This window comes from Physcomitrium patens, chromosome 21 (genome assembly GCF_059467195.1).
Source record: "Physcomitrium patens ecotype Gransden chromosome 21, ASM5946719v1, whole genome shotgun sequence".
Classification (NCBI taxonomy): domain Eukaryota; kingdom Viridiplantae; phylum Streptophyta; class Bryopsida; order Funariales; family Funariaceae; genus Physcomitrium; species Physcomitrium patens.
In genome coordinates, this window is record NC_143430.1 from 5,871,727 (window position 1) to 6,015,905 (window position 144,179).

At 33.4% G+C, this 144,179-nt stretch overlaps 10 protein-coding genes and 2 long non-coding RNA genes across 25 annotated transcripts; 10 read left to right on the plus strand and 2 right to left on the minus strand.

Annotated features, from left to right (window-relative positions):
* The first annotated feature begins 24,709 nt into the window (after positions 1-24,709).
* On the plus strand, positions 24,710-30,174 carry LOC112273870 (mini-chromosome maintenance complex-binding protein). Its single transcript, XM_024502888.3, has 16 exons — positions 24,710-25,096; positions 25,477-25,545; positions 25,752-25,796; positions 25,913-26,020; positions 26,164-26,289; positions 26,427-26,480; positions 26,692-26,805; positions 26,936-27,121; positions 27,251-27,322; positions 27,590-27,703; positions 27,975-28,186; positions 28,408-28,543; positions 28,767-28,835; positions 28,958-29,116; positions 29,224-29,291; positions 29,582-30,174. Exons 1-16 carry the CDS (start codon positions 24,929-24,931, stop codon positions 29,700-29,702), a joined length of 1,821 nt encoding a protein of 606 aa, XP_024358656.1. The 5' UTR covers positions 24,710-24,928; the 3' UTR covers positions 29,703-30,174.
* Positions 30,175-32,919: 2,745 nt separating this feature from the next.
* LOC112274537 (pseudouridine-5'-phosphate glycosidase) lies at positions 32,920-37,384 on the plus strand. Of its 11 annotated transcripts, XM_024504176.3 has the most exons (14): positions 32,942-33,112; positions 33,268-33,439; positions 33,576-33,785; positions 33,913-34,024; positions 34,605-34,715; positions 35,006-35,088; positions 35,200-35,259; positions 35,423-35,483; positions 35,812-35,918; positions 36,028-36,105; positions 36,212-36,257; positions 36,545-36,665; positions 36,903-36,988; positions 37,117-37,384. In XM_024504176.3, the coding sequence occupies exons 2-14, from the start codon at positions 33,437-33,439 to the stop codon at positions 37,194-37,196; spliced, it is 1,158 nt and encodes a 385-aa protein (XP_024359944.1). In that variant the 5' UTR covers positions 32,942-33,112; positions 33,268-33,436; the 3' UTR covers positions 37,197-37,384. The 11 variants fall into 11 exon arrangements, with proteins under 11 accessions (XP_024359950.1, XP_090101826.1, XP_090101824.1 ...); XM_024504182.2 differs by lacking the exon at positions 33,268-33,439 and having other exon boundaries at positions 32,920-33,045; positions 33,910-34,024; XM_090245700.1 differs by lacking the exon at positions 33,268-33,439 and having other exon boundaries at positions 32,920-33,045.
* A 352-nt stretch (positions 37,385-37,736) lies between these two features.
* On the minus strand, positions 37,737-42,072 carry LOC112274536 (uncharacterized). 3 transcript variants are annotated; one of them, XM_024504171.3, is made up of 12 exons: positions 41,690-42,072; positions 41,390-41,494; positions 41,095-41,212; positions 40,790-40,898; positions 40,503-40,578; positions 40,221-40,296; positions 39,959-40,041; positions 39,713-39,779; positions 39,465-39,573; positions 39,121-39,285; positions 38,362-38,755; positions 37,737-38,225 (listed from the first exon to the last, which is right to left on the minus strand). In XM_024504171.3, exons 1-12 carry the CDS (start codon positions 41,750-41,752, stop codon positions 37,956-37,958), a joined length of 1,635 nt encoding a protein of 544 aa, XP_024359939.1. In that variant the 5' UTR covers positions 41,753-42,072; the 3' UTR covers positions 37,737-37,955. The 3 variants fall into 3 exon arrangements, with proteins under 3 accessions (XP_024359939.1, XP_073385961.1, XP_073385962.1); XM_073529860.2 differs by having other exon boundaries at positions 38,362-38,751; positions 39,117-39,285; positions 41,690-42,047; XM_073529861.2 differs by having other exon boundaries at positions 41,694-41,878.
* Positions 41,876-42,344, plus strand: LOC149986733 (uncharacterized). Its single transcript, XR_016499715.1, has 2 exons — positions 41,876-42,011; positions 42,166-42,344. It is a non-coding gene; the product is annotated as an uncharacterized LOC149986733 (long non-coding RNA).
* Positions 42,345-42,399: 55 nt separating this feature from the next.
* On the plus strand, positions 42,400-43,731 carry LOC112274539 (50S ribosomal protein L35, chloroplastic-like). Of its 2 annotated transcripts, XM_090245501.1 has the most exons (4): positions 42,410-42,686; positions 42,860-42,970; positions 43,158-43,274; positions 43,517-43,731. In XM_090245501.1, exons 1-4 carry the CDS (start codon positions 42,495-42,497, stop codon positions 43,586-43,588), a joined length of 492 nt encoding a protein of 163 aa, XP_090101627.1. In that variant the 5' UTR covers positions 42,410-42,494; the 3' UTR covers positions 43,589-43,731. The 2 variants fall into 2 exon arrangements, with proteins under 2 accessions (NP_001365423.1, XP_090101627.1); NM_001378494.1 differs by lacking the exon at positions 42,860-42,970 and having other exon boundaries at positions 42,400-42,686; positions 43,517-43,692.
* Positions 43,732-44,853: 1,122 nt separating this feature from the next.
* Positions 44,854-48,372, plus strand: LOC112274535 (glutamyl-tRNA(Gln) amidotransferase subunit B, chloroplastic/mitochondrial). The gene is made up of 9 exons (XM_024504169.3): positions 44,854-44,872; positions 45,123-45,815; positions 45,994-46,203; positions 46,361-46,495; positions 46,708-46,911; positions 47,074-47,271; positions 47,409-47,477; positions 47,668-47,784; positions 48,052-48,372. Exons 2-9 carry the CDS (start codon positions 45,135-45,137, stop codon positions 48,124-48,126), a joined length of 1,689 nt encoding a protein of 562 aa, XP_024359937.1. The 5' UTR covers positions 44,854-44,872; positions 45,123-45,134; the 3' UTR covers positions 48,127-48,372.
* A 7,699-nt stretch (positions 48,373-56,071) lies between these two features.
* LOC112274089 (uncharacterized) lies at positions 56,072-60,113 on the plus strand. Its single transcript, XM_024503252.3, has 2 exons — positions 56,072-58,441; positions 58,692-60,113. Exons 1-2 carry the CDS (start codon positions 57,686-57,688, stop codon positions 59,577-59,579), a joined length of 1,644 nt encoding a protein of 547 aa, XP_024359020.1. The 5' UTR covers positions 56,072-57,685; the 3' UTR covers positions 59,580-60,113.
* Positions 60,114-68,017: 7,904 nt separating this feature from the next.
* Positions 68,018-69,002, plus strand: LOC141044667 (uncharacterized). The gene is made up of 3 exons (XR_016499752.1): positions 68,018-68,262; positions 68,456-68,595; positions 68,807-69,002. It is a non-coding gene; the product is annotated as an uncharacterized LOC141044667 (long non-coding RNA).
* Positions 69,003-71,628: 2,626 nt separating this feature from the next.
* LOC112274154 (TMV resistance protein N) lies at positions 71,629-72,808 on the plus strand. Its single transcript, XM_090245718.1, is given in 1 exon segment — positions 71,629-72,808. A coding segment is annotated over 1 exon segment (1,092 nt). The 5' UTR covers positions 71,629-71,716.
* A 242-nt stretch (positions 72,809-73,050) lies between these two features.
* Positions 73,051-77,387, plus strand: LOC112274155 (uncharacterized). The gene has a single exon (XM_073529650.2). The coding sequence runs from the start codon at positions 73,281-73,283 to the stop codon at positions 77,013-77,015; it is 3,735 nt and encodes a 1,244-aa protein (XP_073385751.1). The 5' UTR covers positions 73,051-73,280; the 3' UTR covers positions 77,016-77,387.
* A 35,409-nt stretch (positions 77,388-112,796) lies between these two features.
* On the plus strand, positions 112,797-113,667 carry LOC112274119 (photosystem I reaction center subunit III). Its single transcript, XM_024503298.3, has one exon. The coding sequence runs from the start codon at positions 112,866-112,868 to the stop codon at positions 113,604-113,606; it is 741 nt and encodes a 246-aa protein (XP_024359066.1). The 5' UTR covers positions 112,797-112,865; the 3' UTR covers positions 113,607-113,667.
* Positions 113,668-123,343: 9,676 nt separating this feature from the next.
* On the minus strand, positions 123,344-125,567 carry LOC112274118 (glutamine synthetase cytosolic isozyme 1-4). Its single transcript, XM_024503297.3, has 3 exons — positions 125,088-125,567; positions 124,210-124,593; positions 123,344-124,019 (listed from the first exon to the last, which is right to left on the minus strand). The coding sequence occupies exons 1-3, from the start codon at positions 125,459-125,461 to the stop codon at positions 123,695-123,697; spliced, it is 1,083 nt and encodes a 360-aa protein (XP_024359065.1). The 5' UTR covers positions 125,462-125,567; the 3' UTR covers positions 123,344-123,694.
* Between the last annotated feature and the right edge of the window lie 18,612 nt (positions 125,568-144,179).

The window sequence follows — 144,179 nt, forward strand, 5'->3', positions numbered from 1 at the left end:
AGACTATTGTCATAAACAAGTACCTAGTCACCTTCCTCGATTACTTTTGGTCTCAATCAATGATGCTTATCGAATCGCGCCTTGTTTTGTAACCTTGCGCTTTTTAACCTTTCCAATGCTATCTCCACATCTTCCAATCTTTGCTCCAATTGTCAAATCCTGACAGCCAGAAGTTCTTCTCTTGTCAATCCATCTTCCCATGGTAACATACTCCAAGTAAGTACCTTTTTTTCAATCGGCATAATTGGTTTTCGACCTGTCATAAGTTCTACTGGCATATATCCTGTTATTGAACTATGTGTTGTTCGATCAGTCCATAATGCAAATGACAAAAGCCGTGGCCACTCTCTAACTTTCCCATTACAAGCTTTAACTAATGCTTTTACAATCGGTGGATGACCGCGTTTGTTTTTTGCATTCCCTTCCGGATTATAAGCAGTAATCAGTGATAGTTTAACTCCACATCTTTCAAAGAACTTACGAGCTTCTTGTGCATTTAATTCTCCACGATCTGCAGTGATTTTTCCTATGCATCCGTAGCGGCAAATGACATCTTCAAGCAAAAATCTACAAATCTCCTCTGTAGATTTTGTCCTCAATGCTCTTCCTTCTACTTGATTTGATAAATCTTCATGAGCTAAAACCAAATATCTCATCTGCCATAACTCAACCGACATAATAACCAAATCAACAACTCATTTAAAATGAATAGCCAGAGGATATGTAGAATGAAGACCATCTCGATGTCGGATATTAGAATATGATTGAGAGATTTCACATGACTCTACAAATGAGAGCACATCTCGATACATATTTTTCGACCAATATAGTTCCTTGAGTTTGGCAAAAGTAGCCCAGATTCCTCTATGCCCTGCCAATAAACTATCATGAAACTCCTTTAATAATTTTAGTCTTTCTTTTTTTTTGCCTATCATTCGTTGTGGCATCCCAATTCCTTTCTTCGGTCTCTTCCATAAGAATCCATCTCGAAGTAAAAATCCATATGCTTTTTTTCTTATTTGTTTGAATTTTTCTGTAGACCAATTCCCCTACTTAGTCAAGGTATTCAAGTAATGACCAATATCCAATAATTCTCCTTCATAAGATTCTTCAAGAAATAGCTTGTCTTCTCTATTGAGATTTGATATTGAATAGAATTTCAATCCGACGTCATCAATGTCTTCAACCATTTCGTCCTCCCTCTCGTATCTTGCTTGAGATAGCATGTCTGCTACTAAATTATCTTTTCCAGTAATATGCTTAAATTCTAGATTTAGTGACTTAATATAAGCAATCCATCTCAACATTGCAATATCTGGCGTTGAACAGTTAATAATCATTCCAAGCAATGGCAAGCAATCTGTTTCAATTACTACTACTACCCCAATCAAATAGTCCTTTTCAACTTTCATAGCCGAAACAACTCCCCAAAGTTTTCTCTTGACTTGCGAATATGCACGCTGACGAATACTTAAAACTTTAGCTCCAAATCGAACTGCAAATCTATTTCCACTGGAATCATCTTGATCCACAACCCATCCAATGGCAATAGGACTAGCGTCCACAGTAAGAATCACTGGTCTATTGCACTTATAATCAACCTTCCTCAATATTGGAGGTGACATCAATAATTTCTTCAATCTTTGCATTGCCTGAATATGACTTTCTTCCCATTTAAATCGATAACCCTTGCGTAACAGTTCATATAATGGATCCGCTATGTGAGCATAACGAGGGATGCAGATTCGGTAAAATACACATATACCTAAAAACCTGCGAACCTCTGTTAAAGAATCACAATCCTCTTTCATCCTTCCAATTGCATCAACTTTAGTCGGATCTGGTTTTCTTCGGTAAGATCCACATAAATGTCCAAAAATTACAACCTCTCGTACTCCAAATACGGACTTCATACCCGATAATGTAAGATGAACTTCTTTAAGCCGAATTAAAATCTTTTCACAATCTTGTATATAATCAACAACATATCTGTGACACCCCCTCGTATCTAAAGTTTCATCCTTGTCTCCTTCTCTGCACCCTTTTATAGGAACATCATCCAGAAAAGGCATAGTCTTTTCCAGAATAAAATCTCTCAATACCTTATTCATCCCATTCGTCATATGCGCAACTGAGTTGGTCGCACCTTGAGGAAGAGTGCACATTCTAACCAATCCAAGTGGTGTCCTCGTTGTTGTCATATCTCTACTTCCTTCGGCAAGTTGAAATTGATCATAACCTGAATACAAGTTATCCATTGAATAGATTGCCCTTCTAACAAACACCTCAGCAAATTCATCCACAGTAGGTCCAATTCCTACATTCCTGACAATTACTACGTTCACCGGTTGCATATCTTGAATAAACCGTAGTGACCCATTCTTCTTAGGTACCGTAAACCATCAGCTAGAATACCGCGCAAACGAAGGTTCCAATATTTTCATCTTTATCTTTTCTTTTAATAGTTCCACCAATTTAGGTAAATGTGCCCTTGGTACTGGAATCGGTCTTAGATTCTAAGGTACATGCGGTACAGTGAAGATAACCATAGGTGTTATAATATTTGGATCCACACACCCAATTTCATGAGATTCGAAGGCAAACGATCTACCTTGTTTAGCCAACATCTTTTTGAAACAAGTAATTTCCTCCGGCAATAAAGAACCATCAGAACCAATCTTCAATTCTTCAAAAGTCTCTTTAGTAAACTGATGTCCAATACTCATTGGATCTCTTAAACTTGCTTCTTTTGATGCTTCTCCCATTTGTTCTTTAGAATCTTCTGGTAATGGTTCAGCAACAGACTTTATCTTCTTATCTGTCGTTTTATATCTCGTCTCTATAGTGACTTCTGGTACTTGAAAAGATTCAAGTACGGTATAAACCTCTCTTGAACGAATCTCAACAATCTTATCATTATCTCCTAACCCAATAGATGTAATCAATTCCAATGAATCTTCCAGTCCATTTTCTTCATAAACATCTAAAATCTTCTCATCATCTTGCAATGTACCTAACTTGCGTAATTGTCCTTCAATATCATATAATTTTTTTCTTTCTTTTCTTTTAAAATCATCAACTTTCTTACACATAATATTTCCATTCTCCAATATACCAATAAAACTCGCATCAAAGGCACCTTCATCTCGCGAGAGTACCTCCTCTTTTGTACCTCCATAATCTCGCTTTACAGTGGTACCTCCCCAAAATCCTTAAATCCTTCAATAATCTTTGGCAATGGTTTCTCCCTCAACCTATCTCGATTCCGTTCATGGTTAGGAGGTACTGTTAGAAATTGTACAGCTTTCCTCCCATCTTCACTCTGTACCCTTGCATAAGTAGAACCATCGTCAAGTACTTTTGTTTCCATCCGTGTTGCCGTAATATAATGTTGTCCTAAAATCAACGGATAAGACGTTGTATCTTGAATAAAGAAATGTTGCTCCGTCGCAACATCCCCAATCCGAATTTTGACATCTGGACAAGCTCCATATAATTCGCCCCATGTGTTATTAGTTGCTCGTATTGTCCATCCATGTTCCATATCAATTGGCCATTTTTGCTTCTTATAAAGATCTTTAGACATGAGATTTATTTCAGAACCATGGTCGACTAAAGCAACAATTGGTTCTTCTATATCTCCTACTTTCACCAATACCTCAGTAGTTGCCCTTGTCCAATGCTTTCGAGTATAATGGCTCAAGGTTTCCATTTTCTTATTACTATAATCTTTGAAACGTACTCGTTGATTATACCCATTCTTTTCATTTGTTGATTACTTGTAACCAATATCAACCTCTTCTTCATCTTTATATATTCTTGCATCAATAGCATGATTCATTCCAGTTTCACCCATTAATTGCCTCTTTCGCTTAATGCTGTCAATGATGACATCATGAAACTCCTTCTTTGCAATTTCCAAGACTTCTTTCAATTTGAATTCCACCTCAACGTTTAATATACATTCTTCCAACACCCCTTTCAAATTTGTTGCTACTTCAATGTCAGAAAGTAGCTTATAAGTAATTGATTTGCCCTTATCTTTTGTCTCCTTTATTTTTTCTCCCAATGATGCTAAGGTATCCTTTACAGGCAATTCTTGTGAAGCTGCCTCCCGAGCCTTGTCTCCTCGAGTTTGCCTCTTAGAAGAATTTCCTTCTCTAGTATCATCAAAATTTCCTCGTCTCTTTTCTTCCATCAAAGCTTCATGTTGGCTCTTAGCAATATATACATGAACTGAAAGAGACTCAACAGGATCCTCCTAACCTGTTCTACCTCGTATTGTAGCTGCACTCCTCAATAACGCTTCTTGAGGTAATTTCCCTTCTTGCATTGTAGAAACGGCAGAAGCCCAAAACTCACTAGTTTCCGTACTTCCACCAATTTCATCATCTACTCTAGCACCATAACTTGTACTTTCTCGTGCTGTTGTTTCATGCTCTTTTAGGCAATCTTGAACCAATGCTCTCATTCCTCCCTTGCCAAAATTGGTTTGAAGAAGATCCTCCCTATCTTTCAGTACTATCTTCTCATCTTTCCAGCAAATAATTCCGTGCCATATCATATTATTAAATTCATTGCAATCTTTTCTAGTGTGTGAAGCGTCATCACACCAAATGCATCTTTATACATATCCTTGTTTTGAAACATTCTTCGAATTGTTTCTAGAAGTATTCTCTTCAAGTCTTGCCAATTTGATTTAAAGATCTCGCATTCCTCGTATGATTTCTTCCATTCCCATATCTGCTTTCTTCGATAAGGATGTCGAAGGTTGAATTCTAGGCATTGTTGGTGGTGTTGTACATACTGGAGCTTTGGGTGCTTATACTGTTTTCGGAATATTGCTCCTATCCTTCCTCCTTTCTCTTTTTGTAAGCAACCCCACCGCATCTTCAACGTTCTTCCACTTTGTTGTCAATCCTTCATCTTCTTCTTTGTCTTCAAGAAGGAGTTCTAATTTCCCTTGCAATTTTCCATTAGCAGCTTGAAGAAATAGATCAACTTTGTTCAGCTCCAATGTCAATTTTTCTACCTTCGACAATTGAGAGTATTACCTCTTAAATTTCCTTAGTAGCTCTGTTGCTTGTAAATTCTTATTGGGTGGTTCAATCCATTCTAAAAACAGCTTCTTAGTAACGCGATCAGCATCTTTCAAGAAATATTCGTCTTTCAATGCATGTAAAAAAACCTTCCATGAATTCCCATAACGATCCGTAATTGATGTAATATGGTCTTTTATCTTCGGTATCGTGGCAAGTCCAAATAATGTAACTATTTTCTTCTCAGAAACCCGATTTAATTCCATTTCACGAACATAACATCTTAAATACCTTGAAATATTCCTCCCATCAAATTGATCAATTTTATTGACCACTGCTTGCAATGCTTTGGTTGCCAAAGCTTCCTTTCGATCATTGCTTTATTGTTGCTGCATTGATAATGAGAAGGCTTGAAACATACTAGCAATAGATGGATCCATGTGCATACCTTGTCCTTTAGAAGAATCCCCACCAGAAACTCCTCCCAAAAATCCTTCAAAATTTTTATTTTTATTTTCCATAAAATAAAAATAAAACCAAACAAAATCCAATATCTTCCACCTCAAGCTTTCACGTTGGATTCACCACTTTTGTCGTATTACGTGCTTTCCTGCTCGAGAACGCGCCGGGCGTCTGGCTGTAGAAGGTAGTATGGAGATTCGCCAATATTCGAGCAGTTTATCGGTTTTTGACTGTTGGAATATAAACAATTGCAAGAATACACTGTAAACCTATACGGATGCCCTTTGACTGCTTGTCGAAGTCCTTTTTGCCCCAGTCGGTAGGTCTCTAGACGTTACAGAGAACCCCGAACAACCTAAACTGCTAATCTTCGATACCGCTTTATACTCACGATCTTGTATCCACTGACTGTCTTGTTAGATTAACCTAATAAATTTCATTCACTCCCCATACTCAATCCTATAGATACCCTTTTAATTCTTCATCACAGACATAACTCGATTTCACAAAACAGTCAAGAGTAATCAAACCGACTTTATAAAAATCCTGATTCACCATTACAACACTGACTTCAGCAACGATTGCCTCAGTCTTTCCAAAATCCTATGAAGAAAAAAAAAACCCAATTCTCTGTCTTCTTTCTCCACCTGAAGCATGAAGCTAGCTCTCTTGATCCTTCAAAACCCCCCCAAAACTATATTCTCTCTCCTCTCATTTCTTAACCTTAATTCTGAATTTCTTCAATCCATCGTCTTGGATCCAAAATTGGCTCCCACCGTCAGAGCTTGGATCCGAAATTGGCTCTCGCCGTCAGAGATTTTTCCTCCATTTTTACCTTTAAGAGATCCTTTTATCGAAAACAACGTTCCCTGAAACGACACAAAGAACAGGATAGCCTGAAACAGAATCGAAACCCTGTAATCGGGACCACATTGAGTCGCCCGACCAATTCAAGTCTCATATTGGCTAAGAATCTAATAGTAAGACCCGGATGTTCCCGTAATTGGATCAAATTGGTCCTTCGCGTCAGATTGACTGAGGCCCGTAGTAAGACCTGGTTTTTCCCGTAATTAGACTACATTGGGTTGCCCGACCAATTCAGGTCTCATATTGGATAAGAGGATCTGGATTGGATTCTTGAAATTGGATCCAATTGGCTCTTCGAACCAGGCTCATCCGTCGTTGAATTGGTCCTTCTCCTTTCTGCTGACTCCCGTTATCGGAATCGAACGGAGCATTTCAGTATGCCCCGGCTGACTGTAACGGGGTGATTGAACCTGGCCACTCAGTATTTGCACTGGAGTTGGTGGTTGCTCCCAATATTTGAGGTAACTGAACATTAATAAAAGTCCTCTTTCTTTATATTTTCACAGTATACTCGTGTTACAATACGACAACGTTAAAGAAGGAAGAATAATATTAGTGGAGAAGAAATGGAGTCTTAGTAAGTCTTGGAGGCAATTATTTTAGTTGATTTAGTAATTTTTACTTATTATTGATGAGTAAGGATTAGTTACTAAAATCAATATTTATATTGATCTTATATCTATATATATTACTTATACAAAAATTATAAATGTTAGTTAATAGTTAAAAGAAGCATGAGAAAGAACCTCATGTCTTTTTAGTTATTTATATAGAAAGTAGATTTAAATTGATTCCATTACTATAAAAAATTAACAATATAAGAAATTATATCTTTAAATTGCTATTGGAATTATAGAAACATTATAGGAATTTTTAGAATTTATTTAGAAATTATTTAGAATTCTTAGTAGATTCAAATTAATTTTTTTCACTATAAAAAATTATAAATATATGGAATTATATCTTTAAATGAATATTAGAATTATAAAAATATTATAGGAATTTTTAGAATTTATTTAGAATTTATTTAGAATTTTCTATGAATTTTTAGGGTAATTTTCAAGACCTTAGTAAAATTGAATTTTACCACTTGGGGAGCCATTATGAAGAAATGGAGCAAGGTTTGAAGGCCACACAATGTTTTTATGCTCATTGGGTGTCTTTGAACACCATGTTGAAGTCAAAAATATAAAAATATTAATTCTACTAGTAGAAAATAGGAGGACTAGCAGCTAGTATAGTCCTTGTAAGAAGGGAGGTGTACAAGTCCCATATGGGTGGTAGCACCTTGGATGTAGGTAGGAAGATAAGACTAAGGCCTCAAGGCCTCTTTAGGCAATCCATATATACTACGTGTGAACCTTGGTGAGGTTCGAACCCTTGATCTATTAACAAGTTACTCTTGAGGTAAAATATTTTTCACTTAACTTTCCATTTGTTACTTGTTATTTTCAATCCTTCATAACTTACTCATAGTAATTCGGGTTTATATGTTTTTTATATCATTGAAAAGATAAAAAAATTATCTTTCTAAAAATATACTTTTTACTTTTATTTTTATTTTTTACTGGATAAAAATCTAGTAAACAGACTGTGATTCGTTTTGTAATACACAATTGCTTGATTGCACTTGTCTCACTTGTTTTGTATTATTCTTCTTTAGTTCATATTATTTGTTACTTCTACTTCACACCACCCATTATAAGTAATTCTTAATTAAGGCCATCTTTTAATTTGAGTTGAGGGGTGGAATTTTACACTCATAGGCAATTTTTTCGATTATCAAAAATGGAAAAGTTAACATTGGGACCAAAAAAGGTTGAATTGTTTCTTCAAGCTACTAATAAAGAATTATAAGAGAAGTTAGAGGTTCTTCTTGAAGATAAGGAAGAAGAAGAAGGATTGACAACAAAGTGGAGAGCTGTTGAAGATGCTATTGGATTACTTGCAAAAAATGAAAGGAGAAAGGATAGGTTTAATACTTGAAGAGTGGTACAAGTACCAAAGATGCCAATGCCTACTACAAGTTTGACTATGCCTATTGTCCAACCTCCATTGACTACATCAAAGAAAAAAGATATGAGACTTGAAGAGATTGTACGAAGGATGCAAGATCTTCAAATCAAACTTACAAGGCTTGAAGAAAAGACCTCTAAAATAAGTTCAAAGGCTACTTTTAAACAAGGATATGTGTAAAGTTGTATTTGGTGTAATGATGATTCTCATTCTCAAAAAGTTTGTAGTCAATTTGATGAGATGGTACAACAAGATATTATTTATTACAAAGATGAAAAGGTTACATTGAAAGATACTAGTGGTATTGTCCAAACCAACTTTGGTAAAGGAGGCATGAAAACATTGCTTAAAGATTATTTGGCAACACATGGAATTGCGGCAATAGAAGCTACAAGTTATAAAACTAGAGTGGATAATAATGTTGGACAGGATTTTTTTGGAAATATTGAACCAAGCTGACTTTGGTCTTCTGCTATTTTTACAATGTAAAAATAAAAGATGCCATGAGAAGCTTGATTGAGAACTGTTGCAATAATTTGTGGTGCTACGAGTTGGGAGGATCTTGTAGAAGCTTTATCAGTACATGCATATATTACTAGAAGCCAACATGAAGCTTTAATGGAAGAAAAGAGGAGAGAAAATTTTGATGATTCAAGAGAAAGAAATTCTTCTAAGAGGCAAATTCAAGAAGATAGGGCTTATACATCAGCTTCACAAGAATTTCCCACAAAGGATACTTCAATAATATCGGAAGAAAAAACAAAGAAGATGAAAAATAAAGATAAATTGACAACTTATAAACTACTCTCTGATATTAAAGCAACAACAAATTTAAAGGAAGTACTTGAAGAACATGTGCTCAATACTAAGGTTGACTGTACATTGAAAGAAATTTTAGAAATTTTCAAGAAAGAATTCCATGATGTCATTATTGATAGTATTAAATGAAAGAGGCAATTAATGGGAGAAGCTGGATTAAATCATGCTATAAATGTACACATATATGAAGATGAAGAAGATATATTTGATAATTATTACAAACAATCAACAAGTGAAGGGAGGAGTCATAATCAAAGGATACATTTTGATGATCAAGATAATAAAGATAGAGAGATTTCAAGTCATTATACTCGAAAGTATTTGGCTAAAGCAACTACAAAGCCATTAGTGAAGATTGGAGATATGGACGAACCGGTTGTTGCTTTGATTGACCATGGTTCAGAGATAAACCTTGTGTCTAAAGATCTTTATATGAAGCAAAGATGGCCAATTGACATAGAGCATAGATAGGCAATATGGGCAGCCAATAATACATGTGGGAAGTTATATGGTACTTGCCCAGATGTGAAAATTTGGATTGATGATGTTGTAATAGAACAGAATTTTTTTCTTCAAGATGCAACATCTTATCCTCTTATTTTGGGACAACCATATATTATTACAACTCGGATGGAAACAAAAGTACTTGATGATGGTTCAGCTTATGCACGAATTCATAGTGAAGATGGTAGGAGGGCAATACAATTTTTGACTGTGCCTCCAAATCAAGAGTGAAATTGAGACAAATTGAGAGAAAATCCATTACTAAGGATTGTTGAAGAATTCAAGGATTTTTTTGGGAGTACCAATATAAAGCAAGATTATAGAGGTATAGAAAGAGAGGTACTCTCGCAAGATGTAGGTACCTTTAATGGACGATTTATTAGTATTTTTGAAAATGGAAGTATTATGTATAAGAAGATTGATGACTTAAAAAGAAAAGAAGGAAAGGAATTAAGTACTATTGAAATAGAATTGTATACGTTAGGAATATTAGAAGATAATGAAAAGATTACTGGTATTTATAAAGAAAATGGACAGGAAGATCCTTTAGAATTGATTGCATGTATTGGATTAGGTAATGATAATAAAGTTATAGCAATTCATTCAAGATAAATTTATGATATGATTGAATTTTTTCAAGCTTCAAAGGTTATAGATGAGACAAAATATAAGATATTAGATAAGAAAGTTAAACTAGTTGTTGGACCTTTGCCTAAAGATTCTAAAGAACAATTAGAAGAAGCATCAAAAGAAAGGAGCTTGAGAGATTCAAAGAATATTGATCACAAGTTTACTTAAGAGACTTTTGAAGAATTGAAGATTGGTTCTGATGGTTCTTTATTGCCAGAGGAAATTACTTCTTTTAAAGAGATGTTGGCAAAACAAGGTAGATCATTTGCCTTTGAATCTTATGAAATTGGGTATGTAGATCCAAATATTGTAATATCTATGGTTATTTTTATTGTACCACATGTACCTTGGAATCTAAGGCCAATTCTAATATCAAGGGCATATTTACCAAGCTTGGTCGAATTATTAAAAGAAAAGATGAAGATGAAGATTTTAGAGCCCTTTTTTGCACCATATTCTAGTCGATGGTTTATAGTGCCCAAGAAAAATAGATCATTATATTTTATTCAAGATATACAATCAATAAATGCAATAACTATCAGAAATACAAGAATTGGGCCTATAATAGATGAATTTACTGAGGCGTTTGCAAGAAGGGTAATTTATTCAATGGGCGATTTATATTTAGGCTATGACTAATTTCAACTTACAGAAGAGAGTAGAGATATGACAACGATGAGATCACCACTTGGATTAGTTAGAATGTGTATTTTTCTTCAAGGTGTAACCAACTCAGTTGCGCATATGATGAATAAGATAAATAAGGTATTAAGAGATTTTATTCTGGAGAAGACTATGCCTTTTCTAGATGATGTTCTTATAAAGGGGTGAAAAGAAGAAGACAAGGATGAAACTTTAGATAAGAGGAGATGTCGCAAGTATATTGCTCATCATATATAAGATTGTAAAAAAATATTGACTCGACTTGGAGAAGTTCATCTTACATTATCGGGTACAAAATCTACATTTGGAGTAAAAGAGGTTGTGATTGTTGGACAATTGTGTGGATTTTATGGAAGAAAATCAGATCCAACTAAAGTTGATGCGATTGGAAGAATGAAAGAGGATTGTAGTTCTTTAACAGAGGTTCATAGGTTTTTAAGTACATATGTATTTTATCGTATTTGGATTCCTCATTATGCATACATAGCAGATCCATTGTATGAACTGTTACAGAAGGGCTATCAATTTAAATGGGAAGAAAAGCATGTTACAGCAGTACTAAGATTGAAGAAATTATTGATATTGCCTCTAGTGTTGAGAAAAATTGATTATAAGTGCAATAGACTAGTGATTCTTATTGTGGATACTAGTCCGATTGCTATTGGATGGATTGTAGGTCGAGATGACTCGAATGGACACAGATTTGTAGTACGATTTGGAGCTAAAGTTTTAAGTATTTGCCAATGTACATATTCACAAGTGAAAAGGGAACTATGGGAGAGTTGTTTCAAGTATAAAAGTTGAAAATGATTATTTGATTAGAGCTATGGTGGTAATTGAAACACATTGTTTGTCTTTACTTGGAATGATTACCAATTGTACAACACCAGATATTGTGATGTTGAGATGGATTACTTATATCAAATCACTAAATCCAAAACTTAGGCATGTTGTGGAGAAAGACAATCCGGTAGCAGATATGTTATCTCGAGCAGTATATGAAAGAAAAGACAAGATGGTTGTAGATATTGATGATGTTGGAAAAAAATTCTATTCAGTATCAAATCTTAATAAGGAAGACAAGATATTTTTTGAAGAGCTTTATGAAAGAGAATTACTAGATTTTGGTCTTTATTTGAATACCTTGACTAAACAAGAGAATTGATCAACAAAAAAATTTCATCAAATAAGAAAGAAGGCTTATGGATTTTTGCTTCAATAAGGATTTTCATAGAAAAGATCAAAGAAAAGAATTGGAATGCCAAGACGAGTAGTAGGTATTAAAGAACATCAACAAAGGCTACTCAAAGAGTTTCATGAGAGTCTATGGGCGGACATAGAGGAATTTGGGCTACTTTTGTTAAAATAAAGGAACGATATTGGTGGAAGAATATGTATAGAGATGTAACTTTGTTTATAGAATTTTATATAACTTGTCAAATGTATTCAAATATATGACATCAAGATGGGTTGCATCCGATATAACCATTGGCTATTCATTTTAAATGGGTTGTAAATTTAGTTATTATGCCGACGGGACTATGGTAGATGAGATATTTAGTTTTGGCTCATGAAGATTTATCAAACCAAGTAGAAGGCAAGGTACTAAGAATAAAGTCCATGGAAGGAATTTGTAAGTTTTTACTTAAAGAAGTTATTTGTCGCTATGGATGTGTAGGAAAGATCACTGCAGATTGAGGAGAATTGGATGCACATGAAACTCATGATTTTTTTAAGAGATGTGGGATCAAATTATCATTGACTACTGCTTATAATCCAAAGGGGAATGCAAAGAGTGAACGTGGACATCCACCAATTATAAAAGCCTTAGTTAAAACTTTCAATGGAAGAGTGAGAGAATGGCCTCAACTTCTATCTTATGCATTATATATTAATCGAACAACATATAGTTTGGTGATAGGATATATGCCAGTGGAACTTATGACAGGTCAAAAATCAATTATGCCAATTGAAGAAAATGTACCAACTTGGAGTATGCTACCATAGCAAGATGGTTTGACAAGAGAGGAATTGTTAGCCATTAAAATCCAACAACTTGAACAAAGATCAGAAGATGTAGAACTAGCATTAAAAATGTTACAAAAGATAAGGTTTGGAAATAAGACTCAATTTGATAAGCAACATCGATTGAGACCTAGAGCAATTGAAGAAGGTGATTGGATACTTGTTTATGATAGCAGTCTTAATAACCAACATAGTACTTTGCAAAAGTTTTCAAAATATTGGTTTGGACCATATGTAATAGTAATAGTTCATGATAATGCCATATATTCATTAAGGAAGTTCGATGGTACGAGGTTGAAAATATCTATTGCTTCAAAGTGAGTAAAGATTTTTAAAAGACAAGATAGAGAAATCAATATGGAGGATCAAGCTAAAGATATTGGCATTTTTGAAGATGACAATTGTTTTGAAGAGGATGGTGAAAATAGAAATGAAGGATTTGATGAAAAAAATGAAGAGATGGTGTAATGTCAATTATGACATATGGTTCATTTAGCGCATGTCGGAGGATGCGTAAGTCAAGAAGGGGAGGATGTTGTCATGTAATACGACTATATAATGAAATTGTAATCAAAGTTGAATTTCTAATTAATATCTAATTATCTTAGTTCAATTATAATTTGAGGTATCTAAAAGTGGCTTTTATAAAAGCTTCTTAGGTTATTTTCTTGTCTTAATAGTTAGTAGGTTGAAGGTTAGTTAGTAATTTTACCTTCTAAGTTGTAGAGACTCTTCTATTACCTTAGAAAGACCATAAATTAATAAAATCAGGTTAGAAGAGGTAAATAATTAGTATAGTTGGTACTAGGATTAAGTTGAAAGTAGGATTGAACTAAAAACACCTTAAAATAGGTTAGATTGATATCCGAAGGTTGACCATTTGTGAGATAGGATCGAAATCAGACCTTTGGCTACTAAAACAATGGCCTAGGATAAAATAGGGATTCATTCAAAGATCAGGGGTTAGAGTTTGAGAGCTAACTTGAAGTTCTTTTTAGAAACATAAGAATTTTTTTAAGAAGATTTTTGAGGACTTAGAAATTATTTTTCAAAGTCACAATTTGTATTAGTGATTTGGGTTTTATATATTATAATTAGAGCTAGTAATTTTGGCTAGTTCATGCAATTAGTGTGACATCTATAGTTGAAAAATTGATATTGTTTGAATTATTGGATGTGCTAAGTGTATACAAAATTTTGTGATCATCTAATAGCATGGTTTAGAGATATCTAGTTTTTAGCACAAGAGGATTTCGGAAGGTGGCAGTTTGAGGTTGGGTAGAGTTTCTATGATATCTAAAGATCTAGCAGTCGGATTAAGGTGAAAATTGGCATGGTATTGAAGGACTAGAAGATCAAGCTACATACCAATTTTGAGACAAATTTAATAGTTGGAAAGGAAGAAATTATTGCTGGGATTTCTGTTTCACTTTTCAAGTTGGCAGCCAAGTAACATCAGTGCAATTTTTGGAGATTTTCTCACAATTTGTAAGTTGGATTGGGCTGAAAATTCTTGAGCATATAGAAGACTTACATTGAAAATTGCATGCAAAATTTCACATCAAGTGGGCGGTTGGATTGGATGTTATAGCTTGTTAAAGCTCACTGATTAGGATTGGACTCACAAAAAAAATCTAAATTGATTAAATATGAAAGTAATAAGGTAATTGGAAATTATGTATGGTTAAGACTATTAAGAAGAGTGTTTTAAGTACTTTTGAATTATAATTCAGATTATATTCTTCTTGTATGGACAAAACCTATTAGGATTTCTTGGCTACCTTTGAAACACAATCTTACCTTCCACAACTAGGTGTCTAGTGCATTTCTGAGCAAAACAACACGTAATACGACATTGCTTTGGTATGAAACATTATCAATGGTTGAAGGGACCTATTAACTAACTTCAAAGGGAATAAAGATTAGAGTACATGGCAAATACAATTTGACACATCTTGGACTTCATTTATATGTAATCACCACTCCTCGTATAACTCGTCTTTAGAAGGGAGAGGAGACAATGTTACGGACATATATATTTATTCTAATAATTATCTAGTTAATAAGAATAGGTAGAAGTAAGTCAAAGTAGATAAATATGATAATATCTTGTGAAAAGCTTCTTAGAAGCTTTATAGATGTTGTTTTGCCTTTATACATGTATATAGGTGATTGGTAGGTTGAAAACTTGGCCAACAAAGAGGCCACATGTCGACATGTTAACCACTTGTAGTACAAGTTGGACATATGGCGCACACTTAAGAAACTTGCTTTATAAATTAGATATGTGTCTTGCAAGTTGGACGCATATTAGAGGTCCTATAGCATGTCACCACATATTCCTTAGTTGAATAGTATATATAGAAGCAAGAGTGAGGCCTTATTTACTCTTATCAACTCGTTTCTTGCTTTTTAGTCTAGTTTCAAAAGTCTTATGTTTTCTAATCTTTGACAATAGCCATTCTAATTCTTCTTTGGATATACATATTTTCTTCTATTTTGTCACTTTCTTTTTGATACAGATTCCATGACTTTATGCATCTTCTTCCAATTTGTATCCTTGACATCCACAACCTTTAATATCAAATGAAAATTTCCACAAAAAAATGTAATTTACTCTCTCTAACAAAAAAATCACTATTAGAGAATTAAAATATTAGATTAAAGATGAATAGTCTATAACCTTCAAAATACAATAATAAAAATCAAATAGTCTACTCACTTCTAAAAAAAAGATAAGAATAATGAATTAATACTCTTGTCAAACTATCATGGATATGAATCTGTCACGGACATACATATAATTACCTATATGAATAGATAAAAGTATGTAAAAGTAGGTTAATTGTGTAATATCTTCTAGAGAAGCTTCTTAGAAGCTTCATAAACGCTGCTTTGACTTTATAGGAGTCTATAGTTGACTTTTAGGTTAGAAACTTGGTCAACAAGTTAGCCATGTGCCACACATGTTGGAAGCTTAAAGAACAAGCTAACTACGTGGTCCATCCATAGAAAACTTGCCTTGCAAGCAAAGGCATGTGGCCTAGAAAGTCAACATATATTTGAGGTCTTATAGAACATCGCCACGTGGCTTCTAGTTAGATAGTATATATAGAGGCAAGAGTGAAGCCCTCTTCACTCTTGTCAACTCCTTTCTTGCTTCTAGTCTAGTTTCAAAGGTCTCTAGTTTTCTTGTATTTTGGCAATAGCCATTCCAGTTTCTTTCTTAATATACATATTTCTATTTTGTCCTATTTCTTTTTTGAGAAAAGTCTCACTTACTCTTTAGCTTTCATCGAGTTCTTGTCCTTGACAGATTGACAAGAGTACACTTACAATATCAGAGCTTTGTCTTTTCTTGATTAAGAGTGGATTACCCCTTTTTCTTGATAAGACATAAGCGCATTAGAAGTTGCGGATTACCCTCTTTTAAACTGATATTGTTCTTAGTATTTTCTTTGTTATCAATTCTTCTCTTCTATTTGTTTTGAGCGTTGTTAGACATCTTCTCTTTTCTAAGTGCTACTATGGCAGAGCTTGTTGAAATGAAGAGTGCAATGGCACAGATGCAAGAACAATTGAGGGAGTTAATGCTTGCGATGCATCAACTCAATTTACCACCACAAGGAGCAACAAGAATGGTAGGAAGTGAAGATATAGAGATGATTGGGGCTGCTTCAACATCTGCACCAAACCATGTCCCTTCTCCCAGAATGGAACACCCTTCGAGTGTTAGAGAACCGAGAGTTGCCTTGCCCGAGAAGTTTGATGGTACCAGATCCAAGTTTCGAGGATTCATCAATCAGGTCCAACTAGTGATTGAACTTCAATCCCAGAGCTATCCAACTCCAGGGTCACAAGTTAGATTCATTGGTACACTTCTTTCAGGTTCAGCATTGTCATGGTTTTCATCTTTTCTTGAACGACGAGATCCAATATTGGATAATCTGGAGGCTTTTTTGGCGGAGTTTCGATCCATGTTTGGAGAACATGATGCAATTCGTGTTGCAACCAACAAGATCCGTATTTTGCGACAAGGCAATCGATCAGTAACATTATATGCTTCGCAATTTCGACAACTTGCAACTGATATCAAGTGGGATGATACCGCACTTGTGAGTCAATTTCTCTACGGATTACAATATGAGGTAAAGAAATTGATGCTTAATTTACCTGATCCTCAAACATTGAGTCAAGCAATTGACTTTGCTGTGAAGTGCGACAATCGACTTTTTGAATTTCGATCCGAGAGTCGCACAAGTAGGCCTCAACGTTACTACAATTCAATGGCAACACCGACGTCTCCTCAACACATACCTTCGGAAGTAGAGGATATGCAAATTGATGCGGTACGTTTCAAACCTCTTACTGAGCAAGAAAAGTCTCGTCGTCGACAAGAAGGATTGTGCTTATATTGTGGAGAACCTAAGCACACTGCTCAACATTGTCCAAAGAAGCGACGTAACTACAAAATGAGGAGTACGGCTGTCAAAGAAGACAGTATGTCGGAAAACGAGTACGTCCAGCTACAATAGGGACCGTGCGGCTGGAATCTTGTATAACTTCTAATAAAGGTCCTATCCTCTCCTCAAAACCATCTCCTTGTTTTATAATAGATGTGCGTTTAGGACCTAATAATTACAAAGCCTCTGCCTTGGTAGATTCAGGAGCCTCATCTTGTTTTTTAGATGAAGAATTTGCTAGATGTCATAGAATATCATTAATATAAAAAACTAAACCTGTACACGTAGAAGTCATAGATGGTCGTCCGTTGTCTTCTGGAGATGTAACTCACGAAACACTTCCTGTAGATGTAGTAATAAATGGTCATAGTAGTTGCGTAATTTTTAATATAATTAGATCTCCCTCTAATCCAGTAATTTTAGGCTTATCATGGTTAGAAAAGTATAATCCTCGAATAGATTGGATTTCTCGTAAACTGGATTTTTCTCAGAGCATTAGTAACAGTTCTATTAACCAAGTAAAAAACCATGAGTCTAATATAGTAAAACTCGCACCTATAGGTGCAAAAGTATTTATACACGCAGCAAAAGAAGGATCAACTTTTGCTATTTATGCTGCACCTATTTCTGAAAGCGTAAAGACTTCAAGTGGCATTCCAAGTCAATATCAGGATTATCAAGACGTTTTTGAGAAAAAGAATGCAGATATTCTTCCTGAGCATCGCCCATACGATTGTTCAATCGATCTCAAGGAAGGAACTCAGCCACCATTTGGACCAATTTACAGTTTATCGCAAGATGAGTTGGCTGAACTCAAGACATATATTGACGAGAATTTAGCGAAGAATTTCATACGCCATTCAAAATCTCCAGCAGGAGCTCCAATTTTATTCGTAAAGAAAAAAGATGGATCTTTACGAATGTGTGTTGACTATTGAGGACTCAACAAGATCACAATCAAGAACAGGTATCCATTATCTTTGATATCAGGACTCGTTGACCAGTTGAATCAAGCTAAGATCTATACAAAAATAGATCTAAGAGGAGCATATAATCTAGTACGGATCAAAGAAGGAGATGAATGGAAGACTGCGTTTCGAACCAGGTACGGGCATTTTGAATATAATGTCATGCCTTTTGGACTCACGAATGCACCAGCTGCTTTTCAACATCTCATGAATGATGTATTTCGTGAATTCTTAGACAATTTTGTCGTCTGCTACCTAGACGATATCCTGATTTATTCTAAGAATGTTGAAGAACATGAAATACATGTTCGTCAAGTATTACAAAAACTCAGAGATGCAGGATTGTACACCAAGATGGAAAAGTGTGTATTTCACACTACTCAAGTTGACTTTTTAGGATACATCATTTCAAATGATGGTCTTATGATGGATTCTAAGAAAGTCCAAACAATCATGGATTGGAAGATTCCAAAGACTGTGAGAGATGTCCAATGTTTCTTGAGATTTGCCAATTACTATCGGATCTTCATCAAAGACTTCTCATGAGTTGCAGCTCCACTTACACGCTTGACTAGTAAAGATAAATTCCAATGGAATCAAGAAGCGGAAGTAGCATTTGAAGCCTTGAAGACATCGTTTGTCTCTGCACCAGTCTTATATCGTGTTGACTTTTCCAAGGCATTTTTTATGGAAACAGACGCATCGGATTTTGCCTTGGGTGCAGTTTTATCACAAATGGGAACAGATGACAAACTTCATCCGATAGCTTTTCATTCAAGAAAATTCTCAGCAGCCGAGATCAATTATGAGATCCACGATAAAGAACTTCTTGCAATCGTGGATTCCTTTCAAGAATGGCGTCATTATCTAGAAGGTGCTTCTAGTCCAGTCATTGTGTATACAGATCACAAGAACCTCGAGTATTTCATGTCAGCACGCGTGTTGAATCGTCGTCAAGCTCGTTGGAGTATGTCTTTGTCAAGATTCGACTTCATTATCACTTATCGGCCAGGAAAACAACAAGGTTTGTCCGATGCCCTGTGTAGACGTTCTTATTTTGCACCAAAAGAAGGAGATGCAGCTTTTGAGCAACAAAGAACGGTCCTCTTGAAACCGGAGCAATTTCATCTCCGAGCAGTGAAATCAACATTGACTGTTGATTCAACTTTTCTCAAGCAAATCCAGTCCAGTATGTCCTCAGACCCTCTTGTTCATGATATCGAGAATAATTCTTCCAAGTCTCATGATTCTTCTAAGTTCGAGTTCAAGAATAATCTATTATATTTTGAAGGACGCCTATATGTTCCAGAAGGAAAAGCACGTTTGCGTGTTCTTCAAGCACGTCATGACTTTCCAGCAGCAGGGCACTTTGGATATAATAGGACTCTGGAACTCATATCAAGAGACTTTTGGTGGCCACAAATGTGGAAGTCAGTCAAAGACTTTGTACAATCATGTGATATTTGTTCAAGATCAAAAATTCCTCGACATCGACCTTACGGACTTCTTCAGCCATTACCTATACCAGAACAACCATGGTCTTCTGTTTCTATGGATTTCATCACAGATCTTCCAAACTCAAGATCTTATGATTCTATATTTGTGATAGTAGATCGTTTCACCAAGATGGCACATTTTATGCCATGTACAAAATCTATCACAGGTGAAGAAACAGCTAAGCTTTTCATTGATAATATCTATCGCTATCATGGATTACCTAAAGATATCATATCGGATAGGGGAACTCAATTTGTGTCGAGATTCTGGAGGACTCTTTTCAAGATTTTAAAAGTGGACATAAAGCTATCTTCAGCTTTCCATCCTCAAACTGATGGACAAACAGAGCGCGTAAACCAAGTCTTCGAACAGTATTTAAGGTGTACCATCAACTACCAACAAGATGATTGGACAAACCTTCTGCCATTGGCAGAGTTTGCTTATAATAATACGGTACATTCCTCCATGCAACAAACACCTTTCTTTGCCAATTATGGCTATCATCCACGACTTGATACTTTTGATTTTTCAAAAGTTGATAATCCTGCAGCAGAAGATATGGCAAATCGGTTGTCAGAGTTACATGCAATAATGAAGGCGCAGTTGAAGAAAGCTCAAGAACGACAAAAGATAAATGCAGATGTATATCGTAAAGAGCAACCACAACTCAACGTGGGTGATAAGGTATGGCTACTTCGTCGCAATATCAAGACCACTCGACCTTGTGACAAATTGGACTATCGTAGGCTTGGCCCCTTTTCTGTTTCTGAACAGATCAACCCAGTTGCATATCGGTTACATCTACCGGAGTCAATGAAGATCCATCCTGTATTCCACGTGTCTCTTCTTGAACCATATAAGACAGTGGATATACAAGGAAGAAGACAAATGCCACCGCCTCCTATAGAAGTAGATAATAATGAAGAATTTGAGGTGGAAGAGATATTAGACTCAAGGCGGCGCCAAAATAAGCTGGAATATCTTGTTCATTGGTGCGGATATGATATTAGTGAGCGCACATGGGAGCCATCCAGGAATCTAGCAAATGCATCAGCTAAAGTCAAAGTTTTTCATCAACGACATCCATCAAAACCAAGATGAAAACCTCTCTTATAAAAGAGACAAGATTGAGGCAAGATAACATTCAATTTCCTATCCTTGTTTGCAACTTCTTTGCATTTTGTGATGCTAATTAGATGGAGAGCCAACAACCAGCGGATTCAACTCAAGAACCTTCGTTTGCTGACTTACCGGATGAGACATTGCGATTGTCACAACCTTCAAGACGACGCAACCAAAATGAAGACCCTCAAGAACGACATGTTCTTCCTCGAATAGATGGTGAGATACAACGCGTTTGGTATCACGACCTTGGAAGAGATTCTCGATGTTTGGTGATATTATTGGAGATAGGAACGACTCCTGATGGTGTTTCAAATGTATTATTTGAAGGAAGTTATGAAGGCCTCAACAGTGATCAAATAACAGGGTGGTCTTCTCGCCCTGGAATGGGACACTATCGATGGCTAAGAGGACCCATCAACTATCTTCGAAGAGAACAAAGATCAGAGTATGTAGCAAATATAATTCGCCGCATATTAGATTTTCTCAATATATAATCACCGCTCCTCGTGGAACTCGTCCCTAGAAGGGGGGGTAATGTCACGGACATACATATAATTACCTATATGAATAAATAAAAGTATGTAAAAGTAGGTTAATTGTGTAATATCTTCTAGAGAAGCTTCTTAGAAGCTTCATAGACGCTGCTTTGACTTTATAGGAGTCTATAGTTGACTTTTAGGTTAGAAACTTGGTCAACAAGTTAGCCATGTGCCACACATGTTGGAAGCTTAAAGAACAAGCTAACTACGTGGTCCATCCATAGAAAACTTGCCTTGCAAGCAAAGGCATGTGGCCTAGAAAGTCAACATATATTGGAGGTCTTATAGAACATCGCCACGTGGCTTCTAGTTAGATAGTATATATAGAGGCAAGAGTGAAGCCCTCTTCACTCTTGTCAACTCCTTTCTTGCTTCTAGTCTAGTTTCAAAGGTCTCTAGTTTTCTTGTATTTTGGCAATAGCCATTCCAGTTTCTTTCTTAATATACATATTTCTATTTTGTCCTATTTCTTTTTTGAGAAAAGTCTCACTTACTCTTTAGCTTTCATCGAGTTCTTGTCCTTGACAGAATCTCAAAGAACTAAAAAATCAATGCATTCATATATCATTTGAAAAGGCTAAAAAATCACTCAAAGATGGTATGATATTGAACTAGAATGGCTATTGCCAAAGACAAAAAGATTAGAAAACCTTAGAACAAGATTTTGGATTAGAGAGGCATTGACAAGAATGAAAAAGACTTTAATCTTACCTCCAAATATACTATCTAACTAGAAGCTATGTGGTGACATTCTATAGGACCTTCGACACGTGTCTTAACTTGTAATATAAGTTTCTTATATGTGTGCCATATCATTAGCTTGTACCACAAGCTATCAACATGTATAATATATAGCTAATTTATTGGCCAAGTTTTTAATCTACTAATTACATATAGACACAAATAAAGATGAAACTACTTTTATAAAGTTTTTTTAGAAGATATTATTGAATTAACCTACTTTTATTTATTCATGATATTTAAGTAATTATTAAAGTAAATATGTATGTCTTTAATATTAATATAAGTGAAAAAAAATCCATAAATTTTTAAAGCAAATTAATGTTTCAAGCAAAAAATCTTAGCATTGAAAGCTCAATATTAAGATTTGAAAAAAATTTTAAAAAATAAAATAAAAAATGACATTTAATACTCAAAGAAATTATATATTTTTTATTTTAATTTATAAATATAACTTTGTTTAATTTTTATATCTTAGTATAAATTTTAAAAATTATAAGTATATTAAATTTTTAAAAAAATTAATAATTAATTAAAAAAATATAAAGATTTTAATTTAATATATAATCAATTTAAGTTTTGATTAAGATTTATTTTAGATTATTATGAATCTTAAAAAACTTAAAAGATCAAGATATTCTTGTATTATTCCAAAAGACTACATAATCATTGAAAGATGATATAATATTTAACTAGAATGACTATTACTAAAGATAAAAAAACTAAAAAGTCTTAGAATAAGACTAAGGACTAGAAAGGCATTGATAAGAGTAAAAAAGGCTTCACTCTTGCTTCTATAGATATTATCTAATTAGGAGCTATGTGGTGATGTTTTATACGACCTTTAATATGTGTTGACTTTGTAAGACACATATCTTAACTTGTAAGGCAAATTTTCTATATGTGCGCCATATAGTTAGCTTGTTCTCTAAGCTACCAACATGTGTGATATGTGATTAACTTATTGATCAAGTTTCCAACCTATAAATCAACTACAAGAATGTGTAAAATCAAAAACCTGTTTATAAAGCTTCTAGAAAGCTTTTCTAAAAGATATTATGAAACTAATCTATTTTTATTTATTTCTATTTAATCATATAGATAATTATTGAAATAAATACATATGTTTGTGATATTTGTGATTAGTAGAATCTACTTATGAGATTTTAGAACTTCCTTAGAGCCATGTTTAAATTATTTAAAATTACTAAATTAAGTGTTTCTAAATTCCTTGTATATTATTTTTGGATTATAAATCTAACTTCAAAGTAAGTTCAAACCTTTGTACAATTATATGCCTAACAGATTGTCAAATTGAATTTTATACAATATAATAGCTTTAATTTCAATAAAGAAGATATTAAAGAAGTATAAAAGTATATTAGCATATTTTGATAGACAATGAATAACTTTCATATAATGGCTAATAATAAAATATTATAGGTTGATTGTTGATTTTTTCAATATTAAATTTTTTATATATAAGTTTTTTTATAATATTGCAATGGACTAAAGTATTGAAGGCTTGATGCTAAAGAAGACAAATTGTTGTAAACATTAAAAAAAATATGATGTTTATAATGATTGTATTGATGTTTATAATGACTATGTTGATGTTTGTAATGACTATGTTGATGCAACTTGTTAATTTATTGGACTATTTATAGCCAAGTAGTACTAACATCTACAATCCATTCCACAAACAATAGATTTAAATATCTAGAATTGATATGTAATTATTAATTTATACATACATTTTATTTCTTATATTTACACTATATATTTATGTTATATATATATTTATTGTATTTATATTTTATATCTTATAATCATATTCTATACAAATAAGTCATCTTTATGTCTTTGTATAAAAAATGTTACATATGCAAATATGTATAAACATAAAAAAGTTTTATTCATATTTAAATTCTATATAAAATTCATCTAACAATTTTTAACAAATATTAAAAAAAAAAAAAAAAAAAAAAAACCAATAAAAGAGGCCAAAATTTCTAAATCTCTTCATGACATTTTTAATTTTATTTTAAATATTTTATAATTCATTTTAAAAAAACTACAGTTTTATTTTTTTTGAAAAATAAAATAGTTCAAAATATTGTAAAATGAATTGGGTCCTTGCAAATGATGCGGGTCATGGCCTTTACATCATGAGCAGTGACCAAACGGCCATTGCGTGAAGTGGCCTTTAGAAGTTGAGTATTAGGGGTTCACCAGCTAACCAAGTCTTGTTCCTAATTATAGTTGCAAGCGCGGATCAGAGTCGCCGAGGCCCCTATCATCGTGGCTTCCTCGTGAACATGCCCGTTCATGTTTGGTCATTTCTAGGGTTTTCATATCCCTCGATTCCCTTTTTTGAGATTTTTCCCGCGCTAATCCTTCGTTTGTAGTTTTTCGCGCAGTTCCTCGAGAACCGTGATCAGCGGTTTGTCGTTGCTGTTGCGTTTCTGAACGTGGGTTTGTTGGGTTTGAGGGTTCGCTCGGTGGGTTTTATGACAGTGGTTTGAAGGGGCTGGGTTGAGTGAGATCGCTGGACCTAAGAGAAGGTTGCAATGGGGGGACCGTCGATGGACTTGTATGGTAACCCCCTGGGTGCAGTACGGGTTCTGTTCGAGAGATCGTGTAGAAATGCCGCCTCTGCTGCAGAATTGACTCGCTCCGATTGGGGCGTTCAAGAGCTTTTTCAGAACTCGTTGTTTGCAGAGAGCGGACATCTTCAGGTAATATACTTGGCTTCTGGCCTCTTGCTCCATTCTTGCAATGTTTTTATGGCAGATCACGTCTCCGAAGTATCGCAGCTGAGTAGCTATTCGTTTTCAGCGTGGACCTATTATTTTGATCAGTAAGTGTTTTGTTTTAGTGTAGAAGAGTACATGAATAGGACGACAGTTTCTACTTGTCCTTGTAGTGTGTAGGTTTCTGTATAGGTGCGCTCTTGGAATCTAAACAGAGGAAAGAGAGGGCCTCTGTTGCGCCACGGTGAATTGTTTAACCACCAGGATTTTTCTTCGTTAATTTTTGTAAGTTCTGTTCTTTCATTTACGGACACGAGCCACTCGACTTTAAAGAAGAGCGGGTTGTTCGCATTAATTTTGTGCAGGTCCCTGAAATTAACTCTGTTCCGCTGGATGCTATACCTGTGAACTCTCTTGTCCGCTTCCGCGGCATGGTAGTATCCTTTCCTTATCATTTTGCAGTGGAGTTAAATTATTCAACGGTTTGGGTCATGTCTTTGTGAATTTACTTTATCGTTTTGGTTTACTGCGACATTTGCAAGCTCTTTGTGTATTTTCTCTCTTGTGATACTCAATTATTCACTAGTAGCAGCGCTAGATCAGTGCTGTGATTAAATATTTTTGATATGTGTTGTATCAGGTGCAAGATATGTTTGATGTCGAATATTACATCGGAGCATACAAGGCAAGTACTATTTACGGCTATCTCTGCTATGCAGCTTTAGATGGTTTTTCTTAACTTTGTGTTGGATGCCGGCTTGCAAATTTTTTAAGTGACTCAATTGTATTAGCCTATTACAGGATCAAGGAGTGTGGCATACCAGCAAGTATATGGATGTGGCGGATGTGCCTTCTGGCTCAGAAGCAGAAGCTCAAATGTGGGATCGCCGTGTCCTTTACTGTGTGCCGGTATGTCCGTCTTTTTGTGAGAAGTTTATCAGTTTCTCTTTCAGATGCAATGTGTTCCGCTCCGTCAGCATTGTGATTATATTTCTTCACAAGAATATTAAGATATGTCACTTATTTATTACCACCTGTGCTATTGGTGACAGATTCCTGGGGAGAATTCATGGGTGAAGGAGTCATGCGCTGCGCAGAGGACAGCAGCACTTAGTACAGTAACCGTGTCACAGGGTGAAAAGCGGCCTCGTGGCTCTTCAGACGAGGAAGCCTTTGAGGTTTGGATATAGCATAACTGTTGAATACTTCCGTCATCAACGGCCTGCGTTATTTTATTCGCCTGTGATGTCTTCAAAGTTCGTTGCCATTATTTACCCCTACGTCAATTACGAGCGATCGTTTTGTCTTGTTGCAGGCGATGGAAGCAGACGCGCCGCTCGGGAATGATGCCAGCGACAAAAAGCGACTGGTATAGCAGCCTCCCTTCATTCGTTCTTCTGATCAAAAGTTGTTGCTTCCTCCTGTTCGTCGGTTCTTTGTGTTGCAGTGTGTGTAGTTGTTATTTAATAGAATTCATCTGACTCGTTCAAATTGGCTTTTTTGCTTCGAATAGTGTGGGCTACTTATCTTACTTGGAATTTGCCTCTCTCAAAATTCATGGTGTGATCTGGAGGTTTCAGAGAGGAGATGAAATAGCATCTACATCGCAAGGTTCTCCAGCAGCGACAGATCTTGATCTTAATATGCCGCTGGGTTCTTCTGAAGGGAACAAACTTGTGCCCTGCTTAATTAAGGTAGGATGGCGACCTGCTTGCATGGCTTGGTTTTGTTCTGCGCCCAGTACTCTCCACTGTGCTAAATGTTTATATCTACAACTGATTGTAGAACCGTGCATTGAAGTTTTCTATTGATATATTTTGGCAGGTGTACGATGGTCAAGATGCAGACCTGAAACTCAATGATGTTGTGGAGGTTTTTGGGGTTCTAACCTTCGATCCTCAGATATCTGCTGCGAGCTTTCATCAAAATAATGGGGACGACAGTTACATGGATGTTGTCCAATCTGCGTTTCTAGAAGACAATGTTTCCATGCGGCTACCAGCCAGTAAAGTGAGATAGATGTTTTTTTAGAAATTGATTTTTTTTTGTATTTCGTTTCCCTTTTGAAAGCACTTGGTTTGGCTTTATCATTTGATGAGGATGTCAGGAATTTATTTCTGGAATTGTGTTTTTCTGCAGGTTCCACGACTCCAGTGCATCACGTGGAGAAAGATATGTCAATCTGATTACGCTCATGGAGCTTCTCTTGCAGTAAGCATCTACTTCTTTCATTTGATTAGCCATATTTTTTTTTTGCTCAACATCCTGCAATTAGTGAGGTGAAACCAATGCTACCTTTCCTGTCAGTCATTTGTATTCGAGAAGAATGGGTTATCCAAAGTAGACATTCAAAATTAAGAGCTCTGATAATAGTTATTTTGTTTGGGCTGATAAGCTGTTCATTCACTAGGACTCCTGAAATGCTTCCAATTGTGCAACTATGATCTTGTTTTGAGGTTACTCGACTGCATTTGTCAGGTTCTTCCATCAGACGTCGCGGAGACCAGGAAATCCCTTCTGGACTACCTTACCTTTTCACTTGGAGGAGATGCTCTTGCTGCCGAGTACTTGCTATTACATCTTTTGTCTCAGGTGATGATGCACATCTATTGACTTGGAAATTTATGGTAGACTGTAGAAGGGTCTACGAAATTTCCATGGATATGGACATATCCTTAGTGTTCAGCTCAGAGTGTAAGTTTCGATCTCTGATCATCGTTTGAAGTGCCAGAGCCTTGGGTCCTCTCTTGTCTTTCAATTCACGGTTACGATGTGCCAACACAATTATTATTATATGTGGTAGACTTCGTACCGCTGAACTGACTGTACATTTTATTTTATTTTATTTTTTTCAACGTTTTAGGTGCACGCTCGAGTGGATGCCATGGCACTAGGAAAGCTGTCGCTCAATATTACCGGTTGCAACCCTGGTTCTGAAGGTGGTTTATCTCCAACTGCCGCAACTGCTGCAGATGTCATATCGAAATTGGTTCCTCGCTCACATTTAATGCCCCTATCTCTTCAAACATTGAACCATGCTCCAGTAGCACCACGGAAAGATTATGTGTCTAACAGGTGAGTGGATTCCTCCTTCTTTCCTCTTATTCCATCCCTTTTGGCATTCGTCGGTTTTCCATTGATGAGTTTCACTTTCTTTTTAAATTGGAGATCCCCAAATAACATTTTAAGTGCTCATCCGGCCCTATTCCTCCTCTATACGTTGTCTTAATTTCTTCTTCTTTACATTAGAGAGTAAGCTTTGAGTCATTATCTAACACTTCTCTTAAATTCTGCAGGCTTGTGACGGGTGCAATGCAACTTTCAGATGGGACGCACTTGACTTTGGATGAGACTGCTTTGCAGGCGGGCACACTCAACAGTGTTGGAGTACAGAATTTGGAGGTTTTGAAGCATCTACTGCAGTGGCAAAAGGTGAGAGGTTCTTTTTAACTCTGGTCTTGAGATGGGGACGTCTGAGGCACCTCATGATGAGCAATTTGCGATGTGTGATCAGTTGAATTTTTTTTCAGCTAGTGTTCTTGTAGACGGAGGCTGGTTTCCAATCCATCCGCTTCTCATATTGCAACAAACTCATTACTACTTGTGAATTGACTTCAGCTGGGAACTGTCTTTTTGAATTCTGTGAATCGTTCAGGTCGAATACGATTTCCAATATCATAAGATGGAAATGCCAGCCGATGTTCCCGTCCTTGTTCTCTCTCAGGTAATAGATATTCTCTTAACTCACGTGACTGGAGTGAATTAATATTTCTGCTTCTGTAAATGTGTTCCTGAATTTGGGGGGAAGTTATCCTTATTCCACAATTTCTGTTTCATGTGCTTCAGGGAAAATCCCGGATTCTTCCGACTGACGTTATTGTACCTCTCAACGCAACTGCTAGCCACAATCCATTCAACGTAACCGATTCGGATCTTATTAGCTGGCGACGCTATATCATGAAGGCGCGAGAAATGGACCACTCGCTCGACGAATCCACGCAAAAGGCATGTTGTTGTATTCAATAATATCCTAACTTTGATATTACCGATGTTTCAGGAAATTTACTGGTGCTCATGGCTTTTCCTAATGATATTCTCTTGCATACATCCAGATTGTAGAGAATGACCTTGTGGCCGCTAGGCAAGAAGATCGGACACTTGCTCCGGATGTTTTTCATAGGTGAGTCCCAACTTAGGGTTAGATCATTTCATGTGTCGCACATTGCTTGAAGGTAATGCATGTTTTATATTTCACGTGAATTGTGGCATAGTTTTTTGCCGTTCTCTATTATACTCTTTGCTACTTAGCTTTGTTTGAGGGTTTTTCCAAGGAGTCTGCAGTAGCATTTTTGTTTTAACTAACCATGTCTTTATCGGAGAACTGATGGAATACGAAGTGAATTAAGTAGTATTGAATTAGTTTTCTGTTCATTATAATTGAGCAAATAGTTGTCACGCTGGCGATTGCAGATGGCTGACAATGGCAAGGTTGATGGCTGTGAGTTACCTGGAACCCACACTCAAACTAGAACGCTGGCGTAAGGTACGTGACTTAGAGCATCAATGTGCGGCGCGGCTGCGATGCATGTAATCTGATGATGAGTTACTTGCACTTCTTTGTGGCACCGACTTGAACATCCTGTGCACATTGTCAGTCATTGTAAATTGATGAAGTTTTGCTAGAATCGAACTTAGCTTTGCTAATCCAACTAGAAGGGAACATATTCTACAGTTCGAAAATGAATCATGTTTTTACTCAGTATCAGCTCCCCATCCTTTCAGTACAATGTAGTAGTGGGATCAAGGGCCATCTTCGATGTCCTAGTACTTGAGAGATCTTAAGTTGATGTGGCTTGAGCAATTTAATGTAGGAAACATTATCTTGCAGAAAACGTCGAATTTGTGATGTTCTCAAAGGGGCATGCATATCCAAAAACTTTAATTCAAACATTGAGAGCATGTTCTCATTATTTTATCTTCAAAAAAGGGTGAAGGACCTTCGAATACGTATTTGAGTATATTGTATGACCAGGTAAAAGGAATTAAATTTCAGTTAAACAGATTATGCAAGATGTTGAAATTCATGGGACAGAGTTAGGTTTGTGATTTAATTTGTTATGCTCTGTTCTTCAATATTTCTTCGTAAGGTAGGTCGATCTGTGAAAGATGGCCTTATCCGCTTCTTAGGCACAGCATATGCAGGTAGTTTTGACACCTTCTATTCCTTTTGGCCATGAAGTGTTGGCTAAAGCGTAGTGTTAGGTGCTCCGAAGTGGATTATTTTTTTTCCTTTACTTTTGTTCAATCATGCATGTAAAGATTAGGCCCCACCAGCAGCTTTGCAAAAATACACCAAGTTGAAAAAATAATGAACTATAAACTACGAGTTGACACATAGTTGCATGTGATTTTGTGGTCAAGTTAAATTATTTTCAGTCAAGGTAAATGACTTCTTAGTTGTGCTAGATTATGTCAAGAAATTTTCACTTTGTATTTTTTTGTAACATAAGTTAGATTGGATGGTTAAATTGTGTGTTAAGCACCCCTAAATTATTTATGACATTTATTGTACCATGGTATAATTTCTAAGTGTATTGTGCATTTTTTACTTTCTTAAGATGTGTATGTTGATAGGAGAGCAAATGCAACTCCAGAATTACTCCATTTGCGTAATCCGTTCATAATTAACTGATATGGGGTAAGTACATTTTTTGATTTGCATACAGAAAATACATGACAATGTAAAGCTCATTTCAAATTTTTGGTGTTTAAATCAAGTATAATTTTGATTAGTAATAGAAAATAAAAGAATAATGACCAGTCTTTGTAACATATATTTACAAAACCAGCCTACAACATTTTTTTGTAGAAATAAAATAATAAATTTTAAAATAATTTTAATAAAATATAGTTGATGTGCATATATATATATATATATATGAAGAAATTCAAATTGTACCTTTAATATTCTCAATTCAGAATTTTGCTATTACTTTTATGCTTTGTTATCCTAATATGGCTTATATATATACATACATACATACATTGTTTATTTTCTGTAATTCTGTATTTATTTTTTGAACTTCAAAATAAAATTTTGGCACATTTGATGTACAGTGGAATATATTTTTATTAAAAATAAATCATATATGTATCATTTATAAGGTTTATATAATTCACAATTTGTGATTTTTTAAAAAGAGAAAACAATAATAATTACAACAAACACAATATAAAATAACACAAGTTTTAATTTGGCTAATTTGGAAGCATAGATAATATAAAATTTGGAACTCTTTATTAATAGCATGAGTCTTCTTTTCTTTTTCTTTTTTCTTCTTTATACTTTATGGTATGTTATAAAACGGTTTTGGTATAATATATGTTACAAATTTAGTTTTAAATTACAAAAGTATTAAAGGTATGGTTGTTAAAAGATAAGAAGTATCATTTTTTGTTTATATTATTTCACATATTTATAATTATGTGTGTACGATTAATATATTATATTAAATGTTAAATGTTAAATTGTGTACTTTCATCAACAACTTCATTAACTAGTATATACCACTGTATTCTTTAAAATTTGACTTGTTAATATGATAACATATTTAGATAGTAATATCAAATACAATGATGTATCTAATATATTTAATGATATTTTTGTATTAGACATGTTTTGAAGAATAAAATGCTTTATTATTTATTTCAAGTATTATAATTCATTTCATAAACTTGAATCAATTCAAATTCTTTAATTACATTGGAACAAGTGACAAACATAGAAATAAGCTTGTCCAAAATAAGAGTATAGAATCCATTTAGTGGACTATATGAAAGTACAAAACCAACAAAAAATCAAAGTGCAAACCTACAATACCCAAACACAAAGAAAGTGCAAATGAGGACAAAATAAGACTTGAAAGACAAGATGAAGATGCAACAAGTGACAACAAACAATCACAAAATAATAAGTCCACACAATTAACATTTCTATGCAATGTTCTTGCAAATAAATCCTTTTACTAATCTAGGTTCTAATTATCCCAAGCACACAATTTTGGCTATTTAATAGATGTCCATCCAACCCTTTTTTTTTTTTTTTTTTTTTTTTTTTTTCCTCATATTATCAAATATTTACAAATAGTAAACTAGAGGTCTTTTTTATAAGTTATGTAGGGCTTTTTGTTGGTTAATAATTATTTTGGATATTTAATAGATATCCATCCAACCTTTTTTTTTTTTTTTTTTTTTTTTCTTTTTTTCTTTTTTTCCCCTCATATTATCAAATATTTACAAATAGTAAACTAGAGGTCTTTTTATAAGTTATGCAGGGCTTTTTGTTGGTTAATAATTATTTTTGATTTGAGCCAATGAGAAAACTTCTATATCTCTCTATCTTATACCAAAGCTTTCTTATTTTATAGGTTTTTCTTTCAATATACCACCTCCTAACTATGACACCCACAAATAAGATCAAAAGAAGAGTTATATATCCCTACATAGAATGTTGTGTTGTCAATGCTCTCAACAACTAAAAAGAGCCCACTAATAAGACCAGAAGAAGATTGATACATCTTTATGTAGTGGTGTGTTGTGGGTGCTCTCAACAACTAAAGAAAGCCCACTGAAAAAACCAAAAGAAGAGTGGTACATCTTTAAGTAGAATGTTGTGATGTGGGTGCATTCAACAACTAAAGAGAGCTGACTGTCCCCGTGCAATTTTGCCACCTGGGTCTATTCCGATCTGACGTGGTATGCCATGTCGATTATTCAAATCTTGTCCAGCATGAATTCTTCCTCCTCGGAAACTCCGTGCGGCACTGGTTTGCGATGCGGTAATCGTCGTCTCCAATCGCGAAACGCGGACTTCTGGCATCTAGGGTTTATGGTTCTTCGATCGTGACACTGGGTTGCAGGTTGAAGATTTTGAGGTGTTTGCTGTTGTCTCGGATTTTCGTTTGAGTTTTGGATGAGTAGGTGTTCGCCATAGCTTTGGTGGTGAGTTGCTTCGTGAGATTCCCAGGTGCCTAGATTGTGAGAATACTATGAAAGCATTGCAGCTATTTCGTCTTGGATTTAGTGGGCCTTTGTGGGTTTAGAATCTTCTCGTTCCTTTTCTGAGGATAACGTGTGTGTTTGTGCGCTTTCTATAGGAAGGGTGACGAGTGAAGCCAATTGTTCACATATTGGTTTGAAAGTTGAGTTAAATCTTGGAAGAGTATCAATTGGTACTAGTATTGTTACATTGGAACAAAAGCTTGAGGATCTCGTGTTTTTACGTGTTCCTGTTCGTTTGGGAATGTCGGATAATCTGACCAGTTCATGGTATGCCCGTGGTTTATTGATCCTCGTGGAGGATCGATGGTTTGTCTTTGTATTTATCTCTGACATCTTGTGAGCATTGAAGTGAATTTGATTCATTTCATCTGAGTTAATCAGGGTTTTGAAGTGCTGAAAGCAGGCTGTTGGCAATGCATCAATATACTATCATTTAAATTTGGAACAATTCCACGTACTACGTTCTTCAAATCGGCCTTCGTGCTGCAAGGGAAGAGGACTGTTAGTCAAGCAAGGGATGGAGTGGGGTTTTTCGACGAGGGCTCAATGCCGAGTTGCCACCATTGCTCGGCACATATCACCAGCTCTATGCTCAGCACCAAATCCATTTATGGTCAGAATTGACAACTTTTGTCCATATTCATATTTTCTAGTGCGGGTTATGTTATTTGGTTCATCTGGGCGAGGTCAAGTTACTGCCTCACATGTGTAACCCTGATAGATCCTTCCTCTTGAAGCAGATGGGCACTCAAGCGATTGTCGATGGAGGAATACAAATAAGAGCAGATGTGAGAGATGCTTTGGAGAGAGGTTTTCCTGTAGTTGCTTTAGAGTCAACTATCATATCTCATGGTACGTCGTTCAGCACATGACAATCTTATCGCACATGCAAATATATAAACGTGGAATGGTATGAAGGGATTTGTTTGGCTTACATATGTTGCATAATCCAGATGAGCCGTAACGTAAAGGTATCAGATCGGTCGTCGTTAGTATCTGGGACTGTGGACCAGAAGTTAGTCCCTTGATTCTTTAATGCATAGAATATTTAGTGAGAGATATGAGTGAGAAATTCATGACCTCTGTCCCACATAATATTCTTCAGTACTCAACTGACATACCTCTGATCTGGTCGAAAAGAAATTGTGGATACTTACTTTTGATTAATTGATCTCAATTAAGAGAGGGAAACAAGACTTGCCAAGTCCTTAAAACCAATGAGATTCTGCCTTCACATGTTAAAGGGGTGTCATGGTTGATTCACTTTAGATTTTCTTTTACCATCGAGGTTGGTTGTGGGTTGATCCAACTGCTGTAGAATGTTATGCAGGACGCTAAATAGTACTGGATGATCTCATAACCTTGGATACTGTACCGTGGTAGTGCTTGCTTGGAGTATAAGCTGAGTGCACGGCTTTATGTTGTTATGTAGGTATGCCGTACCCACAAAATTTTGAAACTGCCAAAGAGGTGGAATCTATCGTGCGAGACAGTGGTGCTGTGCCAGCCACCATTGCGATCCTCGACGGTGCCCCTTGCATTGGTACCACCTTGCCTTAACGTGCGTTTTCTAATCAGTCTGGCACTTGCCTTCGTAAATTGATTTTGCACAAGTTCACCTGAATGTTCACTTTCTTCAGAATACCTTGCATACAATGAAATCTCAGATTTCCTGGAGTCCCATGCCTGATCTTCAATACCCTTGTCGCAACCGCATGTAACTTACTTCTGATATTTTGAGGGCGTTGCTTTCCCAATAGGGTTGCAATTTTCCTTGTATCAATAGGTGATGGTCCTTGATGTGTATCAGTAAGTGATGGTCCTTGATGGCAGGTCTAGAGGAGGCTGAGTTGAAAAAACTTGCTCAACTTGGGAAGAAAGCTATAAAGACATCTCGCAGAGATATTGCCCATGTTGTAAGTTTCTGTATTTTGCTTGACGTTTTCTTGCTTGAGAATGATTCATTTTCTGCATTCGCACTTTTTTGCTGTCTGGTCTTAGTGTTTCAGATTTTGTTGTGATTTCAGATAGCGAAGCAAGCAACTGGAGCGACTACGGTGTCTGCCACCATGTTTTTTGCCGCTAAAGTAGGTTAACATTGTCACAAACATTCCCTTAGGCTTTATTTTTGTTTTTGAGTTTCCTTTCTTTCAACTGTCTGTAGTGATTTTTGGGATCTTTGTCACATTGAAGTTTCATTTTCTTGCCACCTCTGGTTTCATTTTCCTGTACACTCGACTATATGTGTAGGTGGGCATCAGTGTCTTTGTGACTGGTGGCATTGGGGGCGTCCATCGAGACGGTGAAATAAGTACGGTTTTCTTGCACTGATTGCAGCTTTTTTTATTTATTTAAATAAATCTATAAACCCAAGAAAATAGGTAACGTAGGGAACGAGGTTGTAGGTCAATCGATAAAATAACTAATTCTTAGCTTGTCCTTATACGCCACTGAAATAAACTCAAGTTAAAGCATATTCCTTCTAGAATTTAGCTTCAAACCTGGCACGTTGCACTTAGTTACACTCAGAAGATGCTTTCTTTGTAGACTTTCAAATGCAATCAATAGCTTCATGTGTTTCATTGGATTTGTATCAAAACCTGCTGATGATGACAAGATTTGTGTGTATGGTTGAGCAGCCATGGATGTATCTTCAGATTTGACTGAACTTGGTCGAACAGCCGTTACTGTGGTCTGTGCTGGTGTCAAATCTATTCTTGATATTCCAAGAACGCTTGAATTTTTGGTATTCTCTACAAACCTTTCACTGCATAATTGCACCTTCAAATTCTGCACTTAAAAGCTCTAAAATTGTCTAATCGTGAAAGATTTTAAAGTTGAGCTCTATCACGCAGGAGACTCAAGGAGTGACAGTGATTGGGTATGGAACTGACGAATTTCCAGCTTTCTTCACTCCAAGAAGTGGTTGCAAGGTAAACATCTGTTCGAGGTAATTTGTGAATAGTAAGTTTCTCAGACGTTCCTCTGTATCTGGTAGATTTAAACTACACCTGAATTTGTACTTAATGTATGTTGCAGGCTCCAACTCGGGTGAACACAGCTGAAGAATGTGCTGCAATAACTGGTACATCTTATGTTGCTTTTTGGATCGCTTAATGACGGATTGATTACATTTTGCCATAGTTACGAAGCGAATTCTGTTTTACCTATCGGCTTATGATTCAAGACGCGGGTGATAGTCTGAACTTACCCTCACGAGAAGGTCTAGTATTCTCATGAGAAATGAGTTGGTAGAGTCAGAATGTGCATTCGAACATGTGAGGAGTTATACTAACGAAGGTTATTCTCAGCTAGGTCATCTTTATTGAAAACAATGCTCTTTGTTTCTCTTTTTTGTTATTTATACTGCAGTCGCCAACATGAATATGGGTCTACAAAGCGGGATCCTGGTGGGAGTGCCTATTCCAGCGCATTACGCAGCTGCAGCTGAACCTGTGGAGATTGCTATTCAGACCTCCTTGAAAGAAATAAAGTAAGTTGCTTGATTTCCTACTGGAAACATTTATTTTGCCTATGACGAGAGAAATTTTGAAGATCAGTGGTCCTGATTTTTGTGGCATGTCGACATCCTTTAATCTCTTGTCTCAACATTGCCAGGTGTTGGGAATGGACATGCTTTAGTTTTCTGGTCCTGAAATATATTATTTGTAAAGCTTGAGGGGGCAAAGTTGGCTCTTCTTTGACAGGGTTTTTCGCTTTATTTGGACAGGGATAAAAACATCACAGGAGCTGCAGTAACCCCTTTTGTACTGAACCGTGTGAACGAGCTCACCGGAGGTGCATCATTGTCTGCAAGTATCCTTTCTTAAGTACGAAACCTTCATAATTTGGTTGTTTTGTTGAATTTAATTCCTAGTTGTGAATGATCAGGTAATAGACAAATAACACGTGATTTTTCACTGAATTTCTTTGACTGTGTTGAGATATTGCGTTGATAAAAAACAACGCCAGGGTAGGTTCAGAAATTGCTATTGCCACTGCAGCATTGGTTGAGGGATCTTAAATATTATTAGGGCTCATCAATTTCGCTTTTAATGCCTGTATTACTTGGAATAGTTGCAACTTTCTGGAAGAGTAACTGTGAGATAGCCTCTGCAGAACAAGGTAAACTTAAAATAGTCTTGTGTAATTGGAGATTAATCAATCTGTTGACTTTCATAGAATTAAAGTTTTATAACTTCCTCATGGGAACATCTCTTTGCCATCGATAATTCGTTTTGAAACCTCACTGTTCCTAATCTCGTGGCCCGTCGTCTGCCTGTAGTGCGGAATATAGTGATAGAATTGATAGTAACAGCAATAAAGTAGAGGATAAATTGAAGAATGAGGAGGTTCTGTTTCTTATTGGGAATGTAATGTTTACAAAAGTCGGAATGGTCACGTTTCTGCGTGTAACAAAACCATTTCTGCATGCTGAGAGTCTCTATTCAGTGACAAATTCTCTTACTCATTCGATAATTATACCGACTTCGGGATCAAAACATTATCAACTCATATCTTTTACCGAAGCTAATATTACATGACTCTCGACCTCTATAAACAGTGTTCAAATAGACATTGAGATTGAATGTATTCAGCACGTCACAGCTGTTTTTAGAGTGTACAAGCTGGAGTACACTTCAGCACTGTTACAACACCCAAAACATCAATCGCTTGGACATAGAAACCCGATTTTTCACACATAGCAACGATCAGTTGCTAGATCCGCCAAAACCATGTTTAAATATGAACGACCATCTTTCCTAACTTTACTGTGCTGCAACTAACACTTGACACTTGCCAAACCGCCTCTAAGGAACATTGCACCAAGCAGTATCGATCCAAAAGCTGTAGATTTAACAATAGGTGGTGCACTTCCCAAGGGACGAACGAGTCGACGGACAGGAGAATTAGCACTAGAGAGCCTCATGCTAGAAGAACCGTCCAAACACCTACAGACGGATAGCGACACTCTGGCATATCTCACAGTGGTTGTTGGATGATTCTGGATAAACAATCTTGCAACTCCCGCAGGCAGAAACTCCGACTTTCCCTGAGGAAACATGAGAGTGATCAATTCTAGAACAACTCAAAATTGTGCCACAACTATGCAACTACACGTCAGATGAGCACAGAATCATTCAAAACGAAATAAAAGACTACTTCAAGATGGTCCTCTTTTTACGAACCCTGAAGCCTAGTGCAATGGAGCCAGGTTGGTCAAGTGCTGTAACAGCCTGTTTTCTAAGACGTGCACTACGCCGTTCCGGTGGCTTCTTTGAAAAAGTGCTGGTATTCATCACGTCCGACTGAAGTGACCGTAGCTGGTCAGCTTGGTTGGTTCTTGCATTTCTCCTCCCTTTTCTTGGTTTTGAAGAATTTAGGATGCCAGTTTTGTCATCACCATCAGTCTGCATTGAACTATTCGTCTGGGCAACCTCTTCTTTAGATCGAGCATCATTATCGCTATGTTCATGAGATTGCTCTTCAGCAGGAACCACAAACGACTCAGGTAACCCTTTGGGGTCCTGATTCTTGTAAGCCTGGTGCACCATCACTCTGCCACCTTCGGCTACCCTCTTCCTGCAGACAGAGACGAAGTTAAACTCCACTGATCGTATCATGCAACCACATTAAGCATCCAAAAAGCAGTATTCGCAGTATCACACTCTGAATTGTTTCATTTGCAAAGCATTAATTCTTTCGTCACATCTCAATAAATTGGACATGTCAAAGGGTGTGTGTACGACAATTTCTTACGATACCTCCATGACACTTGCTTCAGCTCTCATTACAGTCTATGTTGACGAATTAACGTCAGAAAACCACAGACGAATTATCATCGTCAATTTTTCTTTGTCAAGATCACAAACAACTAATCTTATGCTGCAAACGGTTTTTAAAACTTCTCTTTGGAGAGACTTGAGGAAGGAGATTGAGTTACTTGCCTTGTAGGCCTCTTTCCAGGAATTCCACTGACACTGTGAACATCATCACCGCTTTCGTCTAAGTTGGAATTGGCTATACCCACTGAAGTTTTCCTCGTAAATGTTTTGCTTACGGTAGTGGTTGAAGGGGGTGGCGGTTGACATGCTTCGCAAGCATATACACTTCTGCAATAAACAATCACCCACACCTTCAAATTTATGTTCACTTAAATACAAACACGACTTCACATGAAAACAATACCCCGATTCATACTACTTTATCCTGGACAGATAAATGAATGAGCACTACTAAAAACAGACCTTCATGAATTGAATTTATCATGCCAGCATTTCAAGTTCAATACCTCTGAGCTATGGTCCAGACTTTAATAGGCCCACCACACTTTCCGCAGGCCTTTTGATTGTACACATAACGCAGTTGACTTGCCTTTATTTTTTTCGGAAAAGGCTTATCTAGCATCACAGAAGCACCCCTAATCATGACAACTCATTGATGTGGAATCATCGAAAATATAGCATAGGATTGTGTATACGTAGGAGTGTGAGCCACAGCAGTAGCAATTAAAAAGCGTCAAAGTCCTACAAGCCACACCTGAGTCCTCAGGTAATATGGTAATGATGTTGCCCACTTCTACTCCAATTTCCATCTGTCGTTTTGACTGCTCAGCATAATGACACAGGTAGTCTTAATGGATAAAAATAAAGCATTGATCGGAGAGAACATATCAGAAAACTTCCACAAATGAAGAACACCTTCACAAACATCTCACTGAAATCTCAGCTCGCAACGTTAAAACCAACAGCATCGAGATGAACATTTCAAATTACAAGAGAGTACCTGTTCCCACAAAAACTCAAACGTAGGACGACACACCGTATTAGCTGGCTGCTCTGGATGAAGTCCCACCACAAACAATATTTCTGTGGTGTAGAAATCAGGGGGCATATTAACAAGAAATTACACCCATATTCACGAAGTATCACAGTGATATATCCATAATGTACCTATTAAAGCTGTTATAGTTGCTACAAGGATTCATTGGAGAATGAAAGACACACGAAAAAGAACAAAAATCGCATGATTGTACATAGTTTCACACCTGCTCTGTAAATATTACCAATCCCGGCAACGAGTGTTTGATCCATCAAAACGGCTCCAATGCTCCGCTTCGTTTTCTGTCCGATCTCACTAATCAGATGCTGCCCATAATTTGAAATGGACTTTCTATCAAAGATATGAATGTGATGCTTGAGCTCGAAACAAATCCAACGATGAGTAAAGGGGGTAAGCAGACCCTCTAAAAGTGGCTACATTGTATGTCACGTATTTCACTAAACGCTTGTTTACATAAGGATCGTAGTTTTAAGTTTAGCAACAATACCTGTATACTCGCCCAAAGAAGCTCCTTATCCGCATCCTTGCGCAAAGGATCTGGGCCCAACTCTGTTATCTTTTTCCTGAAACGTCATTACACAAAATCTCAAAAAAAGGTATACTTAAAGAAACACAATAAAGTCCCCGGTCATGATACAGAAAATACTCTGAGTTATTTGTTGAAGTAGGAGCGAAAAGTGTACACGTATATGCAGGTGAAGAACTATGCTTATAACTTGACCTCCCTTGGTGAGAGTTCTAGATTCATGTAGAAACTGGAGAGCAGTTATGTACCGATACAGCTCAATGTTGCCATGATCACACACTGATGCACTCAAATGTGCTTCAAACCCTAGTTCTTCGTTATACAAGCGAAGTCGCGTAGCTTCCCTTGGTATTGGTCCTAATAACCCAGACAAAAAAAAATCAGAGACATGGCTGTAGCACATTTATATTACTGTTCATCGAAAAACAATCGAGTACTTTACCCAAGCGACACCGCAATAGGGCTACATTCAACATAACACACAAAGCCACGACCTCAAAAGAAGCAAATCAACACTTTCAAAGTGACCGACCATTCACTGCATCCATTGTACCTGGAAATGGGTACAGACGAAAGGATCCCGACATTCCCAAGTGAATATGGACAACAACGGCATCATCCCCAACCTTCTCCAACACACCTTCCTCTTCAACTCTCTCGGGAGTGAAAAACTGCCAATCCAGAAGATTAGCAGCAAAATATTTAGCGAACTTTTATTTTAAGATACATGATATCCATCTACAAAATTGTGGAAAGCATCAAATATAAAACACTTTAATCCAAGGTTTCTAGAAAATGCTGGCATGCATGATGAAGGAGCTCGAGAGAAGGATCTTCGTTCAACTCACGTAGAAAATATTCTTCCCGTGCACCTCGATATGCGTAAGAAAATGTCCATCGATAGCCTCAGCGCCATCGGCAAAGCGCCCAGTGGGTGATGTCGCAGTAAATCTCTGCCAATTTCAATGCCAGAGCAAATTGGAAAAAAAAAAAAAAAAAAAAAAAAAAAGAAGAAGAAGAGAGAAGATAGAAAAGAAGCCCTCCTCATCAAACTCATGAAATTTTATTCCAAGCAATACCAAAACAATTTGTGGCTCTTCGTCTCCAAATGAAACGCACCCACAACAGAAAGAGTGGAGAAAGTGTACATGCCCAAAGAGAAGCTTGCGATGCGCGAACGCGAGGCGGTGCAACAGCGGGCCTTCCACCATGACGAGTAATAACTGTACCCGCCGCTGATCACTATTTACAAATAAAACCAACACTCGCTTGACAAGACCCAGATACTCATCTCTGAACAGACGACGGACCTGGAATCATCGCAACACGCCGCACCAATGTCCGTGAGGCAAATGCCTCAGAGATTAGAGAAACGTACATCAGTGTTCAAGCACAGTCAGCTTGTTACTGTGAAAGTTAGTGATCCAAGACCGAAAGAATTCGAGGTTCAGAGTGTCGCTTCACGGTTTGGTAACTTTATCCACCTCATTTTGTCACACTCTAAGTTTATGCCCTAATTAAAACTTCTTACGCCCAATGTTTTGCTTTTAACTGAAAGAATTGCGCAACTTTATATTTCGGAGACCTTCAATCTGACGTAGACTGCTGTGAATCACAACCACAGAAGTGGACGACAGGAGACAACCACGTCACCTCGCAAAATCCTGGACCCTTCATTATTCATTCAAACATGGAGTGATCCTCCTAGAACGACAATCGTAGGTCTTCGATGAATGTGAAAATGTATTGAGAGAGTAGAATCAGTTGTGAAATTTTACAAGATTGTTGTCTGGAGCTCCTGCGTTATCTGGTCTGAACAGAAGCAGGATAACACTTCTCAATTTCCCTCAGTTCCTGTGTGATTTCGAACAGTCACAAGTCTTGGTAGTAGTGGGACTGTGCGAGACGGTGTTGTGACCAGGTGGTAGACGAGGGTTTGAAACCTTGAAAGCCATGGCGATGATGCTGCGAGCATGCCCTTTGGCAAGGCTTCGAGATGTCCATCTCGTTTCCTCCTTCAAGGGCTTGTCACTCAAGTCCAACTCCACTAGCGTCTCTTTCTCTGCCGTCCAGGTGACGCCGGCATGCAAGAAGCTCGTTGTGCAGCCCATGGCTGCCGCCGGTTACAAGCTCAAATCCCACAAGGTGAGTGCTGGTCGTTTTGGGGAAGGGTACGCATCTTTGGTATGACAATTACGGGACGTATCTCTCGGTAACCAAAAATGAACTGGGCGCACAGTTATTTCTGTTACGAGTGCCTACAAAGTCTCCTTCATTGTTCAATTTGTTGATCTCTTTTGAGTGTCGCCATGGTGTAGTGGCATCTGGTAGCGCTTGTTCGGCTCCCAATCGTGGACAAATTTGTTTTAGCCTATGGGAACGCTAGTGGAGTTGGACATGTCAGACAAGCCCTTGAAGGAGTTGGGCTTGTAAGTCAAGTCCACCGCTGGCGTGCATTGGTTGTTTAATCCTCGAAATGTGAAACGGTTTATGGTTTGAAGGAATGCTACCTAGAATGTCATTGGGCAATTTTCAGAGGCCTATGTGCAGTCTCTCTTCAAAATACTTTCATATCTGGGAATTGACTTGTTGTTGACGTCCATTTACGCAATGCAGGCATCAGCCAAGAGGTTTGGTGTAACAGGAAGTGGTAAGATCACCAGAAGGTGTGCAGGAAGGGCTCATCTTCTGCGGAAGAAGTCCACGAAGCGCAAGAACCGGCTCGCGGGCAAGGTATGTTAATTGTTCTAATGCTAATTCAATGCAGAGGTATAATCTTAACAATTTGGATCGTCGAAGCTCGGTAGTGTATGTTTTGCGAATCATATTTCTCCGCATGAACGTAACTAACATTGCTGACGCGTGAATGCCATTGAATTCGTTCTCAACACTGGACTCTTCATTCCGCTGTGCAACTCCACTTTATGACTAGAGATAGATGGAAGCTAAATGAATCGCATGGGCTGGCTTTGCAGACCGAGGTGAAGCACTGTGACTGGCAGAATGTGATTGGCGCTCTGCCATACCTGAAGACAAAGAAGCAATAGAGTTTTTTCTTGGTAGTATCTTGACAGATATGATTAAGCTAGGAAGTCTGTTTGGGAAACGCCATAGTTAAGCTTCAGGTCGCAAATGGCAATCTACATCCAGGACGCGACTCTTTCTGTAACACGCAATTTTTTCTCATGCACTCATGGATGGACATGCATCTCCCCTTATAAGTCGTTGGTTTGTGGCAGTGAAGGATTCCGCTGGGTTGTACTTGCATATTGTGAACGTAGTTTGTTCATTAGCTAATTAGGTGGTTTGTCTTAATAAATACCATCTCTAGATCCGATCACCACAGGTTGCTTTGATTGATGTACCTTGGTAGCACAGATACTCAACCTTCTTGAAACCTTGAATCTCCAGGTGCTGATTTGTGAGACGGCGTTTCTCGTGCTAATTGTACACAAATGAAACCTTAGTTCTTTTTCAGCTTGTGGGTGTTTACATGAAAGTGAACTTATCACCTCCAGGGGCGGCAACGCAGACCTAGAAATATTCGTAATGCATGGCGAAGTGTTCTGGAGTAACTGAGCTTTGGACATCTTGCGTAACTCCATGCCTCTCGTCCGAGTTCGTCCATTACACCGGATCTTTTCCTCTGTTGACGTCCAAGTCTGAATCTCCGTTGTCTTCTTCCACTCATATTAGGTTAAGCGCTTCAGATTGGCTTGCGCACTCTCAGATCTTCCTCTCAATCTGTCCAAGCTGAGAGAATTCGTCTCGCTGGAAGAACAACTTAAGTAAAACTCTGTGGTAAACTTAATAGGTATTGCACGAACCGGCTGGAATATATCAAGCTCTCTGCAAAACATTTGATCGTACCAACGAGCCTCCCTCTCTAACGTTCGCTGCAATAGCCCTGGGAATGCCTCAACACTGATCAAAATCCTTCCCACCCGTATTCTTACTTCACAAACAGCATTGCAAAGTCTAATGTTCTCTGGAGGCATTCCAAATTCCATCTAGACCCTCGTGGATATATGAAAGAAGGGCTTAACTTCAGCAAATACTCAATCCAACACCATAACTAGGTTTCATGGGTTGTGACATTCGATTATTCGGCTCAGGCTCATTCATCCGTAATGGCGGTTGGATAGCCGATATCGGTTCTCTGTGGATGGCCCTCCTTCTCGTTATCCTTCTGGTATTCACAAAGACTCTTCAGAGTTGTTGCTGCTCCTGCAACAACAATCGTCAATTAGTGCTCTCGAGGCGGATTACCTTGAAATTCGCATCAGGTACTACTGCCGAATTTGAAAAGTTCTGTGGGTGTAGTCTACGTGGTGAGATTTTTTAATGAATCCGAGCGATAAGATGGGTTTGAATTGCGTAATTCGGTAATCCTGGAACTGGAGGCCATTGGTCATATGTGATGCAGTTTTTTTCATTTCGAATTTTAGGTTTGTGGAGACTTTGAGTAACTCTTTAACAATGTGAGTTCTGCGTTGAGATTTGGGTTTGTCTGGTTGGAAGACTGTGGTTGAGGTTCATGTTTGGAGAAATCGAAGTAATGAATTGAAGAGGTGATTGTAGAGGTGGGCAGAAATGGCGTCATGGCGCTGTCTGGAGTTGGCTCGGGGTGTTGGGACGTCGATACTGTTTCGAGAGGCGGCAGCGTTAGGGAGCTTGAAATGGAAGCGAACCGCAACGGCAGCAGGAGCATCGCAAATCACAAACTGTCTGCATAGCGTAGCCTCCAATTCAAAGCGAGAGCCGCGGCCCGTAAAGACGCGCGTAATGACGCAAGAGAGGGGCAGTGGGGAAACTCAAACCACGGCAGATAAGTATGAGGCCGTGATAGGTATAGAAACTCATGTACAGCTAGGGACATCTACCAAGGCATTCTGCTCCTGCCCTTCGGAATACGGCAGCGAGCCCAATGCCAATGTGTGCCCCGTCTGTATGGGACTTCCCGGCGCACTTCCTGTCTTAAATGCGGCAGTGGTGGAGTCTGGCGTCAAGCTGGGACTAGCTTTGCAGGCAAATATTGCGCTGAAGTCCAAGTTTGACAGAAAACAGTACTTCTACCCTGATTTGCCGAAAGGATACCAGATTTCCCAATTTGATATCCCCATCGCTGAGAAGGGCTATATCGATGTCGATCTACCCGTGGAGTTTGGTGGTGGGCATCGTCGTTTCGGGGTAACCCGAGTTCACATGGAGGAAGATGCTGGAAAACTAATTCACGCTGGAAATGATCGTCTTTCTGGATCTTCTTCATCTCAGGTTTGTCAGAATGTGACATTCTTTGCATCTATCAATTAGGAGGGGAATTATATGATCGAATTGTGTGCTACGAGTATACAGGATGTCGATTTCAAGGTTTTGTCTTAAACCCTACTGAGTTCGCGAACTTTAGGAAATTTTCCTATTCAAAACTCTGATATATTTTTTTTTCTTGTAGGTTGATTTGAATAGGGCTGGTGTGCCTCTACTGGAGGTCGTTTCTGAACCAGAAATGCGAACAGGGCTGGAGGCTGCAGAGTACGCTGCAGAGCTACAACGAATGGTGCGGTACTTGGGTATCAGCAATGGCAACATGCAGGAGGGCTCAATGCGTTGTGACGTCAACATTTCTATCCGCCCTAAGGGTCGTGAACAGTTCGGTACCAAGGTCTTTTTCTGCCCCTTTGGGAAATCTCTTCTGCTTTTACACAGTTCGGATGTTGGTAGGATTTAAGTTCAAATCTTGACGAAACCTTTTGATGAAAATAAACGGGATTGCTTGCGGTTCTGAGCATTGTTATTAAGAGGGGATGGTATTTTTACAGGTGGAGATCAAGAACATGAATTCGTTCTCGGCAATGCAGAAGGCCATAGAGTTTGAGATGGACAGGCAAATTGCTCTTTTAGAGGAAGGTGAAAGAATAAAGCAAGAAACAAGGCTTTGGGAAGAGGGTTCTCAGGTCTCTTTCTTTGATTTGCTGTGACCCTTGTGTCGGTTGTGCTTGTACATATACTCTGAATTACTGCTAATCGTATTAAGAAGTTTCAATTTACTGTTTAAATGTGAGAGTTGTTGTAATAAGGTGAGATGTGAAGATATGAACAATAGAGTATCATGTTTTTTTATGTAAATGATTGGCGATTGGTGACTGGGGTTGTTTGTATGGTCCAGCAAACCATCAGTATGCGGAGTAAAGAGGGCCTGGCAGATTACCGATATTTTCCTGAACCAGATCTGCCAGAAGTCGTGCTGTCTCAGGAGTATATAGATACAACCAGAGCAAATTTACCTGAGCTTCCAGATGCAAAACGCCGGCGTTATGAGAGCTTGGGTCTCTCTATGCAAGACACACTTGTGCTTGCCAACGACAGTGATGTAAGTTTATTCATAGAAATATATCCCATGTTCTATTCACTTCAGATTATTCCTAAGCCGATTGAGATACTCCTTCTGGCCGGAAATATAAAATGATCCTACCCCTCTTCGTCATCTTGTAGGAAAATAATGCGGCTTTTTCAAGGTTGATCATTTGTGCAGGTGGCAGCATTCTTTGATGAAGTCTTGGAAAAAGGAACAGAAGTGAAGCAGGCGGCGAATTGGATCATGGGAGATGTAGCTGCTCATCTGAAAAGTATCAAACTTACCATCACTGAAGCTAAATTAACACCAGCGTCGCTTGCAGAGCTGATTGGCCTTATCAAGGATGGCACAATTAGTGGCAAGATTGCAAAAGAGGTGTGTCACCCATCTTACAAGGGGGTTTCCCTGTTACACCAACTTGCTAGGTCTTGCTTCTCAATCATAATTTTAGGTTAAAGCCCAGCTGCCAGCTTCACTGAGCTAAGCTTTGTATTGATCACATTTGAACGCAGATTCTGCCAGAACTTATTGAGAAAGGTGGCAGCGCAAAGGGAGCAGTTGAATCAAAGGGACTCAGCCAGGTGATTGTTTTTCTCTACACATAATTTGTTGGTCCTAAGCACTCTGTTTAACTAGTAGTGTGCCCAAGCCCAACCATCCTAATATAATGATAATAGGCCGATGAAGATAGAAGTTGGAAGCAACTACTCTGATCAGCGTCCTTTCTCAATTCGCAATCCTGACGTATTTCTAGTCTTTGATATTGACCAGATTTCGGATCCTGCTGTCATTGAGAGCATGGTGGACAAAATTTTGGCGGATAACGTGAAGCAGGTCGAGGCTTACCGTGGAGGCAAGACCAAGCTTCAAGGATTTTTTGTTGGACAGGTTGAGTTCTAGTTCTATTGATTTGTTTATGTGACGACTGGAAAATGCTGTCGGGCTGGGGCTTAATAGATATTAAGAGAAAAACTCAGCTTCAACATTTCAAGGAGTTTTTGTTTGATTTCATTTAGAGAATGAAGTTCGATTTATTTGAGATATTTCTGTAGATGAATCTTTGTTCAAGTGAGCGTTTCTGCATTTCATATTCGTCACTGTGGCATATAAGTTCCTCCTAATAACGCAGCTTTATCGGCCTATGTTACATGACAGGCAATGAAGGCGTCAGGCGGGAGAGTAAACCCAGGTCTTCTCAACAAAATCCTGATGGCTAAACTCAATGGCTAGTACCCTCACGGCTTGTTAATTGCCTACTTTTGAAGAAGGTTTTAAGTAGAACTGGCCACGGTCATGTACAATACAGGCTCAGAGACACTAGTTGGACTCCATTCAAGAGGTGTGTTTTACCTGGTAAATTATAGGCTTTAGACCTGAGTGCTAATGGCAGGGCAGTGTTCTTGCTTGAGGGGAAACCAACAGTATTCTTTGCAAGATTTCAATTGATCTCTAACCACCACCTAGCATTTAAAATTCTACGATTGCAGCATTGCACCAAGTTTCTGCTCCTGAATGTGCGACAACTTGCAGATTTCTTTCAGTTCATTTCAATGTACCTTGTTAATAATATTATGTTATGTGCAGTATGTACTGGTATGACTTTTATTTTTCTTTATGTTCTGCAGAGAGTAAGATTTCTTGGTTATGAACACCCGGTTATTTTAAAAACGTAGCAATTCCAGTGCAACTGATCTGAAAATGCCCGTGTTCTTAATGGATAAGACCGCAGGTTTTAGATGCATTCAGCAGGAACACCCTGTCTAATACGCATTTTATTTTTCTGTGCACTGTAACAAGGTTTGCTGTTGAAGTAAATCATCCTGTGAGAACTAAACCAATGTTTGATTCGTGAATCTCTCGAGTAAGGGAAAAATACTGCATTTATATTTCCAAGTGATTGAATCGAAGTGGTGATGTTTGAATTGCGAGAAGATCTTGGTTTGTCGGGGACGTTGAGATTGCACGTTCGAAATGAAGCTTGCAGCTTGTATGAAAGGTTCGCTTGTGGGTACCTACAGTCGGCAACAGATCCTGGCATGTAAATTTATCTCGTAACTGGACCGCATATCGTTGATACTTCATGTTGGATTCCATGAAGTTTTCAAATGATTTTGTTTTGCGAACTTTGCAAGCCGAATAATGCAGTACAAATTTCCAAAAGAAATTAACCTTGTGATCGTTTTTACTAATTTTTTTTTCTTGTGACCATCCATTAATTACTGTAGCAGAAGACTGACAAACGAGTCATGAATCTAACATTGACCTCAGATACCTGAATCTAAGCATCCAACAACGGAGAGGAGGGCATTCCCAACATTGTAGCAGCTGCCCCACGTCAGAACTTCATTATCTTTATTCCCCATTTGCATTCCCACATTTATTGATTGTCTTTATTTCTTCTATAAACAGGAACCCAACGGAAGGCGTTGAAGATAAAATACATTGATCAACTTTAAGTTGAATACTGCATAATATCCTGAACCAACATTTTGTTTTGTAGTTGACAAAAATTGAGGGGATTGCTATAGCCACCACAATCTGCCACCCACTCTACATGTTTCTTAGTTTAGTTTTTTTTTTTTTTTTTTTTTTTTTTTGGATCCTACTTGCAAATTGTCCGTTTTATTTTGTCCTAGCAAGCATAATTAGTTGCCAAAAGAAACAGAAACTTAAAACTGAGCTTTGCCCCATACAGTAATAACTGAAAAAGATACTTGTTTAATTTCATAAATTATTTGGTTAAAAGACAATGATGGTGTGTTCAGTAACAACGTATTATATTCAATTATTTAAAATGAAACAACAACGTTTTATAAGCTTCCGTACATTGAGGATTATTTCTGTTAACCCAAATCTATCCTTCATTATAGAATGCACTAAAAAGATTTTAAAAATAAATAAATAAATAACAATAATGATAATGAAATGAGTCCTTGAATATTTTTTGATGCTTTAATTAAGCATGGCTTGAACCTTTCGAACATCATTCCACTTACAGCATTGTAAAAAAAAACAAATAAATGTCTAATAAGTAAATAAACAATTAATTGTACATGATCTCCATCTCTCAGAAAATGCTTTGGATAAGTACAAACATTACTTGCAACTAATTCCCACTTCGAAAAAGCAGCAATAAGCTTCGAGATGCTTCGAAAGCCAAAAGCGAAGGAATCCTAGTCCGAATGGCGGCTAAACCCTAAACCTGGTGAGAAGAAGCAGAAGAAGAAGAAAAAGTGGGGCTCTGAAGACCTCGCGAACACTGGACGACGCCGCAGCCGAGGAAGCATTCAACGAGGAGAAGAAGAAGGCAAGCATTCGAATCCCGTGACGCCACCAAGTGTAAGCAAGGGATTCCAACCGAGAAACGGTCCACCCAATAATCTGTTTGTTGTTGGGAAGGATTTTGGCCGCGGCGGGTTAAATTAGCCGAGGCAACTGGGTGTTGGAAGTAGGAGGGAGAATCAATCGACCAGCAAGGCCATATACACAGCAGTAAATTAGTGTATTACTATTTCCGGAATTGAGGCCTCGTATCCATGACGAGGAAGATTTCGTCTCGAACGGAGCGAAGAAGAATGAGATTTCTTCTTGTGGCTGTGCCGCATCGTGTTCCGTTTTGTTTGTTTTTTTTATGTGCTGCTGTTCCATTTGACTGGGGCGTGGATTTCTTCAACTCAAACATCATCCAACCCACCTCGACCTTGTTCTAATTGTGGTCGTTGTTGTTGTTATTCCGTTTCAGAGCTCACGGTGAGTTTGAGATGTGAGGCTGTGTTTTTTAGGGTTTTGCCAGTGTTGCAATCTTGTGGGGAGGCTGAGCTGAGGCACCTCGGCTGCTGTTTCGAGAGCTGGATTAGGAGTTGATTAAGTGAGAGATTAGTGCTTAATCCGTGCAAGAAGTGCACTCTTTGAATTGGAAAATGCAATCTGTGGAAAGCTCCCGCTTCCATTCCATTGCATTCTACTAATCTTCATGCTCTGCCCCCATTCACAACAACGCGTACGTTTACAATCACAGAGTCATGTAAGTATTAGAAGACGAAAAAGAAGAAGAAGAAGAAGGCATTTGTTGTCTACATTTACCTTCTTCTTTTTTAGAGAAGAAATGATAAAGAAAAATTACAAAAAAAATAAAAGAAAGGTCGTTTTTATTATTCATTTGGGTAACGATTGATTGAATTGTTGCCACAAGGGTATTTAAAGGTTTAAAACTATTGTTTCAGTCTACTGTTATATATATTATTTGTTTATCTTTTGCAATTGATTAATCAAGAAGTTGATGTTAATTCTTTATTGAAGAGGACTTAAAATTTTAATATGATGCAAATTAAATCTTTAAATGTTTTAAAGACATGTATTAATAAAAAACTAAATTAGTAAAATAAAATAAAAATAAAAAACAATAAGATAGAAATATTGGATGATATAACAACCTATAAGTATAAAACATGATCTAAAATAGTGAAGAGAACTTGCAAAGTATTCAAAAACTATATAGGGTAAGATCTTAAATGTAATTATCTAGACACTTTCTTTTTCTTGGCACAAACAATTTTTACTCTAATTCAATCCATCTTTTAATGCTAGAAGAACAAGTTAAATCTTATAAAACTATTAGATTAAATAACAGTATTATTAGGCTTTAGTAGTAGAAATAAGACAAATAAAATATATATATATATATATATATGTGCAAAAATCTCAAGTCTTATTTCAAAAAGATATTTTATGTGTTTTACTTAGTAACCAAAGATCTTTAATGTTAAGAATTTATTACAATTAAAATTTTTAAAACCATAGATATTCTGCCTTTGATAAGAATATATATATATATATATATATTTAATAGAAATATACGCTTCTAAAGATAATTAACAACCATCTTTCACATCTTAGATACTACTAAGAAGTGTATGTGGATATGACAAGACTTCTTTTATTTTAAAAAATGATAATTTCTAAATCACATATATGAGAAATTTATTTTAAAAAATCATCTTAAAAAAATATTAATTTAAACTTCTTAAAACACCTACTAAAAATATTATTTAATAACTCTATATCCTTCTATTATATCTTTAAATGTTAAATAATTAAATGTCAAGTTCTAAAAAGAATCTAATATTAGAATTTAGAAAAAATTAAATATCTAAAATAAAATTAATAGATTATTTATGGATATGAGCTTATATTTTGAGAAAATGCAATATCAATGAAAGACAGACTATGATTCAAAACAAATGTGTCTACTACTATTGAAATTACAAAATAGCATAGAATATTGTGGGTTTTACTTGAACTTAAATATATAAATAAACACACACACATGCATATATATATATATATATATATAACATATTTACATGGCTTATTTTATATTACAATTAATGCCTAGAAGAAGGAAAAAAAAAAAAAGAAAAAAAAAAAAGAAGAAAGAATCAAAATTAATAGTAAATGTGACTTATTTCTTTTGACTTTTGACTATATGATATAAATAGAAAAATAATTTTGCATAGATATTAAAAAGGATAGTATAGACTATTGAATAGATTCAATATATCAGTTTTAAAAAAAAGTAACTTCAATTAATAGTGGCTCAAATAAAGCTTTTTCTAACTACAGGCTTTTAATAACCTTTTTAAAAGAAAAGAAAAACTGAATCAAATTATTAATATGAATATCTTTTAGATCTTAGTTTTCAGAGCTTGGTTTTAGAAAATATAAAAAAAAAACATCACATGATCTTTAAACAAGAGATATGACTGTATGCAAAAGTATAAGGGATCACATATAATTATTTATAGAATATAACAAAACATGTTGGTAAAAAATAAAGTTTAAAGCTTTAAAATATCTATTTTCTTTACTTTAAAAATAAAGTAAAAATAAAAATATATATTAAAATTTCACAAAGAGATCTACCTCCTACTATTCAAGAAAAAAAAAAAAAAAAAAAAAAAACCCTCTAATTACTACGTACTATCTATATAATTATAATTATATAGAAAGAGAATTGTTAAATTGATCCACCCATCATCATTTGTTGCGAATTCAACTATTTTTCATTGGTTTTCAACCAATACGGATCCAACAGTGGAGAATTTTTCGATCATTGTTAGGTCAATTCTTAAGTGTTTGGGTCAATATAAAAATTCTCCATATTTAATTATTGTAGTAATTGATGTTTTTTGGAGAACTATTTTTACAAAAAAACCTGAATTCTAGTTTAGTAGTGTTCCCCCTTTACTTTCCTATTGTTTCCAATGCAACCGCTTTTCAGTCACGTTTGGAGTGAAGTGAAAATTCAGAATCAACAATAATAATCATACTAATAATAATTATAATAATACGCAGTTCAGTATTGATCGTAGTCGTATCCGGCATCATTCCTCCAACTCCTGGGTTTTCCATAACACAAATCGGGCACCAGTTGCGCGTTGGAACGAATCGTAGTATTCGAACATCTCACAATGATAGGGGACATTCCATTTGCAGCCCATGTATCCGTCTAATTCTCCCTCCTTGTTTCTTTCCGGAAATATACATATAAATTTATTTGACACCGGTAGAGCACACAACACAAAACATTCCTTCGTCCGGCTCTGCAATTAGAGGGCGATCTCCCGAAAGAGATCGCCTCGCACCCACAAGTAGCCACGCGCTATCGACAAACCAGAAAACTGCTTCTTCAGCAAATTTCTGATCCCCTGCGGAATATGGCATCGCCATTCATATATCCCCCCCTTTTCGGTGATGAGAATTCGTTGTCTAGCTTGCTCTCCTCGCCCCGCAGTCAATCGAGACCAACCAAGGAAAGTGGAAGTTCAAGTAGGAGAATTGCACGATGCAGCTTTTTTGAGGTTTTGAAGAATCTACGAGACGTGGTAAGGCGGGTAAATATATATATATATATATATATATACATACATATCATGTTCTCTCTATTTATTTATTTATTTGTGTGACATAGATATTGGTGTGTTTGATTGTTTGTTTGTTTGTTTGTTTTTGTTTTGTTTTGTTTTTTTGTTTTTTTGTTTTTTTTTGTGTGTGTGTGTTTTTTGACATAAAAATGGGGTATGTTCAATGCATTCATTCGTAAGGTGAAAAAAAAAGTACAAAACGGCTACTCAACTCCTAATAACATGGTAAAACAAAATTTAGAGTAATGTGCTACATGGGGAACTATAGATGACTAATCTTGTACTTATTCATCTATTATCAAGTCATTTTGTAGTACTTTAAAGTTTCATTTATTTATTTATTTATTTATTTATTTATTGTGTTTTGAGACCAATCTAGTGGTGTGTGTGTTTGTTGCCCAATTCATCACAGGGTTTTCACAATTTCAGATATTTTGTTTTCTTTATTATTATTATTATTATTATTTTCATACAACTTTGAGGATAGAGTTTTCACTGAACACTTTTATCCAGACATAGAATCACTACCCTACACTGCAACACACCATTTATCAACAGCAAGCATTCCTCCAACATGTAAGCAACAAACACTCACACCCAGCACTTTGTTAGCCTCAGAGGATACTAACTAATTCTCCATTCTAAATGTGTGTCGAAGGTGTTTTAGAGCCCTTCATTAAACCCTACCATCTACACACCAAAGCAGTGTCACATAAACTGACACTTGAGGCAATCTTTCAATCACATCAATCAGAAAAACTTCTCACAACAACCCTATTGAGACAAGTTGCAGCAGAATTAGGTTTTCATGGCCCAATTGGCATCTAATTAGGGTTGTAGATTTGTAAGAGGGTTTTACAACAGAAGAACAACATGCATGATATGTGTATGTGTCCATGAGAATAAAAAAAACAAACCAGAATCCTAATTGAGATAGATAGAGAGAGAATGACCCACATTTCACTTCATAATTTTAGAGGGGGGGAGACACGATGATGAATAGGGAAGGGTTTATGGGTACTACACAGGGTCTGGCCCTGGGCACAGTTCAAGGAATGATGTTGCTGAGCCTGGTACCAAATTCATGTCCCAATCATTTGGCAACCACTTTGCAGTATAAAAATGTGAAAAAATAATATAAAATAAAAGAAATAGAGGAATACGTAAATAAATGAAGCAGGGCATGGTTTCAGGATTTTAGGGTTTTTTAATCCATTTGTTTTGTTATTTTTCCCTCAGAGGTTTGTGCCCATGGATCCCTATTCTGGCTGCAATACTAAATTTCACCACCACCCACACCAATATCAGCAGAGTTTGAGTTCCAATGCCCTGCTTGACAAGGGGATTTTTATCAATGTTGTTCAGGTCTTGTTGTGTGTTTGTTTGTTTGTTAATTAATTAATTGATTAATTATTTTCCCCCTTCCTCAAAGCAATGAGAGAGATTGATCACCATGGATTAATTCTAAGCATGGAACTGATGATTTTGAGTCTTTTGGAAGTTAGTGTTCTTATATGGATATTTAGCTAATATATGTCCTTTGACCTCATTCTAATTCTTACACCAAAGGTTTTTATTCCAATTTAACATTCGTTCCGATGCAGATTTACCATTCCTGTCATGGAACTTCTTTTATCATAAACTAATTAACTTTGTGCTTCTTTTCATTCATCTACTTTCTCAATTTGTATAATTTATTTAAAGAAGAAGAGTTTTATTTTAAAGGTACTAATTGCTGAAAAGAAAAGAAACAAAAACCCCACCCTACTGAAATTAATAATTTTTGATGGTTCATATGAGCCAAAATGAGTAACTCTTTGTAACTGATCCATTGTTTTTTTAAGCCTTATGTCAAACTTCTGGGTTTGTCATCAAAAGTGACCATTCTAGTATTTGTTTCCGCTTTGAATGTATGCATATGCATATGTATATATGAACATATTTAATTTAATTCTTTATAAAGAAAACAATGATACCATCATTTGTTCACCCTCAACATGCATTCCAAACCTTATCTATTATGCTTCAACCCACCACTTCTGTTCATACATACAAGATTTTAGATGGGACAACTTGTTGAGTTTATGAGTTCATCCATTCCAGGAGGTGCTCCTTGAAGATGGTGATGAGTTGCAGTGCTCTCAAAAACTCTTAAATCCCTCAGTAAAGGACCCATTTTAGGACCCACCCAGCTTCGAGCATTAGAGAAATTTTTGTGAACTTGAATATATATATATATATATATATATAATTTTGTTTTATTGGGTTATTGAAAAGGAATGATTTTGTCCACTGCCTGATGATGGATTCTTTGCATCAAGGGTTGTTTTAGTACCAATGAATTTACATGTTGCTCCATAGATACTTGATCATGCTGATTATCATATTTTATAGCTTGAAAGGGGTACTCAAATGATGGATCCGTAAAGTACCACATAACTGGATGATTCTTTGCAACACTCTGCAACACAAATTTCCATCCATAAGGAAACAAGAGTTTGGCAATGTGGTCACCAATCTTCTTCTTTCTCAATAGTAATAATAATAATAATAATGATAACAAAGGATAGAAAAAATAAATAAATCATTGTACTGTAATTTGAACCAATTTTTCAAAAAAAAACTTTCACAAGAAGTGTTCATTATATATTTATAAATATAAAGCAAGAATAGTCATTTTTCATGACAAGCAGGTCAATTTGAGCTTAATCTAATGAGACACAAGAATCAAACACCTTCAACTCATATTTACAAACAAATATGCTTTCATTCATCTCCTTTACTTCATGGTTTTAACATACACTTCACATAATCCATATTTGAAGATTCCGTGCTTCTTCAGAGTTATTATACACACTAAAAGATGAAACCAGTCAGAGTGTGTTAACAACAGATTAAGCTACACAGTGGATTACACATATCCCAGTAGAGTTGCTTTTAGCATCAGAGTAAAGTTTTACGCAGAGGATTTTTGCAAACCCAGAGAGCATCGACATTCAATAACAGCAGTAAGTTATTTATGTGGAGGATAAGAACATCAGGGCTATTGCAGACAGAACACGAGTGAAACTTCAGTGGGTACAGTGGTGTGTGTGTGTGTGTTTTTATTCTTTTTTATTTTATTTTATTTTTTTTACTTCATTCGCAACCGAGGTTCCTCGATTTGTGTGAGATGAAAACGCTGAAGTATTCTGGATGCAGTGTAAAGAGGTGAGGATCTGGGTCCTTAACACTATTCCGACAATATTCTCTTGCAGGGCCGCTGGCAACCCATTTAACGGCCATCGTTAAACTGAAGAACTGATTCCCACCTCCCTTGCTCAGAACTGTCTCTTCCAAGCTCTCTCTCCCTGCTGCTATTATTCTTCTTCAGAGACCTGAGTTTTGGTCTTCTCCTTTCGATTATCAAATTGGTCCTACACTGAACTGCCATCTTTTGCATGCACGTGGATGCTTGTTGCTCTGCTCGAAGCGGCTCAGCTCAGAAAGTCCCTTTTTCTCTTCAACTTCGAAGCGATTACTTCAAAGATGTGCTTCGCTTCACTGATAGGAATTGGGGCGGGGTTATAGTAGAGGTAGATTACGCTTGGGTTGCAGTCGCTTGGTGCAAGTTGAAGCTTGTGGTCAAGGTCGAATAGAGTCTAGCTCTAGAAGTATTGATCGACTATCACTGAGTTCAGGTTCGTGGTTTTGAGGTGTAGGAATTGAGGATGTTAAGTCTCTGGTGATGCGACTGTACCTTCTTGGCTTCATAACTAGCTTGACACATCGAGGTTGTGAATGTTTGACACACTGCAGCGCTGAGTTCTGCGGCGTTGAAGTTCCACGTGGTTGCGAAGAATTTTGTGGCATCTGTTACTGTAAGAATGGGTGAAATGGCTGCCCGAGCAGTGGACAGGAAGAGTGGGTCTAAGAAGGCGAAGATGGCGCAAGAGGGGAAGTACCGGGGAGTGAGGAGAAGGCCTTGGGGTCGATACGCTGCAGAGATCAGAGATCCTCATACAAGGGAGAGGAGATGGCTCGGAACGTTTGACACGGCAGAGCAAGCTGCAGTGGCTTACGACTTGGCCGCCAGGTCCATGAGGGGTCTCAAGGCAAGAACCAACTTTGTGTATCCAACGCACCAGACGTGTTTGATGTCGGCCGCCCTGGCCGCGTCCAGAGCCTCTGGGCAGTCGAATGGGGATGGTTTCTTCGGAGGCACGAGCAGTGGTAAACATGGTCGGAAAATGGACTGGAGTATGGCTTTGATGCCTGGTGGGAATGATGAGAGTGTTGGTGTCCCTGGCCGCAGCAATTTCAGAGTTGGGCTAATGGATACAATGCCAGACCCTCACAGTGAACCGGCGTACAGGCACATGTACGAAACAGTGGAGAGGCTGGCGAGCGCCATCAGTGATCCTCGACCGAGGAATTCACCACATAAAAATGATGACTTTCTGAGAAAGTCTGCAAACAGAGAGACGATAGATGACTCAAAAAGTTCTGAAACTCGAGAGCAGTGGGCTGTACATGACGTTCAAGAATTTAACCGCTGTCACGGTTTGGAGCAAAGTATTGTTGAAAGCTCTGTGATGCGCGGAGGACGCGGATGTGTTACAGTTGAAGTATCATCTCTTGAGGTATTTTCCTGGTTTCTCAAGCTGATTGGATCGTTCTTAAACTTTAGTTTATCGCAAGGTCTAGTCCCTTTTTACGTCTTGAAATGCAGAATGTGGTAGTTGTGGTGGCTGCATCGTAACTGTCATCGATGCAATTCTTGGAGGAAAAAAAATCAGAAATCTAGGTCGTGGACTGGTTTGGCGCATGGTTTTGAATGATCTTTGACTTTCACACGAAGTCCTGATTAGTTTCTGTTATTTGTACCTGCAGGGCAATTGTCTCGGCGACCAACCAACTTCACACTACCAGGTAACGGTATCTAATGGTTCTACTTTAACCAGGAATGATGACCCACTTCGTAGCAGTGACAATGCGCAGTCCTCGCGAGCCTCCTGCTCATCAAAGTTTTACGAACATTTGGCGGGTACTCTTTCCCAAGTAGTCTTCAAGTATGTCAACGTTGATAAGGAGCTCCCCGCAGTTGGTTCGAATTCTGTACACAGGAGCCTCGTTGACTCCAGTAATTGTTTTTTAACCACTGAGGTCTCTCACTCTGAAGACTCCACCACCTTACCTGTGTCGTCCTTTGTGGACACTGCGACTTCACTAGATTCTGCACGGCTCCTCTCCATACCAGTCGAGGCTCTGGAGCCATGCTCTGGAGCTGAGATGTTTTGCAACAGCCCCATCTTCAATCAAAACAACGATAAATTGCAGAGCATTTTCCCATCCACTGTTAGTTTTGCGATGCACACCAACGACCAGCAAGCAGATTGGCCTTGCAGCAATTTAAACCAGCCCAGCGTGACCCATCTCGACACATGGAATGGAGTCACATACGAACCCTCAGAAAGCTGGGGTAATTTGTGTGAACTTCCAGCTGTTTGGCAATACTACGCTGATCCTGAGATGGTGGCGAATGACATGGAGGGTGAGATGATTGACGTGACGCACGAACTGGCGATGAGGACGTCAAGTGACTGCCGGAACTTCCAGGACAATGACTGTGGCGATTGCTTCACGGTTGGAAATTGGGAATTCTCTCATTGTGACACTGCAGAATCCTCAATGTCTGCTATCAACGGTGACGAGTATTTTTGTAAAGATAAGTATACCAATCACGGGGACCATGTGGACATGAGTTCTTTCCGGATTTGATACGAGGACCAAATGAACTACCAATTTCCGGGGATGAACTCGCCACGCTAGAATCAGCTATTGAAGTTCTCTAAACAGGGTGCACTTTCAGGAGCGTGAACCTCAGAGCTCCTGTGTCTGGAATTGTTGACGCTCTTCACGGCTTTCTCTAGTGTACATATGAGTTTAGGAAGAGCTACAACTGAAGCTGTTGTGATTTTACTAGTGTATATACTAAATAGTACTCGGGAGTCACACTTGTAAACAATGAAAAGACATTTCAGACATGTTTCGAGAGTCTGCCACTTTTTTGTCCGTAATTCTCAAACCGTGGATGCAACGATGCAAGGAACACACACTTGGTCCAAGCAGCGACAGTGATGAGCAGTGTTATAGCACCGTCTGTTTCCAGTTACAACCCTACACTCCCGTCTTTCGTAGCTAATCGATTGTGGGAAACTTCTCAACTGTGGTAGACCTTGAGCTGCAGACCTGGAGACCAGTAAGCTTGCAGGTAGCAATACAATCGGAGGAATATGCCGTTAAAGTCCACAATTCTAGCTTCTGTTCTGATATGTCATTAAGAGCTTTTGTCTCCTCCAGGTCCCCATTTCACCACGCTTGAGCTTCGATTGCCACTTTGCGTAGCTGAGCAAGAAGGTAGGAAAAGAATCATCCATATCTCTCAAGAGACTCAATTGCTGGAGGATGCATTTAATGCGTTTTTAAGACAGACTCATGACTCAATTGTGCATGAAGAATCAAGGTTAAAGCAAATTTAATGACGGGTCCAGATAAGGTTTCTATTCACTTGGTTGTTGGAAATGATGCAGTGAGAGAAATATGCCATAAGAATAGCTGATTCTATCTGGTTCGATTTTTTTTCATTTTAATTTACTTTGCAGGAAGAATAAATCACCAGATTTTTCAAGTGGACCTGGGAAACTAAATAGAAAACTTGCATGTACATAGGTTACAACAACAGTATTTCTATAGAATCATTTACTTATTCAAGACAAAACAGTTTATATATATATATATATATATACAAATTTATTTTTATACACAATTACATTAAATAGATCCACGAAAAATGCAATACACCAATACCAAAGTAAATTTTAAAACATGTGTAAAATAAATAAATAATCAAAACATTTGAAGTTAAACATTCGAGTATATGACTTAAAGAAAAACATATAAAAAAATTCTTTTTTTGTTGCTTATTAGTTTTTTTCTTCAATAATTTATTAATTAAAAATAAGAATTTATTATTAAAAAGACAAATACCTTAATTCGCTTAAAAAATATGACAAGAATGCACTTAGAGTCAATGTTTATTTTGTACATTTGAAAAGGTGCTCTTTGCTAAAGACCAATGATTTCTTGTTGTATAATTTTTTCTAACATAAATATGATAAACATGAAAAAAAATGAAAATTTTTTATTTTAAGAAAATTAATTGTGAATTTAAAACATGTCAATTATTGTCAAAATCAGGTCATTCACACAGCATTTTTTTAATAAATAATATAATATGACCCAATAACATTATACTTATATTACCCTCAGTAAAATATTTGAAACATTAAAATAACCCAAGTTGTATTTGTTTACAATGGGCCTAACATGTAGAAAACTCTAATTATTTACCAAAATTTTAAATATCAATTTAATATAAATAAATATGTTTACACATACATATATTTGTGTGTTGTTTTATAGCTGCATGAATATAAAATATTTATAGATTTTCATCTATATTTACTATTTCACCAAAGAAGGAGACTTAATAAAGAAAAAAAAGCGACCTTGGTGACACAAAGAAATAGTCACCTATGAGTTACAGATCCTAATGCCTTGGTTGAGTGGACATGAGTTGACAACACTGTGGGTTAAAAATTGAATTTTAATACAACCATTGCTATTGAACATTGTTCATGTGGTCAAGAAAGTGAGACATCAAATCACATACTTATTTGTAGCAAAACAAATCTTTCACTTGTCTCCAAAACAAAATCTTAAAATCTTTCCAATTTTAACTCTTCAAATCAAACTTTTCTTCGATAAATTTAGGCTATGCAGCCAGCAGTTATGCTAAACTAAGGCAAAAAACTTACAATGACTGGGTGTTGTGAAGAGAACCCACCTAAACTTAAGGGGGAAAAAGTGCAAGCCAACCTCAGATCGTTGCAACTGGTTTGAGTGTGTCTTGGAAACTGAGACGGAAATGTCAACATGAGCCCCCAAATTGTTGACGAGGCTTGTGGCATTAATTAAAATTCTCTCACTCTTGAAGTGCGTTACTTAGTCTGTGCAGGTTGTGCCTTCTTCACTTTGGCTTCTTCCGAATTCAAGGTGTGTGCTTGGCTTGGCTTTGCCTTGCACAACCGCCCTCCTCGAAATGGCAAGCTGGGTTGTAGAGTATCTAACAACGGTATTCCTGGCTAGACAAAATGCGCTTTGTTGCCATTATAGTGCTGCCTCGGATTTGTCTATTTCGAGGATGATTAAATGACTCAGGTGTGGTGAGTCCGACCCCTGCCGAGGCAGACAAGGCTACCGCATATATTTAAAGCACACATGGCAATCGACTTTCCATGGTCTGTTACGTGCTGAGGCTTCTTCTACACCATAACTCTGAGTGGGATCTGGTTGTCACAGGGGAACTTTATTGTCAGCTTGAATGAATGCATGAGCACTGACTTCGTGATTCATGTTGAATTTGTACTAATCACTGGATTTTACACAATAATGCATGATGATTGTATTGTTTACATGAGGAGTTTTCGATGACTTGGAATCATTTGGAGTTTCACGAAGTCAGTACAGGTTGAGGATTGAATGAAATAAGTAATGTAAAATTAAGCTTTAGTTTATGTGTATTATTTAACGCTTACAATGACGACTAGTTTAATCACTGGGTTTGTATATGCATATGCATTTTACAAATTGGTAGCTCGAATTGTGCAGAAGAGGAGTCAAATGGCCATGAGATCGGACCGGGACACATAAACTAAAGCTTAATTTTACATTACTTAAAGAATCTGGCGAAACAAAGGGTCAGCAAACAGCCTTAACCATGACCTGAATACAAAAGTAAGCGCATAGGGTGATGCACCTGTTGATGATCGGTTCCTAATTTTCTAGCTACATCTTCAGCACCCTCCTTTCCATCACCTGAAAGCATTGGCGTCTTCATGCCCAAACGAGAGAGAGTACAGCAATGTGAATTGTAGCATCATCGTTTCGTTCAGCAACTGTTGTGACAGTTCCCACAAACTTATCATATGTGCATGTCAGAGAGAACGCAGTAGGTCAAGTAAGATTGCACGTGTAGTTTTGTTCAAATCCTTCTGAGGCTTTAAAAACTTGTCAAAGTATCAAGCTGACTTAGAAGCTCCTGTGCAGTAAAACCATGAATCGAAGCGCTTAACATGCCTGCAGAGATTATATGTTTTAAGTCATGATTTTACAGTAAAAACCTTGTGTTTGTGAACTCACGCGTATTGACACCTGTCAGCTTCCGCATCAAAGACGGAAGATATTTTTTTCTCCCGTTGGTGCATCAATCATATTTCAGGGGTACAATTGAATTTTTCCCTTGAAATAATATGTAAATTTGGTAGATGATATTTAATTGATTAAGACATCAATACTACAACTTTTGATATATTTTCTAAGAGAAAAGCTTTTAGTTTGTTTGTAGAATCTTTGAGGTAATACTCTGAGTAGAGGCTAAAAATATAAATATTTATAGCCAATTTTATTTATGGCCATTACAAAGAAGATTACTTGCTAGATATACTATGTTTTTTTATTATAATAATATACATATTTTAAATTAAATAGTAAATGATAAACTATAAAAGTGTGTATTTACATGTAGATTCGAAATATACAGAAATAGAAATTTAAACGAGTGAATTATTTATAATTTTAAGTGATTAAAAAAATTAAAAATTACATGTAGAATTTTTAAAAAGTATGAGTTTTTATATGATTGGTAGTATATAAAATTCAATTAGAACATTTGTTAGGTGTATAAAACATTTAAATAAAAAAAAAAAGATCCATAAATTTATCTTATAATTAATTATGAGCTTTTGGATAAGACTTTAACAAAAGATTATAAATAAGTGTTAAGATTTTAACAAAGATCAACCTAAGACCAAGTCAAGCAGCATCATATATATTTCTTAGCTTTAAGAGCTTTAGAATTGTTGAGAATGTTTTAGAGAGACACAAGAGTGGTTACAGTAATATGCACACATACAAGCATACACACACACAAGCAACTAGAGACTATTGATGTGGTTGTCTTATGTATACAAAGAAAAGGGAAGAAAATAAATAGTTTCTTTCCACTACATTTCAAACATTGTAGCTACAGTATTTATTATAAACTATAATAAATATTATGGAGAGTATTGATTACATTTAATACTTTCAACACTCCTCTTCGTTTGTCACAGTATTTATATAATATAAATTTTTTATAGAATTATGATTTATATTTTTCTATAATCAATAGCTGCTACCTCATTAAAACTTTATCTAAAAAAATCTTATTGTATTCAAAGAAAAAATCATGCATAAAAAAGAAAGAAAGAATACAACATCATTTTTTTTTTATCGTAACCAAATATACTCTTGAGATGCTTCATACAAGGCAATAATTTTTGCACAGTTAAATGAAGTTATAGTTATAGCTTGTTTTACTAATCTCTATGATATTGCAACTCCATGTCTTCAGAATATATAGCTTATTTGAAATTTAGCTATTGCAATATCACATTTATATCCTATATCACAATATCCAACCAATTTTGGATTTGTAGATCATATGTAATATAATTCCAAATCTTCAATATTTTTTAAATAATATAATAAATATTTGATATTATTTCAATGTCATAGTCTTGGACGTATACTATGTCTTGCAGGAACATTAACTACAAATATAATATCTGGTCTTATAGATGTGATTAAATATAAAAACGGTTCAATTGTTGCAAGGTATGGATATTGATCTCCCAATATTTCTTTCTCTTCCTTGCATGGACGGTATGAATTATCACCATTGCGACTACATCCAATCATTGGTGTTGACAATGAATAAGCATCAATCATATATAATTTCCATAAAATTCGTTTAATATATGTTATTTGATAGAAAAAAAAATGCTACTATCTATGAGATTTGAAGACTTATGCAAAAAGTTATTTTTTCATAGTAGAATATTAATTCTTTTCATATAGACGAAAATGGTCATGATCATGACTACCATGGTATTTATGAGCACTTTTTCTATGTTTGTATAATTTTTTCTTAGAGTTTGAAATATTAAATGAATGAAATTCTAGAACCATAGTTCCAATAGGACAAGCTTTTGTATTACATAAGAATAGATCATTTTGTTTCTCCATAAGAAGTAGATAAGACATGAAATTAGGATGACTTTGAAATTTCATGTTTCTATATTGTTGTGCAAGTTTAGCAAATAGAGGAAGAAATGTAGAGAGAGTTTTTTCAATCATTTCTTCTTCAGAGATGCTTTATCTATACAATTGTAGTTATGAGACAATACAATATATTTTACTATTGAAAGCATTTAAATTTAAAAAATCCATAATACATAAATATGTCCAATCATGACGTGCATACAAAAAGAAAATAGTCTTTTAATGATCAAATTTGGATTTAAGATTCTCCCAAAGCTTGATTGAATCTTTCATTTTCAAATATAGATATTGCAATGCAGGTACAAGATGACTACAAAAGAAAAGAAGTACTTTCTAATAGATAGTAAGAAGAATAGAAGTACTTACACTAAGAGATTCTTCAAACAAAATTATATATAAGAGTTGTTATGTAAATAATTTTTTTTGCCATTTTAACCATAATAAATTATTATTTCTATCAGCAACCAATGGTGGAAATAAAAGAGCTTGAAAATGTTGGGATATAGTAGTGATAGTTGAAAACATAATAGAAGCAGTTGAGGATATTGAAGCAATTATTATAAATAAATTTCTAAAAAAAAAATACAAGATCAAATAGAAAAGATTGAGTAAAATGCACCTTGAAATGTAAAACCAAATAAAATGATAAAGTTGAACTTGAAATAAAAAATATTAAAAATTTGGGATTTTTTTTTTTTTTTTTTTTTTTTTTTTTTCAAAACAAGGATTTGTGGCAGATTGTAGCAACAATAGTAGACAATGGCAAGGTGTGGTAGCTCAGCGGCAGGATATATGAGTTTGGTGGCAAGGTATGACTATTGGTGACAGAATATGGTAGTTTGACAACATGGTGTGGCAGTTTGGTAAGACACAATAACAATAAGATTCAGGAACAATAAGATTTTGCAGCAACATGATTCAAGAGTAGTAGTAGGATTTAGTAATAGTAGGATTGAGTAACAACAAAGTTGAAAAAAATGAGGAGAAGTAGAAGGACAAGGTATATACAAATTTTTAAGAACTAAGACTAATGCACAAGAGCAATTGTGCTAATAATATATTGAGAATCTTTTAGAGAAATACAAGAGTGGTTGAAGTAATATGCACACATATATAAGTACACATACAAGTAACTAGAGTCTATTGATATGGTTGTCTCATATATATAAAGAGAAGAAGAGAAGATAAACAATTTCTCTCCTATACATTTCAAACATTGTAGCTACAGTATTTACTATAAACTACAATAAATATTATAGAGAACGCCAACTACATTTAATTCTCTTAATAAGAACTAAGATAAATTTATCTCAAACTAAAATTCTTATTTGAGTTGCCTTCAAATTATTCAATATTAAAATATATTTTTTAAAAATTTGAGTACTTTTTTAAAGAAATATTTTTCAAGTTCAATATTTTAGAACTACTAGCTTGTAATATAATGTTTAAAAAGTCTTCAATTAGAAATAGAATGAAGAAATCAATAAATGAATATAACATAATTACTTATTAAAACTAATATCTAAAATAAAAAACCTTATTTATAGTAGTTGTTGGTTTTATAATTATATCAATATTATTGGTAATATTTTAAAATTTTATAATACTATATATATTTAAAATATTTCAACCATCTTTTATTATTTCATGGTTGCAGCATTCTATTGATAGCTATATATATGTAAATTCCTATATTTAAAATATAAAATAAAATATAGTATTTTTTCTTTGAAAGGTTTTATTTCTATTATTTTTATGTATACATATGAAGATAAAAATATAAAAAAGAAAAAAGTAATACTAATAATTAATATTAAAATAAAATTATTTAATTAATACTATATATATATATATATATATTCATTCATGCAAGTGGACATAACAATACTTTATCTTTAAATTTTGCAATGAAAATCATTTGTATAATTAAAAAGATAGAATTCAAGCACATAAGAAGTATCAAAGATAATACTAATTGTTCTCAATTATACTAAAATTTCAAATTTTCAAAGTGTGTATATATATATATATATATATATATATGTATATATCCTTACTTCTTATTAATTATACACATGGATATTATTTGTATGACCAACTTTTTTTTTTATTCTTGTAGAGGTATTTGTATCACAAATAATCAAATAAATCTCATATCCCAATATCTTTCAAAACAAAATTACCTTGCACAATGTACACAAAACAAAGCATTATGTAAAATTTTCAGATATTTTTTTAGTTATTGTGCAAAACAATAATAATAATGATAATAAGAAAATCATCTGCAGTGTTGAATGCAAACCAATAATATGTGGTTTTTACACCTTTCTCTCATCAATTTTACTTAATACTATAAGTAAGACACTGTAGCATGTATTGATCCTTTTATTTTAAATACAATAATACTTCAGAAGTTTTGAAAATCATTTCATTTAAAATATTTTCTTCATAAAATGAAAACTGAATCAACTTAGCAATCAAAATGTATGAATTCTTGTTTTTTTGTAACTATAAATTAAACGAACATGTTATAAAAAGTATAAATACAAACATATATAAACTCATGTAAAACAAACATGTCATATGAGTATAAATAAGATTTTTTTTTAAGAAATATAAGTAATGGTTTCAAATTATTGTTTTAGCATTGATGGTAAACCCTCATGGAGATATAATCCCCCCTTAATCAACAAAAGCAACGGGCTAGTAACGAGCAGTGTGAACACACAAACCGGTTCACCCGCCACAATTTAATACCCGGAAGAAGATACCCGTACCCGGACACTATACAGTTACCCGTCGTGATACCCGAGGCGGACGCGGCGGACGGATACCGAGGCACAGTGCGGGGGCAGCACGGGCAGCAGGGAAAGTTTTGGGCAGGCAGAGGGGCGGGCAGATCGAGCCGGGCAGCCACCATCCTGGAAGGAACCCCACACGTCTTCCGGAACATGTGGAGCTTCGTTTCAGGCTACTGCTGCTTCTTCAACCCTCGTCGTCCGCCATTTCTCTCCATCTTTCTTCCCCTCGCTTTGGTTGCCGGCCCGCATCCTGCTGCTGTGGTATCGCCCTTTCGGACGCAAGCATTCCTGTGCTCATGTGCGTTTCCTGAGCCGCTCGGTGAGCGAATCGGTGTGGAGTCGTCGACGTGCCGCGGGTTGGGTATCTAAGGGTGAATCTGACGCTGTTGGAGTCCTAGTGTGGTGGAGATTCGGAGCCTCCGGGTTTGGTTTGGGAGGTCTGTTTTTCCGGTTTCTGTGAGTTGATTTCGTGTATTTTGTTTCGAGGACGGCTCCTGAGAACGCTTGTTGTTTTATTTGGGAGGTTATACGAGGGTTTCGGGTAGGATCTTTTCCGTGGAGAAATTTGAATTTATTTGATTTCGTCAGTGGAGATTGGATAGTAAGAGGGGGAGGTTAGTGGTTGCTCAGGGAGGGTGTGAGGAAGAAGAAGTGAAGAGCAAGGTGGTGGCATACTCTTTTATGTCTGAAATCAGCTGCTTCTACCTGGGGTCAGTTTGGCTCTTGGGAGAATATTCCCTGCGTTCACGGCAAATCAGAAGCTCCTTTCGGTCCGTATCTCCTCCTGGCGTGGTGGAGTGGGGGGGGGGGTTGTGCTACGTGTGTGGGGTCTTGAAATTCATACACAAGTGTTTCATCCGAGTGCTGATCTTCTATGTGCTGGAGTTACAGTCATCTATTTCTTCCTACAGTTAGGATTGACTTAAGTGTACTAAATTTGTGAAGAGTTTTAATGCGTTGCAAATGTTTGTGGGATTGTAGGATTATGAGGATGCTAAGAAGTTTTGCAATAAGAAATTGGTGCATTTGACATGATCGATGATGAAAGAATATTGTTTTTAAAGAATTTTTGTGGAGAAAAGTAGTTTGTTGTATTGATATTATATGGGTTTTTTGAAGGCGATTAATATTTGATTTTGATAAATAGCATATTATAATGGAATGTTGTTTTTGGTTATATATATATTTTTTGTGGTTGTAATAAGATATTAGGGTTGTTATTGTAATTTTTCCATTTCATTTATTAGGTTTTGTAGTATTATAATTGATTTCTTAATTTTGGGATGATGGCAGAAGTTTTTACTTAAAAGATAAGATTTTAAAACCTTTTTAATAATAATTTATCAACATGTTTAATTTCTTAATAATGTGATTACATATCTAATTTGTTATTTTTTCTCTTATTACGATGTTTTGTTGTTTTTCAACCAAGATCGTGATGGATTTAAGAATGCTCAAAAGAAATAGTATTATTATTAAAAAACTTGTACGTAGAAAAAAAACGAGTTCATTAGATTATTGTTGAGTGAATTTATACAGGTGGATTATTTAATTTGATTTTGGTTTGTGGAATATTATGTTAGGAAGTCTTTGGCTAATATTAAACTTTTTTTTATTGTATTAGGTATTGCCTTTGTAATTATAATCTCAAAGTTTATGGATCCATTTCAATTATTTGGCTATGTGGTTATTTAATTGGTTTAATACTTTGGAGGTTTTACATGAGATAAATAATGTAACAAGTAATGTAGAGATTTTAAAGATTATTTGGTGAGTATTTTGAGAAATGCAATTGTTCTACACTATGATTGAAGTCTTAATTCATTGTTCAGAATGTTAATTGTAAATAACTTGTAATATTGCAAATGTTGTAAAAGAAGATTATGGTTGTATTCATTAGAATTTATCATAGCGAATAATATATACATGGAGTAAAGCTAATATATTGTGTTGGTTGTGTAGTTGTAGGGACACATTTAGATAATTGTTTATTACAATATGACAAACCTTTTGGAATTATTTACGAAGTGTTTGTTTATGGTTTGGAGATTTTTGAAGGATTTTCAAAAGGGTCTATTTTTTAAAAATTTGAATCATTATGATAGTCATATTGAAGTAATAGGCACTTCTACAAAGAGGCAAGAGATTAATAGAGACATTTGGAGACAATGTGAAATTTATGTTGGAGAGATGAAGAATATGTTGAAGAAAAAAGATATATTGAATAGAAATCAATGTACAAGCATCTGCAAGAAACTTTTTATTGTTATGGATATATTTCGACATCTAGTAACTCATAGCAACAAAGATTTGGAGTGTGGACTTATATTTTGTGAGTTATTTCTTTTAGTGAAGAAAATTGGCTTATTGGTAAAGAATTGTGAAGAAAGTAATTGGTGCCAAGTAGCTATCTTCCAAATGAATAATAAAGAGACTTTTCGAGAATTGCTTATGGATTTAAAGTGTTGCTATGATGTAGTAATTGAAATACTTTTGAACCAAAATCCAAAAGAATTTGAAGGTTTCTCATTTGCTATCTTTGATGTTGCCACCTTTGATGAAGTGGAAGGTGATGAAAAAAGCTTGTGTGACAAGTTGAATCATGCAATTGGAGATGATAACTTTGAACACTTTGGATTAGCAAATTATTTATTGCAAAGATTGAAGGATTTATGCAACATAGAAGGTAGAGAATTGGACATAATGGAACTTTCAATGGATATGAAACCTTTGCAAATCATGTAATGCTTAGGTAAAGGAAGTTTTGGAATAGTTTTTAAATCTAAGTGGTGGGGACTTTTGAGTGCAACTAAAAAGTTGAATGTTGCTTACAATAAATTTTTTATCAAAGAAGTGAGCATTCTAGCTAGTCTAAGCCATCCCAACATAATCAAATATTTCTTTGCTATTAATCCCAAAAATAATGAAAATAGACAAATAGATGAAGAACATGATATAAATAAAGAATTATATTTGGGAATGGAATTGATGGAAACAAGCTTAGGTGATATGTTAAAAGAAAAAAAATCAATGTCATTTATATTTAGTTTTGATATTATTTATCAAATTGCTAAAGGCATGTGCTATTTGCATGACATGCAAATTGCACATCGAGATCTAAAGCCTGAAAATATATTAGTCAATATTATAAAGGATAAAGTATTAAATAATGTTGTTCAACATACTACAATAAAATTGATAGATTTTGGCATGTCTAAGGTGAATGTTGGAAGGCATCCAAAAGTTAGTGAAAATAATAATGCCTATGGTAGTATACAATACATGGCTCCAGAGGCATTAAGAAATACATTTGAAAGCACAAAGATGTGTCTTTATGAAGCAGATGTTTTTTCATTTGCAATGGTGTGTTCTAAGATTCTTTCAAAAAAAGATCCATTTGATGGTGTTTTCTTGAAAAGAGATATATTGGAAAGAATACAAAAAGGTAAAAGACCATAGCTTCCTTCAAATTGTGATGAATTGAACAAGCTTATCCAAGAGTGTTGGAATTGGAATCCTTCACAACGCCCAAACTTTGCAATTATTTGTGAAAGACTCATCAGATTAAAGAAGAAGATTCTAATTGGACAATGTTTAAATAAACTATCGTCTTTTGGTGGAACTTGGAACAATATGAATCAAAATATACATTGGAAAGAACCCTATAATAGATTACAAATAGTAAGGCTCTTGTAAATACTCTTGTAAATACATAACAAGTATAGATTTGATTTGATTATTTTAATATAATTTTTATATAAATTAAATATGCCATATTGATAATTAATTGTTAGAAAATATTTAATTGTTTGCTTCAAATTTGACTAGAATGGAACCTATATAAATTTTGAAGTCATTCAATTTTGTATTTTTATTTACATGCAGGTTGACATGTCTAAAGAAAATTTATTAGGTAGAAAACAATATTTACTCCAAATAAGACAACTATGTTTCAAAAATATAAAGGTAATATGCCTTGTTGGCATGGGTGGAATATGCAAGACCACAATAGCAAAGGCTACATTTATTGATATAAAACACATGTATGATGCTTCATGTTTTGTTGAAATTGCGCAAAATAATGGCGATAGCTATTCAATCTCTTGCAACATATTAAAACAATTCAAATTTGAAGAAAAACCAAAAGATTTAAATGAAGCACAAGAAATATTAAAATCATTCTTCATTAAAAACAAGATCATTTTGGTCCTTGATGATGTGAAGGATCAAAGTCAAATTGAAGTTATACCTATGGATGTTATAAGTACTAGTAATGGTAGCACATTAATTGTAACTACTTGAGATTGGAAATCAATAGAAGAATATTCTATGATGATTTACAAAATAAATATTGAAGAACTTGATGAAGTTTCAAGTATAGAGTTGTTCAATAGTTATTCATGGAGACACCAAGAAAAGTTGGATAATGAATTTGTTGAGGTGGGCACAAAAATTGTAAAAGCTTGTAATGGCTTGGCTTTAAGTTTAAAAGTAATGGGTGCATTTTTGAGGGGACAAAAAAGATTGAGATATTGGGAGCAAGCTTTACAAAGGTTAAAAAGAAGAAGAGATTTGGATGGAGATGAAAATGATAGCGACTATAAGATTTGGAACATCTTAAGAATAAGCTTTGATAATTTAAAAGATATTGAAAAAAAAATATTTTTGGACATATGTTGTTTTTTTTGTAATGATGTATATCCACAAGGCATGAAAAAAAAAAGAGCATTACAAATATGGGCTAAAAACAAAGAAGAAGAAGAATTGGAAGAAGATATGGATTGTATATTAAATACATTGATTCAAAAGTCATTGGTAAAGATAGATAATAAAGGGATTTTAAGTATACATGATCAACTACGAGATATGGGTCGTATGATTGTTGAAGTTGAAGCAAAATATAAAAGTACACGAATTTGGAATATGAATAAACAACCAATTCACAAATCATCAAATCAGGTATCAAATATTGATCTCATTTAAATAATATTTATAAGACTAATAAACTAAAATACATATATATATATATATATATGTATATGTGTGAATAATAAAAGATAAAATATGCTATTTTTTAATATTAATTAAATAATATTATATTATATATATTTATTATGTTGTAATGATATTTTTGTTTTATATTTTTTTATGTCTAATTTTTTAAAAATATGGTAATTCTAAAATATTTGTTTGTTTGTATGGTGTTGTTATATAATTGGAGGGACTATTTTATAGCTTTCAAAACAAGAATAAATTTAACAAAGTTGAAAGTAACTATTTTGCTTCTATTCGAATTTTGAATTATGAGATTGATGTAAAAACATCTAATGATTTTTATGAATCATTTAGCACTTTAGTTATATTGATAAAAAAATGTTATAAATTAAAATATCTTTTATTGAACATTTCAAATTTAAGTCAATTAGACAAAAACTTAGTAGAAAAAATACAAAATATGCTAAATAAAAGAGAGATTTGGACAAATTGTAAAAGTTTGAAAGTCTTGCAATTAAAAAATTATGATTTTCCAAAAGAGTTTTTAAAGTCTATTTACAAAATTACTACATTATTAGACCTTGACATACAAGGATGTATGAACTTGCTCACATTACCAAATGAAATGCATACTATGTCATCATTAACAAACCTCAATATTCTAAGATGTTCAAAATTGAAAGTATTACCAAATTCATTAGGAAGAATTACTACTTTAAAACAATTGAATATACGTAAGTGTTTTAGCTTAACATCATTGCCAAATGAACTAGGCAATCTTATATCTTTGACTACACTAGATATATCTAAGTGCTCAAGCTTGACATCATTGCCAAATGAACTTGACAACCTTACATCTTTGACTATACTTAATATATCTTCGTGCTCAAGCTTGACATCATTACCAAATGAACTAGGTAATCTTACATCTTTGATTGAACTTGATATATCTAAATGCTCATGCTTGACATTACTGCCAATTGAATTAGGCAACCTTATATCTTTGACTAAATTTGATATATCTTCGTGCTCATATTTGATATCATTACCCAATGAACTAGGCAATCTTACATCTTTGACTAAACTTGATATATCTTCGTGCTCACGCTTGACATCATTGCCAAATGAACTTGGCAACCTTACATCTTTGACTACACTTAATATATCTTTGTGCTCAAGCTTGACGTCATTGCCAAATGAACTAGGCAATCTTACATCTTTGATTGAACTTGATATATCTAAATGCTCACGCCTGACATTACTGCCAATTGAACTAGGCAACCTTATATCTTTGACTAAATTTGATATATCTTCATGCTTACACTTGATATTATTACCAAATGAACTAGGCAATCTTATATCTTTGATTGAACTTGATATATCTTTGTGCTCAAGCTTGACATCATTGCCAAATGAATTAGGCAACCTTACATCTTTGACTACACTTAATATATCTCAATGCTCCCACTTGACATCATTGCCAAATGAACTAGGAAACTTAACATCTTTGACTAAACTTGATATATCTTCATGCTCAAGTTTGACATCATTGCCAAATGAACTAAGCAATCTTATATCATTGACTAAACTTGATATATCTTGGTGCTCAAGCTTGATATCATTGCCAAATGAACTAGGCAACCTTACATCTTTGACTAAACTTGATATATCTTCATGCCTAAATTTGATATTATTGCCAAATAAATTAAGAAAACTTATTTATTTGACTGCACTTGATATATCTTCTTGTATTAAATTAAAGTCATTGCCAGAAGATATTTCAAATCTTACATCTTTGCTCACATTGAATCTATCTGGATGCATAAATTTAACATCATTGCCAGATGGATTGAACAACTTAACATCATTGACTACAATTAATTTATTTTGGTGCTTAAGATTAATATCATTGCCAAATAGATTAGACAACCTTACTTCTTTTAGTGCTCTTGATAAGTTTGAGTGTTTAAGCTTCAAAACAATGTCATATGTATTTAAAAATCTCAAATCTCTAACTACACTTAATTTAAGTGAAAAGCCATTGTTGACAATTATTCCTGTTATATCACATAGTCTTACATCATTGACTACACTTAAAATATTTGAGTATTCAAGCTTGGTATCATTGCCAAATGAACTAGGTAACATTACATCTTTGACTACACTTGATATATCTTGGTGCTTAAGCTTGACATCATTGCCAAAAGAATTAGGCAATCTTATATCTTTGACTACAATTAATATATCTTGGTGCTTAAATTTGACATCATTGCCAAGTGAACTAGGCAATCTTACATCTTTGACTAAAATTGATATATCTAAATGTGCAAGGTTGATATCATTGCCAAATGAACTAGGTAATCTTACATTTTTGACTATACTTAAAATGTCTTTGTGCTCAAGCTTGATATCATTGCCAAATGAATTTGGAAACTTTACATCTTTAACTACACTTGATATATCTGGATATTCAAGCTTAACATCATTACCAAATGAACTTGGAAACCTTATATTATTGACTACACTTAATATATCTAGGTGTTCAAGCTTGGCATCATTGCCAAATGAACTAGGCAACCTTACATCATTGACTATTCTTGGTATATCTTGGTGCTCAAGCTTGATATCATTGCCAAATGAACTAGGTAACCTTATATCTTTGACTATACTTGATATATCTAGGTGCTCAAGCTTGGCATCATTACCAATTGAACTAGGCAATCTTACATCTTTGACCACACTTAATATATCCTGGTGCTCAGACTTGGTATCATTGCCAAATGAATTAGGCAACCTTATATCTTTGACTATACTTGATATATTTAGGTGCTCAAGCTTGATATCATTGCCAATTGAATTAGGTAACCTTACATCTTTGATTATACTTAATATATCTAGGTGCTTAGGCTTGATATCATTGCCAAATAAACTAAGCAACCTTACATCTTTGACTACACTTGATATATCTGAATGCTCAAATTGGACATTATTGTCAAATGAATTAGGCAACCTTACATCTTTAACTACACTTAATATATCTAGTTGCTCAAACTTGGTATCATTGCCAAATGAACTTCTCAACCTTACATCTTTGATTACACTTCAAATATCTTGGTGCCCAAGCTTGACATCATTGCCAAATGAACTTGGCAACCTTACATCTTTGACTACACTAAATATATTTAGGTGCTCATGCTTGACATCATTATCAAATAAAATAGGTAGCCTTACATCTTTGACTGTACTTAAAATATCTTGGTGTGCAAGCTTGATATCATTGCCAAATGAACTAGGCAACGTTACATCTTTGACTACACTTAATATTTCTCGGAGCTCAAGCTTGACATCATTGCCAAATGAAGTAGGTAACCTTATATCTTTGACTGTACTTAAAATATCTTGGTGTACAAGCTTGATATCATTGCCAAATGAACTAAGCAACCTTACATCTTTGACTACACTTAATATATCTCAATGCTTAGGCTTGATATCATTGCCAAATGAACTTAGAAATCTTATGTCTTTGACTATACTTGATATACATGAATGTTCAAGCTTGACAACATTGCCAAATGAATTAGGCAACTTTACACTTTTGACTATATTTAATATATCTAGATGCTCAAGCTTGACATCATTGCCAAATGAACTTGGCAACCTTATATCTTTGACTACACTTAAAATATATTGGTGCTCAAGCTTGACATCATTACCAAATGAACTTGGCAACCTTACATCTTTGACTACACTTAATATATCCAAGTGCTTAAGCTTGACATCATTGCCAAATGAAATTGGTAATCTTATATCTTTGACTATACTTGATATATCTGATTGTTCAAGCTTGACATCATTACCAAATGAACTTGGCAACCTTACATCTTTGACTACACTTAATATATCTAAGTGCTCAAGCTTGACATCATTGCCAAATGAACTTGGTAAACTTATATCTTTGACTATACTTGATATATCTGGTTGTTCAAGCTTGCCATCCTTACCAAATGAACTTGGCAATCTTATATCTTTGACTACACTTAATATATCTAAGTGCTCAAGCTTGACTTTATTGCCAAATGAATTTGGCAATCTTACATCTTTGACTATACTTAAAATGTGTTGGTGTTTAAATCAAATACCATCGCTAAGTGAATTAAAAAATCCTACATCTTTGACTACACTTGATATATCCTAGTGTTTAAACTTGATATTATAATCTTATAAACTAAAAAATGTTATGTCTTTGACTACACTTCATATATCTTGGTGATGTAGCTTAACATCATTGTTAAATAAAGTGGATAACTTTTACATTTTTGACTTTAACAAATCTGTCAATTGCGCAAAAGGATTACTTGTGTTATTGCTACAAAGGTGATGAATGTGGATGGAACTTCTTATTTTATGCAGATTGTGTTTTTATATGCACAAAATTATATTAAAAGTAGCATCTAGTATTATGTTTGTATTAGTGAAATGGTAGATGTTGTAAGATATTGAAGAATATTAGAATTTTTGTTAATTTTTTTAAAGATTTTTAAATAAATAAAGTAATAGTAAATTTTAAACTTTATTTCTAATTCTTTTGTTTTTAGAAATAAGACATTATTATTCAATTGCAAATGTCACATACATGTTAGTTTGTTTAAGGAAAAAAATAAAATAAAAAAATTAACTAGTATTTTGTGTGTATATATATATATATATATATATATATATATGAAGGAATGTTAAATAGATCCAAGTTTTTACTAAATTAACCCTTCCATCTTAGCCATCATGAATGGAAAAAAATAAAAAATAAAAAATAAAAAATAGATTCATTTCTCCATTATTAGATCTACAATCAATAAAAACCAACTACATTCATCATAATTATCACATTCTAATATATATATATATATATATATATATTCATACATACATACATACAATATTAATATTTGGATTTAATTCCAAAACTCCTAATAGCACAATATCTTCATTCACACATGTTTCATGGCTGGTTGTTGTTGTTCTTATTGTTGCTATCTATAAATAAAATTAAAATACATTAAAGTAAAGATCTTGCTGCCACCTACTAGCTTAACATATTCTTATAGATAATAGTGAATAGTGTAAAACCAATCAATATAATATTACAATTTAAAAAGAAAAAAAATAAAACAATCATATAATAATATTGTAGAAATATATAAATTTGATACTAATTTGATACTACCGTTTTGTTTATATATAGGATTTAAAAGGTTTTATTTAATTTAAATTTTAAAAAATTAAATATAAAATTAATTAGAATATTACTAAAATTAGGTAATAAAAGAAAATATAATATTTTATTATTTTTTTACTACCAAAAATTATAGAATCTTAAATAAAAAAATTAAAATACATATAAAGCTATATTTAGAAAATAATAAAATTAATTATATGATAATTTTAGGAATTACTTTTTAGGAATCAAAGAATTACGAACTAATATTCAAACCATGTCATTATAAGCAAAAACATAAGCTAGTTATTACAAAAACTAAAAGCTTTGAAAAGATGGCATAATTTAATAAGATATTATAAAATATTAATGGATATATTTTTTTTATTAATGGATAATTTATATATTTATATGACATAATATACTAATGATTCTTTACTATTTAATAACTTGTTTTGCCTTTTTCCTATACATCATATGTAATTACCAATCTCATTGTTTGTTGCACATTAAAAAAATAAAACGAAATAAAATTACTAATAATATATTTTATATTTTAATATTTAATTATTTAATTAATAAAATATTAAATATTTAATTAAGATAAAATATTATCCTAAGAAGCAATATCAAGCAAATATCAAGCAATATCAAGCAAATATGACAACGCAGCAAGCACGGGCGGGTGCCCACGTCCCGCCTTAAAACCAATTGATATTGAGGCATCCCGCATTACCCCGTTTGAAGTGATATCAATCTCTAGCATCAGTTAGGATGCCGTAACCTACCTCAGAGTTGCAAACCAAAGCAACAGCGAAGCAAAATAAGACCTGCCGTGCATTCCATGCTGCCATTTCTTCCAAAAATGGTTCGGAACCAAGATGGTAAGAGAAAATCCCATTGGCAAGATGAAGGGATACAAGAAAGAAGAAAAAATAAGATCTTTAAGTGATTCAACATAGAACCAGGATTCAATAGGCAGTAAAATGCAGCTTGTTGGAAAAGAAGTTTGTCAAAAAAAATATTATTTGATTACTGGGAGCTGGCAAAGGCAAGCTTGGCCAAGCAGATAAAGGCTGAGCTCCAAGCCGATCTAGCCAAGAGAGAAGATTACTGAGATAATCAAGGGTTCATAAACAACTTATAGAGCAATGTACTCGTACAGCTAGCTAATAGAACGGTTGAGCCTTTCACAATGAGATGCTGTAATGCCGAGAAATTCGCATCTATAATTAGGATCACTCTCTCTCCTGCAATTATTGAGCCCCCGTCAGGACTCTTGCAAAAACCTGATGATTGGAACACAATATCCAAATACAAGATAAGGCCAGATAGGGCCGGGTATGCAAGAGCATTTTGTCCAAGCTCTGTGACCTTACCAAACCCCAAAACGATCAACCCGAGTGAAAAGAAAACTCTACTGGAGAATAGTCCCCAAACAACCATAATAAAGGTAAATCATTACCTATATCGCCTATTCTGACAATACATAACTGACTATAGAAACAATATAGGTCAATGAAGTGGACTATCCAAGCCTACGCCAACCCTGCTCCTATAACCATGACATACACTATTGCTCAACAATCCAGCAATCCCCGAAAACATGAAATGACAAAGATGATGAGAAGATGCGGCACTCAATAACAACTTCTAGAAGTCACCTCGCCCTTGTAGGAGTTGGGCTTCCTTCTCTCGAAATTGAGCTTTCTCATCTTGAAGTTAAGCTTTCTCGTGTTGAAGTTGCTATTTTCTTCTGATTGTCACAACATTTTTGGACTTGCTCTTCCATTCTTCATATTTGCTATTCTAATCCACACATCTCCTCTTCCACTCCTCTTAACTGTTCCTCCACATTTCCTAGCTGCTCTTTTAAATTTCCACCAACGTCATCTATTCTCTTGCACAACCTAATGCAATAGGCAACCAACAATCAAATTCTACTTCTCAGTGGATACAAGAGAGAAGAATCCATAATCTGGTCTCTAAAACCAGGTGGAGCGTGGACCACCTGGAAGCCAAATGCAAGCCACACAAACACCCACTTGTGCAATCCAGGATCATCAATAAATGCACTCCAAAACATGTTCAAACTGCTTCGCAAGACTAAGGCCAAAGTACACAAGTTCGCTAGTCCATAAGGGTAGTAGACATTACACACTAAATCCAACATGAATCCACTACAATTCACCACTACATTCGAATCAAATCCTCTTCCTCAGCCAAATGATGCTCTCAGCTCGAAATCCTAATCCTGATCTTAGCATAGTGAAAAGAGAGAGAGAGAGAGAGGTGGGAGAAACAAAAGGCAGCAGCAGCATCAGCTCCCCTACTGAGAGCCAAACAGTACAAACAAGCTCATACTCGAATTTAAATTCTATTAAAAAAAAAAAAAAAAAAAAAAAACTTATGAAATTTTTTATATTTAAATTAAAAAAAAATATTTAAAACTTGTTACACTTATATCCATGTTTGATAAAAGTTGAAGGTGTAGATATTATTTAATTTTAAGAAATATATATATATATATATATATATATATTTTATTAAAATTTTTCTTTTAATGTAGATTAATAGTACCTATATAGTTTTTAAATGGTTTAATAAATAAAAAATAGATATAGCTATACAATTAGATATATATATGTATACATTAAAATTTAATTACAATCAATTCAAATTGAAGTATTGTTTTGAAAGATTTTTGTGGATACAAAAGAATGGATGCAATATGAATTTAAACTCATTCAAAGTATCAAAACATATTGAAAATATATAATTTTTTAAGAATTTTAGAATAATTCTTTAAAACCTAAATTTATGCAACTTAACATAGTTTTTCTTCATTAGTAAAAATAACTTGACTAGACATAATAAGACTATAGTATTTTTAAAAGTAAAGAATAAAAAATAAAAAAAAAATTGCTTCTAAATTTCAAATATAATCTTACATTATATCTATGCATCAAACTATTGAGTTAAAAGATTTACACTAAATTTCTTTTAGAATTATTTAGTGTTAATAAAATAAACTAATCTTAAATATTTAAAAATTATCAATAATCAATTAATAGCTTTCGAAAAATAATTCTTAGAAAGATTGAATCTATAACATATGTATATAAATATTTATAGAAATCAAGTCTTACATATTGATTGTAAATTGACTAAATATTTATCAAATGTGGTGTTGATTATTTTTTTTTCTTTCAGATAAAATAACATTTAATGACACTTTCAAAAATATAAATAGAAATTTAAAGCAATATATAACTATATATAACTATATATATATATATATATATATATCAAAGAAAATAATAATTATACATATTAGAAAAGTAAGTAAAAATTTAAATATTTGACAATGTATTGTATATGTATTAATAGAACATTGATCTTATGATTGTAAAATTGTCGTACAAAAAGGAACACTACTTCTATTTACTTCCATTTATGAATTTTGATATGAATAGATGTTTACCAATATTGATTAAAAGAATTTTTAATTTATTTAGACAAAATAAAAGTACTAATTGAATGTATTTTTTTAATAGAAAATTTGTAGATAAACTAAATTATTGTGCATTCTAGGATTTTTAATATTCATGGAATTTTTCATGATATTATGATTTTAATTTTTTATATTTATGTGATGTCTTGAAAAAAAATTAAACTAAAATTTAATTTTGATTATATTTGGTTGGTTGTAAAGAAATAAGGCATTAAGAATTTACCATCAAACTAAATGTTATCAATCTTCAATCAAAATTTTGGATTATATTACCTAAAAAGATAGAATTTTAAAATATGAAAAAAAAATTATAACTATTTTTAATAAGTTATATGAGTCTTGATTCTATTTTAATTAATTTTAATATTTAAATATATCAATAATATAATTTAATTACAAGTATCTCATCATTATAATACTAAGAATATCTTTTAAATTTAAAAAATAAATTATCCTATTTTTAAAATTAAAAATTACTATTTTAAAATAATTTTTTATTTTATTTATTTTTTATATATTTTCTTATATTTTTTATATTTATTTATATGAATATACATACATACATACATACATACATACATACATACATATACTAATTTCAAAGAATTACTATATTTTATAATAAGTTTATTATTTTTTTAATATAATAAAGATAAAAATCCTGTTTCTATTGAATATTTTTTTTAAAATATTTTTTCAATTGAAATCATTTACAACAGCTAAAACACTAAAAATTAATAATAAATCATGTGTTCAAAGAATAACATCATTCATTTAAAATAATTTTTTAGAGTGTAAGTAGACATCCAAACTTCAAATTTTATATACACATATAAAATATATTGATACTAATTTGGATAAATTATGTTAATATTTTATATTTTTCTGAAAGTATTTAAGATAAAATAGATATTTTTTTCTAAAAAATCATGATATAGTTAAAAAGATAAAATTTTGAACCAATAAATTTTTTTATTTTAATGCCAAATTATCTTTATTAAAAAATATGAATCAATCTAATGTTTAAAGACATGTTTGATTCAACAAATGTGTTAATGACTTTGAAACAAAATCAATCTAGGTACAAGTATAAAAAGATGTGTATGTTTGAAATGTTATGTTTTTTTGACAACCATAGAGAAAAAAAAAATTAAAAAAATACTCTTACTATAAAGAATTTTTTATTTTTATCTTTAAAATTTAAGTACCTTAAGATTCTTCATTCAAACTATGATTTATTTTGGTATTAAAAAATAATATAATTTTAATTTAGATATGAGTAATAATTTTAAATATAAAATATAAAATAAAACTATATAATATTTATTTAAGAGCAAAAATATTACAATAGAGTATATATTTTATATATATATATATATATATATATATATATATATATATATATATATATATTTATATAACTTTAAAAGGTACATAGGTGTAGTGTTATCTATTAAAAAATTAAAAAATAAAGTTTTACATACATTATTGTTGATATCTTGAAGTAATTTTTACTTATATAAAAACTATTTAAAATCTTGAAACAAAAAATTTATCAAATATTCTTATTATTATCTATATAATTATAAAATTATATTAATAGAAAATATTAATATATTATTTATATAATTTCTATTCCATATTTTAATTAGATTTTAGAATTAAAATTATATTAAAGTACTTGGTATAATATTTTAAAAAATAAATTATCTAAATTAATATGACAAATAAAGTTTTAATTTTTTAAATTTATCAAAAAAATTACTAATTATATATTATACTAAATTAATATTTGAAATACCATCAAAAGTGGTTTTTATCTCTAATAATATTACCAAACATCAAGAATTCTTTCTAAAGTTATGATATTAAACATATTATATTTTATTATTTATTTATTTTTAAAAAAAATGTCATTCTTAAGGATCTTCATATCTATTATGTTATATTAAAGGTTGTGATAATAATTTTTTTTTTTTCTACTAACTCAGTAAATGATAGATCTAAAGTTAAATCTATTGGTTGTTAATTCTCCATCTTGGTGCAATAAATACAAAAAAACCACAAGCCAAGATCGAAGACAGATTACAAATTTTAGTGAATCTTGTTTTTTTTATAATAAAAATTACTTGATTATTCATCTAAATTTTAATAAATATTTTTGATAAAAAATACAAACCTTTTATATTATATTTGCAAGATTCTTGGACGACTTTTGAAACAAGAGTAGACTATCTCAAAAACCCAAGATCCTTCTAATCGACAACAATATAACGTTGTCATACTGTAAATACTTATAATATGTAAAAATTAGTTAGAACATATAGTATGTTCATAAATCTTGATATGTGTTAGAATGATTAATAGATTAATTTAAAGAGAGTGAATTTAAGAAACTTTATTTTCAGTTTTATCTTTTTTGATTATAATATTTAAAAAAATTGTAAGACCTAAATGTTTAGTATAAAGCCTTGAGAGGAGATTAGAGCATAAAGAAGAAAATCTTAACTAATAGGAGGCTTATTGGGAGGGATGAAAGCAAGGCATAGTTTGATGAAGGCAAGGAATGAAGATCTTCATTCCTATTTGTTGAAGGCCATGCCCAATGGGCTTTAAGGAGGCAGCCCGAGGCCTTATTAGGGATTAGGATTTCTCTTTCGAAGTTATTCGAGCTCTGGAGGCTAAAGTCATCAATTTTAGGTTTTTGGATATGGATTGGGTACAAATTTTGTGTGATTTGGAGTTTTTATGAAGGAGTTATTTGTGCTCAAAGTTAAGGTATCAATTTCGTACCTATTGTCATTCTTTGGGGCATAACATGCATTCACAGAGAGCAACAAAGGATCGGCAACTAGTGTTTGAGAAAAAGCTTTTTTTACTACACTATTCATATATTATTTAATGAATTTGAAGTTTTGATGAAGAAGTTATAGAGGGTTGAAGTTAGCACATCCAAATCAAAGGTAATAAGTAAGTGATTTTGTTCATAGAAATGGTTTGAGCTATATCTTGAGTTTTTGGACGAATTTTTGGCTAAAAGTTTTTGAAAAAGATAAATTAGTGTGTTAAAAAGCTATACATAAAAATTTTGTGGTATTCGAGTGCTTAATTTTTGAGATATGAAGAAATTTGCATGCAAGTGTATAAATACTAGGATTTGAAGCTATTGTTAGGATTTTGGTGATATCTTAAGATTCGCGATGAATTTGTAGTTGAAATTTGTTATAATAGTTGTTAGAAGTATATCAATACTTAATATAAAATTTAAGTGTGTTTGAACAGTCCGATTGAAAGATATGAGTTTTTGAAGTTTGGAAATAATATCCCATAAGGATATATAAGGTTTTAGAGGTTTTATAATATTTTGGGTATTTTTGGGAACTTAAGACTTATATATTTGATTTAATAGTACCTAAAAGTATTATATAAATATATAAAAACATGGTCTTTTTTACCTCAAGACTTGATTGAGCAATTAGTGGCAGCCAAGAGCTCAATGCTTTCTTAAGGTAAACTCTCTCTACCTTGACAATGTCTTATAACAAAATAGGACAAAAAAAATGAAAATAGAACTGAATAAAACTAAACAAAATAAGACATGAAAGACAAAATTGAACAAACATAAATATAATAAAATCGATCTAAATAGAAAGATATAAAACCAAATTTTACTAAGAGAAAGGATTTAAAGCCATATCTGATTAGATGCTCCAAAAGACCCTAGCTAGTCCTATTTATACCTTATCTTATCATCCTAGACCTTTTAGAATATTCTTAGGTGATAGGCCCTATCTAAACAATCACCTTAAATTCTTTTTTAGAAGGTTTTATAGTAGGCCTTACCTAAATAACCACCTTAAGCATTTTTAGAAGGTTCTATAGTAGGCCCCATCTAAATAACTACCTTAAATCTTCTTTAGAATGTTCTATGATGGATCCTACTTACTCTGTTGACCTAACTTCAATTCTAAAAACTTCCAAGGTTTTAATTATCTGTATAATTATCTTATCTATATCCTATTACAGATAATCCCACTCCACTAATGTCCTCGTTTTGCTTTCAATAGTAACTCTGATTTATCTATTGGTAATGAGTGAGGTCTTGTGTAGGTTTTTACATTGCATCATGAATTGAATAATCTTTTCAAAGAACTTTGTATTGAAGTTGTGGACATCCATTGCCACGACAAAGGTAGCAATGCTCCAAAATGCTATCCACTTCATATTCTTATTGGTCATCAATTATAACAGGTGGTAGTGGTGGTTGATGTCAATCTGGAAAGTACTTTGGCTTGGTATGAAATTCCTTGGGTTGTAAAACATGAAAGATTGGATAGACTCAAATATGTAGTGGAAGCTTAAAGTAATATGCGACATCAAAAATCATTACACAAATGTGAAAAGGTCTAAGCCACAGAGGTGCTAGTTTATAGATTTGGGTTGATGTAATAAGTGGCAAGTTGGCATTAGAGAGTAACACTTAATCACCCTTTCAAAAGATCTTGTGTTGCCGATGGTTATCCGTATTCTACTTTTGTTGATTCTGTGCAGTAAAAAAGCGGTGTCATGTCTCTTGTAAGGTCGTTGTAAGCCATTGTATAAATTCCTCTGTTGTCAGATTCTTGGTGTCAATAGGACAATGAAGAGTTGCTGACGTAATTAGATCTTGATTGATATTTAAGAAAAATAGTAAATGATCGATATTTGCTTGAATATTATCATTGTAAACAAATTCTAAGGATGTCAAGTATTCATTCCAATCATTAGGATGAATCTCCACAAATGCTTGCAACATATTCTTCAAGGTCCAATTTGTATGCTTTCTTTGCCCATCTATTTGGGGATAGAAGGTTGTAGACATGACAAGTTATATACATAATAGCTTGAAAAAAGCTTACCAAAAACTTCTTATGAAGCGTAGAATCCAATCTAAAATGATGACACAAGATAATTGATGGTGACAAAAGACAGTATCAAAGAAGACTTTTGTAAGCATTTGAGTATCAATATTTGAGCGCATAGTGGCCAAGTAAAGTTGCTTTGAGAGTCAATTCACAAAGACAACAATTACAGTATATTTTTGAGACGTTTGCGATAAACATGTAATGAGATCCATAGTCACTTACTTCTAATGTGCCATAGATAGCAGAATTGGCTGTAATAATCCAAGAGTCATTGTGTTACTTACTTTATTACATTAATATAATTTATAAGAGTGTACAAAGACTCGAATTCCATGACCCAAACCTATCCAAAACCATGTCCTTGACATCCGTTCTAGGGTCTTCTTTCATATTAGATATCTAAATATTACAATGTCATGTCCTTCTTGAAGTATGTAGATCCGGAATTTTGTATTGTAGGCTATATAAAATTGCTTCTTATAATAAAGCAAGCCATTATTAAGAGTGTAATCCTCATATTGTATATTGTCTACCTTCAATTGATCGCTAATCATCTTAAAATAAGCATCTCGTTGCGTAGCTTCCATCCATTCTATCTCTTTGATTAGATTTGAAATGATACTACTAATAGTAGCGACTTTTACCTTCTCTTCTCATTTGTCCTTCAAGTCTGGTCTCCGTTATAAATTATTTGGCATAATATATTGTCACTCTTGTTTGTACTCAAGCTAGATATCAAACAGTTGTAACTGTTCTTCTCAACAATAATGCCATGATTTCATATTTTCTAGATACAAATCATGTAGCAAGGATTGATGGTCAATTCGAACAACCATTGGCTTCTCCAATAGATAATGTCGCCACACCTTTATAGCCTGTGTAATTGCTAATTGCTCTTAATGACATGTACAGTAATTATGCTTTATCCTTCTAAGCGTGATTCAAATACCATAGGTTGAAGGCCCTTATTAAAGTCTTGTTGAAAGATTGCTCTAGTAACAAAGTCAAAAGTATCAATGTCAAGAGTACAAAGAAGATTAGGATCATACAATTATAATATTGGAGTAATAATGAGTACCTTATTTAACTTATTAAAGGCATTTTTTTACTCCAATTTCTATTTGAATAAGACACCCTTATCTAATACTCTTGTTACTGAGGCAATAATGTGAGAAAATCATCAAACAATACAGCGATAGTATCCAACAAGGCCTAAAAATGAGCAAACTTCAGAAGCATCCTTGAGGGTTAGCCAATATTTCTTTGCTTTCACCTTATTTTGTTCCATATGCACACCTTTAGAAGACACCACATGCCCTAGAAAAAAAACTTTCGACTTCCAAAGTTCACATTTTGATTGCTTTCAATAAAAGTGATTTTCTTGTAACGGATACAACACCTCTCATAGGTGTTGTTCATGCTCTTCAAGGATTTTACTATATACGAGGATATCATCAAAGAAAATGACTACATAATTGTTTAAAAGGTTTCAAAAAAATCTGTTCATGTAACCTATGAAAGAGGTTGGAGCATTGGTGAGGCCAAAGAGTAAAATGAGCCATTTAAAATGTCCATAGCATCTAAAAAATGTCGTCTTTTTTACATCCTCTTTTGTAATAGATATTTGTCAATAACCACTCTAAAGCTCCAATTTACTAAAGATGATCGTATCTTAAAGTTGGTCAAGTAGATCATCCATGCGTAAAAGTGTCACGGCCATAATCATGTAAGCTAATAATTACATATAAAAATAGGTAGAAGTAAGTAAAAGTAGGTAAAACTAAGTTAATTCTATAATATTTAATATGGAAGCTTCTTAAAAGCTTTCTAGACGCTGCTTTCACTTCATAGGTATCTTTAATTCACTTTTTGGATTAGAAACATGGTCAACAAGTTGGCCATGTGCCACACATGTTGTTAGCTTGAAGATCAAGCTAACTATGTGGCCCACATGTAGAAAAACTTACCTTGTAAGTCAAAGCATGTGTCCTACAAAGTCAACACATATTGGAGGTCCTATAGAACGTCGCCACGTAGCCCTTAGTTAGATAGTATATATAGAGACAAGAGTGAAGCCTTCTTTATTCTTGTCAATTCTTTTCTTGCTTCTAGTCTAGTTTCAAGGGTCTCTAGTTTTCTTGTCTTTTGACAATAGCCATTCTAGTTTCTATTTCAATATATATACTTGTTTATATATATTTTGTTACCTCTCTTTGAGTAAAGGCTCACTTGTCTGAATTGTTTTTTCATCCAGTTCTTGTCCTTGACAGATTGACAAGAGTACACCTACAATATCAGAGCTTTGTCTAATCTAAATTAAGAGTGGATTATCCCTTTTTCTTGATAAGATATAAGTATATTAGAAGTTGCGAATTACCCTCTTTTAAACTGATATTGTCCTTATCATTTTCTTTGTCTTCAAGTCCTCTCTTCTATTTGTCTTGAGTGATATTAGACATCTTCTCTCTTTTAAGTGTTATCATGGCAGAACTTCTCGAAATGAAGAGTGCTATTGTACAAATGCAAGAGCAATTGAGGGAGTTAATGCTTGCGATGCATCAACTCAATTTACCACCACAAGGAGCAACAAGATTGGGAAGAAGTGAAGATATAGAAATGGTTGGAGTTGCTTCAACATCTATACCAAACCATGTGCTTTCTCCTATGGTGGAACGCCCTTCAAATATTAGAGAACCAAGAATTGTCCTACCCGAGAAGTTTGATGGCACCAAATCCAAGTTTTGAGGATTTATCAATCAAGTGCAACTGGTGATTGAACTTCAATCCCAAAGCTATCCAACTCTAAGATCACAAGTTAAATTCATTGGTACGCTTCTTTAGGTTCAGCACTATCGTAGTTTTCATCTTTTCTTGAATGACGAGATCCAATATTGAATAATCTAGAGGCTTTTTTAGTGGAGTTTCGATCCATGTATGGAGAGCATGATGCAATTCGTGTTGCAACTAATAAGATCTGTATTTTACGACAAGACAATCGATCAGTAACGTTATATGCTTCACAATTTTGACAACTTGCAACTGATATCAAGTGGGATGATGCTGCACTTATTAGCCAATTTTTCTACGGATTACAATATGAGGTAAAAAAATTAATGCTCAACTTACCTGATCCTCAAACATTGAGTCAAGCAATTGACTTTGCTGTGAAGTGTGACAATCGCCTTTTTGAATTTCGATCTGAGAACTGTATAAGTGGACCTTAACTTTACTATAATTCAATGGCAACACCAACATCTCTTCAACACATACATTCGGAAGTAGAGGATATGCAAATTGATGCAGTACGTTTCAAACCTCTTACTGAGCAAGAAAAGACTCGTCGTCGTCAAGAAGAATTATATTAATATTGTGGAGAACCAAAGCACACTGCTCAACATTGTCCAAAGAAATGACGCAATCACAAAATGAGGAGTATGGCAGTGAAAGAAGATAATATGTCGAAAAACGAGTTAGTCCAGCTACAATAGGGATTGTGCGGCTGAAACCTTGCACAACATCTAGTAAAGGTCCTATTCTCTCCTCAGAGCCCTCTCCTTGTTTTACATTAAATGTTATTTTAGGACCTAAACATTACAAAGTCTCTCCCTTGTTAGATTCAGGAACCTTAGTGTATTTTTTAGATGAAGAATTTACTAAAAGACGTAGCATATCTTTAGTAAAGAAAACTAAACCTGTTCATGTAGAAGTCATAGATGGTTGTCCATTATCTTTTGGAGATATTACTCACAAAACCCTTCCTATAGAAGTAATAATCAATGGTCATAATAGTTTTGTAGTATTTAATATTATTAGATCTCCTTCTAATCCAGTCATTTTAGGTTTATTGTGGTTAGAAAAACACAACCCTCAAATAGATTGGATTTTCCGAACTCTTACTTTCTCTAAAAGTATAACTAATAGTATAGTTAATCAAGTAGAGAGTCATAAGTCCACTTCAATTAAACCCATATTTATAGGTGCAAAACCTTTTTTTCATGCTGCTATGAAAGAATCATCATACATTATTTATGCTACACCCATTTCTACTCGTGAAAAGACTTCAAGTGGCATTCCAAGCCAATATCAAGAATTTCAAGATGTATTTGAAAAAAAGAAATGCAGATACACTCCCGGAACATCGTCCCTATGATTGCTCAATTGACCTTCAAGAAGGAGCACAACCGCCATTCGGACCAATCTATAGTTTATCACAAAATGAGTTGGCTGAACTCAAGGAGTATATTGAAGAAAATCTAACTAAGAATTTCATACACCATTCTAAATCTCCAACAGGAGCTCCAATTCTATTTGTGAAGAAAAAGATGGATCATTGCAGATGTGTATTGATTATCGAGGACTCAACAAGATTACCATCAGAAACAAGTATCCACTACCTTTAATATCTGGACTTCTTGATCAACTGAATCAAGCTAAGATCTATACAAAAATAGATCTTCGGGGAGCATACAATCTAGTACGCATCAAAGAAGGAGATGAATGGAAGACTGCGTTTTGAACTAGGTATGGATATTTTGAATACAACGTCATACCTTTTGGACTTACAAATGCTCCAGCAGCTTTTCAATATCTAATGAATGATGTTTTTTGAGAGTTTTTAGATGATTTTGTGGTATGTTATCTACACGACATCTTGATCTATTCTAAGAATCCAAAAGAACATGAACTTCATGTTCGTCGTGTGTTATAAAAATTAAGAGATGCAGGACTCTATGCCAAGATAGAAAAGTATGTATTTTACACTACTCAAGTCAATTTCTTAGGTTACATCATTTCAAGTGATGGACTTATGATGGATCCTAAAAAAGTTCAAACTATTATAGATTGGAAGATCCCAAAAACGATAAGAGATGTCCAATGTTTTTTGGGATTTGCCAACTACTATCGGATCTTCATCAAAGACTTTTCTCGAGTTGCAGCTCCACTTACACGTTTGACTTGTAAAGACAAACTCCAATGGAATTAAGAAGTGGAAGTTGCTTTTGAATCTTAAAAGAGAACGTTTGTTTCTGCACCAATTTTGTATCATGTTGATTTTTCCAAAGCATTCTTTATAGAAACAGATGCATCGGACTTTGTTCTAGGTGTGGTCTTATCACAAATGGAAACAGATGACAAACTTCATCTAGTAGCCTTTCATTCAAGAAAATTCTCAGCAGCAAAAATCAATTATGAGATCCACGACAAAGAACTTCTTGCAATTGTGGATTCTTTTCAAGAATGGCGTCATTATCTAGAAGCCACTTCTAGTCCAGTCATCGTGTATACGGATCACAAGAACCTCGAATATTTTATGTCAACATGCATATTAAATCGTCGCCAAGCTCATTGGAGCTTGTCTTTATCAAGATTCGAGTTCATCATCACTTATCGGCCAGAAAAACAACAAGATTTATTCGATGCCTTATCTAAATGTTCTTATCTTGTACCAAAAGAAAGAGATGTAGCTTTTAAGCAACAAAGAACGGTTCTCTTGAAGTTGGAGCAATTTCATTTTCGAGCAATAAAATCAACATTGACTGTTGATTTAACTTTTCTTAAGCAAGTCCAGTTAAGTATGTCTTTAGACCCTCTTGTTCGTGATATCAAGAACAATTCTTCTAAATCTCATGATCTATCTAAATTTGAAATCAAGAACAACCTACTCTATTTCGAAGGATGCTTATATGTTCCAGAAGGAGAAGCATGTTTACGTGTTCTTCAAGCTCGTCACAACTTCCATGCAACAGGACATTTTGGATATAATAAGACTTTGGAGCTGATATCTAGGGATTTTTGGTAGCCTCAAATATGAAAAGCAGTTAAAGATTTTGAACAATCATGTGATGTTTGCTTAAGATCGAAAACTCCTCGTCATCGACTTTTTGAACTTCTTCAGCCATTATCCATTCCAGAACAACCATGGTCTTCTGTTTCTATGGACTTCATCACGGATCTTCCAATCTCAGGTTCTTATGGCTCTATATTCGTGATAGTAGATCGTTTTACTAAGATGGCACATTTTGTACCATGTATAAAATCTATCACAGGTGAAGAAATAGCTAAGCTCTTTCTTGACAATATCTATCGCTATCATGGATTATCCAAGGATATTATATCAAATAGGAGAACTCAATTTGTATCAAGATTTTGGCGGACTCTTTTCAAGATTCTCAAAGTAGATATAAAACTATCTTCGGCATTCCATCCTCAAACTGATGGACAAACGGAGCGTGTTAATCAAGTTTTGGAGCAATATTTAAGATGTACCATTAATTACCAATAAGATGATTGGACAACTCTTTTTCCATTGGCAGAGTTTGCTTACAATAACACGGTACATTTTTCTACAAAACAAACACCTTTCTTTGCTAATTATGGTTATCATCCATGACTTGATACTTTTGACTTTTCAAAAGTTGATAATCCTGCTGCGAAAGATTTTGTAATTCATTTATCAGAGCTACATGCAATAATGAAGGCGCAGTTAAAAGAGGCTCAAAAACAACAAAAGGTCAATGCGGATGTCTATCAAAAGGAACAAGCATCATTCGTCTTGGATGATAAGGTATGACTACTTTGTCGCAATATCAAGACCACTCGTCCTTGTGACAAGTTGGACTATAGAAGGTTGGGACCATTTTCTATTTCTGCACAAATCAATCCAGTTGCATATCTTTTACATCTACCGGAGTCAATGAAAATCCATCTAGTATTCTACATGTCTCTTCTTGAACCATACAAGACAGTGGACATACCAAGAAGACAACAAGCTCCACATCTTCCTATAGAAGTGGATAATAATGAAGAGTTTGAAGTAGAAGAAGTCCTAGATTCAACGCGACGCCGAAATAAATTAGAATATCTTGTCCATTGGCACGGATATGGTATTAGTGAATGCACATGGGAGCCAATAAAGAATCTTGTAAATGCAGCAAAGGAGGTGGAGGCTTTTCATTGACGACATCCATCAAAATCAAGATGAAAACCTTCTTTATAAAAAAAACAACATCTAGACAAGATAACAATCTACTTTCAATTCTTGTTCGTAGCTTTGTTGTAGTAGTGACGCTCAGGAGATGGAGAACAAACAAGCAGCAAATTCAACTTAAGAGCCTTCATTTGCTGACCTGTCGGATGAGACATTACGATTCTCACAACCTTCAAGACGACATAATCGAGATGAAGATCTTCAAGAATGACATGTTCTTCCTCGAATAGATGGCGAGATACAACGCGTTTGGTATCACGATTTAGGAAGAGACTCCCGATGTTTGGTGATTTTGCTAGAGGTAGGAACAACTCCTGATGGTGTTCCGAATATTCTATTTGAAGGAAGTTACGAAGGCCTCAACAATGATCAAATAACTGGATGGTCTTTCCGCCCTCGTATAGGACACTACCAATGGTTGAGAGGTCCTATCAATCATCTTCGAAGAAAACAAAGATCAGAGTATGTGGCGAATACAATTCGTCACATCATAGACTTTTTCAACATATGATGACCACTCCTCGTGGAACTCGTCTCTAGAAGGGGGGGTAATGTCACGGCTATAATCATGTAAGCTAATAATTACATATATAAATAGGTAGAAGTAAGTAAAAGTAGATAAAAGTAAGTTAATTCTGTAATATTTAATATGTAAGCTTCTTAGAAGCTTTCTAGACGGTGCTTTGACTTCATAGGTGTCTTTAATTGACTTTTTGGATTAGAAACGTGGTCAACAAGTTGGCCATGTGCCACACATGTTGTTAGCTTGAAGATCAAGCTAACTATGTGGCCCACACATAGAAAAACTTATCTTGTAAGTCAAGGCATGTGTCCTACAAAGTCAACACATATTGGAGGTCCTATAGAACGTCGCCATGTTGTCATGTTGTAACACGAGTATACCGTGAAAATATAAAGAAAGGGGACTTTTATGAATATTCAGTTACCTCGAATATTGGGAGCAACGACCAATTCTAGTGCAAATACTGAGTGGCCAGGTTCAGTCACCCCGTTACAGTCAGCCGAGGCATACTAAAATGCTCCATTCGATTCCAATAACGAGAGTTAGCAGGAAGGAAAAGGACCAATTCACACGATGGGTGAGCCTGGTTCGAAGAGCCAATTGGATCCAATTTCAAGACATCCAATCCAGGTCCTCTTACCCAATATGAGACCTGAATTGGTCGGGCAACTCAATGCAGTCTAATTACAGGAACATCCGGGTCTTACTACTGGACTCTTACCCAATATGAGACCTGAATTGGTCGGGCGACTCAATGTAGTCCCAATTACGGGGCTCCGATTCTGTTTGAGGCTGTTCCGTCCTTTGTGCCATTATGGGAACGTTCTTTCGGTAAAAGGATCTCTTAGACGTAAAAATGGAAGAGAAAGCTCTAACGGTGAGAGCCAATTTCAGATCCAAGCTCTGACAGCGGGAGCCAATTTCGGATCCAAGACGGAAGATAGGTTAAGAAATGAGGAGAGAGATTAAATTTTTAGGGGTTTTTAAAGGATCTGAGAGCTAGCTTCATGCTTCGGGTGGGAAAAAAAGACAGAGAATTGGGTTTTTTTTCTTCATAGGGTTTTGAGAAGACTGAGGCAATCGTTGCTGAAGTCAGTGTTGTAATGGTGAATCAGGATTTTTAATGAAGTGGGTGTGATTACTCTTGACTATTTTGTGAAATCGAAGTTACGTTTGTGATTGAAGAATTAAAAGGGTGTCTATAGGATTGAGTATGCGGTGTGAATGAAAATTGTTAGATTAAGCTAACGAGACAGTCAGTGGATACAAGATCGTGAGTATAAAGCGGTATCGAAGATTAGCAATTTGGGTTGTTCGGGGTCCTCTGTAACGTCTAGAGATCTACCGGCTGGGAAAAAAAGGACTTTGGCGAGCAGTTGAAGGGCATCCGTATAGATTTATGGTGTATTCTTACAGTTGTTTATATTCCAACAGTCAAAAACCGATAGACTGTTTGAATATTAGCGAATCTCCATACTACCTTCTACAGCTAGACGCCCGGCGCGTTCTCGAGCAAGAAAGCACTTAATATGATAAAAAGTGGTGAACGCTGTCGTGTTGTAACACGATTATACAGTGAAAATAAAAAGAAAGGGGAATTTTATTAATATTCAGTTACCTCGAATATTAGGAGCATCGACCAACTCCAGTACAAATACTGAGTGGTCAGGTTCAGTCACTCCGTTACAGTCAGCCGGGGCATACTGAAATGCTCCATTCGATTCCAATAACGGGAGTCAGCAGGAAGAGAAGGACCAATTCATAAGACGGGTTCGAGGAGCCAATTGGATCCAATTTCGATAATCCAATCCGGGTCTTCTTATCCAATATGAGACCTGAATTGGCCGGTCAACCCAGTGCAGTCTAATTACGGAAAATCCAGGTCTTACTACGGGTCTTAGCCAATCTGACGTGAGGACCAATTTGACCCAATTACGGGAACATCCAGGTTACTATGGGCATCTTTCCCAATATAGGACCTGAATTGGTCGGGCGACTCAATGTGGTCCCGATTACGGGGTTCGATTCTGTTTTAGGCTGTCCTGTTCTCTGTGCCGTCTAAGGGAACGTTGTTTTCGGTAAATGGATTTCTTAAAGGCAAAAACGGAGGAGAAAGCTTGACGGCGAGAGCCAATTTCGGATCCAAGCTTGAGGTGGGAGCCAATTCCGGATCTAAGACGGAAGATTGAAGAAATTCAGAGGATAAGGTTAGGTGGGATATAGTTTTGGGGGTGGTTTTTTTTTGAGGGGAATCGGGGGGAGCGAGTTTTTTCAAGCTTTTGCAAGGTTACTAGTTCGGTTTTTCATTGGAGGTTTTTGGAAGATCAAGGGAATTAGAGAGAGGAGCTTCATGCTTCGGGTCGGGGAAGGAAAGACATAGAATTTGGATTTTTCTTCTTCGTAGAGTTTTGGGGACGACTGAGGCAATCGCTGCTGAAGTCAGTGTTGTAATGGTGAATCGGGATTTTTAAATGAAGTGGGTTTGAATACTCTTGACTATTTTGTGAAATCGAGTTACATCTGTGATTGAAGGATTAAAAGGGTGTCTATAGGATTGAGTATGCGGAGTGAATGAAATTTATTGGGTTAATCTAACAAGACAGTCAGTGGATACAAGATCGTAAGTACAAAGCAGTATTGAAGGTTAACAGTTTGGGTTGTACGGGGTTCTCTGTAACGTCTAGAGACCTACCGGCTGGGGCAAAAAGGACTTCGACCAGCAGTCGAAGAGCACCCGTATAGATTTACGGTACATTGTTGCAGTCGTTTATATTCCAGCAGTCAAAAACTGATAGACTGCTTGACTATCGGCGAATCTCCATACTACCTTCTACAGCCAGACGTCCGGCGCGTTCTCGAGCAGGAAAGCACGTAATACGACAACGCGACGTGAAAGCTTGAGGTGGAAGGTATTGGATTTCGTTTGATTTTATTTTTATTTTATGGAAAATAAAAATAAAAATTTTGAAGGATTTCTGGGAGGAGTTTCTAGTGGGGATTCTTTTAAAGGACAAGGTATGCACATAGATCCGTCTATTGCTAGTATGTTTCAAGCCTTCTCATTATCAATGCAGCAACAGCAATGCAATGATTGAAAGGAAGCTTTGGCAACCAAAGCATTGCAAGCAGTGGTCAATAAAACTGATCAATTTGATGGGAGGAATATTTCAAGGTATTTAAGATGTTATGTTTGTAAGAAGAAATTGGATTTCTGAGAAGAAAATGGTTGAATTATTTGGACTTGCCACGATACCGGAGATAAGAGACCATATTACATCGATTACGGATCGTTATGGGAATTCATGGGAGGTTTTTTTACATGCATTGAATGACGAATATTTCTTGGAAGATGCTGATCACGTTATTAAGAAGCTATTTTTGGAATGGATTGAACGGCCTAATAAGAATTTATAAGCAACAGAGCTACTAAAAGAATTTGAGAGACAGTACTCTCAATTATCGAAGGTAGAAAAATTGACATTAGAACCGAACAAAGTTGATCTATTTCTTCAAGGTGCTGATGGAGAATTGCAAGGGAAATTGAAACTCATTCTTGAAGACAAAGAAGAAGATGAAGGATTGACAACAAAGTGGAAGAACGTTGAAGATGTGGTGGAGTTGCTTGCAAAAAGAGAAAGGAGGAGGATAGGAGCAATATTTCGAAAACAGTATAAGCACCCAAAGCTCCAATACGTACAACACCACCAACAATGCCTACAGTTCAACCTTCGATATTCTTATCGAAGAAAGCAGATATGGAGATGGAAGAAATTAGACGAGGAATGTGAGATCTTCAAATCAAATTGGCAAGACTTGAAGAGAATACTTCTACAAACAATTTGAAGAATGTCTCAAAACAAGGATATGTACAAAGATGCATTTGGTGTGATGATGCTTCACACACTAGAAAAGATTGCAATGAATTTAATAATATGATACGGCAGGGAATTATTTGTTGGAAAGATGGAAAGATAGCATTGAAAGATAGAGAAGATCTTCTTCAAACCAATTTTGGAAGGAGAAGAATGAAAGTATTGTTTCAAGATTACTTAAAAGTACATGAAACAGCAGCACGAGAAAGTGCAAGTTATGGTGGTGGAGTAGATGATGACCTTGGTGGAAGTACGGAAACTAGTGAGTTTTGAGCTTCTGCCGTTTTTACAATGCAAGAAGGGAAATTACCTCGAGCAGCGTTATTGAGGACTGCAGCTACAATACGAGGTAGAACAGGTTTGGAGGATCCTATTGAGTCTCTTTCAGTTCATGCATATATTGCTAAGAGCCAACATGAAGCTTTGATGGAAGAAAAGAGACGAAGAAATTTTGATGATACTAGAGAAGGAAATTCTTCTAAGAGGCAAACTCGAGGAGACAAGGCTCAGGAGGCAGCTTCACAAGAATTGCCTATAAAGGATACCTCAGCATCATTGGGAGAAAAAACAAAGGAGACAAAAGATAAAGGCAAATCAATTACTTATAAGCTACTTTCTGACATTGAAGCGGCAACAAATTTGAAAGGGGTGTTGGAAGAACGTATATTAAACGCTAAGGTGGAATTCACATTGAAAGAAGTCTTGGAAATTGTAAAGAAGGAGTTTCATGATGTTAACATTGACAACATTAAGCAAAAGAGGCAATTATTGGGCGAAACTGGAATGAATCATGCTATTGATGCAAGAATATATAGAGATGAAGAAGAGGTTGATATTGGTTACAAGCAACCAACAAATAAAAAGAATGGATATAATCAACGAGTACATTTCGAAGATTATAGTGATAAGGAAATGGAAGCTTTGAGCCATTATACTCGAAAGCATTAGGCAAGGGCAACTACTGAGATATTGGTGAAAGTAGGAGATATAGAAGAACCAATCGTTGCTTTAGTCGACCATGGTTCTGAAATAAATCTCATGTCTAAAGATCTTTATAAGAAGCAAAAATGGCCAATTGATATAGAACATGGATGGGCACTATGAGCAACTAATAATACACGGGGCGAATTATATGGAGCTTGTCCAGATGTCGAAATTCGGATTAGGGATGTTGCGACGAAGCAACATTTCTTTGTTCAAGATATAACGTCTTAGCCGTTGATTTTAGGACAACCTTATATTACAGTAATATGGATGGAAACAAAAGTACTTGACGATGGTTCTACTTATGCAAGGGTACGTAGCAAAGATGAAAGGAAAGCTGTACAATTTCTAACAGTACCTCCTAACCATGAACGGAATTGAGATAGGTTGAGGGAGAAACCATTGCCAAAGATTGTTGAAGGATTTAAGGATTTTGGGGAGGTACCACTGTAAAGCGAGATTATGGAGGTACAAAAGAGGAGGTACTCTCGCGAGATGAAGGTGCCTTTCATGCAAGTTTTATTGGTATATTGGAGAATGGAAATATTATGTATAAGAAAGTTGATGATTTTAAAAGAAAAGAAAGAAAAAGATTATATAATATTGAAAGAGAATTATGCAAGTTAAGTACATTGCAAGATGATGAGAGGATTTTAGGTGTTTATGAAGAAAATGGACTTGGAGATTCATTGGAATTGATTACATCTATTGGGTTAGGGGATAATGATAAGATTGTTGAGATTCATTCAAGAGAGGTTTATACCATACTTGAATCTTTTCAAGCACCAGAAGTCACTGTAGAGACGAGATATAAAACGACAGATAAGAAGGTAAAGCCTGTTGTCGGACCATTGCTAGAAGATTCTAAAGAACAAATGGGAGAAGCATCAAAAGAAGCAAGTTTAAGAGATCCAATGAGTATTGGACATCAGTTAACTAAAGAGACTTTTGAAGAATTGAAGATTGGTTCTGAAGGTTCTTTATTGCCAGAGGAAATTACTTGCTTCAAAAAGATGTTGGCTAAATAAGGTAGATCGTTTGCTTTCGAATCTCATGAAATTAGGTGTGTGGATCCAAATATTATAACACCTATGGTTATCTTCACTATACCGCATGTACCTTGGAATCTAAGACCGATTCCAGTACCGAGGGTACATTTACCTAAATTGGTGGAACTATTAAAAGAAAAGATAAAGATGAAAATATTGGAACCTTCGTTTACGCCGTATTCTAGTCGATGGTTTACGGTACCTAAGAAGAATGGATCACTACGGTTTATTCAAGATATGCAACCGATGAATGCAGTAACCGTCAGGAATGGAAGAATTGGACCTATTGTGGATGAATTTACTGAGGCATTTGCTGGAAGGGCGATCTATTCAATGGGTGACTTGTATTCAAGTTATGATCAATTTCAACTTGCCGAAGGAAGTAGAGATATGACAACAATGAGGACACCACTTGGATTGGTTAGAATGTGCACTCTTCCTCAAGGCACGACCAACTCAGTTGCGCATATGATGAATGGGATGAATAAGGTATTGAGAGATTTTATTCCGAAAAAGACTATGCCTTTTCTGGATGATGTTCCAATAAAAGGGTACAGAGAAGGAGACAAGGATGAAACTTTAGATACGAGGGGGTGTCGCAAATATGTTGTTGATTATATACAAGATTGTGAAAAGATTTTAATTCGGCTTAAAGAAATTCATCTTACATTATCGGATATGAAGTCCGTATTTGGAGTACGAGAGGTTGTGATTGTTGGACATTTATGTAGATCTTACAGAAGAAAACCAGATCCGACTAAAGTTGATGCAATTGGAAGGATGAAAGAGGATTGTGATTCTTTAACAGAGGTTCGCAGGTTTTTAGGTGTATGTGTATTTTACCGAATCTGGATCCCTGATTTTGCTCACATAGCGGATCCATTATATGAACTGTTACGCAAGGGTTACCGATTTAAATGGAAAGAAAGGCATATTCAGGCAATGCAAAGATTGAAGAAATTATTGATGTCACCTCCAATATTGAGGAAGGTTGATTATAAGTGCAATAGACCAGTGATTCTTACTGTGGACGCTAGTCCAATTGCCATTGGATGGACTGTGGATCAAGATGATTCTAGTGGGAATAGATTTGTAGTTCGATTTCGAGCTAAAGTTTTAAGTATTCGTTAGCGTGCATACTCGCAAGTCAAAAGAGAACTTTGGGGAGTTGTTTTGGCTATGAAAGCTGAAAAGGACTATTTGATTGGGGTAGTAGTAGTAATTGAAATAGATTGCTTGCCATTGCTTGGAATGATTATTAACTGTTCAATGCCAGATATTACAATGTTGAGATGGATTGCTTATATTAAGTCACTAAATCCAGAATTTAAGCATGTTACTAGGAAAGATAATTTAGTAGCAGACATGCTATCTCGAGTAAGATATGAGAGAGAGGATGAAATGGTTGAAGACATTGATGACGTCGGATTGAAATTCTATTCAATATCAAATCTCAACATGGAAGATAAGCTATTTCTTGAAGAATCTTATGAAGGAGATTTATTGGATATTGGTCATTACTTGAATACCTTGACTAAGCAGGGGAATTGGTCTACAGAAAAATTCAAACAAATAAGAAAAAAAGCATATGGATTTTTACTTCGAGATGGATTCTTATGGAAGAGACCGAAGAAAGGAATTGGAATGCCACAACGAGTGATAGGCAAAAAGGAAGAAAAACTAAAATTATTAAAGGAGTTTCATGATAGTTTATGGGCAGGGCATAGAGGAATCTGGGCTACTTTTGCTAAACTCAAGGAACTATATTGGTGGAAAAATATGTATCGAGATGTGCTCTCATTAGTTGAGTCATGTGAAATCTGTCAATCGTATTCTAATATCCGACATCGAGATGGTCTTCATCCTACGTATCCTCTGGCTATTCATTTTAAATGGATTGTTGATTTGGTTATTATGCCAGTTGGGTTATGGCAGATGAGATATTTGGTTTTAGCTCGTGAAGATTTATCAAATCAAGTAGAAGGAAGAGCATTGAGGACAAAATCTACAGAGGGGATTTGTAGGTTTTTGCTTGAAGATGTCATTTGCCGCTACGGATGCGTGGAAAAAATCACTGCAGATCATGGAGAATTAAATGCACAAGAAGCTCGTAAGTTCTTTGAAAGATATGGAGTTAAACTATCACTGACTACTGCTTATAATCGGGAAGTAATGCAAGAAGCGAACGCGATCACCCACCGATTGTGAAAACATTAGTTAAAGCTTGTAATAGAAAAGTTAGAAAGTGGCCACGGCTTTTATCATTTGCATTATGGGCTGATCGAACAATACATAGTTCGGTGACAGGATATATGCCAGTAGAACTTATGACAGGTCGAAAACCAATTATGTCGATTGAAAAAAAGGTACTTACTTGGAGTATGCTACGATGGGAAGATGGATTGATAAGAGAAGAACTTCTGGCTATTAGGATTCGACAATTGGAGCAAAGATCGGAAGATGTGCAAATAGCATTGGAAAGGTTAAAAAGCGCAAGGTTACAAAATAAGGCACAATTTGATAAGCAACATCGATTGAGACCTAAAGTAATCAAAGAAAGTGACTGGGTACTTGTTTATGATAATAGTCTGGATAATCAACATAGTACTTTGCAGAAATTTTCAAAATATTGGTTTGGACCATATGTAGTAACAACTGTTCATAGTAATGCGACTTACTCATTATGGGAGTTAGATAGTACAAAATTGAAAATACCAATTGCAGGGAAGCGAGTAAAAATATTTAAATGAAGACACGCGGAGATGAATATGGAAGACCTTAATGAAGGTATAGAGATTCCACAGCAAGAAGATGAAAGTGATTTGGATAATGATGGTGACGAAGACGAACTGGACAAAGATGTAAAGGATATATTCTAAATCAAACAGCAATTGGATAAATTGGTGCATACCGGAGGATGCATAGGTTCAAAGGGGGTGGATGTCATATTGTAACCTGAGTATACTGTGAAAATATAAAGAAAGGGGACTTTTATTAATGTTCAATTACCTCGAATAATGGGAGCAACGACCAATTCCAATGCAAATACTGAGTGGCCAGGTTCAGTCACTCTGTTACAGTCAGCCGGGGCATATTGAAATGCTCTGTTCGATTCCAATAACGTGAGTCAGCAGGAAGGGAAAGGACCAATTCACACGACGGGTGAGCCTGGTTCGAAGAGCCAATTGGATCCAATTTCAAGAATCAAATCCGGGTCTTCTTACCCAATATGAGACCTGAATAGGTCGGGCAATCCAATGCAGTCTAATTATGGAAACATCCGGGTCTTACTACTGGACTCTTACCTAATATGAGACCTGAATTGGTCGGGCGACTCAATGTGGTCTAGATTATGGGGCTCCGATTTTGTTTGAGGCTGTTCCGTCCTTTGTGCCATTCCGGGAACGTCCTTGCAGTAAAAAGATCTCTTAAAGGTAAAAATGGAAGAGAAAGCTCTGACGGTAAGAGTCAATTTCGGATCCAAGCTCTGACGGCGGGAGCCAATTTCGGATCCAAGACGGAAGATAGGTTAAGAAATGAGGAGAGAGAATAAGTTTTTGGGGGGTTTTTAAAGGATCAGAGAGCTAGCTTCATGCTTCGGGTGGGGAAAAAAGAGAGAGAATTGGGTTTTTTTTCTTCATAGGGTTTTGGGAAGACTGAGGCAATCGTTGCTAAAGTCGGTGTTGTAATGGTGAATCGAGATTTTTAATGAAGTGGGTGTGATTACTCTTGACTATTTTGTGAAATCAAAGTTACGTTTGTGATTGAAGAATTAAAAGGATGTCTATAGGATTGAGTATGGAAAGTGAACAAAAATTGTTGGGTTAATCTAACGAGACAGTCAGTGGATACAAGATCGTGAGTATAAAGCGGTATCGAAGATTAGTAGTTTGGGTTGTTCGGGGTCCTCTGTAACGTCTAGAGACCTACCGGCTGGAATAGAAAGGACTTCGGCGAGCAGTCGAAGGGCATCCGTATAGATTTACGGTGTATTCTTGCAATTGTTTATATTCCAACAGTCAAAAACCGATAGACTGTTTGAATATTAGCAAATCTCCATACTACCTTCTACAACCAAACGCCTGGCACGTTCTCGAGCAAGAGAGCACGTAATATGACAACATAGCCCCTAGTTAGATAGTATATATAGAGACAAGAGTGAAGCCTTCTTCACTCTTATCAACTCCTTTCTTGCTTCTAGTCTAGTTTCAAGGGTCTCTAGTTTTCTTGTATTTTGGCAATAGCCATTCCAGTTTCTATTTCAATATATATACTTGTTTATATATTTTTTGTTACCTCTCTTTGAGTGAAGGCTCACTTGTCTGAATTCTTTTTTCGTCGAGTTCTTATCCTTGATAATAAGTGAATATGCATTTTTGATAATCTACTTATGAGACCTCGATAGTTGATGCTAAAGCAAATTCCACCATCTTTCTTAGGTGCAAAGAATACATGTGCTTCCTATGGTGATGTGCTTTCTCAAATGAGGCCTTTTTCTAAGAATTTGTCCAATGTCTTTTATAGCTCTTCAAGTTGTTTTGGTGCTAGGTGATAAATTGGTCGACTTATTGGTTTGGCTCTAAGCAATAGTTCTATTTGAAAAGAGGCACCTCAATTAGGAGGTACGCCACTAGATAGGTTGATTGAGAAGACATCTTGATATTCCTCTATTAATTGTTCTACTTGTTCTATTCTTTCAATTGTCTTTTCTACTACTAATGTAAGATTTGGAACCACCATATATACTGGTTGCTCACGCTATAGTTGCTTCTTCATGAGAATTGTTCCTACAAGTAAGTATTTGATTGCAAATTATCTTTCTTCTTCACTTGATGTGGAAGTGTAAAGACTCACCTTACATCCTCCATCTTCAAAAGAGATTGTTCTTGCTATCCAATCAACTTGCTTATTTTCCATCTCTAGCTATAGCAAACCAAAGATAACATCATACCTTAGCTTTGTCACCTTAAATCTCTCTCTTAAGACATAGGTGTCCATCAATATTAAGATTTTTTCTTCACATGTCCTACTCAATACATTTTCTCGATCATCTGTAAGGTATATACTTTCTCTTTTGATTTCTTTGGTTTTAATTCTAAATCAATTAGCAATTTTAGTTCAAATATAATTTTCTATAAAGCTATAATCTACAAGCACTCAATATAGTTGTCCTCTTAGTAGTCCCGTTAGGTACATCATTTGACTCTCTCTCTTTTTACAGTTATCCAAAGCTATGCCATTTGTCTCTGAGAGACATTGGCTACTTCCAGTACTGATCTCTAGTGCCTTTAATAAATAGCCTCTTTTTCCTGCTCTGATTCATTATTGACTTTGTGAGTTTCAAGAATGTGAACTTTTTTTATCTTGTTGATACTTGAACTTTGATATTTTGGACAATCTTTGATCTGATGGCTTGACTCCCGATAATAGAAATATAATCCTTTTTGTACTAATATTTGTCATTTTTGTGGTACCAATGATCCTTGTAAGGCATCAATCTCCATTGACATTGATTGTTGTGCTATAATATTAGATAGTAGCATAAAACTTTATGCTATAGGTTGTACTCTATAATTTTAGAAATCTATACTATTAATCCTCTTTGCTATCCAAATTGCCTCTTCAAATATTTGTGGATCCTTTAGTTCTACCACTCACTAGACTCTAAGTTTCAAACCTTGTAAGAATTGATCTATCATCTTTACCTTTGAAACATTGAAAATTTGGAGATATAAAAACTTGAATCAAGAGACATAATCTTGCACCAACCTAGCTTGTATAAGATTTGTCAATTGATTGTGTGTTATCTTCTTTGCATTGATAGGCCAAAATTGATTCCTAAACTCGGTCTTAAACTACTCTCAATCACAAAAGCCACCTTGAGCTCCATAACTTTAAATTTAATGCCTCAACCAAATGGATGCTACATCTTTCAAATAGTTGGTTGTATATATGATTATTTCAGTGGTATTTATTCTAGATAGTTGGAAGTATTGTCGCATGTTGAAGAGCCATTGACATATATCTTCTTGTCTTCAAGTTCTAGAGTATGTACTACGCTTACTCAATTTCAACTAAACAAATGTCAACTCTCTTGTCTTCAAGGCTTCTATTTGTCCTTGCAAAGTAACTATGTGGCCTAAGAAGTGTTGTATTTGAGTCTGCATCTGAGATTCCTCTGCCATATCTCCTATTCTATAATTTCTCTGCTGGACTCTACTATTGTAATGCCTTCTCACCTCTCTATTGACTTTTTAAGAGTATCTTGTGATAGCTTCAACACACTACCCAGTGTAACTACAACAATTGAACTTGGATTAAATGATGACTATTAACATGCTACCAAAAGTAAACAGTCTAATTCTCACTCTGATACCAATGAAACAAGACTAGACTATCTCAAAAATTCAAGATCCTTCTAATCCACAACAACATAAGGCCTTATCACAAAATATGACAAAACAAACCAAAACAAAACTAAATGGAACTAAATAGAATAAAACATGAAAGACAAAACTGAGCAAACAAAAATAAAATAGAATAAATGTCAACAAAAAGATGCAAAACCAAATTTTACTAAGAGAAAAGATCTAAAGATATACCTGACTAGATGCTTCAAAAGTCCTTGGCCAGTCCTATTTATATCTTATCCTACCTCCCTGGACCTTCTAGAATGTTCTTAAGTAGTGGGCCCTATTTAAACAACCGCCTTAATTTTTTTAAATGTTTGTCATGGGTCTCACTTAGATAACTGTCTTAAGCTTTTCTAGAAGGTTCTATGGTGGGCCTCTCCTAAGTAACTACCCTAAATCTTTTCTAGAATGTTCTGCAATAGGTCCTACTTAATCCACTAAGTTAACTTCAATTCTAGAAACTTCCATGGTTCTAATTATCTATATAATTATCTTATCTATATTATATTATAATTTCTATGTGCATTCATAGCTATCATATTTATACTAATGTATAAGATAATCTAACTTATTTCTCCACTGCCTCCAATCTAAGACTTCTTCAATTTTAAATTCTTGATTATTATTCACTTCTACAAAAAGAGGTAATATTTGTCTTTTCTTGATATATTCATTGTCTTATATGACTCTAGAAGAGACATATAGAATACAAGATGGATCTTCATAGACTCCAATATTGTGTTATAACACAACTATATGATGAAAGATAAAAAATATGGATTGTATTACAAAAAAAGCCTAGTTGAAAGATATAATAGCAAAATATGAGTAAAAGATAGGGAGGTAGTAAATACTTAAGTATTAATGCTATATTTTTATAAAAAATAATTCTATTTACTTTGTGTGGCCATAAATAAGAGAAAAAAAGTATATTAAGAAAATAAATAACATAAGCATCTTAAGAACGAAGTTAAGAATAGTTTGTAGCAAAAATTAAGGCAAGATACTAAGAATTGATACTTAGAGAGGTTTGATTGTAAACTAAGGTTGAAATTAGATCCCAAGGCACACAATTGTGCACCAATGGCAATTCCAAGATTTTTTTAATAATTGAAGAAGAGAATATAATAGCAAACTTAAAGAGGTACAACTCTAAATTTGTTTTCAGTGATTTAGATGCATATTGAGTTTTTGAGAGATTTTCAAAATAAAAGATGTAATAAGAGATTTCAGATTTTAAAAAATAAAACAAGGCATACATATTTGAATTATTTTTAGATATTGTAGCAAATTTATAAGAAAATTTTTGTAAAACTTTTATTGTGTTTTTTTTAATTATTTATTGTAAATTTGGAATCAATTAAAAATTTTAATTGAAGGATATGAGAGTTTTATTAAAACATATTCTTGGATATTTGAATTTTAGGATTAGTAAGGATTTTTGTAATTTTAAAAAATCCACTAATTCAATTGAAGCAAAAAATTTCAAGAGTATTTGAGACTTGATTATTTAAAAAAAAAAAATGGAAATTAAATAAATGATTTAATAAGGAGAAATTGTAGCTAAAAGATCAACATTTAGATTGGAGAAGAAAGACAACTAACATCTGTGAGTTTTAAGAGATTTTTCTCTCAATTGAAAAGTATAATTTTTTTTAAAATTAAATACTTATTAATTTCTTAAGAATTAATATATAAACACGATTTTAGTTATTGAGATTTTAAAACAACTATAGAAATTAATTAAGATTTATTTAGAATTTATTTAGGATTTACTTAAAATTTACTTGAATTTATTGAGATTTTTTTAGAATTTCAATAGGATTTTATTAAGATTATTTAGGATTTTTAGGACTATAATAGGATTTTATTAGGATTATATTAGGTTTTTATTTTTAATATTCTTTAGATTTTAGATTTTAGATTTTTTAAATTATTATTATTTTTTTATAATATTTATTTTAAATATTTATTTAGATTTATTACCATTATTTTAATATTAATTTATTGTTAATTTATATTTTTTATTAATTTCTTTCAAACTTCTTTTGAATTTTGTTAAAGTTTAATAAAAATTATTAAGGTTCAATCAAAACTTATTTAAGATTTTATTAGACTTGTTAAAACTTTGTTGTTGTAATTTTTTGTTTGTATTCTATAATTAGGTACTTGATATATTTTTAAGTAAGCATTTACATAATATGACATCAATTGGTGTAGTCAATATGCAACTTAATTGATTTTTTTATAAATAAGAAATTTTTAAAGTTTACAATAATCCAACTTATTACAAAGGTAGATGGGCTTGATATTGCAACAAAGTAACCATATCTTGTCACCAATCTAAAATTGATGTTATTCTTTGTAATATAAATTGATATTTATCTTTTGTTATTTTTTAATTTTCTTTAATTGAGACTTTATTATTGTATATAATTCTAATAAATAATTTAAAAAATCTTTTGTTACTATATTATTAGTTTTTTAAAAGTAAAAAAGTGAAAATTTATAGATGATGATTATAATTAATATAAAGATGTTTATTGAATAGAAAAATATATTGAATTATTATAAGCAAACTTTGTCAATGGTAAAAAAATTGTTCAATCACCTTATTGGTAGTTAATGGTACATGTCAAATATTGCTCTAAAACTTCATATAATTGTTTTGTTTGTCCATTAGTTTGAGGATGAAAAGCCAAAGATAGTTTCATTTCTACCCTCAATATCTTAAAAAAAGAAAAATAATAACCTTCATATACATTCAATTTTTCTAATTGAGATTATATTCTTTGGTAATCCAAGATAGTAATATATGTTATCAAGAAAAGATTTAGTTGTTTCTTTACTTGTGATAGATTTTATACATGATACAAAATATGCCATCTTAATAAAAAAAATTCTACTATCATGTACATATAGTCATTTGAGATTATAAGATCCATGATAAAAATCTTTAGATATAGAAGACCATGATTGCTCTAGTATAAGCAATGATAAAAAAAGTTCAAAAGGCCAATGACAAAGAATTTCAATCTTGAAGAAACATTACATGATTGTACAAAGTGTTTAACTACCATTTTAATTTGAAGCCACCAAAAATCTTAGGATATTAACTCAAAGATCTTATTATATCCAAAATATCTTACAGTTGGAAAGTCATGACAAGCTTAAAAAATTCATATTTGTTCTGGACCTTTTGGCCGAGTTCTTAAGTTACAAATCACCTACAAATATATATAAAGTCAAATCATTGTTTATAAAGCTTCTAAGATATTATTAAATTTATTTGAATTTATCTTTTATTTTGTACTTTTTATTTAAGTAATTAGGTATATTTGTCATAATAATACAATAAAAAAAAGATATCTAATATTACTTAAGACAAATAGAAGAAAGAATTTAAAAGCAAAGAAAATTTAGAAAAAAATATTAGTTTAGAAGTGAATAATCCACAACTTCAAATATGCTCATGTCTTATCAAAAAATAATCTATTCTTAATTAAAAAAGATGAATCTCTAATATTATAAATATAGGCTTATGAATATGTATAGGAAAAAACTCAAAGAATGTATATAAATATGTGAGATATATATCAAAAAAAGATGATAAATAAGAATAATAATAATAATAATAATAATAATAAGTATGTATAATTAAAAAGAAATTAATATGTCTATTGCAAAAGACTAAAAAACTAAAGACTCTTAAATTGAAATAAAAGTAAGAAATGAATTGAGAAGAGTGAACAAGGCCTCATTCTTGGCTCTATGTATACTATCTAACTACGAGTTACATGACAATGTTCTTTAAGACCTTTGACATGTGTTCCACTTGCGGGATGTATGTCTAACTTGTAAGATAAGTTTCCTATATATGAGCCATATTGCCAACTTGTATTACAAGTGGTTAATATGTACAATACATGGTTAATTTATTTGCTATGTTTTCAACTGATCAATCACCTATAAATATGTTTAAAGTCAAATCCATCTCTATAAAATTCCTAAGAAGTTTCTCTACAACATATTATAAAACTACCTACTTTTATTTACTTCTATATAATTTTATTATCTATATAATTATTAGAGTAAATAGGTATGTCTATGACATAATATTTTATAACATATTTAATACATGATGTATGATTTTTTATTTATCATATTTTGGTTTGTATTTCTTTATACTAATTTACTTCAATTCTATATCTTCTACTAATTTACTTCAATTCTATTAATATAGTAATGCAAGTTATTCAAAAAAAAAATTGAAAAATAAAATAAAATAATTTAAATTAACTTTTAAACATTTATCTAATTTCAGCTCATTACTTTTAGATTGGCCTTTTAATAAACTAATTGTAGATCCACATTCAAGTATAGAACTTAAATTTATAATTGTGGCAATAATTCTAAAAGATTTAATGTAGCCACAAACTCTTCTAAACAAAATTAAAAATCGCATATTATTACCAAATATAATATATTAAAATAAATGATTAGATATTGTTATGACTAATAATTTATATTTTTTAAAATATAATAATATTATAATATATATCTATAAATAAAGTAAAAGTTGATAAACTAATAAAATAATTCACAAAATTATATTAGTAATTTAATTATTATTAAAAATATTAAAAAAATAGTGATAACTAAAAGGTGCTAAAGTCACTACTCATCTAGTGTAAAAATATATTTTTTACTATCAAAATTAAAAAATCATAAAAAATTCTATTATAAATTTATACTTTTTTATTTGTAAAGAAATACATGTTTATTCACAACCTATTAAATACTATCTCATTATTAATATCTTATTTTTTATTATTTTTTTACTCAGGATGAAATATAATTCTATTCTAATACATTCAAAATTTATTACAAAAATATTTTGTAGCATCCATAAAACAATTTGATAAAAATAATTTTTAGATTATTATTGCCATAGAAGACCTTTATTAATATTCTTGTTCATGTTTTAGAGAAAAATAATGTCTTCATTGATATTTATTGATTGTTGTAATTTTTATTAAATCAAAAAGTTTTTAATAACTTGACAAAATCAAATTTTACACCATAACAACTTTATAGAGAGTTTTAATTTAGTGCAAATCATAGGTTGAAAAAAGAAGAAAGACAATTAAATAAATAAATAAATAAATAAATAATTTAAGAAAGAAAAAAAACTATATATACTTCTCAAATATCCTAAAATATCAAGAATATCCTTACATTTTTTATCATAGCAAATGTATCCCTTACAATGATATTCTATCATATACAAAGAATACATTTTCTATTATCAAGAATGCAAGGGTATTCTTAATACTTTAGAATATTTGAGGGATATATATTAAATATTTCCTAGATAATATAAAAATTTGAAGTTAATCAACAAAATATTAAATTCTAATTAAAAAAATACCGAATTTATTAGAGCAACAAATTTGTAATTTTTTATGTATGAAATATACTATGCCCATAGCAGCTAAATATTCTTTCGTAGTTAGCAATAAATTCTTTAATAATACCCAATTAAAAAATTATATTTGTAAAATTTCTTGTACATATTTTTCTTGCCCATTAAATTAATGTTGAATTTTTTGATTCTATATCAACTACAAAAAGGCTTGGAATACATGCAAAAAATATATTGTTGATTTTGCTTTTACCAACCAAACTATATAGATATATATATATATATATATATATATACTAACATTTATATTTAATTTCTATATAATTGATTAGAATAAAAGATTTTTTTTATATATACCTTAAAATATCATGAATACCCTATCATTCTTGATAATAGCAAATGTTCCCCTTGTATATGATAGGATATTACTATAAGAGATATATTTGCTATTATCCAAAATACAAGGAGTACATTTTTTATCATCAAGAATATAGGAGTATTCTTGATATATCAGGATATTTGAAGCACATATATATATATATATATATATATATATGTCCTTTAAAAAATCCCAAAAACATTTTGAATATACATTTGTATTTGATGTATTCAAAACTAATAGTATAAATAAATTATAATTATAAAAGTCATATGTATTTAAATATTTATATGTGCATCAATAGTTCTAAATGATGCTTTTGGTTATGTTATGTCTAATGAAAGTTTGTTGACGAAATTACTAAAAAATCGAAGTTACTCCCATAGGTACAATAATTCCAAAAAATGACATGCAACATCTGATATGATTTTTGGTTGAGGACTGCATTCACACGAGAAAGAAGAGGGGGTTATGTTCACACGGGCAAGGGGTGCAGGGGAGACGGAGGATGGGAGGCACAAGCGCAGAGCCAACAGGGAGCAAGCAAAAGCGGGCCGGGATGCCGCCAGAGGAGAGTGACGATAGGCTTGCAATGGCCCTCGCAGCCCCAGCTCCAGATTCTCTGGATAAGGATTGGGGCGCGCTCTCTAGCTCACTCGCCGGTCTTCATCTCTCCGCTCCGGCTCCCAAATCCCCCTCACCATCAAACATTCCCCCTGCATTCCCCACCCTTCGTCGATTGTTGCAATTTCCTCATCTCCTGGTGGTCTAGCTCGTCAGCTATGGCGTCCGTCACCATGGCAGCTGCAGCCATCGCGCCTGTAGGCCTCGCTGCCAACCTCGACTTGAGCTCCCGGGCGGCGATCTCTGGCACCCGCACCTCCATGTTCGTGAAGAACACCAAGGCCAGGACTGTGTGCTCTGCATCCGCCGACGAAACCGCTACCGTCGCACAGACCGCGGGGAAATTCGCCACCGCCTTGGCTCTTGCCGCTATCGTCGGCGGGAGTGACATGGTTGTGCCCGAGGCGAGGGCTGATGTCGCTGGGTTGACGCCTTGCAAGGAGAGCAAGGGATTCGCCAAGCGACAGAAGCAGGAGATTAAGAAGTTGGAGAGCAGGTTGAAGCTGTATGCCCCCGACAGCGCCCCTGCATTGGCTATCAATGCTACCATTGAGAAGACCAAGAGGAGGTTCGAGTTCTACGGTAAACAGGGATTGTTATGCGGAACCGACGGGCTTCCTCACTTGATTGTGGACGGTGATCAGGCGCATCTAGGCGAGTTCGTGTACCCCGGACTTGTGTTCTTGTACATTGCCGGATGGATTGGATGGGTTGGCAGGGCTTACTTGATCGACGTGAGGACCTCGAAGAAGCCTACCGAGAAGGAGATCATCATCGATGTGCCCCTTGCGCTTAGGGTCATGTCCAAGGGCTTCACATGGCCCCTGGCTGCCATTGGTGAGCTGAGGAGCGGCAAGTTGGTGGAAAAGAGCGGCAACATCACAGTCTCTCCCAGATAAACTCTTGTATGATCCTCCTTGTATCTGTGTTTTATGTTCAATAAACACGACGTTGTAGCAATGTTCTCGCATTTGTCTTTCGTTTTGTCGTTGACATCGTGATGAGCATATGGTGTCTGTTAGCCTCGCATGTCCATTCCGTCCTCGAAATGTGTACTGGAAACCGGTTTCTGCTCCTACTGTGCTTAATCTTCCTATTTGCAATTCACGCTATGGTTAACCGATTACTCAAAACTGTTTTGTAACATTGACAGATTCTAACATTAACAGCGAATGCAAGAGTGATTCTGGAAATACCTGCACATCCTGTTGATATTGTGTACACTGATGCGCCTTTTTGCATGTCTCTTTGGTTTCACTTCGAGTTGCTTCTGTCGTCCTCAATGTCATTTTGTGGAACATAATTGTATGCATTTGTAGTGCTTTTTATGGCTTTGCCGTAGGTTTTGTGAACTCCAGTCTGTATGTGTTTCTGAGGTCGGAGCATACTGAAGAAAATGCATCTCGTTTTTAACTGAATGCATTGAATTCTGTGGAAATGACTAGCAATTTCCCCACGGGCATGATATATTTAGTCGTGCATGTGATTATGCGTGTGCTGGTGTTGTACCCTAAAAAGTAATATGTGGATACCGTGAAAAATAACTATTACTAGTTTCTTTAATTTTAAATTCAAGACTAGAGAACTTTAAAATGTATATTTGCTATTTTTTTCTGTGAAAATCTCACTTAAATTGGTGACCTGTAAGTCAAAAACACTTTTTAATGATATAATTGGCAACGTAAGATTAATAAATATAAACTAACTACTAGTAACAATCTTAGTCAAGAAGAATACAATAAGATGGACTAAGACCATTTTTTCATTTCTTTTATGATTTATTTAAGAAACAGATGAAAAATGATTATATAGAAAGGTCAGTTTAATGTCAAGATTAAAATTCGTGATATTTCAAGTATATAATTTTATCTTATAGATTTATAAATATATTTTAGAATAAATAACCTTAGCTATTTAAATTCATTTTTTAAAAGTAGTGACAAGAGAATCTAAGTGTTTTTTTCTTTCATTTGCATGAATAATTATGTACATTTGTTGTATCTCACATATAGGTTTAAATGTTACTAAAATTTGTCTAGTTTATGTTTATTATTAGTGGATTAGACATTTAAAGTATCTTCTTGAAGAAAACACTATAAAACGCACATTTCTGTGTTTGTTATTATTTTGCTTCTTCTAATAACATTGCATGTAGAGCTTTGTGTGAAGAACCTAACCACAAAATTTTCTGTTCTAAATTAAAATATTTTTTATTTCAAATAGATACAATTTTATAAAAATAATTAATGCAATAACTTAGAGCTTATTTTATAATCTACTTAATAAAGCAACTTGAATACATTACAAAATAACAAACATTGTTTTATGATAAGACTAAAAGAATATAAAAGAAAGACAAATCATAAGTCATAGAGTTCAAGTAAATACATAAATAAATAAATAAATAAATAAATAAATCTAAATAACAATCTTTTGAAAGCCTTATATAGTATTAACTTTAATAGTTTAATAAAAAAAAAAGAGAAAAATGATAAGAAACTCAATACTTGTGAATTAGATTTTCTTGTTGATTTAGAATATATTTTTTTTTTTTTTTTTTTTTTTTGGATAATACATGCAACTATTCGAAAGAACATTTCAAGTAATATCTTCAATACAAAATTTTAAAACATGAGTGTATACTGATAGATGCAAATATTTTAGGCTATTGAAATCTAATAGACAAGAATTACAATTTTCAATGTATATGGAAAATAACTGTGTTAGAAGGAAAAGGGAATTAATGTGAAAATTGATCATTGTAAAATACCATATTTATCATATACTGTGATATTTACTATAAAACTATAAGATAGTTATTTTTGTTTTTAATTTTTAATTTTAAAAATTATCTTTATAATTTACCTGTAGCAAAAAGGAAAATAACTATACTGTTGTATTCTTTTCAAATAACATGACAATGTTGTCCTTAGAATGTACAATGGGCCCACCTCAAGACAAAAGAATTACAAATATTTAAAGATCTGTACAATAATAATTATTATTATTATTAACATATAAAAATTGATCATAATTGTTGGCATTAATATATAAAGTGACATGTTCAAACACGTAACAATCAATTCCTTTATTGTATTTCATGATTTCTTTTCACTTTATGAAGACCCCTTTCATTTTGTGTGGTTTATATGTTGGGGGATTGATGAAAAGATCCTTCAATAGTTAATTTCACAATCTCAACCAAGGAAAAAATGGGTATTAAACTGTATTTGTATCAAATTGACAGTAGAGAAACTTAGAATATTGAAAATAATAATGATACAAATAAAAATTAAGCTACTGGCATCTGTCATCAACACAAAATATAAGCGGATTGAAAATTGTACTAAAGAATAAAAATGAAATGACTGTCATTTGGTAGCTTGCACAAATAAGAACAAGATGAAAGTTACCATCAGTTTCATCAACACTATTTTTGGGTAATGTAGGTGTTGTGATTTTTTAAATTTAATTTTCATAACTTTAACATGTTCATTTGAAATTTAATATTTTTTCATTGCATATATATTCACTCACACATACATGCACACTTTTAATTTTACTTTCTTAAAATATATAATTTTTCTTCTTAATACTTAGAATGAAGTATGGATAATTTCTCTGTATGATCTTTGTGGAGCATTTTAGAAGATTTTTTTTATCCATGTTAAAAAAGATGTCACGTAGTTTTGTTTTATTATTACTTTGAATAATTTTATACAAATAAAAAGTCTCTCAGTCTTTTGTTTTCAATTGCCTTAAAAAGTCAAATCCTTAACTACAATAATTGTAAATTTGTAAAAATTCATGGATTCTGTAGTTTTAAAATTAATTCATGTTTTCGAACAAGTTAAAAATAAAACTTCATAATTTTTTCAGATTGTAACCTTTTTTTTAATGTGATATGAGAAAAATACAAGTCTTAGTGATTTACAAGGAATCTCATAGTATGCAATCAAATGACAAATAAATCCTAGAATTTATTGAATTTTTCCAAAAGAAAATATCATGTCAAACAATTTTTATTAATTATTTTCAAAAAATATTTATAAGAAAATAGAAAAATTAAAGTGTAAATATAATTTTAAAGAAAATTTCTAACATTTAAATTTGTATAAGTGGTTTTAGATTAAAATCTGATTAATTGGGAAATTTATTACTTCTTTTTAGAAATCATAATCTTTAATTTACACAATTAATTTATACAATTATAAAGATGTTTTAAAATGATTGTGTAAGTGGTTAGTACTTTGTTATTAAATTGTTTCCTAATATTACTTTCGATTTTGTTTGCTGTTCAAACTATCACAAACTTACTGATCATGTAGACAAACTTAGAGAATGACGAAATAATGATATAACACATTCAAACACAAATTTTAAAAAATATATCATTATATATATATATCACATCAGTATTACTACACTTCGTGGGAAAAAAAAACAATTAAAGCATAAAAGTTGATGCTGATTTAGAATCCCCAACCTGCAAGCACTGAACTTAAAATTTGATACTTCTCTTAAATTTAAAGACATAGTCAAAACAATCAAAATAAACAATAAATTTATGGTAACAAAAGACCATTTATCCCTTTTTTCTTTTTCTAAAAAAATTATTCAACACTTAACATGTTAGTATTTTTTTGTAGAAAATATTCACATATATATTCTATAAACTAAATATAAACTTATATTTTTATAAATTTCATAAAAGAAAAATTATTTTTTAAATAGATGCTATTTTAAAATCTTGTATTATTTTAATATGTTTTGTTTTGTTTGAAAATGCATTGAATACTTGGCTATGGAAGATAAACTTATATTTTGTAACTAAAAAAAAACATGATAGCTCTATTAAAACCTAAAATAAACTTCTAATTGAAACTAAAAAATCCTAATTTAATTATCAACTTACAAAAAATCATTTTAATCCAATTGGCAAATTGCTCAAAATCATAGAAACTCTCACCAATCTTTAGGTTCTATTAATCAAGATCCTAACCCACTTGAATTTCAACAACTTTTGATATAATTATCTAAATGAAATTAGGTTCACAATAAACTTCCGACACAACCATGCACACAAATTTTAAAAAACTTCTTTATAAATCTGCTACAAATCCCACAAAATGCTTTAAAATGTAAAGTCTTGTTTAATTTCATAAAACCCAAAGTCACCAAAAACCTTAATTTTTACAAAATTATCACAAAGTCGTTATCCACTCAAATCTTTTAAAACTAACATTCAAGAAAACCTTATCAATTTTCCCTTCAATTCTATGTTCCAATCAACAAAAAAAATCCATAATTACCATAGGGGCACAATCTTGCATTTTGGGATCTAGTTTTGATTGTAGTTCACAACTGCTCTTCCTTAGGTATCAATCCAAGGGTTCTTTAAGGATTATTATTTTTATTGAAAGTTTTTTTTTTTTTTTTTTTTTTTTTAAATTATTATTTTATTATTTTTTTAATCTAAAAATGCCCATAATATTATTTTTGCTAATTCACATTAATTTTTGATGTTTATAGTCCTATAAGTAAATAGAAATATTTTTTATTAAAAATTAAACATTAATTTTTTATTTTATATTATTACCTCCCTACTTTTTACTTATGTATTTCTAAAGTAATTTTTCACTATAATTTTTAATTAAGCTCTTCTATGGTATCATCTTTATTTTTTTCTTTTAGCTAATATGACTGTTATAACACAATAATACTAAACCCATGTTTAAAAAATGAATATGCATTTTATTATTTAATAATTTTATAAATAAATAAATAAATAAATATTTAATATTTTTTAAATGTAAAAATTAAAATAAAATATTAAATTAATCTTATATTATTTTTTAAAAGGAAATGATTTAATTAAATAAGAATAATATATTTAAAAAGGTGATTTATTATATATATATATATATATAATATATATATTATTTTTTAAAAAATAAGTTTTTATTTCAAATATAACTTAAAATAATTTAAAATATGTAGTATAATCAGTGAATGATTATTTAAGTTCCAACAATATTATTTTAAAAATTTAAATATTCCTACTATTTATTGAATATTATTATAATTATGTTAATAATAATATTTTTTAGTAATTTGATAAATAAAAGATATATTAATATCATATTTTTTTTCAATTTAGACTTGAATTAAATTAAAAATATATTTTGAGTATAATTTAAACATGTTTTTTAGAAATATTTTATATTAAAAATAAAACAAAAATAAATTTTTTAAAAAAAACTTTGAACTTATAGAGTTCTTTGATTGCGATTTTCAATAGTTTTAGTTTAAAATTATAAATTAAAAACAAGAATTACATAATATTTATATATGTCAATTATTACATTTTTTTGAAAACTATAAAATCAATATTATTTATTGTAGAAGAAAATTACAATATTCTTTAGAATATAAAATCAATCAATAAGTGACAATAAAATTGTGTATTAAGTAATATTGTCCAAAATAATTATAATTTTGGATTTTTGTATCTAATTATATCTAATTTCTTTTAGAAAATTCAAATCTCAGAAAGAATAATTAATTTTTTACTTATTTAATTTGCTTCCATTATTAAAGTTATTAAATGTAATAAAGGATATATATATATATATATATATATATATATATATATATATATATATATATATATTTTTTTAATATATATTTTTTCTTTTTTTGGTGAAAATAAAACATGAAAAATATAAAAAGTAATTAATCCAAAAAAATTCATTATATTAGTAACATAAGAGACCTAATTACATTTATACAATAAAAACAGGTTTGTACTTAGAAGTGGTTTTATTTTTAATTGATTAATATCCAATTTGGCAAAGTAATAGAAAATAAGAGTATAAATTGCTTATCTCCCTCTCATCTAAGATAACGTTGTAAAATTAGAATGAAACTAATTTAAATTTTATAATCATTGGAAGGATTTTCAAAATTTTAGAAAGTAATCACAAATTTATTAAGTCTACTATATGAGTTAATTTGATGCATTTTCTTGGATCATCTTTTGTAAGCATAAAATACACTTGTTAGGAAATTCTAATCAAAGTTGGTGTTATTTTGAGAATTTGTTTTTAAAAATCAGTGTAGCAAATGGGATAAGTTAGGAATAATAAATATATTTTAGAAATAATCTATGTAGATCTCTAAGAGAGATGATTAACAGAAGCAATTGTAGTAGTTTGAAATAAAAAGGTTTAGATAGAGAATTGTATATGTTTATAAAAGAATTGTAGAAGATAAGTCATGAGAAATTTTTCTTTGTTTTGACTAATTTCTTCTTATTTAAATTAAATCTGAAATTTATAAGAAGTGATTAAAATCCAATTTCAAAATTATAGTCTTCTTTATATTTTTTTAAAAATTCTCTTTATATATATTTTTAATTCTTTACAAAATTTTTTAATAAAAAATTATATTATTATTATCTTCTATAGTTTTTTTAAACATAAAAACCACTAGTTTAATTTGGTCATCTAATAAACTAAATGGCATGACTTTTTTTTACTTCTAATTGGTAATAATCTAATCTTCATGTGTTTAAATTTAACAGCATTAGTTTTTTTCTACTTGTAGTTAAAAAAATAAAAACTAATTTTATAGTAAAATTTTATATTCCATATCATTAAATTTATTATTCTGGCATAGATTTTAATATCTTTGAAGATGAATTATTTAATTGGAAAATAAAAAAAGAGGATAAATTATCCTTAGTATTAGAAAAACTATAAATTTTATAATAGATTTAATAATATATTATTGGACTGTTTTATCACTTACCAAATAAGATATAAATATGCTATAAGGGTGTTGTGTCTACTCTAATTTTAGATCATTATAAGATCAACTTTAAACAATAGAAAATTTTGTTACTTAACACTTGTATATGCATAATATTAACACAAATATCTCTACATTTGATTTCATTTTTTTTCCATTTATAATTCTTAAAAAATCATGATTTATCTATTGATTATTTTTTTTGAAAAATTAATAGATACTTATCCATCAAATATATTTTACAATAAAAAAAGCTAAATAAAATTTAAAATCTTCAAATGATATTGGTTTTATCAACATACCCTTTACATTTATTTTTGTGTCTATCTTCTATAAAAAATCTCATCATTATTAATCACATTCTACATGCAATATTTTCAAACTTTTCACTAATTGTATTGCACTTTTACTATCATAATGTAATGAAGTCTCTATCAATGTAATTATTTTTTTATTTTTTTTATTTATTTTTTATTTATTTTGTTATTAAGTCTTTTTAACTATACTGAAATATTATTTGAATTTGTAACAACCACCAATTCTTCCTCTACAATTAAAAGTCTTGTAGTAGATTTAAAAACAAATTTCTCACATATACATTTATCAACTATTATGTAGATATATTATATGGTAGATCTTCTTTTGCTTTTTTTCTTAGCAAAAATAATATTAAAAGATCATGTGATATTTTCTAATTTATTATGCTTTGTCTTAAATTTGATGTAAGTGTGTCTAATTGATTTTAAATTATATATTTTTCTACTTTATTATTTTTTAACTTTGTTTTGGATCTATTGTGTATGTGTTGCATATAGTGACAATATATGAGATATATAATATATTGCATTCTATTCAATGTATAATAGATTGCACTTACAATTAAAGTATTACATATGTACTTTTTTTTATCTCTAATATTAAGCTATTACATTAAAGATAGTTCAAAATAAGATTTTAGAATTTTGTAGAAAACCAAAATTTTCCCAACATAGAAATACCACCAACTTCATTTGCAAAATTGTGCTTTTGACAACCCTTTTCAAGAAACTTAGAAAGTCTCTTTGTCCTCTTCCTCCATTTGTTGTGATTGTTTTTTATGATTTGCAAAGTTTGATGCACAAGGGATAAATGTTGTTCAATGGAGAGCAGGGGACAAAAAGAGGGAGAGAGGGGGATTAGGAATGAGGAACAAGGAATTGGAGATTAAGAACATGAGACAAAGATGGGAGATAGATGGAACTAATTATTGAATGACAAGGGATGGTGTGGCTTTAACAAAATTAGGATGTGGCTTTAATGACTTCCTTTATTTATTAAAATAAATAAATTTAATATAATAGCTGATCAATAGATGGCTATAATATTGTTTGCATTAATCAAATTATAATAAATATTAATTTTTAATAAATATAATTATATTCAAATGATAATACAAGTTATAAATGTATAAATGAGTTGTGATTATAATCTTGAATTTTCATCAAAACTTTTATTAAAAATATTATTAGCAAATAAAAAAAATTGTAACAATTATTTCAACAAGCTAAAAAATCACGTAAATTAAAAATATTTAAAAATAATTGATATGATAATTGATATTTTAATTAGCATATAAAGAATTGCAAAAAGAAATAGAATTACAAGTGATGTTTAAAGAAGATGAAGACTAATCAATACAGCTAAATATGATTGAATCATTGAAAAATATTCTAAAAATAGATATCTACTTATTATATATATATATATATATATATATATATTGATATACTGTACTCCTGTGTGAATGAAATAGCTATTTTACTTCATGCATTGAAGTGAATATACAGAATTTAACCATGTCCTATAGACCTCTTTGATAAAATTTCTAACAGAGTTAATCTTCCAAAATTTAAAACACCAAAACAATTTATTGATAAAAACAGAATCACAGTCTCATAGCATTTGCAAACATAAGGAAGTAACAATCAAGATTAAATTATGTGATAGAAAACTTTAAAATAAAACAACAAAGGTATAAAACTTTTAAACATTAATACATTAAAGCAAAGAATGTCCAGTTATTCCTCCCTGTAAACTGTGCAGTACACCACAAGCAAACTTTACTACTGAATTATTCCAACTTCCAAGTATCCTTGCAACTTCCCAGCTCTCTTTTAGTGTAGGGGCAGACTATCGGGACAACTTTGACTAACTTAGATTGTAAAATACATTATCAAGTCCAACTTGTTGAGAGGTAATCCGGCTTACTTGAGATGCACATTGTTTCAAAGATGAAACAAAATAGTTCCACAACATTAAACGTCTCTTGTCATGTTTCGGATAAACAAGGGTGCAAATTGTCTCGACACATTGTGATCTCAAAAAACATTGACACATTAAGAATAAAGAATATTATCCAACTGATTGAAACAGTTCTAATAAGTTCCTCCCAGGTGGCTCTTCGTCTTACAGGCAAGCAAGCAGGGATTTTCTCGTGATAACGAAATGACGGCATATTTATAATGTTATCTAATTATACTACAGTGCACAGTTTAAAAACTATGGTTGTAAATCAGACCATAGAATGAATTCCACTACCACGCAATGCGTGCTTCTAGAGGAAATTTCCACTACATGACTTTTTGGAACAAAAGGTAGTCAAAGATAAACACAACTAGGGGTTGAGCAGGCGTTAACACGGTGACGTATGAATGAGCAATCCCATTTGCTTCAACAGTGGCTTCCATAAAGTTCCACAAACAGTGGTTATCATTCGAACAGAAGCCTGAAGAAGTAAAAGGGTGGGAATAGTGGAAGGGACAAGCATAAGTGCGAGAAGTCTGAATAAATTGTAATTGTAGTGTGATTATTGCGATTGTTGTGCAGTACAGCACGCCAGCATTGACACAATCTGCCCCTCCTGCCTACTGGAACCCTTCCTCTTTACAACGTCTCCGCATCAATCACACAGAAGCTCTTCTGCATGCATCGTCCAGCTTTGTACAGCCACCGCGGGCACTCCACACACAACTCCTGACTCACTCTCGGCAATACCCCCATCCCCGAGCCAACTACCGACAATCGCCTACCTTATCAAACGTATCCCTACCCAGCAATCAAGTCACCATTCGTCATCGCTGCCTCCCAACAGCCCTTCCTGTACCAAACCAATATCCCTTCCCTGACACTCTCCCATTTACTTGCTTTCCGTGGGGTTCCACAAGATGGTCGTGTACGCCACCAGTCCCGTCACCACGTATGGATCCATGTTCGACGCCGGCCGCCTGTCCTCGAAGTATCCCTTCCCTTCCTTCTCCGTGTCGCGCCCCACTCGCACTGATGCCCCCCTGTTCGCCACTCCCCACGAGAACGACTTCATGTCCGCAGTCTCGTGCTTGCCCGTCAACCTCCTCTCGTTGCCCTCGCCGTATGATGCGATATGCTCCTTGTGCCTCAACCCCAGCTTCTCGATGGCCTTCTTGATTACCTCGTATCCTCCATCCGCGCGCATCGACTTCGTGCTGTTCCCCACACCCCCGTGCCACACCCTCAGTCACGCCAATCCACGCCACCAACCAGTCCGATCCACCTCACCCACCCACTCACACATACTCTCACACACACTCACACTCATGCCAAACACAAACACCTCCCACCAATGCAACCAACTTCACCGCGACTCACCGCACCACATGCAAATGCAAAACCCACCTGTAGTTGGTGTGGCACCCAGCACCGTTCCAGTCTCCGTCGATGGGCTTGGGGTCCAGCGACAGCACCACTCCTGCGATCTCCGTGATCCTCTCCAGAATGTACCGCGCTGCCCACAACTGGTCAGCCGCCGCAATGCCCTTCGCGGGGCCCACCTGAAACTCCCACTGCCCAGGCATCACCTCGCCATTGATGCCGCTGATCTGGATCCCGGCGTACAGACAGGCCTTGTAGTGGGCGTTCACGATGTCACGGCCCCAGGCCTTGTCAGCTCCGGTGCCGCAGTAGTAAGGCCCCTGTGGGCCGGGGTAGCCTCCCACGGGCCATCCAAGGGGCCACTTCACGTCCTTCTGCAGCAGCGTGTACTCCTGCTCCAAACCATACCTGCCCCCACGCCTATCAATCCCTCATCTCCACCACCGCCACCTCTCACTCACCAACCTCTCCAGAGAATACCGTTGAATATTAACGTCAACTAAACCTGGCTTCGAAGAAACATCATGCATATCTGTGCAAGAGCCCTGAGTTCGAAAATATCTTGCATGGAATAACCGCAGAGGAGGTGAAGCATATGGCAGTTCGTTTTCTTTACAAAAAATGGTAGTGAGAAGGTTCTACAATTCCATGGAAGTTGCGGAATGGTCCACAGGAAAGAAGTAAAAAAAATATATGTGCATGTCATCCTGAATAACGGCTCCGCTCAGCTTGACACTTGTAACAGCGAAATTCAGAGCAGTCTGGTGCAATTGGAACGAGAGGGTGCAGGTTGAGGAACAAAGAGAATGAAATACTCAAGAAAAAAAAACGGCAATCACCACAGTGAAACGAACCAGAAACTGAAACCACGACACAAACTCAGCGCAGTTTTGAACACACACCAGGGCTCCTCATCCACGACCTCTTTCTTGGAGAAGATTTCTGCAGCGGCAGCCCTCTTGTTGGTGGGGATAGGCACGCCCTGAGGCGTGTACGCGTCGCAAATCACCAGAATGTTGTTCCCACGCCGGAATGGGTCTCGGAAGATCGCTTGTGGGTAAAGAATCACCTCGCTGTCCTCGCCGGGCGCCTGACCGGTACTCGACCCGTCATAGTTCCACTTTGGCAGCAGCTTCGGGTCGGTGACAGGCTTCGGCAACGTCCTGGCCTTGGACCGCAAGTCCGTCCCGGATCCACCAATCCAAATGTATTCAGCGATGATCTCCGAGGTAGACTCCTCCAGAGATATGTGTAGCAGTTCGTCGAGGGAAGTCATCGTCTCCGCACACGCAAACTAAAACCACCCAACAACAACAGGCTGCGCTGGATTCAACAAGAGAGCAGCGGGAGGCAGTGCGAGCTGGAAGAGAGACGGACTGGCCGACTGACTGATTGAAGCGGTGGTGCCGGTGCTCGCTACTTGTGCCTCTCAGTGGCCTAAAATGGTGCCGTGCGATGCGGGCCATCGGGCGACGGGGATGCATCCACAACAGAAGAAGCGGCATCTCCCATGTCGTCGCCGATCGGAGCGTGGAAGGCTGAATCAATCCTCTACCTCCTCGGAAAAATTCCCCTCCCTCGCTCCCTTCCTTCCCTGGACCCTGGAGAGATGAATAGAATAGAATAGAGCGTGTGACCCAGCCAGCCCACACTCCGATGATGTCTCCTGCGGTGCTCCTCTATATTTCTTCTATAAGGAGATCCATCCCTTCTTTTTTTTTTTTTTTTTTTTTTTTTTCTCTGATACAAATGAAATATGATTTCATTGCAATAAGAAAAGTTACAACCGCTCAGCTGTATGCAGCCTGAGAGAATCAGATGGGTTAGGGTTTTTGTTTTTGTTTTTGTTTTTTTTTTTTGTAAGATATGGATGAGCATAGTATGATGGTCTATGGTCTATCAAGTCTATAGGGGGTTCAAGGATAATTGTGGTGTCTGAAGGGGTGGATGTGAAGGTTGGTACACAAAACCTTGAATGGGCTCTGCTAGGGCCCATCCAGGGGAGCTTGCAACCATAGTAGCAAAGACATTGTTATTGCACCATTTACAATAGAAGTCCTATACTAGCAAGGCTTTCTTTACTAGGCAATGTAGATTGTGGAACTTGACATGCTTCTAATCTACACACATGTAGTTGATAAGGCCTAGCCAAACTCACTAGAGCAATTTTGCCATGAGCCATTGGATTTGATTGAAAGATGTGTCATTGCATTTGATCTAGAGGGTCCATATATAATAGTTCATAAAGCCATCCACATTTGATTGAATTTGAAGAACTTTTGCGGTTTGTAGTTAGAAAAGATACCTTGTTTTTAGGTAAACAAAGGCTAAGGGTCCTATATATTGTAGAGGTGAGAATGACGTCCATTATGTAGATGCTCCATTGTCAAGTCCTATGCGCATATGGGCATTTCCAAAATCTATGTAAGAGTGATTTGTTGAGTAGACTAGGTGGTAAGTATCAATTGTCGGATTAATACAATCTTGTTACATATTCATTGTGACCATCCAATGCCACACTTACCACAATAAACTATCTTCTTTTAAGGTGTGTCTTAAAGCCAAAACTAAGGTCTATCAAAGGTGAAAGTTGAAGGACAAAATCCCTCGCCATTTGTGCTCAATAACATTTGAGGGGAAATAACTTTATTAAAGAAGGCTATAGCCCAACTTAGATAAGAAGTTCATGAAGGGAGATAGAGAGACTTTCTTAAGTCATTGAAGGCAATTTGGGATCTGACAATAATTTATCTATTTAACCATAAAAAAATAAGACAAAGGATTTTTATGGATTACAAATAAAAGAAATTACATGCACCTTCCATAGACATCTCTAAAGAATATGTTTGAGGCTCTCATTTATATGGCTTCAAAATGAATGGAGAGAGATGAAGATGGAAGAGGATTTAACCAAGCATTGAGAGACTTGTTGAACCTTGAATATAGAAGTCCAAGAGGTTATATGCAATTTTTTTGGAAGGTCATTGATAAAGAGGTTCATCTCTTAGATAGACTAGAAGACAACCAAATCTTATGGACATCCAACAAGAAGATTTTAAGAATATTTTAGAAATATTTTATTATATTTTAAAATATTTTAAAATATTCTAAAAAGATTCTAAAAGATTATTAGAATATTTTAATAGATTATAAAAAATTCTAAAAATATTAAAGAAATTATTTGAGTAGCTTCCTAGGATTGCTTCATCTTCATGCAACATGAAAACTTCTTATGAAGCTTTTTAAGGTTGCTTTATCTTCTAGCAATATGAAAACTTCTTAACATTGCTTCATCTTCAAGCAACATAGAAACTTCTTGAAAAGCTTCATAAAACCTAATATATATAAGAATTGAAGCTAAAAGGATTCTTAGTCTCAACAAGACATCTTGTAAAGTTCTAACTTACTTTTTTGGTATTGATCTTGAACTCATCTACTTTAATTGAGTTCTTATTAGCTTTTATATTGAAACTTTTTAATTCAACTTCTTGTTTGGTCTTATGTATAGTATATCCATGATACTAACAATTGGTCATTAGATGCCCTATAGAAACAATCCATCTACTTTTGGTCACCCCCAAATGATTGATTGGAAAACAATAATTTTTCTTAGAAAGTTTTTAGATCTCAAATTTTTATTTTTAAATAACATTTATAATAAGTAAGAGACCTATCATGGATACACTATACATGAGTTCAAATAAAAAGTTAAAAGAAGAGTTTCAACAAGAAAGCTAATAAGAACTTGATTAAATTAAATAAATACAAGATCAATATGAAGAAAGGTCAATTAGAGCTTCAAGAGATATGTTGTAAAGATTGAGAATCCTCTCAGCCTTGACTATAATATATACTAGGTATTAAAAAGCTTTTTAAGAAGTTCCCATTTTCTTTGAAGATGAAGCAATATTAAGAAGCTTCTCAGATAATTTCTTTAATTTTTATAGAATTTTCTAAAATCTTCTATAATATTCTAAAAATATTTTTAGAATCTTATAGAATCTTTTATAACTTAATAGAATATTTTTAGAATATTTTTAGAATATTTTTAGAATCTACTTGTTGGATGTTGATAACATCACTTGTTCTTCGAATTTTGAGTTTTATAAGGAATATTGGTTTTATATCTACTTTTTTTTTTATTATATAACAAATAAAAGTTATCCTAAAATAAGTTTAGGTTATTGAAGATAGCATCGATGAAGCTCCTATACTATTTGTAACATATTAATTAATTATTTTGCTAATTTCTACGTATCCTAATTGATGTCATAGCCATTCCAATGAATAAAATATTTCAACCTACCTCATCTTTGCTAAGAATTAAGGATTTTTTCTACATCATATTACACATGATTATCTATTTTAATAAAAGATATTATTAATTATATTCTTTTTGAAATAATTGATTCTAAATAAGCTTCTGAAAGAGAAACATGAAGATTGAATGTTCCTTTATAAATGAAAGTAGTTGCAACTGATAAGTCTAGTATTGATTTTGTTTTAAATACAAAATGGTCCTAGTCTTCAATAGTCAAATTTATTATAAGTTTGATTGATCTTAATATTTAAGAAGCCATATTTTATCTTCAACTTGAAAAGTAAGAGATTTTTTTTCTAAATTTGTTTAAAAATGCTTTGTAAGAATCTTGAGTTGCTTATAAATGGAGCTTCAAAGTTATTTAGAGTTTTGAAAATTATTTTGCAAGATCTTCAGCTGTTGGATATTCATTCTTTCATATATAGTGATTCAAAAAGCTATTTTAATGTTGATATATTTTGAAAAGAATGGTGTGTTATAAATGAATTATAATAAATAAGGACATGTGGTTTGTATAGCAAATAAAGTACTTCTTTATAACTACCAAATGAACATAGGATAAAAAGAATCCATTAGATATCTGTAGAGCTATGACCAATATAATTTAGAATAGCATTGAAACAATTTTTTGAGTGTAGTGTCTAATTTTTGGATTCTATCAATTACTCAACATTACAACATTCTATAATCATCAAATTTACTATAAAAATATTATTACTAATTTAATAATATTATTAATTTTTATTAACAATTATATAAGCACCATTCTTAATTACAATTTTTAGCATGGATATATTCCAAATTACTATATTTTAGAACCTTTTAGAATCTTCTATAAATTTTTAGAACTTTCTAGATACTTATAGAATCTTCGACAAATTTTTAGAACTTTCTATATACTTATAGAATCTTCTACAATCTTTTAAAAAGTTCCATAAGCTTCTAGAAAACTTCTAAAAGCTTTATAAGCTTATTTGCCAAATCAACATTGAAAAGGTTGAAAATACTATTGAAATTGCTAAAAACCTTAATAATATTATCTATAATCTTGTGTCAATTCAAACCATTTGAAATGTTTTGAAGGAATGGAATATAAAAGTCGTCGTGAAGAAAAAAAACCATTGCTACTTACTTGCTATCGAAAAAAAATACTTGGATTTTGCTCTAAAGTATAAAAAATGGATTATAGAGAATTAAAAGAAGATTATTTGGTCAAATGAGACAAAAATCAATAGATTTGGATTAAATGGCAAAAAGTAGATGTAGAAATAAAAGACTCAGTCTTTGCTTAATAAGAAGATCTAAGAAATAGTTAAGCATGGAAGTAGAAATATAATGGTATGGAGTTGTATGGAATAGAATGGGATTGGAAAGATGACAAAGGTTGAAGAGAGGATGGATGCTAAGCAATTTATAAAAATTCTTGAAAGAATTCTATTCCCTAGAATTAAAGAATCTAGTATTTTTAACAAAGAGGTGATTTTTCAACAAGATAATGATCCTAAGCATAATTCAAAACTAGCATGGAAGTGGTTTGATCATCATAAGATTAAAGTAATGGATTGGCCTATTCAATCTTTTGATCTTAATCCCATTGAATATCTTTGGGAGCACCTTAAATGTCAGCTCAATACTTGATAGATAGAATGAAAGGGAGTTTGGAAATTATGGGAAAGAATAGCTACAGAATGGAATAATATTGAAGTAGTTTTATACCAAAAGTTAATGAAAAGTATGCCTAGGAAGTTGAAAGCAATTATCAAGGCGAAAGGAGGTCCTACAAAGTGCTGATATTTAATTGGATACTACACTCAAAGAAATGTTTTAATATTATTTCAAATTGGATTGGTCATAGCTCTACAATTTTCTAATGGATTCTTTTCAACATGGACTCATTTGATAGTTCTAAAGGAATACTTTATTTGCTATACAAACCATGTGTAATTATTCATTACAATTAATCTCTTATATAATATTCTTTACAAAATATGTCAATATTGAAATAATTTTTTGAGTTTTTGTACCTCTTCTTAATCATCTTTGAAGTTTTGAACTCCATGATCAAAGATAGAATAGTAAAGAATTATATAAAAGATATCAAACTACTTATTGAAGTTAAGCAGGAAGTTGTCACGTATTATACTATTGATACCTCCTTTACTATTAAAAGAAAGAAAATATCGACTTAACATATTATTCAAATCTTAAATAATTGATATGTAATATCAGGGTTGGTTCTCAACTACAAGAAGTCTTATAGTTATTATTAAAATGAAGATTATTTTGATCATCATCCATCAATCAACTTGCTTGGAATTGTATTGATAGATGAAGCAATAGTCAATAAACTATTAGAAATACCCTTTAGGCTTTTCTTCTCAACTTTTTAAATTATTGATTATTTTAAAGAAAAGATATAGAAAAAACTTTAATATTAATGTACTGTAAAAGTCAATGCTATTAATTAAGAGTTGAAAGAAAATCCACAATAAATCTTAAAAGAATCCTTAAAAAATCTTAAAAAATATTAGAATAATAAAAAATATATCTTAAATAAATTTCAATCAAGTTTTAATTTAATCCTTATTGAAATCCTAATGGACTTCAATCAAATATGTTGTTGCTTTTGCTTGTACTCAAGCTAAATGTCAAAGAATTGTAATTGTTCTTTTGAACAATGATATCATGATTTCATAGTTTTTAAATAAAAATTGTATAGCAAAGATTGATGGTGAGTCTGAACAGTCACTAGTTTCTTCAACAAATAGTATTGCCACACCTTTGTAGTATATACAATTGCTAGTTTTTTTCAATTATATACAAAGTAATTTTTTTTTTTCCTTCTTAGTTTACGTGATTCATATGCCAAAGTCTTCTTAATGGATTTTCCTAATAATAAAGTCAAAAGGATCAATGTCAAGTATATAAGGAAAGCTTAGATCATATAATTATAATATTGGAGCAGTAATGAGTGCCTCCATGAACTTATCAAAGGCCCTTTTTTGCTCCAATTTTCATTCAAATGAGACATCTTTCTACAATAAGCTTATCAATAAGTTAGCAATGTGTATAAATTGCCCAAAAAAATGGCAATAATATCCAGTAAGGCCTAAAAATGATCTGACTTTAAAAACATCTTTAGCGATTATTCAATCTTCTACCACTTTTATCTTATCCTGCTCTATGTGCATGCCTTTGGAAGATGTAAAATGCCTCAAAAACATAACTTTTGACTTCTAAAGTTTATACTTTGATTATTTGCAATAAAAAAAATTATCTTTTATCTAACATAGTACTTCTTATAGATATTGCTTATGCTTTTGAAAGATTTTATTATAGACTAAGATATCATTGATGAAGAAAACTATATACTTGTCCAAAAGGTTCCAAAATAATCTGTACATATGACTCATGAAAGAAGTTGGGGCATTAATGAGGCCAAAAGGTAAAACAAGTTATTCAAAATGTCTATAGTATGTTGTTGAAGAAAAGAGAGCTTGCCTTAAAAAAGTGCTAGGCTTTTAGCTGAGACTAAATTCTCAATTAATCATAAGATGAAAAATACTCCAAGATTATTTATAATTTTATTTTTATTCCTTTCCATAATATTAAATATAGTAGTAATAAACATCAAATGCCAAGATTCTAATAATAGTAAAATTTATAATAATAAATAATAATTATTAGACTTCCAATAATAGTAAAAGTTATAGTAATAAATAATAATTATTGGATCTCTAGTAATAGTAAAAGTTGTAGCAATTAATAATAATTACTGGACTTCTAATAATAATAAAATCAATCAATAATTTCCAAATCTTTCATAATTTCCAAAACCTTTTTTGTAGTAGTAAAATCCTTGTAATACCAAAATTCCTTCAATACCGAATCCCTTTGATGTACTAAACTTTAAAAATTTGATAATTCTCAATTCTATCATTAGATTGAGTTCAAATTATCAGAGAAGTAAGGTACTACCCTTAACTCTTTTATATCCAATTTTCAACTGTCGATTCTTTACAAAACTCTAGAAAATACAATTTCAGTAGCACGGCTTCTACATGTTGATTTACAAACACCTATGTACTGATTTTGCGATTTCTTACAAACCCAACACTCAAATGACATGAATTTTTTTTTTGTGTAGCTTCTCAATATTGTAACTATACCTTTAGCAAGTTTGAGCCAAAATTCATTAAAAAATGCTCAAAAAAAAATGGCTCAAAACATAACTATCAACAATTCGGCTTACTTTCTACCTTAATTTGCAAGTTTTGACTTCGACTAGCCATTTCTTCCTCACTTCAGATCTGATTTCATCAAATCTTGTACAATAGTTGAAGTCCTTCAAGTCAGCTTTCCAAGTCCACCTTTCGATTGTTAAATGCCTTTCTATAATTCTTTGTATGCTTGAAAGAATGATAGTAGGTACAAATTTCACATCTAGACTTTAAACTGCCATAACTTTCTCATTGCAGACTCAAAGTTAACAATCCTTGTACAAAAATTGTATCCCTTCAAACCAGCTTTCCAATGACATCTTTTTTTTTTTTTTCTAGAAAATCTTCTACAACTTTTTGTATACTTAAAAGAATGATAGTCGGTAAACAATTCACATCCTAACTTCAAACAACCTTAACTTCTTCATACAAAACTCAAATAACAAACTTCATATGCCAAAATTATAGCCCAAAACACAAGCTTTCTGAATCTCCCCTCTAAACCCTTGAATGCCCCCGAAGAAGTGGCCTCCCCTTTGGTTTTCTCTCGGACAGCCCCTTGAAGCTCATTGGTCATGACCTATAGCCAATGAGAGTGAAGATCCTCTTATCCTTGCCTTATCTATCCACGTAGATGGCCTAAGGCCACAATACTATAATATCAATATCCATATCTTTCTACATCTTTCATATTAAATAACCCTAATACTTCTACTTTTACTTATAAAACTTACACAAGTTATTTAAGATTTCTATAAACCATGAAATTCTATAAAAAATAACTCATTATTTTCTAAGGTCATTATTAAATAACATCAATATAATAACCATTATTTTTACACTATGAATAAATTACAACATGACAACGTATGAAAGGCCATCATATCTATATTCTTTTTTGCAATAGATATTTGCTAATAGCTACTCCGAAGATCCAATTTGCTAAAGATAATTACACTTCAAAGTTGATCAAAAAGATCATCTATATGTAGAAGTAAATATGCATTCTTGATAGTTTGTTTATTGAAGCCTTAATAGTTGATGCAAAATCAAAGTCTACCAATTTTTTTGATTACAAAGAATACAAATACTTCCCATAGTGACATGCTTTTTTAAATAAGGCTCTTCTCCAAAAAATATTCTAATATCTTTTGTAGATTTTAAAAATTAATTTAGTGCTAAATGATAAGTTGGCTGATTTATCAATTTAGCCTTAGGCAATACTTCTATTTGGAAGAGAGTACCTCAATCAAGTAGCATGCCATTAGATAAGTCAATTAGAAAGACATCTCAATATTTATGTATGAGTTGCTTAATTTGTTCAAGTATATTTTTTACCATTAAAACAAGATTTGAATCCACCACATATACCAATTGCTTATGTTTTATTTCCTTCTTCATAAAGGTCATTCTTATAAGTAAGCCTTTAGCCACAAATTATTTTTTTACTTCACTTAATGCAAAGGTATGTAGAATGACCTTGCATCTACCATCTTTGAAAGAAATTGTCCATATTAGTCAATTAATTTGGTTATTTTTCACCTCTAGTCTTGGCATATCAAAGATAATATCATATTTGAGCTTTGTTACTCTAAAATACTCTCTTAAAGCATAAATTTTATTCAACTTAAAGATTTCTTTCTCACATGTCTCATTCAATATATTCTCTCTATCATCTGTTAAGTATATACTCCTTCTTTTGATCACCTTAGTTGAATCTTTAATCACACTAATTGATCTTTTTAATAGTTGTCTAAGGCCATTCCATTTCTTTCCAAGAGATATCAGTTATTTCAAATACTGGCCCTCAATACCTTTAATAAGAAGCCTCATTTTTTTACTTTAGTTCATTGTTGACTTTGTGAATTTTATGATTATGAATTTGCCCTGATTTGTTGATGCTTGAATTAAAGCATTTTAGACAACCTCCAATCTGGTAGTCTATCTCATGAGAATAAAAATATAATTTCTTTTGTGCAAATATTTATCAACTTTTTGGTGTTAGTGATCCTTACAAGGCATCAATCTCTATTGGTGTTGGTTTTTATGCCATAGTATTGGATAGCTGCATAAGACTTTGTATTATAGATTGTGCTCTATAATTTTTGAAATGTATAATATCAAACCTCTTTGGAATCGTAATTGCCTCCTCAAATATTTGTTGATTCTTTAATTCCATCTTTCATTAGACCACAAGTTTCAATCCTTGTATAAATCAATCTATCATCTCTATCTTTGAAACATTATCAATTTAGAGATATAGAAACTTGAATTAAGAGATATAATCTTGTATTGTCTAAGATTGTATAAGATTAGTCAATTCATCATGTGCTATTTTTTTGGCATTGATGGGCCAAAATTGACTTCTAAACTTGGTCTCAAGCTCTTTCTAGTCACAAAATCTACCTTGAACTTCATAGCTTTGACTTCAAAGTTGCCACCAAATGGCTACCATACCTTTCAAATAATTGGCGACATACATAATTCCTTTAATAGTATTTGTTCCAAATAGTTGGAGGTATTGTCGCATGCTAAAGAGCGATTGCCATATATCTTCTTGTATTGAAGTTCTAGAATATACATTAAACTTGATTAATTTTAATCTACCAAATGTTTATTTCTTTATCCTAAAGGCTTCTATTTGTCCTTATAGAGTAGTTATCTGACTTAAGAGGTGTAGTATCTAAGTTTCCATCTAGAATTGCTTTATCATATATTCCATATTACAATTTCTTTACTAAACTATGCTAATATAATACTTTCTCTCTTTTCAATTGATTTCATAAAAGTAGCTTGTGGTAGTTCCAAAACAATACCTAATATGACCACAATAATTGACCTTTAAGTAGAGAGTGGCTATCAATACACTATCAAAAAACAACTAACATTTTTTCCATTATCAATGAAATGAGACTGGCATATTATCACAAATATATACATATAAACCAATAATTGCCTATATGATTAAATAAAAGTAAATAAAAGTAGGTTAATTCCTTAATATCTTCTATACAAGCTTTTTAAAAGCTTTATGGATACTGCTTTGCCTTTATAAGTATCTATAATTGACTTTTTAGGTTAGAAACATGGTCAACAAGCTAATCATGTGCTACACATGTTGGTAGCTTGAAGAACAAGCTAATTTTTTGGTCCATACATAAAAAACTTACCTTGTAAGCTAAGGCATATGTCTTACTAAGTCAACACATATTAGAGGTCCTATAAAACATTACCACATAGCTCATAATTAGATAGTATATATAGAAGCAAGAGTGAAACCTTCTTCATTCTTCTCAATTCTTTGCTTGCTTTTAGTCTAGTTTTAAGAATCTTTAGTTTTCTTTTCTTTTAACAATAGCCATTCTAGTTTCTTTTCAATATACATACTACTTTATTACTATTTTTTTGCTTTTCTTTTGATATAGATTTTTTAAATTTATGCATTTTTTTCCAATTCATGTCCTTGATAGATTGACAAGAGTACACTTATAATATTAGAGCGTTGTCTTCTCTTGATTAAAAGTGAATTATTTCTTTTTTTTAATAAGACATAAGCATATTAGAAGTTGTAGATTATCTTCTTCTAAACTAATATTGTTCTTAGTATCTTCTTTGTTCTCAAATTCCCTCTTTTACTTATCTTGAGCAATATTAGACATTTATTTTTTAAGTATTATCATAGCAGAGCTTGTTGAAATGAAGAGTACAATAGCACAAATACAAGAATAATTAAGAAAGTTAATGCTTGTAATGCATCAAGTTAATTTACTTCTATAAGAAACAACAAGTATGGCAGAAAGTGAAGATATAGATATGATTGGAGTTGCTTCAACATTTGTATCCAATCGTGTTCCTTTTCCTATGGTAGAACATCCTTCTGATATGAGATGTCCAAGAATTATCCTACTTGAGAAGTCTAATGACAGAAGATCCAAGTTTTGAAGATTTATCAATCAAGTACAACTTGTGATTGAACTTCAGCTTCAAAGCTATCCAACTCTAGGATCTCAAGTTAGATTCATTGGTACTCTTTTTTTAGATTTAGTATTATCATAGTTTTTATCTTTTCTTAAATGATGAGATCTAATATTGGATAATTTGAAGGCTTTTTTAATAGAGTTTTGATCCATGTAAGGAGAACATGATGCAATTCATGTTGCAACCAACAAGATCTATATTTTACAACAAAGCAATTGATCTATAACATTATATACTTCATAATTTTGACAATTTGCAATTGATATCAAGTGGAATGATGCTACACTTATTAGCCAATTTTTCTATGGATTACAATATGAGGTAAAGAAATTGATGGTCAACTTATCAAATTTTCAAACATTGAGTCAAGCAATTGATTTTGCTATGAAGTGTGACAATTGACTTTTGAATTTCAATCTAAAAGTTGGATAAGTAGGCTTCAACATTACTATAATTCAATGACAACATCATTTCCTTTTAACACATACATTTGAAAATAGAGGATATGCAAATAGATACCGTATGATTCAAACCTCTTATTGAGCAAGAAAAGACTTGTTACTATCAAGAAGGTTTGTACTTATATTATCGTGAATCTAAGCAAAATACTCAACATTGTTCAAAGAAGCAATGCAATTATAAAATGAGGAGTATAAATGTCAAAGAAGACAATATATTAAAAAATAAGTTTGTCCAGCTATAATAGGGACCGTATGCCTATAACCTTGTACAATACCTAATGAAGGTCCTATTCTTTCTTCAAAACTCTCTCCTTGTTTTACATTAAATATTATTTTAGGACCTATATATTACAAAGCCTTTGCCTTCTTAGGTTCAAGAGCTTCAATCTGTTTCTTAGATGAAGAATTTGCTAAAAGACTTAGTATATTTTTAGTAAGAAAAACTAAACTTATTTACATAGAAGACATTGATGGTCGTTCGTTGTCTTTTGAAGATGTTATTGACAGAATCCTTCCTATACAAGTAATAATCAATGGTATTAATAGATTTATAATATTTCATATGATTAGATCTTGCTTTAATCTAATCATTTTAGATTTATCGTGGTTAAAAAAATATAATCCTCAAGTAGATTGGATTTTTTGTACTTTAAACTTTTTTAAAAGTATAATTAAGAATGAAATTAATGAAGTATAAAATCACAAGTCTATTACAATTAAACCTATATTTGTAGGTACAAGAACTTTCTTACATGTTGCAAAAAAAAGATCACCTTGTATCATTTATGCCACATCTATTTCCAATGGTACAAAGACTTCAAGTGGCATTTAAGCCAATATCAAGAATTTCAAGATGTATTTGAAAAAAAGAATATAGATACTCTTCTAGAATATTGTTCCTATAACTATTCAATTGACCTTCAAGAAGGAGCACAACTACCATTTGGATCAATCTACAATTTATCACAAAATAAGTTGGATGAATTTAAGAGATATATTGAAAAAAATATAGCTAAGAATTTTGTACACCATTCCAAATTTCCAGCAAAAGTCCTAATTTTATTGATGAAAAAAAAAGATGGATCATTATACATGTGTGTTGATTATTGAAGACTCAACAAGATTATCATCAAAAATAAGTATCTACTTTCTTTAATATATAAACTTTCTAATCAATTAAATCAAGTAAAGATCCATACAAAAATAGATCTACAAAGAGCTTACAATTTGGTATACATCAAAGAAGGAGATGAATAAAAGACTATATTTTGAACTAGATACGGAAATTTTAAATATAATGTCATACTTTTTGGACTTATAAATGCACCAACAGCTTTTCAACATCTTATAAATGATATTTTTTGAGAGTCTTTGGATAATTTTGTCGTCTGTTATCTACATGACATCTTGATCTACTTTAAGAGCTCAAAAGAATATGAACTTCATGTTTGTCATGTATTAAAAAAATTAAGAGATGCAGGAATTTATGCCAAGATAAAAAAAGTATGTATTCCACACTACTCAAGTTGACTTCTTAGGTTATATCATTTTAAATAATGGACTTATGATAGATCTTTAAAAAGTTCAATCTATTATAAATTGAAAGATGTCAAAAACGGTATGAGATGTCTAATATTTTTTAGAATTTGTTAACTACTATCAGATCTTCATCAAGAACTTTTCTTGAGTTGCAATTCAACTTACACGTTTGACTTGTAAAGACAAACTTCAGTGGAATCAAGAAACAAAAGCATCATTTGAAGTTTTAAACGCAGCCTTTGTTTTTGTACCAATCTTGTATTGCATTGATTTTTCTAAGGCATTCTTTATAAAAATAGAGGCATTGGACTTTGCTTTGAGTGCCGTATTATCACAAATAAAAATAGATGATAAACTTCACCCAATAGCTTTTCATTCTAAGAAATTCTCAACATCCGAGATTAACTATGAAATCCATAACAAAGAACTTCTTGCAATTGTGGATTCTTTTAAAGAATGAGATCATTATTTAGAAGGTGCTTTTATTCCAATCAATGTGTATGTGGATGACAAGAATCTCAAGTATTTCATATCAGCTTGTATTTTGAATTGTTGTCACACTTGTTGAAGCATGTCTTTCTCAAGATTTGAGTTCAATATTACTTATTGATTAGGAAAACAATAAGATTTGTTTGATGCCCTTTGTAGAAATTCTTATCTTATATCTAAAGAAGGAGATGGAGCTTTTCATTAACAAAAGATAATTTTATTGAAGCCAAAATAATTTCATCTTTGAACAATGATATCAACATTGACTGTTAATTCAACTTTTCTCAAATAAATTCAATCAAGTATGTCCTTTGATCCTCTTGTTCATGATATTAAGAATACTTCTTTCAAGTCTCATAATACTTCTAATTTTGTATTCAAGAAAAATTGACTTTATTTCAAAAGATACTTATATGTTTCAAAAAGAAAAATATGTTTACATATTCTTCAAGAATATCACGACTTTTTAGTGGTATGATATTTTGGATACAACAAAACTTTAGAGCTAATATCTAAATTTTTTTGATAGCAGCAAACATAGAAGGTTGTAAAAGACTTTATTCAATCATGTGACATTTGTTAAAGGTCATAAATTCCTTGTCATCGACCTTATAGACTTCTTCAACCATTATCTATTCTAGAACAACCACGGTCTTCTATTTCTATGGATTTTATTATGAATCTTCTAATCTTAGGATTGTGTGATTCTATATTTGTGATAATAGATTATTTTATCAATAAAAACTTAAGTTTAAATTAAAAATTAAAAATTAATATTAAAAGTTAAATTAAAAGTTAAAGTTAAAGTTAAAATTAACGCCTTCCAAGCAATAATTACCGATATTAAATTAAAATATCAAATAAAATTCACCACACAAAAAAATGATAAAAGTAATTAATTAAGTTTTTCTTATTAATTCACAATAAGATTAAAAATTAAGTTTAAATTAAAAATTAAAAGTTAAAGTTAAAGTTAAAGTTAAAAGTTAAAAATTAAAGTTAAATATTAAATTCAAAAGTTAAAGTTCAAAGTTTAAAAATTTAAGTGAGAATATTAAAGGTTAAAAGTTAGAAGTTAAAATTTATTAGTCAAAAGTTGAAATGTAGAGATTACGAGTTACTGTGAAGATAAAAGTAAAAAATAAAATAAGAGGGGTAAAAGCGAAGGTACCTTGACAATGCCAAGGATTGAAGGCAGCGACCCCCTTCTCCTCCAAAATTCGCCAAAAATTTTAATTAACTCTTAATTGAATGATTCATAGGTTGTTGCAAGGTTAACTTAAAGACGCTCCTGCTCCAACAAATCTCATTGCGATCTAGTGATCCAGTCGGGAGAATTGCTCCTTTGAAGTTAAGTGATCCAAACTGCCGCGGCGACCAACCCTCTTCACTTAGAAATTCGCTAAAAATTCAAATTGTCTTCAAATCCAGCGAAACTTGTTCCCTTCAAAGCTTAGCTTACAAATCTTGATGCTTTCAAAATTTCAAACGAATCCAGTTATCAGGCACTGAGAAATGCCTTCCCAAACTCGATTAATCCAAACCACAAAGGTAGTCGACCCCCTCTTACTCAAAATTTCACCAAAAATTCAGTTCAACTCCAAATGGAGCGAGCCTTACCTTGTTGGAAAGCTAATAACAAAAGCTAAAACGAAAAAAAAATCACATTGGAACTAAAACAATTGAATGACTGATGGAGGAAAATCTGAGGCTCTTAAAAACCTTGGAGTAATTGGGAGGCCAAGGGAGCTATTCACCACAATGAAACGTGTTTAAGACCCAATGACTATCACTCACAACTCGAAATTCATGCACACCCACCCACAAAATTCACAATGAGATTTAAAATCTAAATGAAGTTAAAATTAGGGTTTTTGGCCAAATTTCAGCATGGCTTTGCCCTTCACCAAAAGAAGAGAGAGAGAGGGCTTGGAAAACCAAGCCTCTCTTATACAATTGAGTGGAGGCTCGTAGAAGGGTGACTACATCTCCACCCTTGATTTTTCAGATCCCTAATCTAGATCTACGGCCTTCATTCATCCAAGAGCCAATCTCGTTATCAAGGCTGATGGCCCTTGTAAGTGGTCAAGAAGGAATTTTTTTGTAAATCTAACTTCACTATTGTGTTCAAAACACCTTTTTAAGCTAAGATCGACTACTCACATGCCCCAATCCATGCTCAATTATAATTTTCATGGAAGTTTTTACTTACAAGGATCTTGGCAATTATTTTGTGAAATTCTTCAAAATGAGAATTTCATTGCTTCTCTTGTATTTTCAAGGAGAGGTTGCTGATCTTGTTTTCTTCACTCCACGAGGTAAATCCGGTGCCACCATTGCATTAAAATGACTCCCATTAAGTAGAAGAACCACCATGCCGCTTAAATTTGCCGAATTTGGACGAAAAATCCAAAATTACCATTGCTAACTTTCTTAAATCTTTTAGGGAATTATAATTCCAACCCCTAAATCATGTGAATGATTATAGACATACTCATTGGCTTTTAGTCAACCCTTATATTAATGACTAACAACCTCTAAATTATTAAACTAACTAAGTTGCTATTCTAATTTTCTAACTCTTGTCACTTTAGTCCTAATTAACTTAATTCAAGGAATTAGGCTATGATTTATACCATGAGGGGTTGTAATCCTAAAAATTCTATAAAATTGAATTCTACTTATATAAATCCTAATCTAATATGTTTAATTATCGTAAAATAGGAAAATAACAAAAATTTAAATTTTAGAGTATAATTGAGAGCTGACATCTATCAAAAGGAACAATCACAATTCAATATAAGTGATAAGGTATAGTTATTCTGTCATAATATAAAGACTACTCACTGTTGTGATAAGTTGAACTATAATAGGTTTGAACCTTTTCTTATTTGTAGACAAATCAATCTAATTAATTATTGATTATATCTATTGGAGTCAATGAAGATCCATCTTATTTTCTACGTGTCTCTTCTAGAACTATACAAGATTGTGAATATACCAAGAAGACAAGCCCTACCTCTTTTTATAGCAGTAGACAATAATGAAGAATTTGAAGTGAAAAAAGATTTAGACTTAAAGAAACTCCAAAATAAATTGAGAAGATATCTTATCCATTGATGCAAATATGATATTAGTGAATGCATTTGGGAGCCTCTAAAGAATCTTACAAATGCAACAAAGACAGTAGAAGCTTTTCATTGATGACATCTATCAAAACCAAGATAAAGAATAGTAAGTCTTTGCTATAAAGGAAACAAGGTTCAGAGAAGATTTTATTCTATCTTCTATCTTTATTTGTGGTTTTGTACATTTTTGATACTAAGGAAATAGAGAACCAACAATCAATGGATTCAACTCACAAGCCTTTATTTGTTGATTTATTGGATAAGACATTGTGAAAATTATAATCTTTTAGATGACAAAATTGAGATGAAGATCCTTAAGAATGACATATTCTTTCTTAAATAGATGGCAAGTTACAACGCATTTGATATCATGACCTTAGAATAGATTCTTGATGTTTGATGATTTTACTAGAGGTAGGAACAACTCTTTAAAGTATACCAAATATTTTATTTGAAGGAAGTTATAAAGGCCTCAATTACAATCAAATAACTAGGTGGTCTTCTTGCCTTGCTATAGGACACTATCAATGGTTGAGAGGCCCTATCAACCATCTTCAAAGAGAACAAAGATCACAATATGTGGCCAATACAATTTGCCACATTTTGATTTTTTCAACATATGATGGTCACTCTTTATAGAATTTGTCTCTAGTAGAGGATGTAATTTCACAAATATATACATATAAACCAATAATTACCTACAAGATTAGGTAATAATAAGTAATAGTAGGTTAATTCTATAATATCTTCTATATAAGCTTTTTAGAAGCTTTATAGATATTACTTTGATTTTATAGATATCTATAATTATCTTTTTAGATTAAAAATATGGTCAACAAGCTGATCATGTGTTACACATGTTAGTAGCTTAAAAAACAAGCTAATTTTTTAGTCCATACATAAAAAACTTGCCTTATAAGCTAAAGCATGTATCTTGCAAAGTCAACACATATTAGAGGTCCTATAAAACATTGCCATATAGCTCTTAGTTAGATAGTATACATAGAGGCAAGAATGAAACCTTCTTCATTCTTGTCAAATTTTTTCTTGCTTTTAGTCTAGATTTAAGAGTCAAGTTTTCTTGTCTTTTAGCAATAGCCATTCCAGTTTCTTTTTAATATACATACTACTTTATTGCTATTTTTTTACTTTTCTTTTGATATAGATTTTTCAAGTTTATGCATCTTCTTCTAATTTATGTCTTTGATACATATCTCTAAGATTTAAGTTCCTTTCAATCCATAGTAATATAAATCTTATCACAATGTAAGATAGTATAGACTAGAAGAAAATTGAAAAAAATTAAATAAAATAGAACATGAGAGACAAAACAAAGCAAAAGAAAACAGAACAAAATTAAGCAAAAAAGTACAAAAACAAATTTTTCTAAGAGATCAAAACTATATCTGACCAAATACTCAAATAGCCCTTGTAAATTCTATTTATACTTTATCCAATCATCTTAGAATTTTCTACAATGTTCTTAATGGTAGGCCCTATTTAGAAAACCGCCTAAAACTCTTTCTAGATTGTTTTATGGTGGTTCCTATAGAATCCACCAATCTAGTTCTAATTCTAGAAACTTCTAAAAACTACTAAAAACTAATAAAAACCTTTTAAATATAGCTCCAAATATCTATTTTTATGTATCAAAAATACAAAAATCTTACTTATATCACATTATACATAATCTCATTGCAAAAATTTATTTTTATATCATATAATAGTTATCAAATTGACTCACTAGTTGTTTTAAAAAAAAATGCATTTAGAATGCTTAAAATCAAAATATATGATGAGTAGTATAGAAATCCTTAAACAAATAAAAAATTAGAATGTTATTTATAAAAATGAAATC

What these genes read in the sequence shown, in the direction of transcription:
- LOC112273870 (XM_024502888.3), top strand. Translation starts at nt 24,929, where the DNA reads ATGGGGGGACCGTCGATGGACTTGTATGGTAACCCCCTGGGTGCAGTA. An exon ending in ATTACATCGGAGCATACAAG is followed by an intron (nt 25,797 to 25,912) that starts GCAAGTACTATT and finishes AGCCTATTACAG; the next exon opens with GATCAAGGAGTGTGGCATAC. An exon ending in ATCTACTGCAGTGGCAAAAG is followed by an intron (nt 28,544 to 28,766) that starts GTGAGAGGTTCT and finishes TGAATCGTTCAG; the next exon opens with GTCGAATACGATTTCCAATA.
- LOC112274537 (XM_024504172.2), top strand. An exon ending in GTCAACTATCATATCTCATG is followed by an intron (nt 34,025 to 34,604) that starts GTACGTCGTTCA and finishes GTTGTTATGTAG; the next exon opens with GTATGCCGTACCCACAAAAT. An exon ending in AGGTGCATCATTGTCTGCAA is followed by an intron (nt 36,989 to 37,116) that starts GTATCCTTTCTT and finishes GACTGTGTTGAG; the next exon opens with ATATTGCGTTGATAAAAAAC.
- LOC112274536 (XM_024504171.3), bottom strand. Translation starts at nt 41,752, where the DNA reads ATGGTGGAAGGCCCGCTGTTGCACCGCCTCGCGTTCGCGCATCGCAAG. An exon ending in GGCAACATTGAGCTGTATCG is followed by an intron (nt 40,579 to 40,789) that starts GTACATAACTGC and finishes ATGACGTTTCAG; the next exon opens with GAAAAAGATAACAGAGTTGG. An exon ending in TTCTTTGGGCGAGTATACAG is followed by an intron (nt 40,297 to 40,502) that starts GTATTGTTGCTA and finishes GAGATCGGACAG; the next exon opens with AAAACGAAGCGGAGCATTGG.
- LOC112274539 (XM_090245501.1), top strand. Translation starts at nt 42,495, where the DNA reads ATGGCGATGATGCTGCGAGCATGCCCTTTGGCAAGGCTTCGAGATGTC. An exon ending in ACAAGCTCAAATCCCACAAG is followed by an intron (nt 42,687 to 42,859) that starts GTGAGTGCTGGT and finishes GCCATGGTGTAG; the next exon opens with TGGCATCTGGTAGCGCTTGT. An exon ending in AGAACCGGCTCGCGGGCAAG is followed by an intron (nt 43,275 to 43,516) that starts GTATGTTAATTG and finishes CTGGCTTTGCAG; the next exon opens with ACCGAGGTGAAGCACTGTGA.
- LOC112274535 (XM_024504169.3), top strand. Translation starts at nt 45,135, where the DNA reads ATGGCGTCATGGCGCTGTCTGGAGTTGGCTCGGGGTGTTGGGACGTCG. An exon ending in GTGAACAGTTCGGTACCAAG is followed by an intron (nt 46,204 to 46,360) that starts GTCTTTTTCTGC and finishes GTATTTTTACAG; the next exon opens with GTGGAGATCAAGAACATGAA. An exon ending in AATCAAAGGGACTCAGCCAG is followed by an intron (nt 47,478 to 47,667) that starts GTGATTGTTTTT and finishes GATATTGACCAG; the next exon opens with ATTTCGGATCCTGCTGTCAT.
- LOC112274089 (XM_024503252.3), top strand. Translation starts at nt 57,686, where the DNA reads ATGGGTGAAATGGCTGCCCGAGCAGTGGACAGGAAGAGTGGGTCTAAG. An exon ending in TTGAAGTATCATCTCTTGAG is followed by an intron (nt 58,442 to 58,691) that starts GTATTTTCCTGG and finishes TTGTACCTGCAG; the next exon opens with GGCAATTGTCTCGGCGACCA.
- LOC112274155 (XM_073529650.2), top strand. Translation starts at nt 73,281, where the DNA reads ATGCTAAATAAAAGAGAGATTTGGACAAATTGTAAAAGTTTGAAAGTC.
- LOC112274119 (XM_024503298.3), top strand. Translation starts at nt 112,866, where the DNA reads ATGGCGTCCGTCACCATGGCAGCTGCAGCCATCGCGCCTGTAGGCCTC.
- LOC112274118 (XM_024503297.3), bottom strand. Translation starts at nt 125,461, where the DNA reads ATGACTTCCCTCGACGAACTGCTACACATATCTCTGGAGGAGTCTACC. An exon ending in GTCGTGGATGAGGAGCCCTG is followed by an intron (nt 124,594 to 125,087) that starts GTGTGTGTTCAA and finishes GCGTGGGGGCAG; the next exon opens with GTATGGTTTGGAGCAGGAGT. An exon ending in GGGTGCCACACCAACTACAG is followed by an intron (nt 124,020 to 124,209) that starts GTGGGTTTTGCA and finishes TGTGGGGAACAG; the next exon opens with CACGAAGTCGATGCGCGCGG.